Here is a 143662-nt window from a genome sequence, read left to right as displayed (position 1 = left end):
ACATCCAAAGGCTTTGGCATAGTCAATAAAGCAGAAGTAGATGTTTTTCTGGAACTCTCTTGTTTTTTCGATGATCCAACGGATGTTGGCAATTTGATCCCTGGTTCCTCTGCCTTTTCAAATCCAGCTTGAACATCTGGAATTTCATGGGTCGTGTAATGTTGAAGCCTGGCTTGGAGAATTTTGAGCATTACTTTGCAAACGTGTGAGACGAGTGCAATTGTGTGGTAGTTTGAGCATTCTTTAGCATTGCCTTTCTTTGGGATTGGAATGAAAACTGACCTTTTCCAGTCCTGTGGCCACTGCTGAGTTTTCCAAATTTGCTGACATATTGAGTACAGCACTTTAATAGCATCATCTTTTAGGATTTGAAATAGCTCAACTGGAATTCCATCACCTCCACTAGCTTTGTTCGTAGTGATGCTTTCTAAGGCCCACTTGACTTCACATTCCAGGACGTCTGGCTCTAGGTGAGTAATCATACCATCATGATTATCTGGGTTGTGAAGTTTTTTGTACAGTTCTTCTGTGTATTCTTCCCACCTCTTCTTAATATCTTCTGCTTCTGTTAGGTCCATACCATTTCTGTCCTTTATTGTGCCCATCTTTGCATGAAATGTTCCCTTGGTATCTCTAATTTTCTTGAAGAGATCTCTAGTCTTTCCTGTTCTATTGTTTTCCTCTATTTCTTTGCATTGATCACTGAGGAAGGCTTTCTTATCTCTCCTTGCTATTCTTTGGAACTCTGCATTCAGATGGACATATCTTTCCTTTTCTCCTTTGCCTTTCACTTCTCTTCTATTCACAGCTATTTTTAAGGTCTTCTCAGACAACCATTTTGCCTTTTTGCATTTCTTTTTCTTGGGGATGGTCTTGATCCCTGCCTCCTGTATAATGTCATGAACCTCCGTCCATAGTTCTTCAGGCACTCTATCAGATCTAATCCCTTGAATCTATTTCTCACTTCCACAGTATAATCATAAGGGATTTGATTCCCACCCATCAACAGAAAATTGGATTAAAGATTTACTGAGCATGGCCCCGCCCATCAAAGCAAGACCCAATTTTCCCCTCAGTCAGTCTCTCCCATCAGGATTATGGGTATTTCTTCTTTAAATATATATCATCATATACATATGTATTTTTTCAGATCTCACAGTGGGCTTGAGTGACATGTATAATCAGAAAGCTGTATTAAGAAAATAGACTAGAAGGAGGCTAGGGGGGTTTGGCTGGCAAACAACTGATGTGTACCGGGCCTCGTGCGTGGTGTTGATTCTGAAATAAAGCAAGCACGGCCTGCCCTTCTAGAAGCTCACAGACCACCGCAGGAAACAGCTTTGGGGAGACAAATGTTTTTTGGAGAAATGTGTTGTACTAAAGGTAAGTTCGAGGTACAAAGAGTGATTAGCTCTGGTTAGAAACCCAGGAAATCCCTTCCAGAATAGTAGACATTTCAGCCAGACCACCTTGAGGAGGAGGGGAGGAAGAAACGGCATTGCAGACTCAGGGCGGGAACAGCTCGTGTAAAGGCGCACAGGCAGGAGCGCCCTGGCATGTTAGAGGAAACTCGAGCGTTGAGGAGTGGCTGGAGCAAAAGGCTGACACAAGGCATAAGAGGAGGTGAAACTGGAGAGGCAGCCGAGCCCAGCCCCAGGGCTTGTGGGGCCTGAGCTGGAAGGCAGGTGGTTCCCAGACTGTGTGCCGAGGAACACCAGTCCTCGTGCAGGCTCTGATGGATGCTCAGCGCAAAGGGGTTCCATGGCAAAATCACTTTGGAAAACTCTAGGTTAAAGTGTTTTGTTTTTTTTTTCCCCTTTTTTAAAAAATTGTAGGACACTCAAAAGCCTTTAATATATGCCAGGGATTCTCTGAGACTGGGCAGCCTAGGGAGCGTGCCCCAAGTTTATTTAAGGCAGACTGGTCACTTCTCCCCTCCACGTACATTTTACTGGTGGTGTTGTTTTAAAGAAAATTTATTCTGTCTTATACAGTGATGTCCCCAGGGCATGGTTTGGGAAACTTGGCTGCGGTCAGTAGGAAGCCCAGGAGAGAAAGCAGAGACATGGGAAGAGCTCAGACTCAGGAGTCACCAGACCTGGGCTCAAGTCCCAGCTTCACTGTTTCCCAGGTCAGTGATCGCGGGCAAGTTACAGAAGCAAACTGCTTCATTAGTGAAGTAGGACTAATAATGTGGCTCCCCTCATAGCTCAGTCGGTAAAGAATCTGCCTGCAGTGCAGGAGACCCGGGTTCGATCCCTGGGTCGGGAAGATGCACTGGAGAAGGAAATGGCAACCCACTCCCGTGTGCTTGCCTGGAGAATCCCACAGACAGAGGAGCCTGGCAGGCTACAGTCCATGAGGCTGAAAGAGTCGGACACGACTTAGCGACTAAAGAGAGAGAGAGGCTTTGGGAGGTTAGTGAAAGAATACCAGCTATGTGGTAGATGCCCCACATGTTCTCAGTAATTGACAGTCATCCTGATAATCTTCTCATCTGTGTTTCGGGAAGATCCCTTGGCGGCTGGCTTGGAGGGTTGCCAGCCAAGTTCAAGCCTGAAGGCAGGGGACTAATGAAAATGCCCTGTGGCTGCAAGAGGCAGAAAATCAAGGGACTGGATGGCTAGATAGAGTTAAAAGGGGAATATTGACAGCATCCTGGGGTTTGCGAACAGTGGGTCTGAGGATTCGTGGGGCTTTGAGTGGGGATGGAAAGTCCAGGGGGAGCAGCATTTTGGAGAGGAAAATAATGATTTTTTTTTTCTAACTCTGACTCTTCTGCATGATTTAAAACTGGCTCTAAAAGCTACTCCTTGATTTATTTATTTTTTTAGAATTGTAGACACAATGATTACTCCCGGTTTCAAATTGCATTTCACCGTTGTTTTTCTTTGCCAGACTCAGAGGGTTTTTATTATGTCTTTTCCCCAGCCTGTAATAACAAAAGAAGAAAGAATAAATTTTAGGTGGGAAAATTAGTTGCTCAGCTCTGGCCTGAAAATTACCACGTATGAGTGTGTCTAGGTGCTGTCATGGAAGAAAGATTCTGTGGTTCCACAGGCGTGGAACGGGAGTGGAAATGCTGCCTTTTGAATGGACGCCCGTGGCACATAGATGTTTCCACACCGGGAGACAGCAGTGTACCCCCTTATGAGCCTGTGTGTTCACCACGGAGCCGCCACTGTGGTAACAAGAGGACCGTGCCAGATATTTTGCTTAGGGTAGATCCGAGCCTTGTGCCCTCCCAGGAAGACAGGTCAAAACAGCCCATTTTGAGAATTTCCCTGGTGGTCCAGTGGTTAAGATGCTGTGCCTCCCATGGAGGGGGCATGGGTTCAATCCCTGGTCAGGGAACTAAGAACCCACATGCCATGCGGCATGGTCAAATGATTTAAAAAAAAAAAAAAGAAAGCATTATTTGTCTCTGAGGATACTGAGGCCTAGGAGGTGAAGTTGCCTGCCTGAGGTCACATAACTAAATAGGACACAGCTGAGATTCCAGTTTAGATCTTTCTGCTTCCAAAGTGCAAAAACCAAAGAAAAAAACACAAAAACAAAACAAAATATTTAAAAAAACACACAAAAAACAAAACAACAACAAAAAAACAAAGCGCAAAAACAATAATAATAAAAACACCAAAGTGCAAACTCCACTAAGCCATTTCTACGTGTCTCTGGAGGAGGCAAATAAGATGCTTGGGACAGCACCTGGCACATAGTAGGCATACAGTCAAGATGCTCCTGTTATAATTGTTATTCCTAAGATTCAAAGCAGGGTGGCTACTGGTGGCAGAATCTGAGGGCTACCATGAGGCCACCCCACCCCCAGTCTCAGAGGTAACAGTAGCATATGTTTGTACTCGGTGTTCTCCCCAGCATTTCCCTTAAGCCTAATAGCACTTGCAGCAGGAGGGAACCTTTCTCTTCTGTGTCACTGTGGGAGTTTTACAGGCAAAGGAACGAGAGATTCAGCCTTGCCTCGAATCCCCGTAAGGAGAGTGAGACTCGAACTCGGATCTCCTGACTCCCAAGTCCTCGGTCACTTGTAGAGCATTCACTCCAGGGATGGTGTCTTCAAGTCTCTCTCTCTTCTGTCTTCCTGACACCTTCTTCTTTGCAGGTCAAATCTCCCTCTGCTTCTATCGTATAAAGACATTTCTGACGCATTGAGAGTCCACTCAGGTAAATGAAGATAGCCTCTCCATCTCAAGAACCTTAACTTCTTCACATCTGCAAGGATATTTTTTTGCATAGAAGGAGCAGCCACAGGTCCAGGGATTCAAATGTATATGTATTCTGGGGCATCGTTTCTGAGCATACCCCGATGGCTGAATAAATTCATGTATCTGCTACCTATCCTCCAAGGATCTGGGGATTGAGAGTTGGGAGGGGAGTGTCCTGGCAGAGAAAGGAAAGGGTGAAGAAAGAGGAGGATGGGGTTGAGGTCTTGAGTAGGCTCAGGCAGCCCCTCTGAGTTTTAGGGGTGATGAATGAGCAGTCAGGACACTCACCGGATGCTCTTGGGGAGAGGTCAGCAAAACATTGAGCACCCATGTCAGCTGACCCATCATGGATAGAGTCAAAATAATGGTGTGGTCCATGGATCTTAATGACCAGTTTAGGTCCCTGGACCACTGGAAACTTCTTGAGTGTCTGCAGAGGTGCCCACTTCGGAAACCCTCTTCTGTATCATCACACACTGGCCACAAGTCTTTAAGACATGACCCCTGTCACCACAGTTGGCCTGGCCTCTTCCTAAAACCCCTCAATGCCCTCTGTACATCCTTCCCAGGGAGCATCACTTTTGTAGATGGTGCAGCTTATCTTTGTCCTGGGTGTTCACCTGGATTCACTCTGGGAGGGGATAGAGGACTGGTTTGAACCCAGAGTTTTAACTACACCTCACAGGTTCTTTTTCACGGTTTAAGGGTTGTATCTTTCATATTTTAAATTAATTTTTATTGGAGAAGAGCTGCTTCAAAAGAGTGAACCAGCTATACATATACATATATCTGAAGAAGGGCATGGCAACCCGCTCCAGTATTCTTGCCTGGAGAGTTCCATGTACAGAGGAGCCTGGCAGCCACTGTCCATGGGGTCGCAAAGAGTCGGACACGACTGCCTAACACACACGCACATACATATGCTAGGTATATGTATGTGTATGTACTACCTATATGTACTCTGTGCGACCCCATAGACGGCAGCCCACCAGGCTCCCCCGTCCCTAGGATTCTCCAGGCAAGAACACTGGAGTGGGTTGCCATTGCCTTCTCCAATGCATGAAAGTGAAAAGTGAAAGTGAAGTCACTCAGTCGTGTCCGACTTTTATCGACCCCATGGACTGCAGCCCTCCAGGCTCCTCCGTCCATGGGATTTTCCGGGCAGGAGTACTGGAGTGGGGTGCCATTGCCTTCTCCGGCACATACATATGTCCCCTCTTTTTGGATTTCCTTCCCGTTTAGGTCACCACAGAGCACTGAGTAGAGATCCCTGAGTATACGGTAGGTTCTCATTAGTTATCTATTTTCTACATAGTCTCAATAGTGTATATACGTCAATCCCAATCTCCCAATTCATCCCATACTCCGCCAGGGGTTGTACCTTTTAAAAAGTATTATTATTTAAAGATACCCATCTGTAACAACCACAAAAAAGAAACAGGCTCACAGACACAGAAGGAAGTAGTGGTTATCAGTGGGGGGAAGAAGCAGGGCAAGATAGGACAGGGGACTAAGAAACACTAACTAGCAGGTATAAAATAAACTACTAAAGATATATTGTCCAACACAGGGAATATAGCCAATATTTTACAATAACTATTAAAGTAAAGTGAAGTCGCTTAGTCATGTCCGACTCTTTGCGACCCCATGGACTGTAGCCTACCAGGCTCTGAGGAGCCTCTCAGTCCATGGAATTTTCCAGGCAAGAGTACTGGAGTGGGTTGCCATTTCCTTCTCCAAAATATTTCTTTGAGCCCCTTTTTTGGGTGGGGAGGGGGAGGCAAGAATACTGGAGTGGGTTGCCATTCCCTTCTCCAGGAGATCTTCCTGACCCAGGGATAGAACCCGGGTCTCCCACATTGTAGGCAGACGCTTTACCGTCTGAACCACCAGGGAAGTCTGGAGTATAAACTTCAAAAATTCTAAAGAAAAGGTACTCATCTGTATGGAACAGTAACAATAATAATAGTTAAAATAATCACTGCTAATAATAGCCTTTGTGTGTTACACACTGTTTTAAGAGCTTTAGGCTTTGCATATATAAAATAATTATGTGTGTGTGTGTACTAGTTACTCAGTCATGTCCGACTCTTTGTGACCCCACAGACTGTAGGCCGCCAGTCTCCTCTGTCCATGGGATTCTCCAGGCAAGAATACTGGAATGTGTAGCCATTCCCTTCTCCAGTGGATCTTCCTAACCCAGGAAACGAACCCAGGTCTCCCACACTGTGGGCAGATTCTTAACCATCTGAGCTACTTGCTGCTGCCGCTGCTAAGTCATTTCAGTCGTGTCCGACTCTGTGCAACCCCATGGACTGCAGCTTACCAGGCTCCTCCATCCATGGGATATTCCAGGCAAGAGTACTGGAGTGGGGTGCCATTGCCTTCTCCCTGAGCCACTTACTGGTAGCTAAAATAATTATAATTAAATGGAAATATAAGTATAATTAAATCATTATCATAAATAATTTAATCTTCCCTGTACAACAACCCTGTAAAGTAGATACTAACATTATCTTCTTCATCTCACAGGGGAAGAAACGGAAGCTTAGCAAGGTGAAGGGGCAGATGCGGGAGGAAATCCCCCTCCGGAGTCCTGCTCTTATCCATGAGGACATATGTGTCCCTTCTGGATGTTCTTGAAGCAATGCCACAGTCAGGAGGAAGTTTTCCAGACTCCGCAGGAAGAAGACAGAGACCGGCAATTCCGAAAGGAAGAGCATCTGAAGAGTCCCAGGTCCCCACACCTGCTGAGCTTTCGTCAGTTACAAATTCCCAGCCCTTCATCCCCCACAGACTGCCTGCATCAGAATTTCTGGGTAGAAGCATCAAAATTCATTATGTCAACACCTCCCCCCGCCCCAAGTGGTTCTGATGCTGTTGATTCAGGTGCCAGCAATCCAGAACCTCGGGTCTGCTCCTCCCAGTTTACAGGAAGGGAAACGGGTTTGGTGGAGCTGAATGACTTTAATGAGGCCCTGCAGCTGGTTTCGCCGCTTACAAAACAGGGTTGACCCAGAGAGGATCTCAAGTGGGTGGAGCTATGACAAACTCAGGTGTGGCTCTTGGGTTCTCTCTCTCTGCTGATCTTCTGGTGGGCAGATGCTGGCTAGGTTTCTTCTGCACAGGCAGGAAACCCTAGGGCAGGCAGTCTCTTCTCTGAAGGTTGGACACAGTGGAGATAAGTTTTCAGAATGGTTCATACAATAGTTCTGAGATGGGTGAGCTAGATTCGTGGGGCAAGTATAATGGGTTCGTGAGTCACATGAAATCCTTGAGCCGTGTTTCTCACCTGAGGACAATCACATGATGTCCCCAAGCTACCCCTGGCCCCATGATTCAGATACAGCTTGGGTTGGAAGTTCCATGGCACAAGACCCAGCATGACATTTCCACTCCCTGTGGGGCGATACAATCATCCGTTTAATTTCTTCATTGGAATTTTGTCTAAGAGTAGTTGCTTTATTTGACCACAAGGGGGTGCTAACAGACTTGGTGGCCACTGTTTGGGGCGTGGAAAACATTGAGGGCTTTAAAAAAAGGAAATCTCAAGATTGCTCCCTCCTTAATCCATCAAAACTTAACGTTTTTTTCTATTCTGCACTTAACAATTTTTATGCAATGAACTTAGATTGCCTCTACAAAATAAGAATGATGGGAGATGAGAATCACCACTCTGATAAACTTGTTATTTTGGTATACTACCTTTTTTTAAAATTTAAATTTATTTATTTTAATTGGAGGCTACAATTAAATATTACAATATTTACAATATTGTATTGGTTTTGCCATACATCAACATGAATCCACCACGGGTATACACGTGCTCCCCATCCTGAACCCCCCTCCCACCTCCCTCCCAGTACCATCCCTCTAGGTCATCCCAGTGCACCAGCCCCAAACATCCTGTAGCCTGCATCGAATCTGGACTGGTGATTCGTTTCTTATATGATATTATACATGTTTCAATGCTATTCTCCCAAATCATCCCACCCTCTCCCTCTCCCACAGAGTCCAAAAGACTGTTCTATACATCTGTGTCTCTTTTGCTGTCTCGCATACGGGGTTATCGTTACCATCTTTCTAAATTCCATATATATGCATTAGTATACTGTATTGGTGTTTTTATTTCTGGCTTACTTCACTACCTTTGTATACTTTCTTGACATGGTTGTGGTTATATGGTGGTAAAATAGCTTACTGGCTTTTAAATTTGATACTGTAATAATTTTCTATGTTACTACAAGTTCTTCAAAAACACATTTATTGCTGCATATTATACAGTGATCATATAATGAGGGCTCACTTGGTACCAGGAAAACACTTTACTGAGTGTTTTATGTGTATTTTTACTTAGTCCTCATTCCATGAGGTAGATACTGTTATTACTCATATTTTATCTTTGAGTAAAGAGGATGCTTCAAGAAAACTTGATAATAAATGGTGGTGTGAAATGTATTATGTCTAACATCACTGTCTTTCTCTAATCACAATGCTTGTTCATTGGGTATTACCCAAACTCACTTAATCATTCACCTAGGGTGTCCATTTCACTTATTCCAGCTTTCATAAATAAAGCTGCAGAAAACATCTTTTATGTATAAAGGTTTTCTGGATTCAGGAAATTTTCTAGAAGTGAACTTACCAAGTCTAAACATTTTAAGGCTCTTGATAAATACACAGTACCAAATCTGTGTGTGTTTGTTTTTATATTTATTTCTTTCTTTTTGGCTGTGCTGGGTCTTTGTTGCGCACACGGGTTTTCTCCAGCTGTGGCGAGAAGGGGCTGCTCTCCAGCTGTGGTGTGAGGGCTTCTCATCACAGTGGCCTCTGGCTGCAGAGCATGGGTTCTCGAGCACTCGGGCTTCAGTACTTGTGGTGCGTGGGCTCAGTCGTTGCGGTCTGTGGGCTCCTGAGCCCTGGCTTCGGTACTTGTGGTGCACGGGCTCAGTTGCCCCAAGGCTTGTGGGATACTCCCAGATTAGGGGTCAAACCCATGTCCCCTGCATTACAAGGCAGATCCTTAACCACTGGACCATGAGGAAGGCCCCAAATATAAATTTTTTAATTTCAGGAAAACTTGAACTCTGACCAGATATTTTATTTTTTTAACTTTTAATTTTATATTGGCATGTAGCCAGTTAACAATGTGATAGTTTCAGGTGGCCAGCAAAGGGGCTTAGCTGTATATATGCATGTATTCATTCTCTCCCCAAACTCCCCTCCCGAATAGGCTGCTAGCTGGATATTTTATGACACTAAGGAACTGTTGCTGCTATTTCTAGATGTGCTAATGGTACTGTGGTTACCTACTTTTAAAGAGCCCTTCCTGGTGATACATAGTAAAGCACTTACAAATGAAATAATATTGTATAGAATGTAGTTTAAAGTAAGGGAGCAGTGGGGATTGATTAAAAAAAAAGACTAGGTGTGTGTCAATGGTTGATAAAGCTGGGTTATGAGTACACAGGTGTCAATGATGCTATTCTCTCTACTTTGTATATGTTTGAAAATCCCTGTGACAAAGAGTTTAAAATATAGCAATAAAAATATCTTGGAATCTACAAGAGAAGACAGCCTTTTATCTCCTGTTGTACCCAGTTAGTGAGAAAGGCAGAAAAAAAGAAAAAAGGTGGCTTTCTACCAACAGAATAATTTTGCTCATATCCCTCTCTCCATCAAACAGAAGTTAAGTTCTCCCCAAAACCAAAACATATCAACTGATTTTGTTTTGCTAAGATTTTATTTTTAACAGGATTATAGAGCTGGAAAGAGTCTTAGAGATCTGGTCTTCATTTTTTTTTTAAACTTCTGAGAATCATCTTCTGAATTATAATCAATCCTCTTATGACAATTTCACGCACACACTTCCTAGCCATCATTTGGTGCAGCCTTTGTTAAGTTTCTGGAATTGGCCAGCATTCCCTTTCACGGGGGGAGTTTCACTCATTATTTTATTTTATTATTTTTGGCCACACTGTGTGGCATGACAGATCTCAGTTCCCCAACCAGGGGTAGAACCCATGCCCCCCTGCAGTGGAAGTACAGAGTCTTAACCAGTGGACCACCAGGGAAGTCCCTCATCCATCATTTTAAGTCTAAAAAGCCATATGTTTTGTTTTATGGACACAGGTGTTTTTGGAGACTGTCTCCTGGGAAAGGCCATGGCATCAAAAGGAAATAGTTATACTACTTGGCACTTGGCACTCACACTGCACTGTGGTTTTATCCAAATCCCCTCCACCCTCCCACCCTCCCTGCTCTTCCTCCTGTGGGTTGGCACCTTCTATCCACCCTCCTGTGTTCTTTCTGCAAGACACACAGGCCTCACCCAGACAATTCTGCCAGCAGTCAGGTCTGGGCTTGTCAACACAGCACTTACTCTGGGCAGCTGGTTCCCAGGGAGGTAAACTCGGAAGAGGATGTCGATGAAAGCCTAGGAACAGCATGGTGTCAAGACCGGACATCTTGGTTTTTCAGTCTTCAAGAGTCCTTAATACATGGAATCAAAACAAACAAACAACAAACTCAAGAGAATACAGAGTTACTGGGGACTTCTCTGGTGGTCTAGTGGTTAAGAATCCACCAATGCTGGGACATGGGTTCAATCCCTGGTTGGAGAACTAAGATCCCACATGCAGAGAGGCAACTAAGCCCATGTGTCTCAGTGAAGACTCAGCACAGGCAAAATAAATAAAAGAGATAGAGAACACACTTGTTGTTGGTAAGTCATCTCCGACTCTTTGTGACCCCAAGAACTGTAGCACACCGGGCTCCTCTGTTTTCCATTATCTCCCTGAGTTTGCTCAAATTCATGTCCCTTGTGTTGGTGATGCTATCTAACCGTCTCATCCCCTGCCGCCCTCTTCTCCTCCTGCCTTCAATCTTTCCCAGCATCAGGGTCTTTTCCAATGAATTAGCTCTTTGCATCAGGTGGCCAAAGGATTCAGCTTCAGCATCTGTCCTTCCAGTGAATATTCAGGGTTGATTTCCTTTAGGATTGACTGGTTTGAGCTCCTTGCAGTCCAAGGGACTCTCAAGAGACTTCTCCAGCACCACAGTTTGAACAGACTGGTGGTTGCCAAAGGCAAAGTTGAGGGTGGGTGAAAGGGGTCAAAGGTACAAACATTCAATTATAAAATACATTAGTCCTTAGGATATAATATACAGCATTATAGTACTATACTGGGCTGGAGTTTATAATCCTGTAACATACATTTGAAAGTTACTAAGAGAATAGATCTTAAAAGTTCTCATCACAAGAAGAAAAAATTTTGTAATGATGTGTGGTGATGGATGTTAACTAGACTTGTGGGACTGTTTTTCAATATGCAAAAGAGAAATATAGAATATAGAATCATTATGTTGTATACCTAAAACTAATATCATGCTATATGTCAATTATATCTCAACTTTAGAATTAGGCAAGAAAGAATGAAATAGGTGCTTAGTAAATTTCAGGTGTCTTCACCTTTTACTATATGAGTAATTAGAAATGTAAATTTTATTATAAACCCTGGATATTCTTTAAGTCTTTAAGAAAAAGCAACTTAGCAAAATTTAGCATGCTCTCTCCTGCTCTGTCCCTCCAACTTAGCCATAGAAATGGGAATTTCTAGCTATTCTTATATATTGCATGTGATTTAGGAAATAAAGTATTTTAAGGCAGAGAGAGTCCACTCCCTCAAATACCACAACTGCAGAGTTTTATTAAGTTCAGTGGATGTTAGATGTAGTCATTGGAGCCACCAACCTGCCCCACCATGTATAGGAAGGATTTTTGTACTTTCCCCCAGGCTTCTGAAAACCCTCCAGACTAGAGGGTTTCTAACTCTCTTTTTTCCTGGTGCTGTGCTATTTCTTCTTCTTCTCTTTCTCTCTCTCTTTTTTTCCCACTACTGGCAAGGGGATCTTAGTTCCCCAACCAGGGATTGAACCTGCACTCCCTGCAGTGGAAGCACAGAGTCTTAACCACTGGACCACGAGGGAAGTCCCTGCTCTCTCCCCACCCCCTTTTTAAAACTTATTTGGTTGCGCCAGGTATAGCTGTGGCATGAAGGCTCTTAATTACGACATTCAGGGTTGCGTTCCCAGACCGGGGATTGAACTTGTGTGCCACAACTGAGACCCAGCACAGTCAAATAAACAAAATATTAAAAAAAAAAAAAAATATCCCAACTCAGCAGGCAGGAACTTGCTTTCTTCTTTCCTTCTGGCAGACCAGGCTGGAGGCAGTCGGGACCTGTCCAAACTCTAGCTGGAAGCACTTGTCTGTAAGAGCCAAGTGGAGAGGAGAGCTGAGAGGTGCTTCCCCGGCGCAGGGAGGGCCCTTCACTGGCTCTTACTGGACATCACTCCTTCAGCAACGAGTGTTACTGAGGGCCTGTGATGGGCCTGGTCTTGCAGAAGGAGGGAGAGACAGATCTCATCCCAGCCCTCCTGGAACTCACCATCCAGGGGCAGAGATGCTAATAATTCTTGAATCACTCTTTGGATAAGTGTCACAAAGGAAACAGGACCAGAAAGATCTAGGCCACGCTGATTTACAACCCAGGGCGAAAGGAGATGGGTTGCCAGGGTGACGGGGCTCAATTTAATCTTTAGAGAAGGAAGAGTCTGAGGAATTCCCTGGCAGTCCAGTGGTTAGGTTTCCACGCTTTCACTGTCAAGGACACTGGTTAATCCCTGGTCAGGGAACTAAGATCCTGCAAGCTGGGCAGTGTGGCCAAAAAAAAAAAAAAAAGAAAGAAAAGCGAGAGTATGATTGAAGAGGTTTGAAAAGAAGGTAGTAATGTTGATGGAAAAAGTTGCCATTTGATATGGATTAATCTCCAGAAAGGGAAAAAAAAGCAAGGAATTTTCCAAGTTGTTCCCTGGCTGCTCTGTCAGCATAAGCATGAACTAGAATTACAGCAGACATATGAAGGCTACAGCCAAGCTCTTGAAAGGTCACTGAGATACCATCACAGCTGCAAGGGAGGTTTGAGCAATGCCAGCCAGACCCCCAGCTGTCACTACATGGATTGCTGCCCACCGTTGGCACCTCCCCCCAGAACTCCATCCATGTATGAGAGCCAAATCTTCTTATCAGGCATTTTATTTTTGGGCACCCAACTTTCCTCTATTGCGCAAACACCATTGTAACAGCAGTAATGGAAAATGAGATAGGGGGAAAAAAAAACACACTTTCCTCTGCCAACATGTTAAGTTTTCCATTTCCAGCTCTGTGTAAGAGACAAAGAGAACAGGCTCGTGGGGATGTTGTTTGAGGACATCCCAGGGCCTGCCCTGACCAGCCTGGCCCCCAAGGACAGTTTGAGGTCCTGAAGTCTGATCTGTTGGACAAGCAACAGACCACTGGAAATGGCATGGAGGGAGTATGAGAGATGGACTGGGGGAAGGAGGACTGGATGCATAGGGAGGTGGCCAGTAGATGTTGTGAAAGGATTAAGTAAGGGTCAGGTAGGTCAGAGGAGTGACTCCTGGCTTGGCAGAGTGGAGGTCATCAATGAGTGACAAGAACAGTTTCTGGGGAGCAGCGGAGGTGGAAGCTGCTGGAAGAGCAGCTTAAGCAGGATGATGGGAGACGAAGAGGGGAACTCTTGAGAAGTTGTGCTGTAAAGGGCAGCAGGAGGGAGTCATGGACAAAAGGGAGGAGATTTTTCAGAAAAGAGATGCTAGAGCAAGTTTGTATATTGATGGATTGGATGTGAGCAGAAAAGAATGGAGTCTCAGATAACTCATTGTTCTTTTTTTTTTTTTTCAAAGTAGGCTTCCCTGGTGGCTTGGTGGTAAAGAATCTGACTGCCAATGCAGGAGACTTGGGTTTGATCCCTGAGTTGGGAAGATCCCCTGGAGAAGAAAATGGCAACCCACTCCAGTATTCTGGCCTGGGAAATCCCATGGACAGAGGAGACTAGCAGGCTATACAGTCCATGGGGTCGCAAGAGTCTGGCATGACTAAGCAAACCACATAGCTGATTAACTGTGTTGTGTTAGCATCTGCCGTGCAGCAAAGTGAATCAGTTATATACATCCACTATTTTTTAGATTCTTTTCCCCTCTAGGTCATGACAGAGTATTGAGTAGAGTTCCCTGAACCATAAACAGAACTATCATATATAGTACTGTGTATATGTCAATCCCAATCTCCCAGTTTATCCCCCCTCTGCCAACTCACTGTTCTTGATGTTCTTGACTCCAGCAAGTTAGTGGGTGGGGGTTGGCGCTATTGACTAAGATGGGAGTGGGCAGGGACCAAGGATTCCTTTTGAGGACTTTTAACATGAGATGATTATCAGACATCCAGGAGAGACCTAGCAGGCAGTCAGGTAAGGCTGGAGCATAGACAGTGTTTTCTCCTCTGCTCTGAAAAGCATGAAAACTATAGCATGAGCTGGGCCTGGAATGAATGAATAGCATCATGGTTTCTCCCAGCCTCTGGAAACTGGGTGACCTTCTAAGGCTTGGGACAGATGCCTTCACAACTTAATGAGAGAAGTCTTACTAATTATAACAATGATGATGATGACTAGGGGATGACTTATAGCCAGGAAAGACCAATTGCTCTTCTGAATAATCATTTAAGTGGGTCACACCGTGATTGCTCAGAGGGCCACGAGAGACCAAGGTAGGTAGGTGTAGGCGGGTAGGAAGGGTGATTAGCAAATGCATGCATGTGTGCTCAGTTGCTCGGTTGTGTCTAACTCTTTGTGACCCTTCGGACTGAAGCCTGCCAGGCTCATTTGTCCATGGAATTTTCCAGGCAGGAGTACTGGGGTGGGTTGCCATTTCCTCCTCCAGAGGATCTTCCTGAGCCAGGATTCGAACCTGCATTTCCTGGGTCTCTTGCATTGGCAGGCAGGTTCTTTACCACTGCGCCACCCGGGAAGCCTGATGGGAAAATGGCAGGGAGGCCGTTCTGATTCCACCAGTAAGCGGGGTTTGCTTTGGGCCTCAGGCTAACTACTTGATTTTTCCTTCCTTTTAATTTGTCTTTGTGTTTTTTATAGCTGTGATAGAGATCTATCACCCCAAATGGTTGTAGGCACCACTAATAAAATTATGGAGCCTCTACGGCTATCAAAGGTACCTAGTAAACCAGAAGCTGAGCACTAGTTCTCAGAAGCAGAGACTTGGTGTCCTCTCCAGGAGACTTAGTGGGGCCCTGGATACTGTGAAAGAGGTCAATCATTTTCTAGCCCAAAGATAACAATAGGACTTAGCTCTGAGGATGAGTGGGTAGACAGTTCTGTCTGCATTTGCTCCATTCTTTGAGGATGAGTGGGTAGACAATTCTGTCTGCATTTGCTCCGTTCTTTGCCCATGCGCCTGATGAGAGTGTTTCCAGTTTCCTCTGGCTGAACTGAGCAGGCGCTATCTGTAAGGGTGAAGGGCCTTTGCTAATCTCTTCTTGGCAGCTTACACATCCTCATGACTGAGATCACCAGGAGAGCATCCTAAGGGCCTGGGGTGTGTGTGTGCACCACAGTCGGAAAGAAGAAGGAGCTGGTGTGATGAGAGAAAGAGAGGCCGAGGACACTGGAGTCCTCCTAAAGAGTAAAGGGAGGGCTTCCAGGTGGCTCTGTGCTGTGCTTAGTCATTCAGTCAGGTCCAGGTGTTTGCGACCCCATGGACTGTAGCCCTCCAGGCTCCTCTGTCCATGGGGATTCTCCAGGCAAGAATACTGGAGTGGGTTGCCATGTCCTCCTCCAGGGGATCTTCCCAATCTAGGGATCGAACCCAGGGAAACCCAGGTGGCTCAGTGGTAAAGAATTCACCTGCCAATGCAAGAGACACGGGTTCAATCCCTGATATGAGCAGATCCCCCAAAGAAATAGATAATAAACATTTTAAAAAAGAAAAAGAAGAGCTGTGTTTCCCACACTCCAGGGATTGGTAGAGCAAAAGAAACTGGAGGACTGATGATCCCCTTCCTAGTGGGATGTACTGAGCCAAGGAAAAGGTGACCGCCCCTCAAACGGGCGTTTTTGTACTGGAGCAACAGAGGAGAATGATTGATGCTTTCAAACTGTGATGTTGGAGAAGACTTGAGAATCCCTTGGACTGCAAGGAGATCAAACCAGTCAATCCTAAAGGAAATCAACCCTGAATATTCACTGGAAGGACTGATGCTGAAGCTCCAATACTTTGGCTATCTGATGTGAAGAGCTGACTTATTGGAAAAGACCCTGATGCTGGGAAAGATTGAGGGCAGGAGGAGAGATGGTTGGATAGCATCACCAACTCAACAGACGCGAGTTTGCACAAACTCTGGGAGATGGTGAAGGACAGGGAAACCTGGCGTGCTGCAGTCCACGGGGTCGCACAGAGTTGGATACAACTGAACAGCAACACAAGAGAACGTTTGAAATTGAGCTTTCTTGGAAACTCCAAGGTATTCAGCCACTGTAGATAAAAGCTGTTTGGTTGTTTCACAGTATTAGACATTTTTTGTTGCCTGCAACCATGTGATATCTTCTTTCACTTCTATTTTTGAGGCTTAGGCATATCACCCCATTGTCTTCCTGTACATAATAAATTCCATGGCTGGGAATTTGCCCTAGAGTAAACAGCAACAGCTTCCATTAATTGGGCACTTATGAAAAGATGCTACACTAAGGATTTATGCATACTCTTTATAACAACATATGGTATGGATATCTCCAACTTATATATGAGGAAACAATTCAAGGAAGTTCAAGTAAGTTCAATATCTTTTCCAAAGTCACATGGCTCAGGAATGACAGATGCAAAATCTGAAACCAGTCCAAATGACCCCAAAGCCACCAGCCTAATGGTGCTTCCTTAAAGAGAACATTAGAATGACATTAAAAGACATTTGAAATCTTGTGTCCCTCCAGCCTAACTTCAGTTGACAAGTTTTTTGGGACAGTGGGATGTTCTTCTCTTTAAAAAAAAAGTTAGTTTTGGCTGTGCTGGGTCTTCACGGCTAGTTTTTCTCTAGTTTCGGCGATCAGGGGTCACTCTCCAGTTGCAGTATGCAGGCTTCTCACCGAGCCAGCTTCTCTTGTTGCGGAGCACAGTCTCTAGATCACTCAGGTGCAACAGTTGCCCCATGGCATCTGGGATCTTCCTGGACCAGGAATGGAACCTGCGTCTCCTCCACCGGAAGGTGGATTCTTTATCACTGAGCCACAAGGGAAACCCTGTTTAAAAAATGGGCTTTGGATTGGAAACCTCTTATGTACCACTGGAGATCTTCAGCCACCACTCTAGTGGCTGTGTCTTCTTCTACCAGATTCCAGCAGGTACAGACTGACAGTGTTTTGTCTCTGGATCACACCCAGGGCATCTCTGTTGATGCCCACTCGATGCCAGGCCAGCACTCCCTAGAAGCAGGGCTCAGACCCCTGTGCATAGGTCTTTGCCAATGGGGACAGAAACCATTGGATAAATGCCTCCCCCCATCTCCCATATCCTAGAAGGTGGGTCCTAACATGTTTTTCTCAGGGCTCCTTAGTATCTCCTAATCAAGCAGCCCGGACAGTGGCCACCCTAGTAATGAATGATCAAATGCCTCTGCCCCCATCCTTGCTTGGGTTCCTGAGCCCTGGGTATGTTCCCTGGGTTCGTGCTCCTGAGCAATGTACTCACATGTGAGCTTTGTCTCAAGTTCTGCTTTTGGGGGAACCTTGGCCCAAACAGATTGAAACACTTTCTTTGCCTAAGCTGTTACCCAAATATAGACCATCTTTGTCTTCTGAATCACACAGATGCTGAGTAGAGCAGCCACACGGACACGGCAGAGGCTAGCAGTTCTACCACTTCTCATTTTGTTTAACCTGATTGGGAGTGGATATTTCTGACTGACTTCTAGCTACTCTATATCAGGGTACGTAAATCACGTTTTCAAAATGAAAACAACCTTCCCCTATGTGTAGGTGGATGTGTATGTCATTAAGGCCTTCCCAGGTGGCGCTAGTCTAAGAACCCACCTTCAATGCAGGAGACATTGGAGACACCAGTTCGATACCTGCATCAGGAAAATCCCCTGGAGGAGGGCATGGCAACCCACTCCAGTATTCTTGCCTGGAGAATCTGGATAGAGGAGCCTGGCGGGCTACAATCCATAGGGTTGCAAAGAGCTGGACACAACGGAAATGACTTAGCACAGATGCACATTGTTATTAAAAGGCCAGCTGGGGAAGTTCACTGGGGGTCTAGTGGTTGGATTCTGGGCTTTCACTGACATGGCCTGGGTCAGGGAACTGATATCCCACATACTACAAGCTGAGCATCCCCCACCCCCAAAAAGCCAGCTGAGTCCTCCCACTTCCCCTACTTAAGGGGAAAAGAGATACAGAAGTGGGGGCCAGCACCTGTTGGCTGCAGGGCTGACCATTCTGGGAGTTAAAATTGTGCGCCAGGGTGCTTCTGTACAAGCTAGAGACTGAATTTCCCGTGCTGGAGTGGAGTAGAAGACCCAGTCGTTGGAAGGCTTCGAGGATGGCGGGTTAGAGGGAAAGGGAGGGAGTATATGCTGTGTGATGGATTTGCTCTCTGCGTGGAGCAGAGGGTGGGCAGAGAGTCAGCAGGGAAATGGAGGGAGGGGTCAGGATTTCTCCCTAGAAGCCCACTCTAGCTCTGTTCCACATCAATTAGAAGCCACCATTCCCCTACTGGTCCTCCCTTAGAATGACAGAGCTTTGAGACATTTATATTTAATAACCTCAGGTCTCATATGCTAATTAGCAAATATATAATCGACATCAGCTGGCTGTTTGCCACTCCCTGATGACTGGGAATTATTCACAAGTACATCAACCCACCAGGTGAGGTACCTCTAAAACCCCGGAAGACTTCCCATCAGCATCCCTTCCTGCAAATGCTCCTGTCTCCATGACGATGGTGGGAGTCCTTCTGTTCATTAACAGGTTTTAATTTTAGAAGGAAAACCAGACGAGAGGGAAGGATGCTCTCCCACCTCCATCATCTCAGAGAGTGGTGCAGAGTGAACAGAAAGCACTGGAGGCCACACAGCCACAGATCATTCTCTAAAAGGAACCAGGGACAATCCAGGAGTTGAGTGTATTTAGAAACTCCAACTCAATGGCCGGACCTGACCTTGTCATCACTCAGAATTGCTCTTCTCTGAACATCTCACCTAATCCATCCCACTCCAAACTGACATCATGTCTGTTTCTTCCCATCTCTCCTGTCCCACATGTTTCTTCCAGTCCAGCGGCAGCCCCCCTACCTCCACCGCCGCAGATTTCCTTCTACCTCCATCCAACTTAGAACCCACGATCCATCACTTTGACCCATCTGTTGTCTATACCTTGCACTGTTTTGGGTTTCTCCTGCTCCTGACCCTGTAAATTCTTCACTCTGTATTCTCCACATGGGACCCAGCTGCTGAGCCCCACATAACCATCCATCTAACTCCTGTCATGGTGAAAGTCACTCCCTCGTGTCTGACTCTTTGTGACCCCATGGACTCTACAGTCCATGGAATTCTCCAGGCCAGAACACTGGAGTGGGTAGCCTTTCCCTTCTCCAGGGGATCTTCCCAACCCAGGGATCAAACCCAGGTCTCCCGCATTGCAGGCAGATTCTTTACCAGCTGAGCCACAAGGGGAATGCCTCAAATGGAAGGGCCCTGGGCTGCCAGGAATTTTCCCTCTCAATCTGGCAGCTACCTCTTTCAATCCTCTCGGTGGCTTTTCTAGTTCTTCACTGTTTTCCTCAAGGCCCGGTTACCACCTCCCACCCACTCTCAACAGAAGACTTCGTTTCTCACTTTAGAACGAAAATAATAGAAACCAGCAGGCAGGAATTTCCTCAACTTCCTGCCCTCCGTCTATGAATGAATCTGCACCCACACCCATTCTTATCTACATCCAGCTTAAGTGGAAGAACAGACCCTCTTCCTCCCCAAGGGCTTCTTCCCTGTCCCCGTGGGCTTCCTGGGACCCCGTCCCATCGGTCCTGTCCTGCCTGGCCTCTTCATTCTCTCTTCTTAGCTTTTCTCAGTCTAGCTCTAGGAGGGGTCTGCATCTCTAGCCCCACCCACACGGCTTTTGTCAGTGGCCTCAGTAACCTTCTGAAGCAGTAGTTCCTGGGCTTGGGATGGTGGCACTTGTGGTAAAGAACCCACCTGCCAATGCAGGAGAAGCAGTTTCGATCCCTGGGTTGGGAAGATCCCCTAGAGGAGGAAATGGGAACCCACTCCAGTATTCTTGCCTGGAGAATCCCCAGAGGAGCCCGGAGGGCTACAGTCCATGGGGGTCACAAACAGACATGACTGAGCATCTGAGCACAGTCAGTAACCTTCTAATTTCCAAATCCCAAGGTATACGTTCAGATCCTCCCCACTTGACCCCTGCAGACAACACTCTTCCTTAGGTTTTTTATTACCTTTCTGGTTTCTCAATAGCCTTCATCTGGTCACCCTTAAAACATTATCAAGGACTTCCCTGGTGGTCCACTGGTTAAGACTCTGCACTCTGAATGCAGGGGATGCCGGTTCAATATCTGGTTGGGAAACAGATTCCAGGTGTCCTGCAGCATGGCCACAAAAATCAATATATAAGCTAGCAACAATAAAAGATTTTTTTAGAAAAATGAAACATCATTGGGGTGCCCCAGGGGTTATAAATGTCTATTCTACCTCCCATGGCTCTTGGGCTTAACTCTGTGGAGGCCAGTAATGGTCTATCAATATATCAGTATTTCTCTGCTAGATCCAGTGCTAAAAGTCTACCATTTTTGCACTTAAAAAATACTGTCTTCATCCCCAATGCTGAGCACACCAGTTGGTACTTACGGAGCTCTCAGTAATTGCTCATTAATGGTGCAGCTTGTGGCAAAATGGGTCCCTAACCATTTTTTCAATGTATAAGTGGATCAACTTTTTTGTTTTTGTGTACTTCATAACCGTTTCTCCTGCCAAGACAGAAGTGCAGTGTCAAAAAGTTGCAGTAAAAACCTTAGAGCATTTTTTTTAAGTTTCATGAGAAAATAAGGATTGTCTTGAAATGTCACAATTGGGAACAATTCAAGTATACTGGAATCTGCAGGCTTAAACTGAAGCCTGGGTTGTAAGAGAGACTTGGATGATGGTTGAGGGGCAGGGGTGAAGGGAGGCAGATGCCAGAGGGATAACTTAGATTTGAATTTCTGTGACTTCTATCTCTTCTGTAGGTAGAAAAAATTTAGTTCACTTTGTACTAAACTCTTCCTATAGATACTTGGGGGACAAAGTAAGGAATCTTGTTTGATATTTGAATTTAGCATCAAAATCCCTGGGCTTTGTCATTGGTCACTTTACTGAGTCACAGATACCAAGGTCTAACACTCACTCTTTTCATTTGTAAGTTCAAAGTACATGTACCTTCATATATATTCTTTACTGATTTGGTTTTCTTGCCAGTCCAAGGAGGCAGAATTTGTTATCATCATCTCCTTTTATAGATGAGCAGTCAGAGGCTCACAGGGATTTAATGATATGTCTTGTTCAAGGTCAAACAGATGGTACGTTAGCGCAATGGAACTTAAACACCAAGGCAGTGCTGCTATATTCGTTATACTGTCTTTCATGGCAGTGCTGCTATATTCATTATACTGTCTTTTGGAGAAGTGCAGTGATGTTTGCTTCTTTTGCCCTTTGAAGTTAGCTGTCCTGTTTCTGGCAAGAAGGAAGGGCACTTTGGCAGGCACTGGAGCAGGCAGTTAGGAGGTCGTGAAGGCTGGCTCTTTCTTAAGCTAGTCTTGTGACCTTGGACACATTACCAGTCTTCTGTGAGCTTCTGTTTCTGCATCTGTAAAATGGAGAAAATAACAACCACACCTACCACACAGGTTTCAAATGAATTAATGCGTACAAAGATCTTGATGTAGTGTTGGCCCAGAGTAATCTTTTAAAGGTAGGAGGAAGTGTTAATATTATTACATTATTATACATGTGTTTATTTTTCAAAGTATCCAAATTCCTCACTTTTCAAAAGGAAGGGCTCCCTCTTAGTGTTCATGCTGGATCTTACAGGCCTCCAGCTTGAGGTCAGGTTGACACTATATTAATTAACCTAATATTTATGTAGGGTTTTGCCTGGGCAAGGAAGGTGGAGGCGGGCACTCTGAGATACACAATGCCAGCTTCCCCAGGACCCTTGCAGTGGTACAGCTCCAGGCCCCCCCACCTTCATTGCCCACTCCACCCCCACCAAATGGTGGAGGTTTTAAGGTGTGGCCAAGATAAACTTTGGGCTGTTTCTCTAGTGCTAACTGCCTTTGTTGCACATTTCCAGATACCCAAGGCTGGAACCCTCTGTATTTAAAACAAGAATTCCTTTTCCTTTGGGAGGGCCAAGGGAAGCAAATAGTGTTCCCAGGCAGTGATGTCTGCAACCCAGAGACTTAATCTTGATGAGGCTGATGAATGTGTGTGTCAAGCTGTTCCTGGCAAACACAACACCCACAGAAATCACAGCAAAAAACAAAACAAGCAAACAACCAGCCAAAACGCCATGACCACCACCACCACCAACAGCTATATGGTTGTTTTTTGGAGGCAGTTTGCTTCTCTTAGGAGGGGTCTAGGCAGAAGAGGCTCACTTTCAGGCAGGGGCTTCTGGGTCAGATGGATGTCCAGGACACGGGGAGGAGGAGAGGCATGTGTTTGGGAGAATGGGCAGGGCTGGATGGCGTTGGAATCCAGGCACCTTCCTGGGGTTATGACTGGGCCTGGTGATGGCAACAAGGAAGGGTGTGTTTTGCCATTTAAGTATTTAAGCATTGTCTAGAGAGTTAGAGAACAAGACTGCCTTGTTGCTTCAGCCCAGCCCGGTGCCCTTCAGACTCAGTTCTTGGCATGACCCACTCAGGGAACTGTCCTGAGTTTCTCAGTAGGCGACCTCCAGCCAAACTAGCAAATCTCCCAACCATATTTCTGTTTTTGAGGATAAAGAACAGCTTATCTTTATTTATGGCAGTTGCACTTGAACTTCATTGCCACGAGGAGTCGACTTGAAATAATACGTGACTGCCTGTATGTGGCTCCTGTACCAACACTACCTACATCAGAATCACCTCGGGGGACGGGAGCTGAAAAATACATATTTTCCCCAGTCGCATTCCAGACACACGGAATATGTGTTAAATGTTTTACAAAATTCTCCAAGGTGAAGCTGGATAATTTTTACGCCAATTTCTGGGACTGGACGGGAACACGTGTCGGACGGCCCTATGAAACTCAAATTCCAGTCATTGTGCCAAGCGAGGAGACCCTCGGGACCTCAGTTTCTCTTTCTGACAGAGGCAGGTTCTGTCCCCCACTTGTTGCTAGACTTCAGGAAGCGGAAATTAATAAATGCAAAGTGTTGGGAAGAGCGAAGCTGCCGGACTACGGAGAGAAGAGAAGGTCTCATCCCTTCCAACCCAAGCTCTCCCAGGTAACCCGGCCGCCGCCCGTCTCCCCAGCCCCGTGGGCGGCGGCCTCTTTAACAGACCCGACCAATCGCACACCCATTTCCGCGGCCGCTCCCGGCGCGCTGGTAGGGGCTGGATTGGCCGGGCCTGGCGCGAGGCCGGCTCCGCCCCCGCCGCCCTCTGGTTGGCGGCGGCGGCCGCGGGCGCGGGGCGGGTCCGCCGGCTGGGCGGGGTGGCCGGTGCCCCGGGGGCGGGCTGGCGGCAGGACGGCGGCCCGAGCCCGAAACGGAGCGGGGTCTGCGGCGGCCGTGAAGCACGGGCGCCGGCGCAGTACAATGAGGCAGCCAGTGGATCCGGGGTGAGCGCTCCCGGGGCCGGGCGGAGCGGTGGAGGGAGCGCCCACCAAGAAGGCCGGGGCTGGGGGCGGCTCCGGCTCCTCAGGGTCCGGGGGCCGGCGGCCGTTGGCGCGGCTGGGCGCGGGGGTCCGGTCCCCCAGGGCCCCGCCCCGCTGTCACGGTCCGGGTTAAGTTGACATGGACGCCTACCCGCGAGGCCCCCGGGCGCACCCTTCTTTCCTCTGGGGGCGGTGTGGGGCGGTCTGGGCTTGACCCCGCCAGAGGTGCCCGCCGGCCAGCCCACCAGCCTGCTGTCCACGGGCTCCGGGCTCGGCCCCAGCCGGGGAGGACCGTCCACACTCAAACAGGGAAAACAGCTTGTGATTTTATGAATGGGGCCCCGGGTTCTGGTCTTCCCCGGCGCTCACGTCGCGAAACGCCTGGAAGTCGAGAACCGCAGTTACTTTTAAGCGGATCTTTCAGAGGCTCTCAGCTCCTCGGGTGGTTTTTCGCCAGCTCTTGGAAATCGCGGGTGGCAGTGGGTGGTTCGCGTGCCTTAGACTTGAGACGACGGCGTTCCGAACGCCGGGGGTTTTGGAAGGTTAACAAGTGACATTGGGCTGAGGCCTAACGCCAGGTGCCCTGCCCGGAGCGCGGGGTGTGACGGCGGAGGCTGTGCTGCTGCTGGTGAGCGCAGGAACGAATCGGTGGGATCAGAGATGGGCTGAACCGCTCCCCAGAACGCTTGGCTGACGCGGGAGTCGGTGCAGGGGAGTTTTCCCCTCTTGAAAATGCCTTTTGGAAAACTTAGCCCCTCGGTGGGTTGATGGTTACTGAAACCATCGGTTGTTATGGTTACAGGGCATCTAATGTAAGGGCAAAGCCTGTCTCCACCCTCGCTCTTCCTCCAAAGCCGTGAAGTACTTTGTCACTACCGTCTTTAAGAGACGCTGCCCATGGAGGGCATACTTTTTTATTTGGAGGAAAAGCGTGGGCTCCATGAAGGCAGGAGTGCTGCCATATTCGTGTTTGAAGTTCTAGGTTGTGACACCGCGGCTGCTCTGCGCAGACGTTGAAAAGAACCAGCCTTTCGCATGTTTTGATGGTTTTCATCAAAGGCTTTAAAGGAGTCCTTTCAGGAGCCTGATGTAAGCTGGAAGGAAAACAATGAGTAACTTTTATATGGAAGCCAATAAGGAAAAACGGAGGCGCAAATGGTCCTTGAACTCTGGAATGGGGAGTGTTTGCAGAGTTTAGATGTTTGTTTGTTTGTTTTTTTGACCACCCAGCTAAGGAGATCTTAGTTCTGGGACCAGGGATCAAACCAGGGCCCTAGGCAGTGAGCGCACAAAGTGCTTACCACTGGACTGACAGGGAATTCCTGAAAGTCTGGGTTTGTGGATTTAGAGCTGGGTGACACCGTGCAGCTTATCTCCAGGGAGGTATTGAAAGAGCAAAAGTGCCATTTTTGTCAGCTCTGGTTGCTGTTTAGTCGCTGAGTCGGGTTCTACTCTTTGGGGCCCCATGGACTGTAGCCTGCCAGGCTTCTCTGTCCACGGGGCTTCCCAGGCAAGAATACTGGAGAGGGTTGCTATTTCCTTCTCCAGGTGATCTTCCTGACTCAGGGATCAAACTGCCTGAGTCTCCTGAATTGGCAGGCAGATGCTTTACCATTGAGTGCTCTTACCCAACCCTTAAATCATTACGGCATTCTTTCAGATTCCTCTAAAAGTTGGTGATTGAGCTAAACTTTATGTAAAACAAACAGCCTCCTGAGATGATGAGGGTAGAGTGGGATTTTTGCCATATAGTTTCTTTTTTTCACATGGGCCTCAGGGTTGGGGGTGGTGGAGAGCTGTGGGTGAACTGGACTTGCCTGCATTTATCTTCAGGAAAGGTGCTATGCCTGAGAGGAAGGAGATTAAGAAACAGATTCAGATAATGGTGGTAATTGAGGCAACTGCCGAGTAGCCCAAGGGCTGGACAGAGGAAGGGGAAGAGAGAGTGCATGGGTTTTGGTGGGACTAAGGGGACCGGGCCTTGTTGGAGGTTTGAAGAGCAAGTAGAAAGTCATCATGTGAGAGGATTGGAGAAACAGCATTGCCGAGTGTATCGTTTGCATATTAGATATTATGGTTTTGGAATGCGTCTGGAAAAGAAGCAGGAAAGACTGTTGTTAGTCTTTTAGGTAGGATAAATGTATAGGATGTTTGGGAGTTCTGGTCCCAGTGAAATGGCATGTAGTCAAAAAATATTCACTCAACTAATTTTTGTTGAGAGTTGGCCATGTGCCAGAAACTTTGAGGCATTCTGGGTACGATGGAGAAAAAAGGCAGGTCAGGAGTTTGTTTCTACATCCATATGGCTCACCTTCCCTCCCAAAGCTCATAACTTATGAGGATTTTCTGAAGCTCTTGAAGAAAGAAAGAGGTGAAATGCACAGAATATTACTTATCATAAGAATGAAACAGGACAGTGGGGAAATCCCCTGTAGGTCATTTTTGGTATCAAACTGGATCTTCCAAGACTGCTTTCTGTGTCAGATGTGGTATCTCTTCATCCTCATATCTGTTGACCAGTGTTTTTTGATGGTGTTGCTGCTGCTGCTGCTAAGTTGCTTCAGTTGTGTCCCACTCTGTGCGACCCCATAGACGGCAGCCCACCAGGCTCCCCCGTCCCTGGGATTCCTTCTCCAGTGCATGAAAGTGAAGTTGCTCAGTCGTGTCTGACCCTTAGTGACCCCATGGACTGCAGCCTACCAGGCTCCTCCGTCCATGGGATTTTCCAGGCAAGAGTACTGGAGTGGGGTGCCATTGCCTTCTCCGTTTGATGGTGTTAAGTTCTTTTTAACCTTTCCCTCTGTCAGTGAGTTTACTCAGAAGTTTGGAAGTCAGGCAGCTGTCCCTGCCCTCCAGGTGCTTCTAGTTCATTTTCTTTGCCTGAGTGGCCCTCAGGGTCAGCTTTCTTCTGTCTGATCCTTATTCTCACCAGAGTGTCCCCCTGGGGAATTGCTGAGGTCACAGGGAATTGTTTGTTCTTTAATTCTGTCCCAGAGCAAAAGGTGGTCATTATAGAAAGAGCATTCGCTGAATTCCAGCTCTGCCATTGCTGCTTTCTCTGTGTATATTGGGCTGGTCATAAAGTTCATTCAGGTTTTCCCATAACATCTTATGGAGAAACTTGAACGCACGTTTTGGCCAACCCAATATATCCTCTTTTGTCCTGGAGCAGCCCTCTAAGGGAGACTGGTGCTGGAAGCCTCAACGTTGGACTTCCCAGGTGGTGCCGTGATAAGGAATCCACCTGCCGATGCCAGAGACATGAGCGATGCAGGTTCGACCCCTGGGTTGGGAAGATCCCCTGGCATAGAACATGGTAACACGCTCTAGTATTGCCTAGAAAATTCCATGGACAGAGGAGCGTGGCAGGACAGTACCTGGGGTCGCAAAGAGATACGACTGAGTGACTGAGCGGGCAGGCTCGCGCAGGCACACACACACAGTCTCAATTTACAGGAGAGGAAACTGAGAGCAGTTCAGTAGCTTGCCCAGGGCATAAGCTGGTTAGTTGGTGGAACAAGATCTTAGTTCTCTGACCAAGGATTGAACCTAGGCCCTCAGCAGTGAAAGCAGAGTCCTAACCACTGGACCACCAGGGAATTCCCTGGAACGAGAACTTCAGTGTAGGACTTTCTGATTCCAGATGTACGTTTTCCGTGGCATACCACGCTGCTTTCGCAGAAGAAAGGCAGGTTATCCTAGTCTCGCACAGTGCCTGCTTGGGCATGTGAAGGGCCAGGTTCAGGGGTGTTCAGAGAATTGCCGTAGTTGATGTGCTGGTGGCCGGGCGGGTGTTAGCCCCCTGTGTCCTGCCTCTTTGTCAGGTGTGTTTCTGGGTAATTCACATGACGTGGGAAATCTGAGTTTATTGCCATGAAAAGGTGACCAGTCTTACCAGGTCTGTATCCCAGACCTGTATTCTATTTACTAGCTCTGTGACCTTGGGCAAACTGTTTTCTCTGTGTACCTCAGTTTCTTTATCTGTAAAATGGGACAGTGTTCACATTTCCACAAATGTAAGACAATACACTTTGTCTCAGCTTAACATGTCTGAAAAGAGAAGAAAGTGAAAGTGAAGTTGCTCAGTTGTGTCTGACTTTTTGTGACCCCATGGGCTGTAGCCTACCAGGCTCCTCCGTCCATGGGATTTTCCAGGCAAGAGTACTGGAGTGGGTTGCCATTTCTTTCTCCAGGGGATCTTCCCGACCCAGGGATCGAACCCGGGTCTCCCGCATTGTAGGCAGATGCTGTCACGGTCTGAGCCACCAGGGAAGCCAAAGTATCTTTTAAATCTATGAGGTCTGACATTTGTAGTTGGCTGGACTTCCTTTTTTCGAACATAAAATAATGGTGTCCTAGTGGGGTCTGAGGTCAGATGAACCATGCTAGTACATTCTCTGTCAGTAGTTGTGAGGATTACACGAAGTCATTTGTGTGCCTGGCACAGCGTGAGCCAGGAACACGTGATGCTGTCGAATGACAGAACGTAAGGTTAACTGGTAGGTGGCTCTAGAGGGAAGCTAGGGAGCGTCTTGTAAGATTTGCCACTCAGAGCCCAGGCAGTAATCCACGATCTGTGGGCTGCAGGAACATTTTCCAGTTTGTGTGGAGCTCTGTCCTTTGGCTGACTCTTGTCCCCGTGAGAAGCATTAACTTCAGGAGCTAACCAGCCATGGACAGACAGCTCCCTGCCTATTCATTAAGTTCTTTGTCAACTTCAAATCCCAAGTTAAAAATAACTATCTTTATGAGAACTTTGGAAACCTGGGCTGATGTGAATACTATGTGTGAATTTTAAAGCATCTCAGGGTTTTGTGCAAGATTCCATGTTGCCTCTGGCCAAGCTCCTTGTGATGCTTAATTGCATCGTGTGAAGTGTCTATGCAGCCCCATTCATCAGAAGGGTGCTCAGAGGCAGGTACAGAAACCCTGAGTTTCTGAGTGAGGTGCAGAGAGTACTGCAGTTGGTGTTAAGAGACCCGTTGGCCATTCTGGGGGGTTCTCCAGTTATTATGTGTGTCTTGGGCACTTCATTTCCCCACTCTGGACCTTGAAGTTCTCTTCAAAGTGCAGACTTGATTTCTTAGTCTCCTCCTCCCGCTCCCTCCAGTACAGTGTCGTTGATTATGTGAGTTTATGAATTTAAGGATCTGAGAAGTTAAATGTTTGAAAGGAAAGGACTCCTGAAGTCTCAGGTGCGTGTTTGTGCTAGTGCTTTTGTAATGAGAAAACATGGGCAGGTGAGAACAATAAGAGCACTGTCATTTATGGAGAACTGCTGTGTGCCAGGCACTGCCCCACTTTTCAACCTCACATCATCCTGTGAATGCTTGTGCTCGATCGTGTCTGACTCTTTGTGACCCTATGGACCACCCCCCCCCCCACCCCAGGCTTCTCTGTCCATGGAATTGTCCAGGCAAGAATACTGGAATGAGTTGCCATTTCCTACTGCAGGGGGTCTTCCTGACCCAGGGATCAAACCCCAGTCTCATTCATCTCCATCGGCAGGCGAATTCTTTACCCCTGCGCCATCTGGGAAGCCCTTATGAATAGTAGACCCTAGTATCAATCTTATTCTAAGATGAGAAAGCCGAAGTTCAGAGTTAAGTAACGTGTTCAAGATCATGCAGCGAGGACAAGGGCTTATGGCTGGGACTAGAACTCGGGCTTATGTTGCTCCCCAGTGTGAGTTCTGTGGTTGTATCAGGTGGACCCTGCCTCATTTTGAAATCTTCTAAGCCATGTTCCCTGGAAGTTTTCTCAGTTCAAAAAGTGAGATTTCCCTTTGCTTTGGGGTCATACATTCCCAGCCTCTTACTGTGTACTGACCCCAGTTTAAATTCTGAGTTCTCCTTGAGAACATCTGCTGTGTGTTGGGAGAACTTTGTTAAATTTAAGGACGACCCCTATAGGAGTTGCAGAAGACTCAAGTCCTCTTTGGTTTTTCTTTGGTGAGCAAAAGCCACAGGCCAGGCCACTGTGAGCATAGATAGGACTGTTGAGAGAAGAATCTGGCCTTTCTGCGAAGAAGCTGCTGGAGTGGCTGATGGGTGGGCTTTGAAACAACCTAGTGACCTTTGTTGGGTTTGCCCAGAAGATCGGTTCTAAGGGCTTCCCCCCAAAGAGATGATTGGACACACTGAGCCCCTCCCGGGCTTATTCTAACATTTGAGACCAGGACAGGGCAAGAGGAGCCCTCTTCAGCTTGTTTAGGTTTTGAGATTTAAAACCACCCCACCCCCATCCTTGCAGGATTATTCCTGCAGATAACCTTTGAGAATCTGAGTATGCATTTCGTAAGTTTCATTTCACGTTTGTTACTTAAAGCTGACATAAGCTGGCCTGTTCTCTCTCTCAATTTTAAGTCCTTTCTTACACTTAATGTTGTCTTTTAAGCAGTGTTCCTCAAGATGGTTCTATGTATCATTTGGGGCTGGAAATACAAAATTAAAAAATCTTACCACTGAAAGGACTGACTGAACAGCGATCATCACTCATTAAACAAGTGTCTCTCGGAGTGTCTGGAGCCAAGCATTGTGCTTAGCATTGGAAAGAAATCCAACGGGGAGCGAAACAGATGTGTTTCCTGCTGGCACACAGCACATTATGTAGTCTAGACAGTAAACAAGTCAACTGACGTGTGTGTTGTATACATTAAATGGTGAGAAGTTGGAAATCTCCTTCCTCTGAGGGAGGAGAAAAACAGGCCCTGAGAAAGAATAAAGGGAGGGAGCCAGTGTTGGGAAGGCGCCTCAAGGGAGGGAGTGGCTTGTGGCCGGTGTGGCTGTGGTGAGGAGGGGCCAGAGGAGGATGAAGGGAGGAGAGGCAGGTGCATCACAGAGCGGAGGGGAAGGGCTGGGACTCCCAGCCTGTCAGTGCTTGAGGCACCATGGGAATGTCTTACAGGGGTTTGCTGACTTACTTGGCCTGGAAGGAGATGAGCTTGTGTTTTTGGGTCCACATTTCCATCATCCTGGGTGTAAAGTAGCCAGAGGGCGGCAGGTGGGACCGAGATGGCCCCTGCACATGTCCACTGGAGGCGTCCCTGTGTGGCGTGGTGTGGGGCGGCCACATGCTAGCCACAGCCCGGCTGCTGGGCAGCGCTTGCCGTGGGGCCTCTGCAGCGCGGGCAGGGCTCACCTGAAAGCTGGGGTGGACTGGAAGCATTGTTCCTCAGTCTGCGGGCATCTGCGTTAGCGTTGGGATGGGGAGGGAAGTCGATTATCAGCCTTTTCTTCCGATAAGATGAGGCAGACAGTGGCCTTATTGTCAGGTGGTAAGCATGCCAGCTCCGAGCAGCTGAGAACAGAACCCACCTGAACCCGGCCTCTGAAGACGCTCAGTGCAGTGCTTCCTGATGCCCACCACAGCCTGGGATCACACAGGAGGAGAACTTCATAAAACAGGTCGCTGGCTAGGTTGGTTCTTGGCCTGACTTGAGAGGTTTGGTAAAATGCTATGCACCCAGCCCTATCAAAGTTTATAATTACCCTCCATAGTATGTGTTAGAACAGATTGAATTTGTGTATAAGTGCATTAGTTCCTTGAGAAAAAAAAAAAAGTCCATTATTCTGGAGAGAAATTTTACATACACAAAAGTAAAGAAGAAAAAATGAGCCTCCTGTATCTGTCACCCAGTTTGAGTAATTATCAACATTTTCCAATCTTGTTCCCATGTTGTTTCACATTTGAAGCATTGTTGCTGGGTTTTCTGTCACAGTATAAATGTGTCTTTGGGATATAAAATCACATGGTAGATGTGGTGCTAGAGAAATTCCTGCATGCTGCATCATTACAGGACATAATTACAGGACTGGTGTTAGTGGTTGCCATTCTAAATCTGAAACGAACATTTCTTGCAAGCCCCTTATAGACTTGCCTATGAAAAGTAGGCACAAAATTAGATGGCCAAATAATCTGTGTATTTACTAAAAATATCACCTGCATTGGGCAATATATAAGATATATATGAAAGAAGCTTCCCAGGTGGTGCAGTGGTAAAGAACCTGCCTGCCAGTGCAGGAGACACAAGAGACGCGGGTTCAGTCCCCGGGTCAGGAAGATCCCCTGAAGGAGGAACTGGCAACCCATTCCAGTATTCTTGTCTGGAAAATTCCATGGACAAAGGAGCCTGGGCAGGTTACAGCCCATGGGGGTAACAAAGAGTCAGACACAACTGAGCGTGCACGCACACGTGCGCGCGCACACACACACACGCATACATGGAAAGAATAAGACAGTCTTCACAGTGGCTTGTGAAATACTGGTCCCTTTCTTCCTCACAAGGAATCACATGGTTATTTTCAACATTCCTGGCAAATAAAATATACACAAACCCCAAACTATGAGACTGACTAAAAGCACTATTTTTTGGTGTATATTAAGTTCAGATTATAGCTTCTGCTAAGGCTTCCCTGGTGGCTTAGACGGTAAAGCGTCTGACTGCGATGCAGGAGACCTGGGTTCGATCCCTGGGTTGGGAAGATCCCCTGGAGAAAGAAATGGCAACCCACTCCAGTACTCTTGCCTGGAAAATCCCATGAACGAAGGAGCCTCGTAGGCTAGAGTCCATGGGGTCGCAAAGAGTCAGACATGACCGAGCGACTTCACTTCACTTCATAGCTGCTGCTGCTGCTGTTGTGTCCGACTCTGTGTGACCCCATAGACAGCAGCCCACCAGGCTCCCCTGTCCCTGGGATTCTCCAGGCAAGAACACTGGAGTGGGTTGCCATTTCCTTCTCCAATGCATGAAAGTGAAAAGTGAAAGTGAAGTCGCTCAGTCTCGTCTGACTCTTAGCAACCCCATGGACTGCAGCCTACCAGGCTCCTCCCCGTCCATGGGATTTTCCGGGCAAGAGTACTGGAGTGGGTTGCCATTGCCTTCTCCAGATTATAGCATTCACTTACAAAATCAAGGAGGACACAGCTATGTATTGAAAGTCTCTATCTGTTAAACTTTTGTGTGTGTGTTAAGGAGAACTCAAACCTGCAGAGAACTCTTTCCGACAGACCTTCTGTAGCGTTGAGAATGTGCTCCATCTGTGCTGTCAATATGGTGGCCTCTGGCTGCCTTGACTATCAAACCTTGCAAGGTGGCTAGTGCAACTGAGAAACTGATGTTTTATCTTAATTTTCAGTTAAAGAGCTCCATGTGGCCACACTGATGGTGTCGTAAACCCTGGAGCTACACTGTTCAATCTCTGTGATAGGAAAAATCCTGCAGAAACTAATTTGGACAACAAATGAGAGAGCACAATTCTTGTGTAGGTCCCGAACTCGGTATATTTTAGAGAAAAGGAGTTTGATTCTGTAGAAGGAAGAATTGCCTCTTGGGGTTCATGGTGTTCCTCTGAGAGCACGGTTTTGGCAGCTCAGTAACCTGAGAGGTTAGATTTGGTGCGGGATGTCTTCCAGGGCTCAGATCTTATGAAAGAAGGAGTGACTCTCTCCAATGCAAAGCGCTTGTGCTACTCTTGCATCACAGAAGGTTTCTAAGAGGTAGACGGGAATCTGTTGAGTGGCTCATATGAAGGTTTCAGGTGGTCGGGTGACCTTACCCTTGGTAGCTGCATTCACTGCCAGGGGGGTTTAGAGGTTCAGAGGAGACATGCAAGGGCCTGGGCTGTCGTAGTCACCTTTTCCTCCCCAGCACATAGTACATGCTAAATAAATATGTTTCAAAAACGGATGACAGTTTTTAAGAATGGATTTAAGAGCAAGTAAGGAGAAGAGCTTTAAATTTGTCTAGAAATTCTGAAAAATAGGTGCCAAAGGGAGTAAGTGTAATACCAGTGAGCTGCGGAGTGTATACAGCCAATATTTGCTGCCGGAGGTAATTGACATTTCTCTTCACTGCAAATGCAAGCTGGCTCTTATCTCGTCCGTTACCAGGTGCTGTTATTTTCATCTCTTAAACATCTCTTGAACGGTTCTCTTTCTCTTCAGCTTCACTGCCACCACTCTAGTCCAAACAACTCTCTTGGTTTTGAAGGTGGCAGCAGCCTTCCCCCCGTTCTTCTCACAGCCGCTTTCCTCTGCTCTAATCTCTTCACCCCTCAGCAGTCGGAGTGGTCTCTTTCTCTTAACAATTCCTAATATGATCACACCACATCCTTGTTCCCAATCCTAGGAAGGCTTCTTGTTGCTCCCAGGATAAGAGCCACATTCTGAACCTCGTCTGCAAAGTCCTGTGTGATTCAGCGCCCCCCGCCTGCCTCTGCTGTGGCCTGGCCCCAGGACTCTCCCCTCTCAGTTAATTACAGTCCATGACCCTTCTGTTCCCAGCTGGAAGAGAGCTCAGCCTTTCAGGAACTGAACCACCGTGCATCTCCCTCTTCGGGAAGCAGCTCCACCTCCTCACCTCGCTCCCTTTTTCTCTCTTGTTCTTTACACCACTTCTCGCTGTTGTGGTGACGTATTCTTTAGGAGACATCTGCTTTCCCACTTCTTCTGGGAGGGCAGGGACCTCATCCATTGTGCTCACGATTATATACCAGTGCCTCGCTCAGCATCTGACCCGCTGCACGAGCTTCTTAAATGTTTGCTGGGTGAGTGAATGAATGAGTGTAAGCATATTAGGAACATGGGTGACCTTGAATAATGCTCTCTAACACTTGGATTTATTGGAAGGATTGCATAGTTTTTAGAGCAGGATAACCTGAGAAGGGAAATGGCCAGGCTGGGGACTGAGGGTGGAGGGATAGTCCATGGGAATCTGTGGTTGGAGCTGTCTGGTGGGTTTAGCACTGTCTCACAGGAGAAACATGTCTTGACCCACACTTGAAAAGCATTTGCCTGCTGAGTTAAGGGTGGTCCCCTGTCTAACTTCCTATCCCTGCCCTCAGGAGGCATCACTCTCACTGAGTATATGCTTAGTTGCACTGGGCCCCGATTTAAGAACTCACCGTTGGAGTCTTCCGTATACAACCCACAGACAGAGATGTAGTAGTCTTCCTGTCTTTCTAGAGTCGGGATTCTGCCCTGTTCATGTTTGTCTCTCTTTCCTCGCTTTCCTCCATGGCTCTTATTCCCATTGGCACCCCTGGGCTGTGTCCCACAGGTGGTGGCGCTACTCCAAAATCATGCCAGGTGGGTCCTAAAAAGAGTTCTTGGCAGTGTTGTCCTCAGTCACCTCTGACTCTGCAACCCCATGGACTGTATGTAGCCCGCCAGGCTCCTCTGTGAGATTTCCCAGGCAAGGATACTGGAGTGGGTTGGATGGGTTGCCCTTTCCTCTTGCAGGGGGTCTTCCCGACTTGGGGATTGAACCCTCGTCTCCTGCATTGGCAGGAAGATTCTTTGTCGCTGAGCCACCTGGGAAGCACTCTTGGCAGCAGTGGGAGGGGATTCTAGTTTTGCCTTGTCCGGGAAGAGACTTCCAGCCACTGGGAAGAACAGAGGCAGGTCCTGACCCTGCCGGTGAGGAGACGCCCTCTTCCTGGGCCACTTCTAGCTGAGGGGAGGAGCCTGCGGGTGCTCCTCAGATCCTCTTGTCATGTGGGAGAGACTCAGGGGAAACCTGGATCTTCACCAGAAACCATGAATTTCTAGCTAGGAAATGGAAGGCCTTGGCAGAGATGGTGGTTACATTTCTTCTATAACTTTTGTGATTCTGAAAGAGAAACTGGGATGTTTTCTCAGTTTGATGGGATGTCACTAGCTGGTTTCCTAGGAAATGTGTTTTTTTGTTTTTATTTTTGGAAGGAAGGGACTGGTTCCCTGAACCAGAGCCTCCAATAACCAGAGAGGAGGTATTTCATGAAGACCAGAGTGATATGTCTTCTGGGAGTCTTGCAAGTCTGGTTAAGAAGGCTTTAAGCTGCAGTCCATGGGGTCGCAAAGAGTCAGACACGACTGAGCGACTTCACTTTCACTTTTCCCTTTCATGCATTGGAGAAGGAAATGGCAACCCACTCCAGTGTTCTTGCCTAGAGAATCCCAGGGACCGGGGAGCCTGGTGGGCTGCTGTCTATGGGGTCGCACAGAGTCGGACACGACTGAAGTGACTTAGCAGCAGCAGCAGTAGCAGCAGCAAGCTGAATATTAAGGGGACAGAAAAGTGTCCAGGAAAATGGCAGAACCAGAGACTATAGAGACCTGTGTGACTTAGCAGCAGTGTGGGTACTGAAGTGGTGCCCAGGAACTCCCAAGTGGGAACTGGCATCAGCTGGTTGAGAACGCCACTGGTGGAGGGTGAGCAGGTGATACCTCCATGCCCTGGAAGCCTGAACAGCTCAGCCGGGTAACTATGATCTGGTGGGGAGGGAGGATTAGAATAGAGCCAGGTAGTGTGGGTACACCTGGCTCTAAAAGAAAACCCTCTGCGAGATTCACTGTGTGCCCTGATCGTGGAAGGCTGGCGGGGAACGTTTCAATGATGATAGAGTAGAGGCCAGGTTATGTCACTGTAGGACTCTGCCTGCCAGACTGAGGAGGCAATGATTTTTTTTTTTTTTCATAGACAGATTTTAAAACACGCCTCCTGGCAGGTGTAGTGGACCAAGCAGATGTTTGTATAAGGTGAATTCCATTCAGAGTGGACCATGTGGTAGATTCTAACCCTACCTTGCTGATCATTTTACCTCTGAGAGCAGGTAAAGGGAAGTGTGTGTATGTGTGTGTGTGTGCGGTCCTGCTGGGACCTAACAGTGACAAATGAGGAAAAGGCGGTTGACAGCGAGGACAGGGGGAAGCCATGCAGACAGCAAGGGGACCTGTGGCTGCGGCCAGCAATAGGCAGAGAGCTCAGGGTAGGGAGGCCGGCTCCACGGTGCCTGCTCTCCACCCTGCAGTCACTGGGCTGAGCATCTCCTACCTCATTTTGTTGCTTCCTTTGATCAAATTGAGGGACCTGCTCCTCATCTGAGCTGGAAGGGAGGCCGTCCGTATCCTCGTGTCCAGATGTCTGTTAGTGACCTCGGGAACATTAGCCCAGGGCAGTGACTAGTCTGTGTGGCCCCTGATCGGTTTCCCATTCCCCCACCCAGGTTCAGGATAGAAATAGTGGGGTCTCCTAGTACCTGTGCTAGGAAGTCTGAAGGGAGCCGTCCTCAGGGAAGGTGGAGCTGCGGGCTTTGGCTAAGTTCACAGGCAAGATCGAAATGGAAAATAAGTCAAGAGTGGTGGAAAGCCCAGGGGAAAGGAGTTGCTTTCGTTTTAATTTCCCAGGGTAGGCTAATGTCTGTGGGGAGGTGATGAGTGGTGCTCGATTCTGAAGGGTAGGTTATAGTAAAGCAGGAACATTAATCTTTTTTTTAAGGCTAAAACTCCCAACAGAAATGACTATTGATCATGCTCTGAGCCTGAAATCAAACTCATTTGGTCATTTGAGCTTTTGTCTTCAGGCTTGACTGTGATCGAGAGGGGTGTTGGCAGAGGCTTAATAGCCTGCAGTGAAATTTTATTTCATGAGGTCTGATTTGTGGTACGAAAATCTCATAGAAGGAAAAAAGCACAATTTGAGTTTCTGGATTAGGTGGTAAGAGTCATTTTTGGCAGCACAGGGAACAAGTCCAGGGCCCAGGGTTTTCTGGGGCAGATGGTCAAGAGGTTCTTCCAACTATGTAAATTTATAATGCCAGAGTGTTAATCTCACAAATTAAAATGTAAGACATGTTTAAAGTATATACATTTTGACCCACAGCTAAGAAGAAATCTTCCAGAAATTGCCGACTTAACTGTTTTCTAAAACTTCCCGCTACTGGGGCTTGATGAGAATTTTAATCTTTCTATGTTATCTGTCAGAGTTGTTGGCCTGTTAACTTCAATTTCCCTTCCCAGAAATGCTGTCCTGCCTCCCCTGGGCTCCTCCCAAGTGCAGCAGCAGAGTCTCCTGGCCTCTCACCCACCTCTGCGCTGAGTGAGCACAGAGCAGGTGGGCTCCGGTAATTGGTTAGTGTTGAGTGAGAGGGGTGCTCAAGCTCAGGAAGAAAGGAGTATTTTTTTTGGCCACATTTTTCTGTTTTAGGAGTTCTTTTCTACAGGTGAGCAAATTGGTACTTGAAGCATGAATGAGAGGTTTTTGGTTTCTTGTTTTGGCAACAGTGAGACAGGGGCAGGTATGTGGTTCAGCCCTGTCGGCCCCTTTTCCTGCCTGTGGTTGTGGGGGTCACATCAGTATCTCTCAGTGGTGTGATGCTGTTGCTAAGGGACTGAGTGGTCCGGCCAGACAAATGGGAAGCCTGGAAACTGTGATGATTTCAGGCCAGATTCTTTGAGGCTTGAGAAAGGGCTTATCAAATAGGTTATCCCTATATTGAGTTAGTGTGGGCTGATCCTCCAAGGATCCCTTGAGCATTCAGCAGATGACACTGCTCAGAAGACAGTGGCTGTGCTTGGGGACTGCCACTGGGCAGGCCTGGACTCTCCGTGAGTGCCAGTCTTCTGTGAATCTCCTAAAGGAAGTCCCTACCCACTTTGCCATTCTTTTTTTAAAGATGGCATTTCAAAAATCTTAAAAGCTGGTATTTGAATAGCAGTTAAACCTGATAAATTCTTAATTATAAAATGGTTGAAAGTCGCTCAGTCCTGCTTGACTCTTTGTGATCCCATGGACTATACAGTCCATGGAATTCTCCAGGCCAGAATACTGGAGTGGATAGCCTTTCCCTTCTCCAGGGGATCTTCCCAACCCAGGGATTGAACCCACGTCTCCCGTATTGCAGGTGGATTCTTTACCGGCTGAGCCACAAGGGAAGCCCTAAAAAGTGGTTAGTTAGATTCTCTTTTCCCAGGGTAATAGTTTGTAAGCCAGCGTGCCAGTTTTTCTTTTTTTTCTTTTTTAACTAAAGTATGTTTTGGAATTTTCATTTGTTTTTCCATTTTGGGGCTATTTGTGGAGTGTCTAGAAAGTAACCAGCTGTTTTCCCAGTAAGGTTTTGGTTCCAGGAGCACAAAGTCCTGGTGGCGCTTTGGGAGGTGCTAGACCAGTGTCGTCTTGCTAGAGCAGAACCTCAGCCTTCTCAGATGGCCTACAGAGCTTGCACCCACCAACCAGAGGGGTGTGGATCAAGACACTACCACCCTCCTTACTAGGAACAGTGCACTGAGTTCTTTCAGCCAGGGTTTTTAACTTTGGGCTGGGGAAGGGAGAAGTCTCTGTCTTCTCACGAGTTGAATGTGAAATCCTGTGGGGGTATTTGCGCATGTGCGTTGGCTGCAGTGACAGTGATGGTGGTGGCGGGCCGGGGTGTTGATTTTATCAGGTTAAGGAAGAGCTCCAGCTCTAAAGTTGCTTTATGTTTCGTCTAAAAAGCTCTGAAGCCAGGTTTTTAGAAAGGAGGGACCAATTCAGAGTAGAGGGAGAACCTGGAACAAAGGCTCCAGGGTCCCAGCGGGTGGGAGTCTGTGTGTGCAAGCCTGGCTTCTCCTCACCAGTCATGCCAGGCTAGCCTGGACCCCTGAGATTCTCTTTCCTCACTACTGGCCTCTTTGCCCTCCTCAGATCCTTAAGATGTCCTTTGTGGAGAGCACTGATAAAGTTGTCCTCTGAACCAGGTGTCTTATACCAAGACATCTTCTCCTTGGTTTCCTTAGTCAATTTCTTTTAATCAGTGCCCCAGTCTCCCCCCTCAACCCCCTAAATTCTCACAGGGCTTCTCTTTTCTTGGGTTTATCTCTTTTATACCACCTTTTCTTCCTTCTGTTTTTATCCTAATGCCTTCTAAGTTAATCTTTTCCCTCTCGTGGGCTTTTCTGTTGGGTCTGGTGATTCTTGGTCTGCAGCCAGAAAGGGGGCCCTGAAGTAGAAAGAGAACTGGGAGTCTGAGCCTTGCAGCCTTGTTTGACTCTGCCCCTTGGGTCTCAGCTTACCATTGCTAGCCTGAAGTCCAGCAATCTCCTCTTGCAGCCTCCAACTGGTCAGGAACCCACACCTGCCCTCACTGTCACTGGCTCCCTTCTTTCCTTGTGGATCTCATGTGTGTCCTAGGATATGAGCTCTGCTTATGAAAGTATGATTCTGTTTTATATTCCTTATTCTAGTTTTGCTAGAGGCAGAAAAGACAGAAGAAATTGCTTTCAGAAGGACCGTTCTTGGGACTTCCTTGGTGGTCTAGCAGTTGAGACTCTGTGCTTCCACTACCAGGGGCTTGGCTTGTGTTCGACCCCTGGTTGGGGAACTAAGATTCCCCCATGCCATGCGGTGCAGCCAAAAAGTTTAAAAAAAAAAAAAAGACCGTTCTTCCAGGGGCGGACCAATATATGACAGCACTGGTGACGTGCATTATTATAGCAGAACCCTGTTACCTTTACAGTCAAAGGTGATCATCATCTACCTTTGGTAGTTTGAGTTTCTTCCCCTCTCTGAATTTCTCCCCCAGCATTCTAGGGGGTCAGGGATCTGGCCCTGAAAGGGGTCTTGGAGGAAGGTCTTCTTCTCTTGCTACTTCTGAGGATTCGGTAGCTCCCCGGCAGCACACACCTTCATGTGAAGGTGGGCATGTAATCCGGGAGGCTCTGCTTAGGAAACTGGATCTCTTAATTGATAGAGCCGGCTCCTGTGCTAGTAATGCAAGCTGTTGGTAATTACAAAAAACCTACCGTGAAACTCATCTAAAATTAATGAAGAGTCAGCACCGTGGATTGTAAATACAGAGGAAGTTATGGCCCTGGCTCTGTTTCCCGAAGGTGAATTATTTCTCGCCAGCCCCTATGTTTTCCTTCTCCCCATTGTACCTGGGACCCCGATCAGTTTACCTCCCTCCTCCTCTGTCCCATTTTAATGGAAAGCTATCCAAAAAATGCAGTGCATTCCCAAGTCAACTGTTTGGGATTCTCCATTCCACTTTTCTATGAATGCAGAGAAGTGAAAGGTCTGTTTACTGTTTAAAGAAAACAGTAAAACATGTGGGAAACAAAAACTCGGGAGTGAAAACCAGCCTGATGAACAGAACATGTCTGCTCTTCCTGACTTCGATTTTTTAAAAAGGAGGGCTGTTCAATACTTCATTTTGCATGTATGTCGGCCTGTGAAGCTCTCTAGACCACCGCTTACATATGCCATGATAGATGGCTGAGGTATTTGAGGTTAAAATCCTACTCCTTTGGCAACATGTACTTTACAGGCATACCATCCCCCCCTTGATTTAATAGGCAGGATCTTTGGTCTGTGTGTGCTTTTATGTGACTTGAAAAGAAACTGACTAGTCCATTTAAATAGATTTCAATTAGGATAATGGCTTTGAGACATCTCACAATGGTACATTTTCTAGACTATTTAAGATGGAATTGTCAAATTATAGCAAACAGAATTAGAAATTATTTTACAATTTTCTCAGCAGATGGTAATTTCCCCTTTGGTGTTATCTAAGTCATTCTGGAAATAATAGCGTAAAGGTACCTTTTTCTAAAAACTTGATTATTTTCCAAATACAATGGTACCTTTTGGTTTAGAAGAAATGCTAGAGGGAGATGGTAGTCCAGGAGAACAAGCAGAAAATAGTAATTTTCAGCCTTTCATTGTACCTTTGGTCACATTTTTGGAAGAAAGACCAAAAATTGCCATTTGTGTGAAAGAACATTGGTAACTGGGTACACGTGAAATGACAATGAGATTTTAGAGTAACAAAGTCACTTTCTTCCATGGCTTGTAGAAGCAAACGGTGTGTGATCAGCAGGTCCAGCATCTGGGACTGACGGAAGTGGAGAGTTTATGTAATCTGTAGTATATTTAAATTTCCATGTTAGAAAAACCTCACAGAGAACAAGTTTATTAAAACAAAAATAAAAAAAATAATTTTTAAATGGGAGGGCAAATGTACAAGTATTAATTCTTACAGAATATTGAAAATTCTTTAATCTAGGACACAGTGTGTTGAGAGGGTCAGAGACCAGTGGAAACAATGACTTTAGGGTTACATTTTGATGTAGAAATGCTCAGTCGAAGATAAAACTTGCCTGGGAGGAAAGTTTCTATGGAGATGTGTCCTGTATCTTGAGTGATGTACTGAAGCATTGAAGACTCAACATTAATTTTGATCTTGCTTAGAAAGCTGGATAAAATAATGTGTTTCTGAATTAAAAAAAAAAAAAGAAACAAAAACCCAGTAAATTATTATGACGTGTTACCGGCTTGCAGTGGAAAATGTCAACATCCAGGAGTCCAAAGCAAACTCAGGAATCAGCATCCTCAGTGCAGACCTCGCTGACTCACCATCTTGATTTCAGGGGCTGTCATAGCTGTGAGGTCCGGCGGCCTGTCCTCAGGCATCCCCAGGAATGTGGGCGATCTGCACCACAAAAGGAGCATGGTAGCTATTACTGCCGATTCCTAGTATACTTCCTGGGAAAAAGTATTTGACTCCAGGCAGGTCCTAACTTGTTAGAAACCGGCAGTGGCTCTGAGAAGCTTTGCATGCTTAATTGTGTCTGACTCCTTGCAACCTCATGGACTGTAACCCGCCAGGCTTCTCTGTCCATGGGATTTCCCAGGCCAGAATACTGGAGTGGGTTGCCATTTCCTTCTCTTGGGGATCTTCCCAACCCAGGGATTGAACCTGCATCTCTTGAGTCTCCTGGACTGCAGGTGGATTCTTTACTGCTGAGCCATCAGGGAAACTCGTTTCCTAAAATAACCCAAAGGAAAAAGTTCTGCTGCCCTTTAAGTGGTACTTTAACTGCTTTTAGGCCATGCACTTTTGAGTCTCTGAACCCTATGAGATCTCTCTAGAAAACCACACATGTACACACAGATCAATTTTGCATGTAGACGTAAAAACCCTTGATTTACAGTAAGAGGCAAGTTTTTGGAGAGAATTTTAGAAGGGAGTTTGCTGCTGTTACACCATTTTTCATTGGAGGGTTCAGGCTATGGCTTGAAAATGTACCTTGTGGGTTGTTGGACAGTAAGTTTGAACAGGGCTGAAAGCTGCGGCCAGGCCTCATTCTGAGAAAGTCGTGTGACCTGAGAGTAGTGCTTCTGGAAGGTGTAGCTCCCTTCCCCTGCAGAGCTAGGCCCAGTACTTCCCATTAGGGACTTTGGGGAGAAGGTTCTTTTTGTCTAAGGGCAAATTATGTAGAAAAGCAGTACCAACTCTGCATTTATTTCCCTAGTTATCTATGTGTGTTTTCCCTTAGAGTGGAAAGACAGATACAGCCTTTGACCCAGTGGGTTTTTAATTTGCTAGGTAAATCGCTTGTTACATTAGTTTTAAAGGAGGCATTGCCTGCTTTATTATGGCATAACATGACTTCAGAGTTCTCCCATTTGAGAATATATGTGTTTAAGAAAGTACCTTGAGAAAACTGCATTTGTTGGATTTGTGTCCTGGCTTCAGATGTGCATTCCAACAGCCTTCCTGTATGAGGCAAGCTGGGAGCCTGACACAAGGGCAGGCCCGGAGCCGCAGGTCTGGAGTCCTGTTGTTAGCAGCACTTCTTTCATTTCCACTTCTGACCCCTTCCCGCCACCTCAGTGGATGGTGACTTGCAGAGGAGCCTTTATTTATGCCATTGAGGTCTAAGAACTCAGCACCACTCAATATTTCCCCTTGTCCTGAAGGATCCTTATCTTTGACACAGCATCCAGGTCTGTATAGTCAACAGTATGGTTTTTCCAGTAGTTATGTACAGATGTGAGAGTTGGATCACAAAGAAGGCTGAGTGCCAAAGAATTGATGCTTTCAAACTGTGGTGCTGGAGAAGACTCTTGAGAGTCCCTTGGATGGCAAGGAGATCAAACCAGTCAATCCCAAAGAAAATCAGCCTTGAATATACATTGGAAGGACTGATGCTAAAGCTCCAATACTTTGGCTACCTGATGCGAAGAGCTGAGTCATTGGAAAAGACCCTGATGCTGGGAAAGATTGAGGGCAGGAGGAGAAGAGGGCGGCAGAGGATGAGGTGGTTAGATAGTATCATCGACTCAGTGGACATGAATTTGAGCAAACTCCAGGAGGTAGTGAGGGACAGGGGAGCTTGGCTGCTGCAGTTCCTGGCGTCGTAAACAGTTGGATCCAACTTAGTGACTGAACAACAACCAGGTTTCCTAAAAGAAATGCATTTTCTGAGCGGAAACAAGGTACAGAGTGGTCCTGTGAGAGGAGAGGGACCATGCCCACAGTCCTTAGGAAGGCTTATGTTCCTGGGAAGGGTATTACTGAGTAAAGAAGATCTGGGTTTTAAATTAGATCTCACTTGTTCATAACAACAGTTATAATATGTTACATTCAGGAGCTAAAACCTGATGCCCAGTTTCTAAAAATATACTCAACTGTAAATGACAGGTTTAATCTTCTCTACTGTATGAAATTTTCTGAAAAGGACATAAACAAGTTACTTAGGTATTATATATAGTGTTCATTCATTCATTCAACCAGTAAATATTTTAAGTGTCTGCTCTGTACAAAACTGGGGTCACAGCAGCAAATAAACTATGTTTCTGCCTACATAGAGATGTATTCTGTGAGGGGAAGAAGTAAGTAGCCATATAACATAGTATTCTGAAAAATAAAGAGAATAAAGGGATGGGCAGACGTTCTTGGAGAAGGTAGTCAAGAAGGTCTTTCTGAGGAGGAAGCATTTGAGATGAGTCCTGCCATTATTTTTACTGCCACGAATTTGGGGGAGTAACAGTTGTCTTTGAGGCCGTGGAATTCAGTGAGGCTTCTCTGCAGAGACTGTGATGATTTTGAAGGACCTTTTGAAGAGTCAGGACTTTGGTGTCAGTGGCCTTTTGAGGAGGTGATCTGGCCTTATTTGGTTTGGTGCCCTCTTTTCCTTACTGTCAGTTTTCTTGTGGCAAGAACAGGAGGAGAGATGAAGTTGCTGCTGACTTCTTGGCCGAGGTTCAAAGCAGACTGAGCATCTCCCTGCTTGCTGTCCAGTTGGCTTTGAGCTCTGCCACTGTACCTGGCTTTCTGATGTTATCTGTGCCCAGCAGTCTTTAAAATGTGTGAACCTGTTTGTTAATTTTTGCTCTTTTTGCCTTTGCCTAAGGAGACGAATCTAAAAGAATAATATCAAAGAGTGTGTTGCCTGTGTATTCTTCTAGAAGTTTTATGATTTCAGGTCTTACATTAAAGTCTTTAATCCATTTGAAGCTTATTTTTATATTTGGTATAAGAAAATGGTCCAGTTTCATTCTTCTGCATGTAGCTGGCCAGATTTCCTAACATCATTTGTTGAAGAGGCTGTCTTTTTCCCCATTGTATATTCTTGCGTCCTTTGTTGTTCATTAATTAACCATATAAGTGTTAGTTTATTTCTGAGCTCTTTGTTCAGTTCCATTGATTTGTATGTCTGTTTTTGTGTTGGTACCATACCATTTTGATGATTACAGTTTTGTAGTACAGTTTGAAATCAGGGGATGTGACACATCCAGCTTAGTTCTGCTTTCTCAAGATTGCTTTGGGTGTTTGGGATCTTTTGTGTTTCCATGTGAATTTTAGGATTTTTTGTCCTAGTTCTGTGAAAAAATGCCATTGGTATTTTGATAGGGATTGCATGAAATCTATAGATTTTGAACAGTAAAGGAAACCATCAACAAAATGAAAAGGCAGCCTGCTGAATGGGAGGAGATATTTGTAATTGATACACACACACACACAGGAATATTACTCAACCATAAAAAAGAGTGAAATCTTGACATTTGCAACAACATAAATGGATCTAGAGTGTTTTAAGCTAAGTGAAATGAGTCAGAGAAAGACAAATACCATATGATCTCACTTTTAGGTGGAATCTAACAAATCAAACAAACAAAACAGAAATAGATACAGAGAATAAACTAACTGGTGGTTGCCAGAGGGGAAAGGAGTATGTGATGGGCAAAATGGGAGAAGAGGATTAAGCGGTATAAACTTTCAGTTATAAATTAAGTCATGGGGATGTAATATACAACATAAGGAATATAGTCAATAATATCGTAATTATTTTTTATGGTGATAAAAGGTTACTAGACTTATCATGGCTGTCATCTCATAATGTGTTTAAATGTCTAATCATTGCTATACACCTGAAACTAACATAGTATTGTATGTCAACTATACTAAAAAAAAGAAAAATTAGGACATTTTAAAAATAAATAAAAAGTAAAAATAAAATGTATGAACCGACTTCTTCACCTGTCACTTCAGGAGGACTAACCACCTGCTTGCTTTCCTTGGGATGTTCGCCACACCACATGACCTGAGCTGGCCCTTAGTCCCAGACACAGGGGGCCTGGTTATAGGGTGAAATATGGCAGCTGGTGGCCTAAGGCTGTTTTTTCATGACATCACTTTTAAGCATTGAATCACAAAGTTATGAAACAATTTTTTAGGGAGCAGTGAACTATGGACAGAGGTTCATGACATTGTACAGGAGACAGGGATCAAGACCATCCCCATGGAAGAGAAATACAAAAAAGCAAAATGGCTGTCTGGGGAGGCCTTACAAATAGCTGTGAAAAGAAGAGAAGTGAAAAGCAAAGGAGAAAGGAAAGATATAAGCATCTGACTGCAGAGATCCAAAGAATAGCAAGGAGAGATAAGAAAGCCTTCCTCAGCGATCAATGCAAAGAAATAGAGGAAAACAACAGAATGGAAAAGACTAGAGATCTCTTCAAGAAAATTAGAGCTACCAAGGGAACATTTCATGCAAAGATGGGCACAATAAAGGACAGAAGTGGTAGGGACCTAACGGAAGCAGAAGATATTAAGAAGAGGTGGCAAGAATACACAGAAGAACTGTACAAAAAAGATCTTCACGACCCTGATAATCACGATGGTGTGATCACTCACCTAGAGCCAGGTATGCTGGGATGTGAAGTCAAGTGGGCCTTAGAAAGCATCACAAAGCTAGTGGAGGTGATGGAATTTCAGTTGAGCTATTTCAAGTCCTGAAAGATGATGCTGTGAAAGTGCTGCACTCAATATGTCAGCAAATCTGGAAAACTCAGCAGTGGCCACAGTACTGGAAAAGGTCAGTTTTCATTCCAACCCCAAAGAAAGGCAATGCCAAAGAATGCTCAAACTACCGCACAATTGCACTCATCTCACACACTAGTAAAGTAATACTCAAAATTCTCCAAGCCAGGCTTCAGCAATACGTGAACCATGAACTTCCAGATGTTCAAGCTGCTTTTAGAAAAGGCAGAGGAACCAAAGATCAAATTGCCAACATCTGCTGGATCATGGAAAAAGCAAGAGAGTTCCAGAAAAACATCTATTTCTGCTTTATTGACTATGCCAAAGCCTTTGACTGTGTGGATCACAATAAACTGTGGAAAATTCTTCAACAGATGGGAATACCAGACCACCTGACTGGCCTCTTGAGAAACCTATATGCAGGTCAGGAAGCAACAGTTAGAACTGGACATGGAACAACAGACTGGTTCCAAATAGGAAAAGGAGTACGTCAAGGCTGTATATTGTCACCCTGCTTATTTAACTTCTACGCAGAGTACATCATGAGAAACGCTGGGCTGGAAGAAGCATAAGCTGGAATCAAGATTGCCGGGAGAAATATCAATAACCTCAGATATGCAGATGACACCACCCTTATGGCAGAAAGTGAAGAGGAACTAAAAAGCCTCTTGATGAAAGTGAAAGTGGAGAGTGAAAAAGTTGGCTTAAAGCTCAGCATTCAGAAAACGAAGATCATGGCATCCGGTCCCATCACTTACGGGAAATAGATGGGGAAACAGTGGAAACAGTGTCAGACTTTATTTTTGGGGGCTCCAAACTCACTGCAGATGGTGACTGTAGCCATGAAATTCAAAGACGCTTACTCCTTGGAAGGAAAGTTATGACCAACCTAGACAGCATATTCAAAAGCAGAGACATTACTTTGCCAACAAAGGTTCATCTAGTCAAGGCTATGGTTTTTCCAGTGGTCACGTGTGGATGTGAGAGTTGGACAGTGAAGAAAGCTGAGCGCCAAAGAATTGATGCTTTTGAACTGTGATGTTGGAGAAGACTCTTGAGAGTCCCTTGGACTGCAAGGAGATCCAACCAGTCCATCCTGAAGGAGATCGGTCCTGGGTGTTCATTGGAAGGACTGATGTTGAAGCTGAAACTCCAGTACTTTGGCCACCTCATGCGAAGAGTTGACTCATTAGAAAAGACTGATGCTGGGAGGGATTGGGGGCAGGAGGAGAAGGTGATGACAGAGGATGAGATGGCTGGATGGCATCACCAACTCGATGGACGTGAGTTTGAGTGAACTCTGGGAGTTGGTGATGGACAGGGAGGCCTGGCGTGCTGTGATTCATGGGGTCACAAAGAGTCAGACACGACTGAACTGAACTGAACTGATAATTCCACCAGGGCTTCCCGGGTGACTCAGTGGTAAAAGAATCTGCCTGCCAATGCAGGAGACATGGGTTCAATCCCTGGGTCGGGTGGATCACCTAGAGAAGGGCATGGCAACCCCTTCCAGTATGCTTGCCTGGAAAATCCCATGGACAGAGGAGCCTGGCAGGCTACAGTCCATGGGATCGAGAAAGAGTCGAACATGACTTAGCAGGTAAACAGCAACGACGCTTCTGCCAGTGATGCTGTGCTAAGATGCTTCGGTTGTGTCTGACTCTTTGTAACTGCATGGACTGTAGCCTGCCAGGATCCTCTGTCTGCGAGGTTTTCCAGGGAAGAATAGTGGAGAGGGTTGCCATTTCCTACTCCAGGGGATCTTCCCGACCCAGAGATCGAACCTGTGTCTCTCTCTCTTTTTTTTAAATTTAATTTAATTTTATTTATTTTTTAAATTTTACTTTATTTTTAAACTTTACAAATTGTGTTAGTTTTGCCAAATATCAAAATGAATCCACCACAGGTATACGTGTGTTCCCTATCCTGAACCCTCCTCCCTCCTCCCTCCCCATACCATCCCTCTGGGTCGTCCCAGTGCACTAGCCCCAAGCATCCAGTATCGTGCATCGAACCTGGACTGGCAACTCGTTTCATACATGATATTATACATGTTTCAATGCCATTCTCCCAAATCTTCCCACCCTCTCCCTCTGCAACAGAGTCCATAAGACTGTTCTATACATCAGTGTCTCTTTTGCTGTCTCATACACACGGTTATTGTTAGCATCTTTCTAAATTCCATATACATGTGTTAGTATACTGCATTGGTGTTTTTCTTTCTGGCTTACTTCACTCTGTATAATAGGCTCCAGTTTCATCTACCTCATTAGAACTGATTCAAATGTATTCTTTTTAATGGCTGAGTAATACTCCATTGTGTATATGTACCACAGCTTTCTTATCCATTCATCTGCTGATGGACATCTAGGTTGCTTCCATGTCCTGGCTATTATAAACAGTGCTGCGATGAACATTGGGGTACATGTGTCTCTTTCCCTTCTGGTTTCCTCAGTGTGTATGCCCAGCAGTGGGATTGCTTTTATTTTATTTTTAAACTTTACAATATTGTATTGGTTTTGCCAAATATCGAAATGAATCCGCCACAGGTATACATGTGTTCCCCATCCTGAACCCTCCTCCCTCCTCCCTCCCCATACCATCCCTCTGGGTCGTCCCAGTGCACCAGCCCCAAGCATCCAGTATCGTGCATCGAACCTGGACTGGCGACTCGTTTCATACATGATAGTATACATGTTTCAATGCCATTCTCCCAAATCTTCCCACCCTCTCCCTCTCCCACGCACATATGGACACCTTATCTTTGACAAAGGAGGCAAGAATATACAATAGATTAAAGACAATCTCTTTAACAAGTGGTGCTGGGAAAACTGGTCAACCACTTGTAAAAGAATGAAACTAGAACACTTTCTAACACCATACACAAAAATAAACTCAAAATGGATTAAAGATCTCAACGTAAGACCAGAAACTATAAAACTCCTAGAGGAGAACATAGGCAAAACACTCTCCGACATACATCACAGCAGGATCCTCTATGACCCACCTCCCAGAATATTGGAAATAAAAGCAAAAATAAACAAATGGGACCTAATTAAACTTAAAAGCTTCTGCACAACAAAGGAAACTATTAGCAAGGTGAAAAGGCAGCCTTCAGAATGGGAGAAAATAATCGCAAAGGAAGCAACTGACAACTAATCTCAAAAATATACAAGCAACTCCTACAGCTCAATTCCAGAAAAATAAATGACCCAATCAAAAAATGAGCCAAAGAACTAAATAGACATTTCTCCAAAGAAGACATACAGATGGCTAACAAACACATGAAAAGATGCTCAACATCACTCATTATCAGAGAAATGCAAATCAAAACCACTATGAGGTACCATTTCACGCCAGTCAGAATGGCTGCGATCCAAAAGTCTACAAGCAATAAATGCTGGAGAGGGTGTGGAGAAAAGGGAACCCTCTTACACTGTTGGTGGGAATGCAAACTAGTACAGCCACTATGGAGAACAGTGTGGAGATTCCTTAAAAAACTGGAAATAGAACTGCCTTATGATCCAGCAATCCCACTGCTGGGCATACACACTGAGGAAACCAGAAGGGAAAGAGACATGGGTACCCCAATGTTCATTGCAGAACCTGTGTCTCTTATGTCTCCGATATTGACAGGTGGGTTCTTTACCACTAGCAGCATCTGGGAAGGCCCCCCCCAGTGATGCTGCCACCATATGATACATTTTTTCTTATGTGCCATGTTAATGAAGCCCACAGTTGTTCCCGTTACCCCACATACCCAGGGTACATTGACAACCAGTGTTTGTTTAGGGCCACCATGGACAGATCCATTGCCAAAAGCTTTCCACTCGTCCTCAGACATCCTGTTGTTACCGTCACCCCTTGGCAGACAAGGAAACTGACTTTGGTCAGGGAAGGAAGGGGTCTGGCCATGTGAAGAGAAGCCTGTACAGGAGCTAGTGTAGAACTCTCTCCTTCCCCACACAGATGCTCTGAGGTTGACTTTATTTTTCCCATTTCATAGATGAAAAACTGAAGCTCAGAACGATCGTGTAACCTGGCTGAGGTCATGTAGCTGGTGAGGGGCCGAGCTAGGGTTTGCACACAGTCTGAATTGGAAACTCAGGTTCTTCCCACCCTACCCGGGGCCTGCCTCCCCTGCCAGAGGCCACCTGCCCCTTGCTCCCTTCTTCCCTTTGTGACTCTGCCACCACCTTCCTCTTCTTCAGTATCGCCTCCGTCACTTTGCCTAGCATCTGAGCCAGTGGCCTAGCTGAGTCTATGCTGGGCTGGGTGTTGTGAGCTGGGCCGGGAGTGCCGCATTGAGACGAGCTGCTGTTTCAGGTACCTGGAGGGTTAATAGACTTTAAAATATTTGTGAAAAACTTTAAACACACAGTTACACACCCACATCTTTGTATATATAATGTGTATGTATATATGTGTGTGTGTATCTGTATTTATCTCCATAGAAGAGAATTAAACTCTATATCACTCTAGCATTTCAAACATACATTTTTTAAGCATTGTGTTTTCAGTGTGAGGCTTCCCTGGTGGCTCAGGCAGTAAAGAATCTGCCTACAATGCAGGAGATCTGAGTTTGATCCCTGGGTAGGGACGATCCCTTGGAGAAGGGAATGGCAACCCACTCCAGTATTATTGCTTGAGAAACCCCATGGACAGAGGAAGCTGGCAGGCTACAGTCCATGGGGTCACAAAGAGTCGGACACGACTGAGGTGACTAACACACACACAGTGTGGTTACTAGTTTGCATTGTCCCCTTCATTTATCAGGATTCTATTTGCATATCGCCCCATTTCTCTGTAGTCCTTACCTGCTTGCCATTTGTAAGGACTGTGTTCCTGTTAGCATGCATAGAAGCCGTGGTTGACCATGTGCGTTAAGCTCTTGTGGCCTGCTTGGTTGTTTTCTGCTGAAAGAGGTTTGTTATACTACATGAAAGTCCCTCCACCCTGGAGCATATGTCCTTAATGAGTTAATTGTTATCCCAGACAGGCTTTGAGGAACCTGGAACAGTAGAATATTTTACAGCCCATTCTGTGCATTATTGCAGTGTTTTGTTTTTAAGCACTTTTCAGCGCTTTCCTGAGTTGTCTTTAGACACAGCCTGGGGTGGATACTCCCTGGACAGATAGGGTGACGCTCTTGAGCTTGGTCTAGAGCCAGCGCTCAGTGAACACGGACTGGATGGAACTCTTTTTTGAAGCTCGGAGCACCTGTGGAAAGCTGCTGTTGACCCGGGGTCAATTGGTCTCTGCAAAAAGCTGAGCGAGGCAGTATGGTACAGTGGTGAAGAACATGGCCTTGGAGTCCTAGCTCTGCTAATAAGTAGCTTTGTTATCTTGGAAACCACTTCTGGTCTTTTCCTTCACCTGTAAATCATGGAAATAGTATTAGTACCTACCTCAGTGGGTTGTCAGACGTAAATGAGGTATTGTTGGTACGGTATTTAGAGCCATGTAAAAGTGAACTGTTGTTATTGACTCAGGTCTGTATCTCTTGGATCTCTGGCTCATGGCCCTCCTTTCCTCCCAGAAATAACTCTCCTGCTTTTTAGTTGCCTGGGGCAAATACTGTTCTATACATAAATGATACTCTTTATTATGGAAATGTAAATGACTGTCACAAAGTTTTTGGAGGGGAAAAAACCCTGAATTTTCTTGAGAGAAGAATAACCATGATACATCTTTAAATAGAATATCAGCCAAACAGGTTATTTTAAGAACAAGGGGTGATATTACCTTGGTATACTTTACTCCATTATATCCAGGGGGAGAGTGCAGTGTGGTTAATTAATTAATGTGCCCAAAGTTTCCAGTTTATGAAGGGCTAGCCTATTTATTCTTTCTCCCAACAATCTGAGGGGGAGGGTTTCTCCATCATGACCCTCATTTAATGAATCAGAAAACCCCGACCCAGCGAGGCTTCTCCTGAGTGGAGGTTCTTTCCTGGGAGCCTCAGCTGGCCCAGGCAGTGTATTTTTAGGTGTTGAGTTATCTGAGTGGGGTTTGATGGGATCCTGATTGCTCGAGGATGGCCAGAAAGTTCTGCTTCTGTTTTGGCATTTCGCTTTGGCCGAGAGGACTATCTGAGGACCACATAAGCTAGAAGAAAAAACCCAACAACAAACTCAGCACTCATCATCTGGGAAAGGGCTGGACACTGCTGTTAGGCAATTATTGGACCTGTGAAGAGGAAAATATCAAGATCACAACTTTACAGCATTCAATTCTTTGAAACGTCAATTGGAGCCCCAGTACGGCCGTCAGGTTTAAAGTGCTCCAGGATTAGATTGGACAGCGTGATTCCATGCTGTGTACTCATGTTTCTGGTTAGGAAATGCTTCTTGCGCTTATTTTCCTTGATTGGCTGAGAAACAGCCTTGTTTCTCCTGTTACTTGGTGCATCCAAGTTTCTTTTTCATTCTCCTTGTCTTTTGTCTTCTGTCCTGTTTCAGGCCTTTAGACAGCAGTGAAACAGATATTCAGGAATGCGCAGCTCTGGAGGCCCCGACTGTGGGGTCTGGGGTAGGGGTGGGAATGGGTGTTGGGGAGGGTGGCACCGGCCCCAGGAGATGTGGCCACAACTCACGGGGCAAGCAGTGAAGGCAGATGAGCTAAAGATCAGGAGCAGAACTCGGTCTGATCGTGTCCCGTGCCTGCGGAAGCAGTGGGCCCACCTGTGAGTCCTCATTGAAAATATCTGAAGTAATCTTGGTGGAGCTTGGCCTTTTTTTTCTTTCATGTTGATACACAGCATTAATCTCTTACAAAGCAACCTGCCCCTAGGGTGACGCATTCTGTGTAGACTGGGTTAACAAGTTCCTGGTGCCCAGGAATAGCTGATACTGTGTCTCTCTCCAACTTAGTTTCTGGTGAATCCATCACCTTTTTCTGTGCATGTGTATGTACGTGTGTGTGTATTTAAGTATATGTAATGCGTTCCTGATATTCTGAGTTGATTTAGACCAGTAAGTCTCAATTTCATGGTAGATACTGGGGTTGGGGCGGGGGCGCATGCATATTTAGGGGAATTTTTTCAAATTAAATCTCTTCCATTCCCTCCTCCATTGTGCTAAACCCCAAGATGGGGAGGAATGGCTGAGTCATCTGCGTGCTCATGTTTCCTAGGATTCTCTGGCACAGCTCCCCTCCGCCCCATCCCAAGGTGCGTCTGCCCTTTGAGAGCTGGGATTAAGAAGGTGCTCAGGGCTGGCTGGTCAGTTGTCCCACCACAGGCTGCTGCTTGGAGCTGGACTGACTGAGGCTGATGGTTCCAACCTGGATCGGCAACGGAACCCACGGGAGCCAGGGCACCATGTTTAGCATTTCGAAAGGCTTCACAGAAACTACACCTTTACCCAGGAAAAGGACACACAAACTACCCAAGACATCAGTTGCCTTGCTTTTGTTGGCATTGCAAGTCTGTATGGGTTCATGCCAATGCCACGTTCTGATTGGCTGTGAATGACATAATAGGAATTTCTGAGACAGGATTGGTCTGACTCTAGACATTGTTACTAGAGCTGGCATCAGGCATCATTTCCCAAACTGAACATGCTCAATACCTTTAGAATGAGATTGACCTTGAATACGAGTGCCCTTACTATCCAAATTAAGCAACGGATTGTTTCTTCTTCACTTAGCTGTGCTTATCATTATCTCACCTGCAGCAATGATTTGATTTCATAATATTATTATGAACTCTTTGTAAATGTGGATTGTTGGGTAAAATTTGGATCCGTATTGAAATGGAACAATAGTATATGGAATCAAACAATTACTGTTAAACATCATCTGTTAGAATCTTGTGGCCAGCCTGCGGAAGAGACATAAAAAAAGGTTAGTAAAACAGCAGGTCTCATTTAGTGCCCTCATTTTAAAAATGATCTTTTTAACCAGCTTTGCACTAAAAGCTAAGATAATTTACAGTGAAGCACTGACTATTAATACTTAGTCTCCATAGCCTCCTGGGATCCTGTTGGTTGTATGTACTTTTTGCGTAGGTATGTTTGATGTATACACATCATACCAAATTCTGCTTTTTCATTTTGTATTATGATGCATAGACCTTGCCAGTTTTCTGCTTTGCTCCTGTGTTTGTCATTCTTAATGGTCACAGCTGCCTGAAATAAACCTGAGGTCAGACCAGACAGTCTAGCTCAAGTGATTGAGAAGTCTGTCTGTTTGATCTTTGGTACCATGGCTGGTGGGGTCAACTCCGGCCAAGTCTGTGTGGGTGAAAAAGATGTGCTCATGCTTGCTGGCGGAGAAGGCAATGGCACCCCACTCCAGTACTCTTGCCTGGAAAATCACATGGACAAAGGAGCCTGGTAGGCTGCAGTCCATGGGGTCGCTAAGAGTCGGACACGACTGAGCGACTTCACTTTCACTTTTCACTTTCATGCATTGAAGAAGGAAATGGCAACCCACTCCAGTGTTCTTGCCTGGAGAATCCCAGGGATGGAGGAGCCTGGTGGGCTGCCATTGTCTACGGGGTCGCACAGAGTCGGACACGACTGAAGCGACTTAGCAGCAGCAGCAGTAGCATGCTTGTTGGGATGCTGAGAATAATAATTTACATATGCTGAATGTTCTTTTCTTTTTTTTTTGTTTTTTTGTTTGTCTTTTAAATTTTTTAGTGGCACCTCATGTGGGATCTTAGTTCCCTGACCTGAGATCAAATCTACTCTGTGCATTGGAAGCACAGAGTCTTAACCACTGAATCACCAGGGAAGTCCCTTGAATGTTATTTCTTAATTTTCCCAGCAGCTCCTCTGAGGTAGGCACTATTATCACCATTTTATTTACATATGAGAAAAAAGAGGCTTTTTGCAGTGACTTGTCCACAGTCACATGCCAGTAAGAAGCAGTGGGCCAGAGATCCGAAGCTGGGTCTTTTCAATGCCAGAGTTCTCAACCAGATTTTTCCGTGCTCCATGGGGCTCATCCATTTCTCAGCTCACTTCAGAAAACTAACCACCTTCCACCTTAATCCTCACAACAAATACTTCTGTTAATGTGTACTCAAGTCACAGAGGCTTAATAGTAAACGAATATGAAGTAAACACTGCAGGCAAGCAGGAGCCCTGGAGATGCTCCCATCCATGTTGGGCATTTGCTTTCAGGGTGATTTTGGCTATAAATAGCTTTTTTTTCCCCCCTGACCTTAAAACCTAGTCCCCCTGAGAGTGGCCACCAGATTCCTACACATGCTAAAATTAGACATTATCTGTGTGCCCTGCTCCATTCTCCAGACACAATAACAAGTTTCCCACGTTCTCCCCGCTGCCATTTCCTGTGGCAATGCTTGGAAGTCTTTGCAGCAATCTCTCCTGCCTGCAGTGGTCCTGGGAGGAGGCGTTCCTCTGTCACCTGGACTCCTGTGTGTCTGGGGCCCGGAGACCCAGTTCCTCTGTAGGTTTCCAGGGGCTTGCTTCTGTTGAATGAAAAAATTTCACACATGAATTAAAGCACTCATGTCCTTGGGCGGGATTGGAAACTGGAGTTCAGACTCTAGAAGACTTCTTGGGGCAGAGGGGTGAAAAGTGTCTGGATTTACCCCCTGAGCCTTTGGCTTCCTGGTCTCTAAAATTGCCCTTTTCTGGAGTGTGGCCCTCATTCTAGGGTCCTGACATTATCTGAGCTCAGAATGTGTTTTTCTTTTGTTCAGTTGCTAAAGTCATATCTGACTCTTTGTGACCTCGTGAACTGCAGCACGCCAGGTTCCTCTGTCCTCCACTATCTCCCAGAGTTTGCTCAAACTCATGTCCATTGAGTTGGTGATGCTATCTAACCATCTCATTCTCTGCCACTCCCCTTCTCCTTTTGCCTTCAGTCTTTTGAGTGAATTATAGTGGTTCTATACCGTTTGGAAAACTTGTACCATAGAAGTTATATTGTGGACTGCATAAGTTTTGTGGGCCTATGAACCTATTTCCCATTTTTTTTTTTTCCTTCAGGATAAATGGATCTGGAATTTTAGACATTTGATTTACTGATGAATTTTGGAACTCAGTCTCCTTTTGGTTGAGGATTTGTTTTCTTTGGTTATTTGGGTGGTGTAAATGTTGTAGGAGGTCACCTGAGGGACTAGAGCTGTCCAGAAGGAAGTAGGGCTTCAGTTCAGGCGTCACTGCCTTCATGAAGTATGCTAGGATTTGACAAGTCAGAGGAGAGAGGGGAAGGCGTGTCCAGAATGGGGTGCTTCAGAAATGGAGGTGGAAGGAGGATGGTTTGCACGTGAGCCAGTGCCTCCTACAACCAACCAGAGTATTGGGAACACTTTACAGTAACTGGAAATAAGGTTGAGTAGACAGGGGGGCTGGGGCATATTAGGTCCTGAAGGCCCAGGAGATTAGAGACACAGAAACATGATAGGATTTTGTGCAAAATGGTGACATGATGAGAGTAGTATTTTAAAGAAGACTAGTCTGGTAGCTGAATGCCATGTAGGCTGGAGGCTGAGGCAAGGGGTGAAGTCAGAAAGAAATGCTGAGGTGTGAGGTGGGAGTCTACAGGACTTGGAAAACTGAAGATAAGAGGTTTGGAGGGTAAAGAAGAGAAGACTCGCTTGACTGGGGCCTCGGTTGGAAGAGCAGTGGTTCCTTGATGGGTGGGAGGGACTTAGTGGGCCAGGGTAGGGTGGGCAGGAATGAGGTGGGTCCCTTGGGTTTAGAATTAGACTTCTTTGGTCCCAGATAGAGTCTGTGTGTGGGTGGAGAAGAGAGAAGAATGGGTAAAAGAATCTCTCTCCAGGAAATGGGAATAGTGATTGGTGTGGATAGATGGATATGGGAGACAAGATAGCAACTCATACTGCCTTCCTGGTGAGTTGGGGGCAAGGCCAGGTGCTCAGACAGAGAAAGGAGGGAGACAAAATTGGAGGCCTGGATGGGAGACAAGGCCTGGAACCACACCAGTGGGGGATCTGACTAGGAAATCAGTGCGCTCATTCAGGAATTTCCTGGAAACAGCAAGGACACAGGCCAGGTCTGCATGCCACAGCTGCCTCCTGGCTGGGGTCTGCAGCAACCGTGGCTGCGCTGCCCCAACCCTCCCAGCTCCATACCCTCCCTGGCTGGGGTCGAGATCCCTGGCAGCAGGAGTGCCTCGGGCCCTGGTGTGGACGTCTCACAGGCAGTAGAGAGCAGTGCTGATGACTTAAGGAGGGTGGTGCAGATGGTGGTTTGGTCTTGAAAACAAGGCCAGCCCTTCTCTTATTTTGGTCTCCTCTCCATTAAAAAAAAAAAAGCCAGGCAGACTAGAAGGCGGACGGTGTTTTGTGAGAGAGGCAGGGAGTTGTGTCCCCAGGGGCCTCTGCAGGGCACTGTAGAAGTGAGGGCAGGGGGAACGTGGAGCTGGTGTGGGATGAATCCACAGGAGGGAGGAGCCGAGAGGGTGTGCCAGAAGGGCCGTCTGTGCAAAGTAAGAACAGAGGAAGCGGTGGGGTAGAGAGCCTGATGGGAGTTCTGTCCTTAGCACAGCTGGCGCAGAGGCAGCCCTTTTGTGCCGTGTGGCATTAGGGATGTGGGGGTGGAGGCGGGCACGGATAAGGGATGCCTGAGGAAGCCAGACTGACACATGTCCTCTGTTGCCACAGCGCACCCAGGTGCTGCTAATCTGCATCATAATCTTAGCAGACTCAGCCCCCTCTGCACCTGTAACCAGAGATAAGGGGTGTTTCTACAGCTGGGCTAAGCAAGACAAGTCCGGAAGGTCTAGAAGTGTTTGTTAATGTGAGATGAACTGTTGCAATATTATTAGAAAAGTATTTGGACTTAATTGCCTTAGGCACATTAGTCCAAGTGTACTTAGCTTGAGCACTGGCCAAGAATTTCTCTGGTGCAAAATGAAAAAGTAGGGCTCTACGGAGGTTCTTTTCCATGGAAATTGAATTATAGACTCACAGACTGGTAAAATCTAGAGCTTTCTGGAAAATTCCTTAAACACAATGGAGGACCCTCTCTCCCCTCACCCTGGTTCACAGCGAAGGAACCCAAAGTCCCAGGAGGTGAAGGGCACGAGCCCCGTCACTGTCACTTGAGGGTCTTGGTCCTCCTCAGGGCTCCTAGCCTTGCTGCCTCATGGCTTCCCTTGGTCTGCATTTTCAGTGACAGATTCCTCTACCAACTGCTGAGTTGGGGGAAAAGCTCACACTAGGGGGTGGACTTCAGGGCTGGCTCGTATCTCAGGGCTGCTCTCAGTTAAAGTCCTTCCGGTCACAGCCCTCAGTGGTGGTGGAGTGAGATGGGGGAAATCTCGGGGGGGCCTGTGGGCAAGTGCTTCTCTTCAGAGGGAACCACAGTGTGGACAGATGGCCGTCCAGGACTTCTGCCAGGAACCTGGTACCTCCAGGCCTTCTTGCAGGTGTTGAATGTGGCCTTGGGTATCTTGCCTCCTTTGCTTTACCCTCACTCCATCCTTCACTTGGAGCGTACTCTCCACCTGGGTCTCCGCAGTCAGCTTGTCCAGTCTCCCAGGGCTAGCGCACACCCCATTTCTGGGAAGCCCTCCTTCCTGCCGCCTTCTCTTATCTGCTCCCCTCCACTTTCTTTCACTCCCACTGCTCTCCCCTACACACTCACACAGACTTCTTAAACCTGATTTTTAAAACATTGTCTTCTTCAGGCCTCGGATTCTTTACCTGTAAATAAAATTCTGACCTAAGTATACACTTAAGCAGGTTTTACTGCCCTGTATCAAGATAAGTCTATTGATGCATGTATGAAAAGTATTTTTTCTCACTGAAAAAGGCTAATTTCTTTAAGTTCTCAGAGACTTTTTTTCAACTTATGAAAAATTAATCAAAAATACTTTTTGCATGTGAAACTAAACAGTTGATAGATGTGAGTGGATTCAGATATGTAAACTAGGTTTTCTGGTTGGCTAGTATGATTTGGGGAGGAAAAATTCAACTCTCCATATGGGTCACTTTTTCCAAAGTCAAAATTTAATTGTATAGGGAACAGAGAATGTTATATGTGTTATATATGTTACTGTAAATGTTTTCTAAAATGATTTCAGAGAGTAATACTTTTATGCTGATAGAATGAGGAAGGCTTCTTCAGGAAGTAAAAACTAAGAAACTATAAAGAAAAAGATTGAGTGGTTCAGCACTAAAAATATAAAACTTTGTATGTTTTTTAAAAAGAACCATAATGGTTAAAAGTCAGAGATGGGGAAAAATATTTCCCGCACATACAGTAGACAAAGTGTTAATTATCTATGAGACATAAAGTGATTAAGAAAAAATCCTTGGGCAAGAAACATGAATGGCCAGTTAAGAGAAGAGAAATAGCTCGGACGAAACATGAACTGATTCTCAAAGCATTGAGGTGCCCTTTCCCCATCCATCAGATGGGTAATAATTAAAAATAATGTTCAATCATGACAAGGGGTTCAAGGTAGAAACTTTATGATAGACTTGCTCTGTGCATAAGATTTATATAGGAAGCTTTTCAAAGCAGTATTGTTTTTAGTGTAAAAACTGGAAAAAACTTTAATTTCTATCAATAGAGGAATGATTAAATGAATGATGGTATATCCATACCATGTAGCAAAAGTGTGTGTGCCTGTAGATTTGTATGTATTGGCATTCGAAAGGGGTCCAGGAAATATGTGAAAAACAAAGCGCGAAACAATATGTGTGGTATGACTTAAGACCGAAAACAAAAATAGCTTTGTGTGGTTGTGTGTATTTATAAATACATATAGAAGGACAGAGGGTGCATGGGTGATTTTGGGGGCGAGCAGGAGAAATTTTCACTTTTCCTCTCCATACATCTGTTTTTTGAAAAATTTTTTATGATGAACTTGAAATTGTGTGGTTTTTTTAAGTTGCAGTGAAAATTCATATATGCTATTTGGCCCTGTAATTCCACATCTAAAAATATTTACTAAGCGGATAATTGGGCTTCCCAGGTGATACAGTGGTAAAGAACCCACCTGCCAACGCAGGAGATGCAGGTTTGATCCCTGGGTAAGGAAGATCCCCTGGAGAAGGAAATGGAAACCCGCTCCAGTATTTTTGCCTGGAAAATTCCATGAGCAGAGGAGCCTGGCAGGCTACAGTCCATAGTGTAACAAAGAGTTGGGCATTTCTGAGCAAACACACACACAAACAAGGAAATAATTGGAGAAGCTGTCAAAGGTATGTATGGCATCATAATGTATTACAGCATTGTGTGTAATAGCAAAAAAAAAATGTAGCCCATGTTGAAATGGTTCCATTATATTCATTTCATACAGCTAAAGTCCTGTGTGAAAGAATCTATTGCTTTGAGGAAATACTTACATACAAACAGTTAACGTTTTAGAAATGCTTGCTCTGTACCAGGGACCATGTTCAGTACTTTATATAACTTGTTCTATTTAATCTTCTGAATTGTCTTTTGTCATTCCCATTTTGCAAATGGAGAAATGGAGGCTTGGTTAGAGTAAATAAATTTGCTTGAGGGTCAGATTCCTACCAAGTTAGTAGAACTGAACACAAAGGTCTTGTTGATTCCCAGATTCTAGATTACTTTCCAGATGCTAGATTACTTCTTGAGTATAAAAACAGATTACATACATACATATGATGTGACTCATTTTATAAAAATGAATCTTTCTATGTCTTAGTTTTCTCATGGGTAAGGTGTGGGGGATGAGTGGCTAGTATTAATACAACTAGATATTCTGAAATTAATGTTTTATTTTAAAGATTTACATACACTTATTACATGTAATTCCCTCCCCCCCACCGAGATTATGAAAGTATTTGGGATTACCTAACTAATAAGATTTGGAAATACCTAAAAAGTAGAAAATAAAAATTACTGATAAGCCTGTTACATGGAGAAAACTAGCATTAATGCCCCTCCAGTCCTTTTTTTGCCTGGTGTGTGTAGGTGTGAACATTACTGAGGTACTTAATAGTTACTGCAGAATTGGTTTCAGAGAAGTTTTTGCTGATTATGTGCCGATATAATAGAGGGTTTGTCTCAACATGCCCTTGACATCATCCCATGTTATATTTTAATGTTGAAGTTTGGTGACCAAAATTGTTTCATTGATTTGTTTCTTGATTCTTTGTTGTATGTAGTCAGTTGAGCTTTTTTGCTGTTGGCCTTTTGAACTTTCGGGTGAATTGGCTGTTCCTGTGCTTGGGAAGTATCTGCTGATGATGTCTTCCTAAAGTTGACCGTTGAAGACCTTAAGCAAGACTATTAGAAAGTCCTTGTAAGCAGAAGTTTCCCTCTGCCCGTTGGAATACGTTTTTCTTACAGGGATGAATTCGTGGTCTGTGGTTAAAACTTGACTTCCTAACCATTTGGAATTTGCCTTTAAGGTTTGACCTGGTGGTCCAATGGTTAAGACTCTGTGCTTCCACTGAAGGGGGTGCAGGTTCGGTCCCTGGTGAGGAACCCAAGATCCTGCATGCCTCACGGCATGATCAAAAAATCACTTTAAAAAAAAGTTTGATTTTAAAATATAAGGACTGATTGGTGAAATGTATACAACTTCTTATGCAACTTCCTGAGAGTCTATAATTATTGCAAAATAAAGTTCTAAAAATTCAAAGAGTATTAAAACTTGGGCTCCCTTCTGTAACTGAGCTTGATAACTCTGACAGGAAGGGCCCATGGCAGAGGGAAGGAGCAATATATGACAACAGACCCAAAGCCAAACAGTAGTTGGGAAACTGCTTTTGTTGTTTTTGTTTTTCATTTGGAAATAATCTGACTTTAAATGTTTGTGAGAGTTTCCTGGCAGTCCAGTGGTTAGAACTCTTTGAGCTTTCACTGCCAAGGGCCTGAGTTCAATCCCTGGTTAGGGAACTAAGATCCCACAAGCCACATAGTATGGCCATAAATAAATCAATTCAGTTCAGTTCAATTCAGTTGCTCAGTCGAGTCTGACTCTTTGCAACCCCATGAACTGCAGCACGCCAGGCCTCCCTGTCCATCACCAACTCCCGGAGTCCACCCAAACCCATGTCCATTGAGTCAGTGATGCCATCGAACCATCTCATCCTGTCGTCCCCTTCTTCTCCTGCCCTCAGTCTTTCCCAGCATCAGGGTCTTTTCAGATGAGTCAGCTCTTTGCATCAGGTGGCCAAAGTATTGGAGTTTCAGCTTCAACATCAGTCCTTCCAGTGAACACCCAGCACTGATCTCCTTTAGGATGGACTGGTTGGATCTCCTGGTTGCAAAGATGAAAACTGAATAAGGAACTCCATTTACTCTTTGTCAGATTCACCCCCTTAATAACCTTTGACCCGATGAGCTCTTGAAAAATGTGCTCTTTTGTGACCACAGTCACTACCCTCTGCTCATCCTCCTGGATTTTCAGCACCACAGTCTCCCAGGTTCCAGGCACTCACCTGAAGAAAACTATTTACATCCAGGTTGCAGACTTCCTAAGAACCTACAGTGGTTTTGTTTTCTAAGATTTAAGTATAAATCCAAGCACTTAGGCTTCAGAGGCATTGAGCAATTGATTCCCTGCCTCTGAAATCAAATATTAATCTTCCTGCCATGCCTCCAGTACAGCCCTTCAGCTGTAGCTGACCCAGTCGTTTAGCAACTGTCTTGTTCTATCTTGATTGACTTGTTTTCATCTCAGTGCCTTTCCATATGCTGCTGTTTCACATCCGGCAGATTATTTTGTTCACATCTCTTCCTCCTAAGTCACATAACATGGTTTTTCTGCTGAAAAAAAAATTCCTTCTTTATTCTATTAGCGCCATCTGATTTGGGCATCTCTATCCTGAGTTTTCATTACTTCAGGGTTGTTTTGAACTTTCATATAGATGTCATCATATGACATCTGTTGTCTCCTTGAGATCTCCCCACCCCCGCCCCCCATGGATGGCATCAGGATTATCTTTTATAAACCTCCGTAGGCCTCATGTAGTTGTGCCAAAGGTGTGACCTGGTTTTGAAAGAGTTACTGCATTTGGATTTCATTACCAGAACCATCCAGCAGTCTATAAAGCAAAATTCTCATCACATGGATGCTTCTGAACCCCTTTTTTCTTCAGGGATGTGGCCCTCTTCCCAGGTGGGCCTTCCTCATAGTAGGTGTAAACGTCTGTGCAGTGGCTGCAGAGGGTGAAGCTGTTGTGTGTTAATCGTATCAACCTTGTGTTGTGTTGTTCTACTAGGTTGGAAGAGACTCTGAGTCAGTCTGGGAACCTAATAACTGATGGCATAGGAGTTCCAGGTTTCTCACCGTCAAGGTCTAAGTGCCTTGTGAGGATGCCTGTGCTGGTAGTAGAGTACCATCTTCTCTCTTTCTTCTCTCTTTTTAAATGAAGCTAAGGCTAGCACTAGTTCATTATCTACAATGTCAATATTGATTTTTGTTTGTAAGGTGGAGTATTAACAGATTAGAATCTGTTGGCTGCTGGCAGTTCTCAGCTGCTTCATTGAATTTAAATGAATCAAGGGATGGCTATTAAGATGTACTTGAGATTTTTAGGCTAAATCAGACCTGCCTATACTAGTTGTTCTTGACCAGATCCACCACTTCCTCTGCAGCATCAAGGTGGAAAAAAATGAGTCCTGAGGCCCTTCTCTACTTTTCATAAAACCACATCCTATTAAAAGCTTGCACAGATAAGAGATGTTAGGACATCCTCTGCAATACAATGCAGCTTGACTCTTCCTCTGCCAAGAGATGCTTTGGAATTAAGACTATTGACTGACACAACCCATGCTAGCAGATGGTGCCCATACATCATATGTCCAAGTGCAAGCTTGTCCAGAGACAACACGTATCTTAACGGGCCAGATTTTACAAAGACGAAGAATTTTCACAATGATCTTGAAGGATTAGGGATGCTCCTGAGAAATGGGGCATGTTCCAAACCAGGCTTGCCTCTTCAGATGCTGTGTTACTGTGCTCTCTGCATCTGGAGACAAGTTTAATTTCCAGTCACAATTGCTCATTTCCCTCCACTTTTTCCCTCCTCTAGCACTTCCTCTAACCTAGTATATGACTGAGAAATTAATAATAATAATGTTGATGTTGATAATAATAATGGCTACATTACTGTTTGGCTGTTATAATGTGAGAGGACCGAGGAGATGAGTTGCTGATGAGTGGGTGGCCTGGAAGGAACTCTTCTCTTTTCATGGCTCTGTAAGATCTTGAGATTGAATTGTTTCAAATACAGCTAGAGGCAGGAAGGGCAGTTAGCAAACTAGTCCAGAAAACTCACAGAAAACAAACCTGTCAGATTCAGAGAGGTTGTTATATCCAAGTTAATAAATGCCAACAGTGAGTCTTGAAAGAGTTCTTCACTTTTCATTGTACAATCTGATTTATTGTTGATTGGCTTTTCGTGGACTAATTAATGATGATAAACTTTTTGAGTGACTAGAAATAAAATCAATTTCATGGATGTTTGCTATCCTAACTGACTTCACTGAGGTTGATATCATGGAGTTCGTGATATCCATGGGAGGGCATGTTTGTAGGGCAGTTGGCTACCAGCTTCTTGTTGAGGCCTTTGTATTTTCTGAATTCAGGTTAGATGGGAGCCATTGATATTGATTTGTTCCTTATTTTTAGACTGAATAGACTATGATCCTGCATCAGTGCTGGGGTGAGAAACCCTTATTAGAGGCTTTCTCAGTCTTAGAGCTATGAACATCTTTACAAGGCATAATAACTTTACTGGAAACATACAGTGAAGACTCTAATCAAGACCCATCCCCAGAATGGTTCAAGATACTCTGCTTCCTTGAAACAGACCTGACTAAGGTTCAGAGAGCATTTGGCTCTAAATAACTTCCCCACCCGCTAAAAGTATGAGAGCATAAATGAATGCATCTGCATTTATTATCTTAGAAGATAATCACATGGTGGTATAAACACTAAAGAACAATGTGAGCTTTTTGAATTTTTTTAGTCAGCATAGGTGGTTCAGAGTATTATATTATTTCACTCTAAAGTTGCAACTGGTGAAATTAAAGTTATTTTTAAATTATTGTTGTTCAGTTGCTCAGTCGAGTCTGACTCTTTGTGACCCCATAGGCTGCAGCATGCCAGGCTTCCCTGTTCTTCACCATCTCTTGGAGTTTGCTCAAACTCTTGTCTATTGAGTCAGTGATGCCATCCAACCATCTCATCCTCTGTCATCCCTTCTCTTCCTGCCTTCAACCTTTCCCAGCATCAGGGTCTTTTCTAATTAGTCAGCTCTTTGCATTAGGTGGCCAAAATATTGGAGCTTCAACTTGAGCGTCAGTCCTTCCAATGAATATTCAGGGTTGATTTCCTTTAGGATTGACTGGTTTGATCTCCTTGTAGTCTGAGGAACTCAAGAGTCTTATGGTAAAATATAAATAACTTAAAATTTACCTGTTTTTAAGCGTACAACTCAGTAGCGAAAGTATATTCACATTGTTATGCAACCGATCTATGGACTTCTTTCATCATGCAAAGCTCTATATCCATTACAAAACAACTCCCTGCTTCCCACTCCCCAGCCCGGGTGATTGCCATCCGACTTTCTGTTTATTTGAATTTGAGTACTTTAGATAGCTCACGAGATGGAATCACTCAATATTCGTCTTTCTGTGATTGGCTTCCCTAGCTTAATGGCCTCGAAGCTCTCAGATCTAAGTGAGGGCCATTTGCCTCTGGTTCTCCTACTCCCAGGTAGATGTAGCCCTTTGACGTCCCAGCTCATTGGGGAACACTCTCCAGTTAGGGCTCCACCTCAGCCAGCCCTGAACTACGATTTCTGCTCAGAAGATCAATAAAATGAAGGTGCCAATTTGGCAGAATCATCCAGTGGTTTGAGGGCAAGAGCAGCTTCTGTAGGGCTCATCTCTCTGAGGTTCTTTATTCCTTCTGGCCTTGTGATTCTTTACTCAGTTGTTGAAGCTTCAGTGCTTTTCAGTTTTTAAAAAAAAAATTGATTTCATTGTTAGTTGTTTTCAGCAGAATGGTGGACCTGAAAAATAGAACCTGTTTTCCCAGACATCAGACCTCTGGCTTCTGGTGTTTATTAACATCACCTAGCTCTTGGACACCCATCCATTCTGGGGCTGGATGGGGTTCATATTTGGCATACTTTGCTCATGACCAAATCAGCCTTTTGTTTAAACATACCTCTGGCAAGAAATCATCCTAATTGACAGTGGAAGCTTTAGGCCCTCCCCTCACAAGACTCAAAATCAGTGTTAAAACCCAAGGTCTTGTGCTGGTGGCTTGGAAAAGGAGACCTGGTGAGAGAGAAATGACCTTTATTGACATTTCAGTTCCTGAGTGCTTGAGAAAAGGTTGTCCTCGTTTATTTGAGTCCAGTTATAATTGAGTTGAGATAGTAGAGGGCAGGAGGCTACTTTTTTATGATGCTAGATTATCAGATGGATAACTAATTCTTATTTCCCGATCCTGCTGGTCACATGCTAGCTGTTGAGAACCACGCTCTTAGCTCTCTCCATGCCGGTGCATGGAGGGCCAAACCAAGGCCAGGACAAGCAGGAATAACAAGCATGCATGACACGCTTGAGGAGGCAGATCGCTGTGGTGGCGAATCAGGACATGAGTATCAAAAGCCCATGTCTGACCGGCTCCCCATCCCTTCCTCATTCAGTGCTGTGTCCTTGGCACAGTCAGGTGCTTTTTCCCTTGACCTTGGCTGTAGGAAGGTCAGTTTTACTGGCCCCAGCCGCCCGCCCATGAAGGATGGAGAAGGGGGGCTTGGAGGACTCCCTAGGAGGAAGACGGAGCAGCCACGTGGTGATCAGTTTTGTCTAGAACCCAATCCATGGACTCTGGTTCCAGGACATAGAGTTATCCAGCAGTTTGGGTCCTTGAAGCAATCTTTGTTTATCTGACCTAGCCCCCTCATTTGCAGATGAGCAAAAAGGCTATAAGATTTTCTTATTTTTAAAAAGTTATAGTGCTGCTTTAGCCTCATGTGGCTTGTTTTAGTAAAACCTAATTTGGGAGAGTTTATTCCAAACCTCTGAAGCCACTGCTTGAGCCCTACAGAAAGACGTTAGCAGTGGTGAGCCACACCAGCACCTAACTCTTCAGGAGGCCCAGCTCAGGCCCAGTTGGCTGACACAGGCCACTCAAGATGACTGTTCTCTTGCTCTCTGTACATCCCCTGCTCTACCAGTGCCTGCTTCACCTACACCTACTCACAGGACTGACCCACCTGCATATTTGCCCCAGGCCCCAGCTAGAGACTGTTCTTACCAAAAGGGGCGGTAAGGGGCATGCCCCGATGCTAGTTTCCCTGGTTACCAATGAGCAAACCTGATGTCAATTCCCCCTATAACTAGCAATCTCCCTTTCCCTTTGGCAGCAAAGACTGCTGCCATGTCTTGCTCACCACCCATTGCACATGGTGGATATCGCTCCAGAACCTTGCTTCAGACATGTAAACTCCCCCATCCAATAAACCATTGATGTCTCCCTCACTGAGTCTGGGCTGTTTCTTCTTTGGTCTTGAAGCTGGGCGAGTACAGCATTGTAGGCCTGCAGGGTGCAGCGCAACAAGATCTGAAGACAGTCTAGTCAGAGATCAGTTGCTGTTACTGCTACTGCTAAGTCACTTCAGTCGTGTCCGACTCTGTGCGATCACATAGACGGCAGCCCACCAGGCTCCCCCGTCCCTGGGAAAGTCAGGAGGCCCGACTATGTGTTGGTGGGTTGGGCAGATGGGCCCCTAATGGCCCTGTCTGGTTGCTGAGACCACAGGCTTCTGGAAGCACTATTGTTGACCCTTCTGGACGGGGCCTGACTTTGCCTGCAGATTCCCAAACCATCCCGCCTCAACTCCAGAAGAGCCTCTCCACTCTTGCTTTCCGGATGACTCGCTTCCCTGTTCAGCCCTGGTCGTGCTCTCTGGATTTGCACCTGTGCCCACTGTCACTTCCACCACCAGCCTTAGAGTAGCAGAGCCTTTCAGACCATCCTTTATGTTATTAAAGCAATTGAAATAGCTTAGCTTTCAGCCTACTGAGAATTACCAAAAACCAAACTTTCTTTTTAAATTACCTCTATAATTTTATTTTAAAATTACCCTTGTAAAAGTGAAAGTGGCTCAGTCGTGTCTTTGCCACCCCATGTACTGCAAGTCCATGGAATTCTCCAGGCCAGAATACTGGAGTGGGTAGCCTTTCCCTTCTCCAGGGGATCTTCCCAACCCAGGGATCAAAGCCAGGTCTCCCGCATTGCAGGCGGATTCTTTACCAGCTGAGCCACAAAGGAAGCCCAAGGATACTGGAGTGGGTAGCCTATCCCTCCTCCAGCGGATCTTCCCAACCCAGGAATCAGACTGGGGTCTCCTGCATTGCAGGCGGATTCTTTACCAACTGAGCTATCAGGGAAGCCCCTATAAAAGTCGGTGACCATTAAAATGAAAAATGTGTTTTGTACTTGGCATTTTTCTTCTTCCTAAGCCAATAAACATGTTGGCTTTGAGATAACAGGGAAGGATTGTCCTGGACCAGCAGCTGTGTCTTTCCAGCTTACTGCCAGCTCCTGGATTTGAATGTTTTGTCTGATCAATAGAAATTCTTTTTTCTTGGCTCCAATGGAGACGGGAGAGCCTGAGGATCATGAAGGAGCTTGGACAAAACTCTATTGAAAAGTTTTTATGAAAGTAATTTCTCAATCAGTAGTTTGAGATGTGTCTTTCTTGTGACTGGGCTCTTGAACTGTAGTTCTTGTCATCACTGGATTATTGCCTGTTTCTGGGAAATAGTTTTTCCTGCCCTTCCTCTCCTCCCCACCCTGATTTTTCTCCCCCATCACCTACAAACAAACACAGGTTTACTTTTTCTTTTGTTTTGGTAGTCTTAGTTACTAGAATTTTGAACCTGAATGTTTGGTAGAAGACTTAAATATAGGAGTTCTTCAAAGTAAAGGAGCAGGCAGCACAATGTTGACTCTATGGCAGATTACCAGGGTAAGTATCAGATTGGGTTCTGTACTCTCACCTGTAAACATAAACATAAGAGTTTGAGATTTGGACAGTCTCAAAGTCATTGGTCCCTCGTTTGACAGATGAAGATTCCGAGACCCAGAGAGGTCTTGGCTTGTTCAAGGTCCCACTAAGTCAGCTGGAGAAGGATCAAGTGTCAGAAGCCTTGTTTCCTGGCCCCGAGGCTGCCCTTTCCTCTCTTCCATGATGCCTCACTCATGCCGGCCCTCGCCCCCAACACCCACCCTCCGTCCTGGACATGGAGAATAGACCCGTGTGGCAGGACACACCATGCCCATGCTCGTCTTCATGCCTTCATCCATTCTTTCTAATCAGGCCTGTCCTGCCAGCCTGCCGTCAGTTTAAAGGAGAAGGCGGGTGTCCTGCCTCCCGCGCTGCTCTCACCCTCCTCAGAAGGCCTGCGGGTCACTCCTCAAGTGCATTTTAGCTACTCTGACAGTCGTGCTTTCCAGATGGTGGTGTTCATTTCCTTCTGGTAGGACCTGTCATGATGCCTGGTTTCCTATAAATGGGCCCTAAGTGAATGGGGAGTGGGGGACGGTGTCATGCACTGGGTGTCACAGGTAGGCTTGGCTTCTTTTGCTTTGCTGCTCAGCTTTTCGGGTGTCTCTTGTCTCCACAGCGACTAAGCAACGTCGCCTCCGTGTCTCTCACCCCAGCTCTTAGCAGAGTTCTCAGTTGGTGGTAGGTTTCAGCACTGAGACTTCATTTTCCTGCCCTTGGATTCAGCTGAAAATACAACTTTGCTTTATCTTGAAGTCTTAGAAATGGCCATGTCTTCATGGCTGCCTAAATACTCTGGCCTCAGGGTACCTACCATTTGGGAAATAAGCCAGCCGGTCACAGCAATTAGTTTGCAGATGTCCCTTGCCACCCTTGGTTACTCTGCTACTTATTTGCAGTGTCAGGCTATATGAACATTGGTGGGAGACCCAAGCCAAATAATTGTTAGGATTGCTGTGAGAATTGCAGTGAAAGCCATAACCCTCCAGGATTCACTTTTTATAGCCAGAAAGCCACTGGTGAAATTTTTGTTCCGAGATCCTCAAAATCGCCAGGATGCTGCATTTTATCCTGTGGGAGTTCTGAACTAATGCTGGTAACAGCTGTCGTGCAGGTCTTTCGAGCCTTGCAGTATAGAATTACTGATAGAAATGGGCCAGTTAACAGGGAGGAAACAACCACTTAGATGTTGTGAAGGAAGACAGGTTGTATGGCATTTATAACACGGGTGGGTAGTTTGCTCATAAAAGAGAATGCCTCGCTGGAATTTATCTGATGAAAATTAAACCACTAAACCTGCTTAAGTGAGAAAGGGTGGCCATCTGCCAGGTAAAAGTATTATCACCATTTAGAAGTGAGCTTTAGCCGCACTCTGGTCCACACAGGACAGTGTCACCCGTGGAGAAACCACTTTCTGACTTTTGGTTTTTCTCCCTGTTTTCACAGAGCCTGAGCCCTTGTGAAGCCGGCGATGACAAGTCTGAATGGTCGCCATGCCGAGAAAACCCTTGACATGCCAAAACCATCAGCCCCCAGAGTGCACGTGCAGAGGTCCGTGTCCCGAGACACTATTGCCATCCACTTCTCGGTGTCCGGGGAGGAGGAGGAGGAAGAGGAGGAGGAGTTCCGGGAGCTCCTGGAGGAGGGGCTGGACGACCAGACCGTTGTAACGGGGCTCGAAGCCAAGGAGGACCTCTACCTTGAACCCGGGGGTGGCCATGACCCCGCTGGCCCCGGCGCCCAGCTCATCCTGGCGGATGGCCTGTCCGTGTCCCCCGCCGTGGTGCCCGTCTCCGAGAACACCGTAAAGCTGCTGGAGCCCCCTGCTCCGGCCGCACAAGTATTCGGTACAGTGCCACTGGCTCTGTCCCCGGGGTCGTCCTCGTCGGGGCCCATAGCTAGCTCTCCCAGCGTGTCCTCCCTGTCCGAGCAGAAAACCAGTTCTTCCTCCCCGCTGTCCTCGCCTTCCCGGTCGCCCATCCTCTCATCCAGCGCCTCGTCCTCCACGCTTTCCAGCGCCAAACCCTTCCTGAGCCTTGTGAAGTCCCTGTCGACCGAGGTGGAGCCAAAAGAATCCCCCCACCCGCCCCGGCACAGGCACTTGATGAAGACGTTAGTCAAGTCTCTGTCCACCGACACCTCCCGGCAGGAGTCCGACGCCGTGTCCTACAGGCCCCCGGACTCCAAGCTGAATTTACACCTGTTCAAGCAGTTCACGCAGCCGCGGAACACAGGTGGGGATTCCAAAACTGCACCCTCTTCCCCTCTGACGTCGCCTTCCGACACGCGCTCCTTTTTTAAAGTGCCCGAAATGGAGGCCAAGATCGAAGACACTAAGCGACGCCTCTCGGAAGTCATCTATGACCCTTTTCAGCTTTTCAGTAAGATTATAGGGGAAGAAAGTGGCAGCCACAGGCCCAAAGCCTTATCTTCAAGTGCTTCCGAGCTCTCCAATCTGTCCAGCCTGAACGGTCACTTGGAAAGCAATAACAACTACAGCATCAAGGAGGAGGAGTGTGACTCCGAGGGGGAGGGCATGGGGAGTGACCCCGGCGTCCCCAGGAGCGACCAGCCACAGTCCTCCGAGGAGCCCGCGAGAGAGGCGGAACCGAGGAGCTCCCAGGGGAGCGGGCTGAAGGAGGGAGGCCCGAAGACCAGCTCCCTGGTTCTTGAGAAATGCTCTTTGTCTGCCTTAGCGAGCAAAGAAGACGAAGAGTTTTGCGAACTGTACACCGAGGACTTTGACCTGGAACCGGAGGGGGAGAGTAAAGCTGAGAAACTCCCAGAAGGCCCTCTCAAGCCAGAGGGGCTAGCGGACGATGGCCCAGCTCTGGACAGTGACCACGAGGTGGACTCGGCCGCGCAGCAGCTGGAATTACCCGTCAAGACGCTGGGCTGCTTTGTCCTGTGCGTCTATGCGTACCTCATCCTCCCCCTCCCGCATTACGTGAGCGGACTCTTTCTGGGCGTTGGCCTTGGATTCATGACTGCAGTCTGCCTGATTTGGTTTTTTACACCACCAAGTGCTCATAAACATCACAGATTACATAAACATCTACAACACTGGAACCCAAGATCTCTGGATATCAAAGAACCTGAGATCCTGAAGGTAAGCCTCTCTGCAGCTGCTGGCTGGCATCCAGCCTCATTGTAGATCTGACTGTATCCTTTTAGTTCACTGTCTCCACAAGTGTTTGCTCAAGCAGTGTTTCTAAGACTTTGGGATCTCCAGGCACCCAAGACTTGTTTGGTAAACCTCATTCTAGCTCCTGTTTTGCCAGTTCACCAGGTAGCTTCACAAGGATCTCCATAGCTCTGGAGCATTTCCATTCGTTTCCATTCCGATCTCTCTCTGAATTTGCCAGGCATTGGCTGCCTATTGAGGATTCATGGTAGCTGAGTCTGTTACGGTTAAATATTCTTGAGGGTAGTGCTTCCCTGGTGGTCCAGTGGTTAAGACTCTATGCTCCCAATGCAGGGTGCTTGGGTTCGATTCCTGGTTGGGGAATTACATCTTGTATATTACAGTGAAGACTTGGCACAGCCAGATAAATAAATAAATAAATAAAATTTTTTTTGAGACCCTGGAGCAGGGTTAAAGACTCCTGGAATACAAGAGAAGGGAAGGAGGAAGAGAAGACGGATTTTAATGTCAGGGTTGGGCTGTTACACGCTGCTGTGTGCACAGTGGGGCTTGGGCTTGAGAAGGAGGCATTACCTTTCTGTGCCTGTCAGATTTTAGGGTTTGGACCTCCCGAGGAGTGCCTGAGGCAATTCATTGGAAAGAAAATATTAGAGCTTCCATTTGTATTTATTTCCACGTATTTTAAAAGTTTCTGGTGCTTCTATATGTTTCATAATATACACAATTGAAAGCATAACTGTAGCTTATATAGGTCATAAGTTAAGCACATATACTTTTTTTTTATATATGTATTTTTAAATTTTAGTAAAATACTCCTAACAAAATCTACCATCTTAACCATTTTTAAGTGTACAGGTCAGCAGTATTATGTTTAATATTCAGTCACATTGTTGTACAACCATCATCACCATGCACCTCCATATCCTTTTCACCTTTTAAAACGGAAACTCTAAACCCATTAAACAATAACCTCCTATTTTCCTGGCTATTGCCTAGCTCCTGGTAACCACCATTCTACTTCCTTGTTTTTTTTTTTTTTAATACTCTAAATATGTCATATTAGTGGAATTACACAGTATTTGTCTTTTTGTCACTGGCTTGTTTCACTTAGAATAATGTCCACAAGGTTCTTCCCTGTTGAAGCATATTGCAAAATTTTATTCTTTTTTAAGGTTGCTATTGTATGTATATGCTAACTACATTTTGCTTATTTCTTCATCTGTTGATGGACACTTGGGTTGTTTCTATGTTTTTGCTCTTGTGAGCAATGCTGCTATGAATGTGGTTGTACAAAGAGATGTTTGAGACCCTACTTTCAAGTCCTTGGTTTGTGTACCCAAAAGTGAAATTGCTGGATCGTATGGTAATTCTAGTTTTAATCTTTTGAGGAACTGCCATACTATTTTCTACAGTGGCTGTACCATTTTACATTCTCACCAGTAGTGCACAAGGGTTCCAGTTTCTCCACATCCTTGCTGACACTTGTTATTTTCTGATTTTTTGATAATTCAAAGCTTGTTTGGTTTCTCTGTTAACAGGTTTTTCCTCCTCTCTGTTTAAATGAGTGCTCCAAAAAAGGGCACCATGATCTCTATTTACTGCAAAACAAAAACCCCACAAAACAAGGGGAAGAACTCTGAGTGCAAAATACTGTTTGTTCTGCTTTATTTTTTAATTTAATAACCTTTTCCCCTTATTTAAAAAAATGCACGATCAATGTTTAAAGAAACACAGAAAACTCTAAGGAAAAAATTATTCTTTATCACAGTAGTAGGAGGGAATTATAGTTAATACAATATATAATATATACATATACATATTTGGTGTATATCCTTGTTTTTTCCTACATTTCTACAAATATGAGTACATCTATCACACATGAACTCTTTTTGTTTTGGTTCAATGGGATCATATACAGACATCTCAGATATATTATGGGTTGAGTTCTAGACTACCACAATAAAACAAAATACTGCATTAAAGGAGTCAGACAAATTTTCAGTTTCCCAGTGCATGTAAAAGTTCCGTTTACACTATACTGTCGTCTGTAAAGTGTGCAATAGCATTCTGCCTAAAAAAACAATGTATGCACGTTAATTTAAAAATACTTCAGGAGACTTCCCTGGTGGCCCAGTGGCAGACTCCCACGTTCCCAGTGCAGGAGGCCCGGGTTTGATCCCTGCTCAGGGAACTAGATCCTTCATGCCGTAGCTAAGAGTTGGCACAACAACAAAAAAGATATATGGTGCCGGAACTAAAGATCCCCCGTGGTGCCATGAAGATTGAAGATCCCATGTGACTAAGACCCTGTGCAGCCGAATAAATAAAAATACTTCATTGCTCCCCAACTTTGTAAATCTACTGTACTTCCATAAAATATATATTTTTAAAAAAGTTATTACTGAAAAAATGTCAGCCATCAGCTGACAGTGCAGGGCTGCCACAAACCATCAATCTGTAAACACACAACGTCCGTGAAGCTCAGTAAAGCAAAGCGCAGTAAGATGAGGTATGCCTGCGTTCTGCACTTCAACCTTTTTCCCCCCTTTCACATGGCAATAGGTTAAGAGAGTGTTTCTTTTTTAAGAGAAGCTGGTGCTCAGTCTTGAGGCTGTGACACACTTAAGTGTAGCATTCATGTAAGAAGTGGAGCAAAAGTGATCATTATGCATGGTTGCTAAGCTTTTTCAATAAGGGTGGTGCCGCGTCTACCTGAATTACATGCCCTGTAAGTAAGTTAGTGCTAACTTTAGCAAAGAAAAATGCTGCTTACACTGCTTCCAGTGCCTAATGACTGACTGCAGTATTCCGTTTAAACTGATTTGAGCTCTTAATTGTCTTGGGAAGATTTTAATTTTAATCCGTCGATCTTTAGTGCTGAGACTACAATTTACTAAGTTTTCTACTAATTAGTCAAGAATTTACTAACTACACAGAAGATGCCAAAGTTATGGCACAGTGTGGTTGCTTTGATCTGATAATGAAACAGTAAAGGCAGCACTACGAAGCTGAGCACCGACAGGGGCCTGGCTGAATGCTGGGTATAGTATCTCATTTAATCCTCACCACCGCCCTCTCCAGTTAGGTAACGTGCTCATGAGGATGTGGACGCACGGAGAGGGTAAGTTACTCGTCCAAAGTCACCCAGGGGAGCCAGGCAGGACTGAATTTTTGTTTTCAAGGAAGGTGTTTTACCCTTGGTCCCTGCGATAAACATATTTGGATTTTCCTTGCAGAGAACAAATACTTCAGTGCTGTCATGGACTGACACCTGTAATTTAAGAAAATTGTACGTTGTAGCCTGAGGTCTTTTGTTTGGTGCACAGGGCTGTTTTTAGACACCTGGCTAAATACATTCTCTATTTTAAAAGGGGCCACTACCAAGAATTGGAAGGCTAGGATGTGTGTTGCAAGTTGAAGATTTCAAATGCAACTGTGCTTTGGGCTTGATTAGTTTTACTGAGTAGGAAATTACACTCTGGGGGAGCATTTTAAAAAGATGACGCTTTAGGGACATCCCTGGTGGTCCAGTGGTTAAGAATCCACCTTGCAAAGCAGAGGACAAGGGTTCAATCCCTGGTCTGAGAACTAAGGTCCCACCTGCCAAGGAGGAACTAAACCCGCTTGCCACAGTGAAAGATCCCGCACGAGGGGATGTCCTGTGTGTCACAGCTAAGACCTGACGCAGCCAAATCGAAAAAAAAAAGACACTTTAAAACATTTAGCAGTGTTGACATTAAATTTAGGACACAATCTTGTGATAAGAAAAGGATAGTATAATGGAGCCTAACTTTGAGCATCTGTCTTCTGTTCCATTTTCTCATTGGACATTGTGCTTTCTGTATGAGGTAGGATAACATTTGCTGTAACAAATTAGAAGTCTGTTCCTTGCCTTCTTAACAGTCCAGTATAGGTGTTCCTGGCGGTAGGTGGATGGGGGCCCATGTTGGTTAGGAGCCCAAGTTCCTTCCATCCTGTGGCTCAGCAAACTTCTTAAAGAGCTAGGTAGTAGATATTTACCCCAACCCCAGGTGGCACAGTGGTTAAAAATCCACCTGCCAATCAAGTAGATAGATGTAAAAGATGCGGGTTCGATCCCTAGGTCGGGAAGATCCCCTGGAGGAGGAAATGGTAACCCACTCCAGTATTCTTGCCTGGAAAATCCCATTGACAGAGGAGCCTGGGAGGCTGCAGTCCATGGGGTTGCAAAGAGTTGGACATGCCTGAGTGCACACATACACAGAGTAAATATGTTAGACTTACGGCTCTGTTTCTGTTGCAATCCACTTAGCTCCTCGTTGTAGCAGAAAAGGAGCTGTAGGCCATATGTGAATGAATGAGTGTGGCTTTGTTCCAGTAAAACTTCATAGAAACAGGCCTTGGGCCCAGGTTGCTGACCCCTGCCCTAAGTTATTAGAGTTCCTTGCATCCAGCTGGCAGAAGGGGAAAGAGAAAGCAAAGAGAAGGTGTACCTCCTTAAATTCCTGGACCCAGAAGTGACACACATCACTTCCATTCATGTTCCACTGGGGTGAGCTAGTCCCACAGGCCCTCTACAACGCTAGAGGCCCTGGGAAATCTAGGACTCGGTGGGGCAGCTTCTTCTCTGCAGTGGCTCTACACTATGGAAAGGGTGAAAGTGTTAGTCGTTGAGTCATGTCCAGCTCATTGTGACCCTGTGGACTATATGGACTGTAGCCCACCAGGCTTCTCTGTTCATGGAATTCTCCAGGCAAGAATACTGGAGTTGGTTGCCATTTCTTTCTTCAGGGGATCTTCTCAATCCAGGAATGGAACCTGGGTCTCTTGTAGTGCAGATTCTTTACATTCTGAGCCACCAGGGAAGCCCCTTCCCACTATGGAAAGAGATGCCTACATTTTGAAGGCACGGCTAGCCTTCTCTACCTCACTTTCACAGAACTTATCAGAGCTAGAGTTGCTGTTTACTGTTTGTCTTTCCCAGGACACCATAAGCTTCATGAACGCACAGGCCATGGCCATCTTGTTCATCACTGTGTCCTTAGCCCCTGACATGTACTAGGCACGTGTTAAGTGATGGATGGATGGATAGATGGATGAGTGAATGAGGTTTTAATCTGAAAATGTGGGCAGTAAGTTAATATTGACCCTGTCATCTCCCTAAGAAGTCACTTTTTAAAAAAAATCCCTGACACTTGCATTTTTGGGGAAAAACGTTTAGTCAAGCTTTGAGGGGGCTGATTCATGTTGATATATGGCAGAAAGCAGCACCATATTGTAAAGCAATTATCCTCCAGTTAAAAATAAAAAGATTTGAGGGACTTACCTGATGGTCCAGTGGCTAAGACTCCATGCTCCCAGTGCAGGGGACCCAGGTTCGATCCCTGGTCAGGGAGCTAGATCCTACATTCCCACATGTGGCAACTAAGACCCAGCACAGCCAAATAAATTTTTTTAAAGAGATTTGATAAGAGTGATCTTTCAAGAAGATAAAAAATAATTACAATTAAAAGTACAGCTTACGGAGAGTTTTTTCTTTTTCCACAGCAGTGGAAAGGCCAGGATGGTCCATCTTTGACAGGGTTTGAAACTTGATGTTTGCTGCTTAGAAATCGCCTGGCAGCAAGTCTGCTTTCCTCTTACCAGTGCTCATACAGTGAGTGCAAAGGGAGTAAGGAATGAGGAATGCATGCCAAGTAGAGCGTTGGAGAGATGGGGATGGTGGCGTGTTTGCAATTTCCATTCCGCCTCCAGATTTATGGCTTTTAAAGTGGTGCAGAAGACGGGCCTTGGTTTCTTTATAAAGCAGTTCTGTGAACCTGTTTCTAGTGGGAGTTGAAAGAGTCACTTTTTGAAAAATGGCTTGATTTAGGGGATTCATCAGTGGGTTTATTTCCTGTGCATCTGATGCTATTTAGTTTTTATAAAGGACATAATGCAATTCTTGAGGGCAGGTAGGGAATATTTTTTAAGCATTCGGTAAGACAGGAGACTATAAAGCGTCATTCTGTGGTAGAATGTGCTAGTACAGAGGCCCAGCCCCTTGATCTGCAGACTGCCTGCCCTTCATCTGGAAGCTCCCAAATATGTCAGGCAGGAAGCTTGGTGCTCCGGACTGTTTTAGGAGCCAGTGTGGTTTGAAACCTCTGAACCATAGAAGTTCTCATCGATGGGCCTGGGAAGTCCTTGCAGCCTGGACTGAGAGCCTGGTTCCTTTATTGGTGTCATAAACAATTCAAGGAACAGTGCAGTTTTTCTTTGATGTGCCTTCACATGACAAGGAAAAGGAGAATAAAAGTAAAGCTTTCCTGTACTTATCCAGGTGGTTTTATTATTCCAGCCACACTGCAGGCATTTGTATTTAAAAATGACACTGCAGCAGTGATGAGTGTGTGGGATGGTGAGCCAAAAAGACTACTTTGCAACCAAGCTGTAGCTGTTCTCAGAGACCGTTGTGGGGTTAGACCTCATGATACTCTGCCACCACCCACCCCAAGCCCCGCCAGTCAGCAGCTTTGCTATTTGGAACAGGAGCAGTGGCGAAAGAGCTGTCACCACGTACACAGGATAATTCTCAGAACCTTCTCCAAGGCCTGCTGGTTCTTAATGATGGGAATTCATAGCTGATACGAAGCAGAAAGTAGGAGGAGAAAGTTGCTACCTGCATTCCTAATAAAGTGACACGTGGGGGACTTCCCTGTTGGTCCAATGGCTAGGAGTCCACGCTCCCAATGCAGGGGGCTTGGGTTCAATTCCTGGCCAGGTAACTAGGTCCCACATACTGCAACTAAGAGTTCACACGCTGCAGCTAAAAGATCTTGCATGCCGCAGCTGAAGATGCCACCTGCAGCCAAGACCCGGCACAGCCACGTAAAACAAAGTGACGTGTGAACACTTGGAAGCCAGGGGAAGACCCAGTGTTAGGAGAAGCTAATGGGACTTAGAAGCATGGAGGTCTGGGTAAATTAGCTCCAGGTGGGGCCTTGTGCATGCCACTGAGTCCAAGGGCATCATTGTGGGCGACACCTCTAGGCAGTAACCTTCCAGTTTTACTTTGTGTGACTAGCTAGATACCTGAACTAGGGGCCCTGGGAAAGAACAAGAGAATGAGGCATCTCATATTCACACTTGGGATGTTTGCCTAGCTGAGTGTTCTTAAGCACGTTGGATACTCTTTCTTCTCCAAGATTGTACTTGTCTCATGACCAGAAGTGTAGAGTCAGACTCCATAGCCTCAGGTTCCCCGTCTGCATACTCTACCAACTGTGGATCAAAACTACCTGGATACAATTCCAGAAAGTTTCAAAAAGCAAAGCTTGAATTTGCTGCATGTGGGCAACCCACATGCCAGCAACTATTTACATTGTATTTCCAACTATTGACATAGCGTTAACACTGTTTTAGGTAAGATGATCCAGTGGCTAAGACTCCATGCTGCCAAGGCAGGGGGCCTGGGTTTGATCCCTGATTAGGGATCTAAATCCCACATACTGCAACTAAAAAAAGAAAATCCTGCATGCCGCAACTAAGACCCAGCTCAGCCAAATTAATTGATTAAGTTTTTAAAAAGTTTATGAGGAGGATGTGCATAGGTTACATGCAAATACCACACTATTTATATAAGGGGACTTGAGTATCTATGGATTTCATTGTCTGCGGGGGTCTTAGAACCCTTGGATGCTTAGTCACGATTATATTCGGTGACATTCTTGCACACAGAGTTTCCACATGTCCATAATGAGATGCTTCCTAAAGATTTTGAAAGGCTCTGTGTTTATATCTGAGTGTATGACTCATGTAATTGTAAATTATGTTCATGAGCAAAGCCTTTACCTCAGACTTATAAACCACCTGCAGAACCCAGCAGTAGGGTGTTGGTTTCCATAGTGATGACCTGTTTTAGAAAGATATGGCCTATAGGTTGACTAATACTACATTTACACCGTTGCCAAACTCACACATGAATTTTGGAGAACCTTTTCTCCTTGGGTCATGTCACATTTATGTATTGTCACATTTAGATATTTAATAAGAGGTACGTTGTTGTTCAGTCGCTAAGTTGTGTCTGGCTCTTTGCAACCCTATGGACTGCAGCACACCAGGCATCTCTCTCTGTCTCCCAGAGTCTGCTCAAACGCATTTCGGTTGAGTCAGTGATGCCATCCAACCATCTCATCCTCTGTTGCCCCCTTCTCCTTTTGCCTTCAATCTTTCCCAGCATCGGGGTCTTTTCCAATGAGTTGGCTCTTCTCATCAGGTGGCCAAGGTATTGGAGCTTCAGCTTCAACATCAGTCCTTCCAATGAATATTTAGCATTGATTTCCTTTAGGATTGACTGGTTTGATCTCCTTGCAGTCTTCTCCAACACCACAGTTCAAAAGCATCAATTCTAATAAGAGGGATAGGTTTTTATAATTGCGTTCCCTAAATACAGGCTGTGATTTTGACATATAAAAGAATACTTTTGTAGGGAGAACATTATCAATTTTGAGAAGAAATTCTAACTTGTAACTTTAATCTCAATTTCATGCAATTCTTTCTTTTAAGAAATTAGAGTGAGCAAACCTTACGGCAAAAACAGCTTCATTACATTCAGCCAAAAGAGACTTGTTGCATACAGCCAGAAAAGGTTGCTCTTGGTTGGTCTCTTAGAATTCTCAGTACAATGAGTACAGGAAATTAAAAAAAAAAAAAATTTTTTTTTTCCACATTGTACCTAACTGAAAATACCCTGCCCCTGAAATATGTCACTTAAATTTTCTGTCTGGCTTTTATAATCACAGCTATTTCCCAGTGCCCTTGTTGCTAGGAGAGTGTGTCAGGTGAGGTGTCTCAGTGCAGACTGTCTCACTTACCCCATGTTTTGAGTTGGCTGGAGAAGCAGCTGTGTGGAAAATGCCTCTTGATTGCGTAGGAACAGTGGCAAGGATGTCAGGCTACCCTGGAATGATTTTTTTTTCATCTTAATGTTTTATTGTAGGAAATTTCAAGTATACTCAAAAGTAGAGAGAAAAGTATAATGGATCCCCCTGAATCCAACACTCAGCTTCAATAATTATCAACATTCTGCCAGTTTTCCTTTTCACCTGTGAACTTATGGCATGGCTAACCCATAATTCTGGTCCACCTACATGTAACTACAGCTTGTAGCATTACTTCCTTGGGAAAATGCATCCTGAATTCCTGCTCGGTACTGGAGGACCATCCTTTGTGGTTTTGTTCCAGGTGTCATCTAGGAAGGAGGAGAGAGGCGTGGGCATTATGAGTCTGAGGTTTCTCAAATCACGTTTTTTGTTTTTTTTTTTTAGAAGAGTAAGACATTAACCGTGAAAAAATGTCAATGCTAGATACTTTTTCACATCCAAATTTTATGTGTCATGTAAAGGAAGATACAAAACCCATCGAAGATTGTTCTTACTGTACAATAATTAGCCTTTAAGAACTAGCTTTTCGCCATTCCCCCAAAGACAAGAGATTATAGGCAAGATAGCCCCCGAGTATGAGCATGCTGGCTTCTTGGTGCCCCAGCGGCTCTTGTGAACTCTGTTTCATTCTGTCTCTCCATTCAGTAGTCTCCAAAATAGGTTGCTGAAGACACAATCCAAGAAGAAAATATTGCAGTTTCTATTTGCATATGTATTTTTATTCTTTATCTGTAAGAAAGTAAATAAGCTTTGCTTATATTTAACGTGCTACTGCTGCTAAGTTACTTCAGTTGTGTCCGACTCTGTGCGACCCCATAGGCGGCAGCCCACCAGGCTCCCCTTTCCCTGGGACTCTCCAGGCAAGAACACTAGAGTGGGTTGCCATTTCCTTCTCCAATGCATGGAAGTGAAAAGTGAAAGTGAAGTCGCTCAGTCGTGTCCGACTCTTAGCAACCCCACGGACTGCAGCCCACCAGGCTCCTCCATCCATGGGATTTTCCAGGCAAGAGTACTGGAGTGGGGTGCCATTCCCTTCTCCAGGGAAGGTGCTAGAAGGGTGATAAAAAGCTTGATTTCATCTCTGTGAGAACTGGAGTCTGGAGATATTATCAACAGAGAAGAGGACAAGACATAGAAACGACCAGTGCCAGCACCTTCTCTCACAGTCCCTTCCCAGGCAAGCCTCAAGAACAGACAGAAGTAGATAGGGTGTTCCTCACCCAAAAACGTTCCTTTCCTAAGTTACTGAGGGTGAATCGCTTCCCTCAACCTGGGCTTCTCTTGTTCCACCTGAAAATTCAGAAATCTAGAGCCTGCCCATTTGTTGACCTTTGGTCAGTATCCTTGGAAATTATCAAGAAGACTGTTTGAAATATGGATTTACATCCATTAACAGTGAGCCTCACCCTATAAAGTATATATATTGAGCCTTGATGTGTCAGCTGAAGATAGTAAAAAGCTGTTAGAAAGTAATAACTAAGTTAGTGAAAAGGCTAATTATTAAATATTTCATTTTTTGCTCTTTATTACTGTTTTTAATTTTTATAAAAGCTGTATTTTATAAACGCTGTATTAGAACATGTATGTATTGATAGTTTACAAGTAAATGTATATATTGTGAGTATTCTCAAAAAAATTTAACTGATAGGATGTGTGAGCTAAAGCTGATTTACTAATTTATTTGCTTGCTAATCTGTTTTATAATTTCAACACTTGTTAATATGATTTAATGTTTACTGTGTATTGACATAAATCAGACCTTGATTATTTCATTGGTTCATCTGATATTCAGTGTTATTTTTCTAATGTACATGATTGTTATTTCCTACCTGAATCACTGTCTGCCAATGCAGATACCTGATTTTGCAAGCTGCCCCAAAAGACAGGAAAAACTAGGATGACAGCCATTCTCCCAGGCTGAGACTGTGGCTTTAACCCTGACTCCAGTGCGTCTGGTGATACTCCCGTGAAGGTGACCTTGAAGCCAGCAGTCAGAGGATGTGGATAGTATTGATGCTGGTGCTTTCGTCCCTTAATGGACTTTTAATTTTTTTTAAGATAGTGTCTTGAAGCAGCATTTATTTTGAATGTTTTTTGGCTTGAGCCTGTCATTCATAGTGTGAGTTCTGTGTCCGTAGTAGGTCTATGTGTCTTTCGTGGGTAAAATCAGATTAGCATCTAAAGTTTAGCAGACTGTTCCTGCCATATTCTCTAAGTCCATGATCTGTGATATTATGTTTTAACTGATGACTCTGGTTCTAAACCATTAATACATCAAAAAGGGTTGGAGCCTGGCAAAGTGAAAACCCTGCTTATGTTTTAGTCTGGGGGACAAAAGAAAAATAACCACATTTTTGTGTGCTTCGGAGATGATTTCAGAGGCAGGGACCTCTGGTCCTGGCTCTGTTCTTATGTTTAGGGTTTGCTCCTTCTCTGAAAGACCAGATGAAGGAATGATGCAGGGGCAGGCAGCCTTGTGGCCAGCACAGCTGTGTGACAGCGGGATGTTGGCCCAGGCACTTCACACACTGAAGACAGAAATCCCCATTGCTTCTTCAGGCCAAAGGGCTGTCGAGTTTCTCTGGTCAGCTCAACGTCAAGCTGACGAAGAGAGCACTGGCCTTGACCTCCTGATCGGCACTGTAACTGAAAGTGAGCACAGTAGTAGTTCTTCCAGAGTTTATTATTTTGCAAAAGGTTAATTGTAGCTTTTAATCTTCTCAAGTATTAAATGAACCCCTTTATAGATTGTGGTTTGTACTTTCAGCCACTCACGGCTTCTAAATGCAGCAGAGAATTGAAGAGAAACCCCTGACCTTTTACAGCTGGGATCACAGGACCAGACTGTGGGCCACACAGCTGCAGACCGGCTGACTGTAGTCATTGTCCCCCTCAGCGGCCGGCCCTGTGTCTCCATGCTGACAGTTCCAGCGTCAGAAAGAAATAAGGCTTGTCTAAGACTCTCTAGTGTGGGTTGGGAGTGTCTCTGAGTTCTTTGCATGCATGCATGCTAAGTCGCTTCAGTCATGTCCGACTCTGTGTGACCCCACAGACAGCAGCCCACCAGGCTCCGCTGTCCACAGGATTCTCTAGGCAAGAACACTGGAGTGGGTTGCCATTTCCTTCTCCAGTGAGAAGTTCTTTAGTTGAGCTGTTGAAATGGAATGAGTTAGTAACTGTATCTGTTTCCCTTTATTCCCACCCCTGTGTCCCATAACAAAACAAAGTTGGAGAAAAATCTTACTTGGTAAGCAATTCAGGGTTCAGAACTTTAGAACAGCTGAGTAGCAGACAGTTGGTCACTATATGGGGAACAAGATGAAGGCCCTGGAACTGCTGTGCTGCTCACAAGATTGGATTTTTGGCAGCTTTGGTCTGGAAATTCTATGTATAGCTTCATCCAGGGAGTAGGTCAGGCCCCAGGAAAAAGTTAGCTGATTGCTGGTATCAGAAGGCAGTCACGGGACTTCTGGTGGTGCAGTGGTTAAGACTCCATACTTCCATTACAGGGGGGTGCAGGTTCGATCCCTGGTTGGGGAACTAAGATCCCACATGCCACATGGTGAGGCCAAAAAAATTAAAATTAAAAAAAGAAAAAAATCTTGTATTTTGGGACTTCTCTGATGGTCCAGTGGTTAAGACTCTGAGCTTCCACTATAAGGGGGTGTAGGTTTAATCCCTGGTCAGGTAACTAAGATCCTACATGCCACTCGATGCAGCCACACACACAAAAGAAGCAGTCAGAGTTTGTCCTGGGTAATTGCTCTCTGCATGGGCAGCCTGGATTCAAGTTAGTAGGAGTGCATTCAGGGGCAAAACAGGGAGCTTGGAGAGCGGTAGTGCCTGGCCACCTGTTGACCTGAGCCTCCCAATGGCCAGTCTGCATCCTGGGTGCCTGACAATGTGGATCAAGCAGCAGCTCTTGTGATTCTCTCAGGGTTTCCTATCAAAGCTTGTGATGTTCCAGAGAGCCCTCCATGGGAGTGGGGACATCTAGGCTCCAGTCACAACACTGCTTTCTCTGAAAAGTATTAGAAAGTGTTAGTTGCTCAGTCGTGTCCGACTCTTTGCAACCCCATGGACTGTAGCCCTCCAGGCTCCTCTGTCCATGGAATTCTCCACACAAGAGTACTGGAGTGGGTTGTCATTCCCTTCTCCAAGGGATCTTCCCAACCCAGGGATCAAACCCAGGTCTTCTGTGGTGCAGGCAGAATCTTTACCATAAGAGCCACCAGGGAAGTGGCTAATTCAGTTTCCAGGCTGGAAAGCATTAACAGTGTTCACTCTTTGGTATCTTTCTGAGTTGCTTCTTCTCTTATTCTGTGCTCTTTGATGCAATTATGGTTTGATTCTCCTCTTTGGGAACAGTGACCAAGTCTTCTACTTCAAAGTAAACCCTGCAGCCCCTGCGCTTAGTAGGATCTCAGCTCATTCCTTTGCTTCTCTCCACCTGAGCAGCCACAACTGTGCCTACAGGCTGTGATGGGCACACCAACCTGTCCTGCTTACTTGTGCTTTACAGATTTTATTCAGTACTCATAGCCACCCTCTGAATTAGGCTGCATTTATGTAGTCAGTCAACAAACGTTTGTTAACAACTGTGGTTGTCTTGTGGCATCTTCAGTTAAGTAAACCAGGCAGTTAGTGAATGAAGGATAAAGGTAACAAAGAACAGGGTTTAGGAAATCCAGGAAGCTCCCTGGGAAATGTGATATCTTTTCCGTGACCCAGGGGTTGGGCAGATGTTAGCCCGGCTGAAGGTGGTATTGTGCCATGGAGATGGGGTAGGAGCCCAGACCTCAAAGGCAGACAGACTTGGTTTAAGTCCCAGATCTGCGGCTCCACAGACCACTTTAAAAAAAAACAACAAAAAACCCCACTGTCTAAGCAAATCACTTAACCTGCCTCACCACTTTCCTTACCTACAAATTCTGAGGGAATTGGCAGAAGGAGATAATTCATGGGAAGGCCAGGATCATAATGTGAACTGAAATGCAAGCTTTTATAACGAATACTAATATTAGCCTTTTAAACATCACATGCATATGATCTGTTCCTTTTCTACATGCAGACTGAACGTCAGTAAAGTACTGTTGGGACTTGGCTGGTGATCCATTGGCTCAGACTCCAAGCTCCTAATGCAGGGGGCCTGAGTTCAATTCCTGGTCGGAGAACTAGATCCCACATACCCAACTCTAGATTTCCAATGCCACAACTATGACCTGGCACAGCTAAATAAATAAATATTTTAAAAATATATATTTTTAAAAAAAATTAAGTACTGTTAGTGTGGAGAAAGTCATTCTGGCATGAGCCTAGTGGGAGGTGGGGACAAGGGAGGCATGAAGCTGGGGAGACATGCCAGACCCTTTTATAGGTGAGAAGCCGAGGGTCTGAGGTTAAGTGTCCTCCAGCCAGGCAGTCAGTGGTCGAGCCAGGATCAGAACCTAACTGTGTCACGCTCTTAGTGGTTCTGCTGATGGAGTGAGTTGCTTTCCATGCCTGTGTTTGGACCAGCAGCTTTCATGTCATCAAGTAAAATCAAGGACCCAGACTCACTGAAGCTAACAAACGATTGTTGCAGCAGACAAGCAGTTCAAATCCTGATTTGTGGGTTGTATTTATTCGGTTTTGGCAGCTGTGGACCTTAACCTCCGATATATTTTTAATACAAAGAAGAGAATGGGTAGTGCCAGAAGGAGGAAATATGAAGATAAAAGAGGAGGAGAAACCACAGATGCCTTTGTACTTGGAGCACAGCCTCGGGTGATTGTGAAAGGATGGGGGTTGGGAGAAGGAGGGTCAAGCCCGCCCCAGTCCTAACTGGAAGGGGAATTGGCAGCCCCTCCGCTTTGGGTAAGCGTCTCCTGGACTCTCTCCATGGGCCTCCGCCTGCATCTCCCTGCCATCCCTTCTAGTGGGGCGGGCAGGGTCCTGTGGTTTTGGGGACTTGAAACTGCCCCACATTCCTCAGAATCAGCCTGTTCCAGTGTTCCTGCAGCTTGGCGGGTGGCGGAGGGTGGTCTGTCCCTGTCAGAGCCATCAGCAAAGGACAGCCACGTCTCCCCTCAGAGCTGTGGCCACATGGGCGGACACAGGCAGTGGCCCAGGGGAACTCTGTAGAGGGCTCAAGTGGTGGCTCAAGCGGCTGCATCTCGAGCCTGGCTTTGTGGCTAAAACCAGTCCCTGAAGCACCTGGAAACAAACGGTTGTTCTCGTTAACCAAATATAAGAACTCGGCAAGGAACAAAAACTGAGCAGCTGTTTGTTAGGGTAGTGCAGAGTGATGGTTCTTCGCCTGAGCAAGCCTATGAGCATGCCTATGTCTTGTCTTTTCTACTAAAAATCAAAGGAATAAGCTAAAAATGTTGTGTAAGTTTGTTCACAAGTTGAGTATCTTTTAATGCGCTTATAGAACTTCATGAGCTTTTAAACAGTTTTAGCCTGTTAGCTAGATTACTTTTGTTCTTATTCCTGAGCTTTAAGTATTTGATGTTAGCTTTTTAAAGGGGTTTTGAGTTTCTAAAATAGCATGGTTCATCTGGAGATGACTTAGAGTATCTTCTCATTTAATAATAACACACAGCATAAACCTGCATGGATGGAAGTATCTGTAAGAGGAGGGTTTTGACCATTCTGGTTGAGCCCAGCACCTAGGTTTAAAAAGCTGGAACGCCAGAATTGGGCCTGGCTGTCTAATAGAGTGGCCCCCAGCCATGTGTGGCCACTGACACTGAACTGTAGCTCTTCTGAACCGAGATGTTCTCGAAGTGTAAAACACACACTGGATTTTGAAGACTTAGTACAAAACAAAGACTGTTTAGTACCGTGTTTACTACAGAGTTCTGTTAGTACAAACAAAAGCCTTTTTTAATAATTTTTAATATTTATTACATGTTGGAATGATCATTTGGGGGCTTCCATGATGATCCAGTGGCTAAGACTCCACACTCCCAATGCCAGGAGCCCCAGTTCGATCCCTGGTTAGGGATTTCACATGATGCAAGGAAGATACCATGTGATGAAACTGAGACCAAATAAATAAATATTTTAAAAAGAAATGATAATTGGTTATGTTAGGTTAATAAAATACATTGTTAAAATTAATTTCCCCTGCTTTTTTCTCTTTGGTATGTCTACTAGCCACTTTAAAATTACATGTTTCCATTGCTAAGAGTCGGACACGACTGAGCGACTTCACTTTCACTTTTCATTTTCTTGCATTGGAGAGGGAAGTGGCAACCCACTCCAGTGTTCTTGCCTGGAGAATCCCAGGGACGGTGGAGCCTAGGGGGCTGCCGTCTATGGGGTCACACAGAGTCGGACACGACTGAAGTGACTTAGCATAGCATAGCATAGCATGATGCACATTTATGGCTCATGTTGTATTTCCATTAGATAGTGCTTCCCTGGATAATTCCACATTTTCTGACTTAGGAAAGAAGAAATGAAAGCAATTGGAGAGAAAGTGAACGTCGCTCAGTTGTGTCCAACCCTTTGCAACACCATGGAATTCTCTAGGCCAGAATACTGGAGTGGGTAGCCTTTATCTTCTCCAGGGGATCTTCCCAACCCAGCGATCGAACCCAGGTCTCCCGCATTGCAGGTAGATTCTTTACCAGCTGAGCCACCGGGGAAGCCCAATTGGAGAGAAACAATCAAATCTTTTATTCTTAAATTTCTCTCACTCATAAATAACCTGTCTAGTCTTAGGAGTTTCAAAAAGGGAAAATTCTTTACACTCTTTCTCAGAGACTGTCCTATATTTGAGATAACTTCACAATATAATGCTTGTCTTTTTTCCTTTCATACTTTTGGTCTGGTAACTGGATGGTAACTATAAGGCTGGGAATTTTATTAAAAATTTCAGAACCATGTTCATGCTGTTGGCTTTTTTATATGTCTAGTATAATCTTACATGACTGGAAACTAATAAAAAGCCTTTTATATGGCCATGTGTGTGTTAGTCACTCAGTTGTGTCTGAGTCTCTGTGACCCTGTGGACTCCTCTGTCCATAGGATTCTCAAGGCAAGAATACTGGAGTGGATTGCCATTTCCTTCTCTGTTCATATGGAGATATTATTGCAAAAATGTTTGTCATATCAAATTATGATGATCAGGGACTTCCCTGCAGTCCAGTGGTTAAGACTCGCCTTCCAGTGCAGGGGGGGTGCGGGTTTGATCCCTGGTCCGGGAGCTTAGATTCCTCATGCCTCATGGCCAAAAAAAACAAAACTTAAAACAGAAGCAATATTGTAATGAATTCAGTACTTAAGAAAAAGCAATCCCAGGTGGGGACCACGTGCCCAAATGGCTCCTAAATGACACCGATAGCAAGTTGCCATTTCAGTTTCATAGTCCTTCCTTGACCATTAGACCTTCTTCAGCACCAGTCCATCCTTCCCTCCTTCCATGGATTCTTCTTGGTTTTAGTAACATTGCAAATAAACATAACCTGGTCTTGAGCATGGCTCTGAAGCAGCCCAGAAAAATCAGATCTGCTTCAACTTTTCTATTAATCTAGTTGCCTTTAGGAATTTAAGTGTAGTAAACCTGTTATATGTAAGAAAGTATTTTCTACAACCAAATTGGATAAAAAAGAAAACTATGGGTCATATGTTAGGATATCTTTAGTGAAGAAGGTTTGTGTTTAAAAAGACAAATAAATACATTTATAGAAAACTCTGCCCAACAATAGCAAAAAGCATATTTTTTATAGTGTCCATGAACCAGTCCCCAGATAGAAAATATTCTGGGCCATAAAACAAACGTTAACAAGCTTAAAAGAACTGAAATTACACAAAGCACATTCTCTGATTCTAATGGAAATAAACTAGAAATCAATAACAGAAAAATATCTGAGGAATTCCCAGATATTTGGAAATTAACAACACACTTGTGATTAGCTATGGGTCCAAAGATAGTCACAAGGGAAAGTAGAAAATATTTTTAACTGAATGAAATTGAAAATATAGCAAATCGAGAATTAGAGCTGACAGTGCTTAGAGAGAAGTTAATAGTATTAAATGATTATATTAGAAAGGAAGAAATATTATCTGTATCAGGACGGAAAGAGAGAGCATCACTTCAGGCTCTATAGTAATTAAAAGAATAACAGAGAAATACTACAAACAACATTATGCCCAGAAGCTGGATAACTTAATGAAATAGACAGATTTCCTTATAAAGTATCAAAGCTCACTCAAGAAGAAATAGATAACCTGCATAGTCCAACAGTAACTAAAGAAATTGAATTCATATTTAAAACCTTTCTATAAAGAAAACTTAAGACCTACATGGCTTCCATAGCAAATTTACCAAACCTTTAAGGAAGAAATGTTATTTCTATACAAACTCTTCCAGAAAATAGAAGGAACACTTCTCAACTCATTTTATGAGGCTGCTGCTGCTAAGTCGCTTCAGTTGTGTCCGACTCTGTGTGACCCCATAGACAGCAGCCCACCAGGCTCCCCCGTCCCTGGGATTCCCCAGGCAAGAACACTGGAGTGGGTTGCCATTTCCTTCTCCAGTGCATGAAAGTGAAAAGTGAAAGCGAAGTCGCTCAGTCGTGTCCGACTCCTAGCGACCCCATGGACTAGATAATACCAAAAGATACTGCAAAAAAAAAAAAAAAGAAAAACCTTCCCTCATGCACTGGGACAAATGAACAAAGCACCAGCAAACTGAATTCAACAATGTATAAATAGCGTAATAGTTGTGTTGTGCGGGTAAACTGGCTCCCCAGCTGGTGGGGGAAGCCCTCTGTATGGATTTCCATGGTGTAAATCTCCCACCATAACCAATTGGCAAGTTACCAACATAAGGTCCCTGAACGTGGAGTTGGACAAAGATGTGTGGAATCAGCTCTCGTGAGCTGGTATAATCCAACTTCAGCACATCATGATCCATACATAATTTTCCCAAGAATGCAAGCTGTTCAACATTCAAAAATCAGTGAATGGACTGAAGAAAAAGACAAACTGTGAACCAAAAGTTGCATTTAGTTCTGTCCTAAGCAAAATAAGCCCACCCAAGCTGATGCTCTGACCGTCCACTGCACTTCAGACCTTCCAGTGCTGCTGTTTCGCCTGCCCCCTTTTTTTGCATCATTGCTTTGATCATTGCCCTTTCTTTTCAAACACCTAGATTACACCCTCTTCCCATGGCCACTGCTTGCTCATCCAACATTTTTTAGATAGATGCAATGACTCTTTGGGAGGATGGAGAAATATTTCTAGCTCATTCGAAAGATCTGAAGTATATAAATCTATATAATTGGCTCTTAAATTTCATACACACACACCCAATGACAAAGAAGTGTATTTGTCTGTTTTTATTTCCAATCACGTGCTCAGGATACTCTTTGTGAGGACTTTTTTTAATGGTTACTCTAGTGGGATCGTGGAATGGTGAAATGAGGACCGATTCCTCTCTACTGTTTTGGGAGTACCTTTGGGTCAAGAATCTTGTTCTTTTAAAAATCTGTGTATCAACTCTTGACACAGTGCTTGGCATGTAGATTCAGTGAATGTTTTGATGAATGGATGAAAGAATAAAACAGAATTTTGAGAATCCCTCACTTGCCAAGGATCTCAATTCAAGATTTTAGTGTGAGACTCAAATACTCACCATGGTAATGGCTATTCCTTGAATGGCAACCCCAGCTCCAGTGTAGTGATCTTCAGCATTTTTCTGCTTATTTCAAAGACATTTATGAAATGAGGAGAGTGGGAACATAGTAATTAAAATTCCCTAAAGGACTTCATTTAAAGAGATCTGGGGCACCCATATCATCTGAAAAAGTACTGTGGGGCTGGCAGTGTTAAATGATGAATACTGACTACAGCTAAAACCAGCTTTAGACAATTTTATAATGGTGTAATGGTGTTGTGTATTGCCTGTACAGTTCAATATGTTTGCTCTTGGGACTTCTTTGGTCGTCCAGTGGTTAAGAATCTGCCTTCCATTGCAGGGGATGTGGGTTTGATCCCTGGTCAGGGAACTAAGATCCCACATGCCCCGAGACAGCTAAACCCTTGCACTGTTGACTACTGAGCCCTTACTCTAGAGCCCATGCTGCGCAACACAAGAAGCCCAAGCACCGCAGTGAAGACCCAGCACAGCCCCTACACACACACACACACACACACACACACACACACACACACACACACACGTGTATATATATGTTTGCTCTTTGTATTCATATGTGGATTTTTAAACATACTAATGGGTAGGGGGAATCTGGAACACAACTTCAAAAGTTACTATATATCTTTGAATTTTGGTGTATTGTTGATCATATCTGATTTATTTAATGCCTCTTTCTTTTTTTGAAATAGCATATGTATAAGTGCAATTTATTTATTTATTTTTATATTTTATTTATTTATTTTTGGTTGCACTGTGTCTCCGTTGCTGCATGCAGGCTTTCTTTAACTGTGGCGAGTAGGGGCTTCTCTTGTTGCGGAGCACAGGCTCTAGAGTGAGAGCTTCAGTTGTGGTGGTGCATGGGCTTAGTTCTGCTAGGCATGTGGAATCTTCCCAGACCAGGAATCGAACCTGCATCCCCTACATTGGCAGGCGGATTCTTATCCACTGCGCCACCAGGAAAGTTCTATTTAATACCTAACTCTTGATCATCTGCTTTACTATGTGATTTCACTGAGATACAATTGGAGAATGGTGCTGTAACATGAGTTAATATCGTCTGTGAAATCTCAAAGATTGTTTTCAGGCGGGCTGAGAAATGGATGTGTCGGGTTAATTAAGAAGAACAGATTGTGTGGGATCACTCGTCCCCAGAGGAGGTCAGGGCGAGAGACTTACATTTACATCAAAACAACATTTAAGTTTCCTGATTTGCTTATCAGCTTCAAAAAAAGCCTTTAATTATTTAAGAAAATGGACATTATCTTTTCCAGCCTGAATCCAGGTTTTTAGTTATCAGAAACATATCAGAATACTCCTCAGCACTGATTATCCTTCAAGCTAAGCAGCTTGTCTCAACAGTCTCTTGTTAAATAAGTTAGTACTTCCATCATTGTCAAGTTTGGCTTCGGTGTCCTGAATACCGAAGTGGCCATCGTTTTCATACTGAGTCAGATGTCTGTTTATTCTCATTTTATTAATGGAAAATTTTCTCCATCAGGGATGGATGAATGAGATTTACAACTATGATCCAGAAACTTACCATGCGACTTTGACACATTCAGTCTTTGTTCGACTTGAGGGTGGGACCTTGAGACTTTCAAAGCCCAATAAAAATATATCCAGAAGGGCAAGCTACAATGAAACAAAACCAGAGGTCACCTACATCAGCCAGAAAATCTACGACCTCTTGGACAGCAAGGTGAGCCTGTCTAATTTTGGAAGCTTAGGTGAATGAAAAGCATTTGGAATCTTGGATGCTTTACTGTATGTTTTTCCCTTAAAAAGGTTGTGTGTGTTTTTAAAGTATTAGTCTAACTTAGAGCAGTACCTGTCAGACGTTAATGTGCGTATGAATTACCCGAGTGTCTTTTAAATTGCAGAATCTGATTCAGCAATTATGAGGGGGCCCTGAGAGTCTGCGTTTTTGTGACTCCCAGGTCATATCTATGCTGCTAATCCACCGACCACACTTTGAGAAGCAAGGCATCATACACCCTTCTGACTTTGAGAGTTAATTTTTTTGGTCAAACAAAAAGTCACACGTTACAGTGCTGGCTAATAGACTAATGGAGGCCCTATAAATTGGAAATTATGGATATATATGCAAAATAACCACATTTTGTTAAAAGTATGACATACTTCTGTTCTTGAGAAATGTAAATTATTTGTTATTCCAAAAAGCTGTAGGTTTTCTGTTCTTCTTAAAACTCTCATGCATGATCTTTGAGTTTCCCAAAAATTGCAGAAGTTTTTAAAAGTTTTTTTTTTTTTTTTTAATAAATTCATTCTTGAGGTTGATTAACTGGAGCTTCCTGTCAAGATCTAGTTTGATAAATTCTTTTTCCCCTCCTCAGCTTAAGTTTGGCCTAGGGTCATTAAATTCAGTTCATGCTACTGCTACTGCTAAGTCACTTCAGTCGTGTCCGACTCTGTGCGACCCCGTAGATGGCAGCCCACCAGGCTCCCCCGTCCCTGGGGTTCTCCAGGCAAGAACACTGGAGTGGGTTGCCATTTCCTTCTCCAATGCATGAAAGTGAAAAGTGAAAGTGAAGTTGCTCAGTCATGTCCGACTCTTCTCGACCCCATGGACTGCAGTCTACTAGGCTCCTCTGTCCATGGGATTTTCCAGGCAAGAGTACTGGAGTGGGGTGCCATTGCCTTCTCCAATGCATGAAAGTGAAAAGTGAAAGTGAAGTCGCTCAGTCGTATCCGACTCTTAGCGACCCCATGGACTGCAGCCTACCAGGCTCCTCCGTCCATGGGATTTTCCAAGCAAGAGTACTGGAGTGGGGTGCCATTGCCTTCTCCGAATTCAGTTCATATCCAGACTTAATTGATGATAATCCTCTAAATGGTTATTGTGCTACTGTTACCTGGAAATCATAGATATTTGTAACTGGCAGAAGTTCTTGAGCATCTCCTTCCTGGACTTATTTTGAAGAAAACGTCATTTCTATAAATTTTAGTTTCAAAGGTTCACATGCCACAACTAAAGATCCCATGTGCTGTAACTAAGACCTGGCAGTCAAATAACTGATAAATAAATATTCTAAAAAATTACAGTTTCTCTAGTCGTGTTATGGACAGATGGTAACTCTTCTACGTTCATCATTGTAGTCAAAAGTGACGCTGACGTCTGCGCCTGTGCTCTCCACGGTAGTAGTGCTCATCATAGCCAGTTCTTAATTTAGCATGTAAATCATTTCCCTTTCTCCGTAGGTTTATCTGGTGCCTAAAAGTCTGGCTCGAAAAAGAATCTGGAATAAAAAGTACCCCATTTGTATTGAGCTTGGTCAACAAGATGACTTTATGTCTAAGGCCCAGACCGACAAAGAAACTTGTGAAGAGAAGCCACCAGCTGAGCGGGAGCTGGGAGGCGAGGACCCTAAGAAGCCACCCCACCCTCAGGAGGGAACTCGATCTGGCCATCGAGATCAGATACTCTATCTCTTTGGGAGAACTGGCCGAGAAAAAGAGGAGTGGTTTAGGAGATTTATTCTGGCATCTAAGCCGAAGTCAGAAACCAAGAAGCCATCTGGTGTCTCTGGAAGTAAAGCAGGTAATGACATGTATGCTAAGTGCTTATGTATTTTTAAAGGGCCTGTGAGCAGATTGAGAGAGCCCCAGGTAGGAAGGAAGCCCACCCTGAACTGATGACTGTCTGCCACCGAAGGTGTGTTCAGGGGTCATTTGCCTTCTAGGCTGCTCACTGCAGTACACTGAACCGAATCATTTAACCATCGATGGAAACATTTATAGTTTGTTTTTTTTTTTTGTCTTTGCTGGTTCCTTAAGGAGTATATTTATTTTTACATATTGAGGTTCCTCCAAGAGAAGCAGCAGCAGGAGAACCCTAGTTATAATAAGAAGGCTGGTGAAAAGGCAGCTCATGCTCTCAAGCTCCCGGCCTTCAGCATAGCCTCCATGCCCAAGACCACCATCCAAGTGCCAGAATCCTTGGGCTCCTGACTCGCTGCATTTGCCTCAATCACCAGGCCCCTGTGCTCATTTCCTGTCCCTCTGTCCCATGTACTTTGCTTGGAACATCACTGACTCTCTCACTGTCCTCCAGACAGTGCCTGGAGGACACTGGCTTTGCTTTCTGCACCATCTTTGCTTTTTGCCTATGCAGTTCCCTCTACCTGGCATGCTCTTCCCCACCTGGGCCGGGAAGATTGCCCACTATTTCTTCAAGGGGCAGTCCAGAGGTCACTGCCTGTGGAGGTCAGTGCTGGGGGAAGCGCCTCTCAGCTCTCTCGGGCAGAGGCACTCTCCCTATGCTTCCCAGTTGTGCTTCAGTTACAGTGCTTATTACAGAAAACTGTGCCCTTGCCTGAGTTCAAGGGCAGTTATTGTGTATGTCTTGATCTTTTTCTTAATGTGGAGTTGGCCCAGAGAAAGTGCTTGATTAAAAAAATGTGTTGAATGAATGAATGAATGAAAGATGGTGTATTTGTCCATCCACAGGCTTATGGCAGTTCCAATTAGCTTTCTGCCCCCTTTCCATGTGCCCCTGGGAGGTATGTCAGTCCTTCATTTGACCCTAAGAGGTTACCAGGAAGAAAGAAAGGTACCTACTAGATATTTATCATGGCTCCCATTACTCTGAATCATCTCGAAGAAAAATAAAAACTCTTCTAAAAAAATAATCTATCATTACAATGGAAGGTGTCTTTCAGGGTGAGAAATAGTCTTATATTTTTTAAACAGTGATTGATAGCATTTTAGCCGCTTTTCAGCTGAACCCAGTGGAGTACGCTTTGTGTTCCGTTTCCCTTGCTGTTACGCTCTTCCTCTGTGTTAACAGCCATCTCTTCTTTGCCTCAGGGGTTTTGCCCTCGCACAGCAGACACAGCAGCCCCTCGGGGCACCTGACCCACAGCCGCAGCAGCAGCAAAGGCAGCGTGGACGAGCTCGTGGCCCAGCCGAAGCAGAAGGAGCTAGTGGGTGGCGTGCGGCAAAAGATGCTTCTGGACTACAGCGTGTACATGGCCAGGTGTGTCCCCCAGGAAAACCGGAGCCCCCAGAGGAGCCCTGTGCAGAGCGCGGAGAGCAGCCCCACCGCAGGGAAAAAGGTAAAGCTGGCTGCCCTGGCCTGGCTGTTCTACGTGTAAACTCAGGTCTTCGTACTTTAGCCCTTTGAGCACCTCTTCTGTACCAGGCCCTGTTCCAGGCACTGGGGACACAGTGATGAACCAGACAGATGAGGGCCATGCTCTTAGGGAACTTGAACTCTAGTCTGGGAGACAGCAACAAACATCGGGTGCCGATAAGGATTACAATAAAGCCAAACAAGGGAGAATGGGAAGTAGCTAGAATGGCTACTTTAGATTGATGATCACAATGCTCTCAAGAGGAGGGCCCCTTTGAGGATGCGACACTTGGGCAGAGCCTTGGCCAGAGTGAGGAAGCGAGCCCTGTGATCTGTGTGGGGGCAGCGTTGCAGGTGTGGGAACCAGAAGGTTCAGAGGCCCCAAAGCAGGGATGTGGCTGCAATGTTCAGGGAACCGCCGTGAGGTTGGCGTGGGTGACAGTGAGCGAGGGACAAGGCAGGGCCTCCTCAGGTCAGCTCCTCATCAGTCAGATCATGGGAGGCCCTGGGAGGGTTTTGAGCTGGGCATAATGTTGATCTGATTTGAGTTTGAAAAAGATATGTGACTCTCATGGGGAAGGGGCAGAGGAGGAAGAGGGTGGATGGAAGGTGATGGTGGCAGCCGAGAGTGGGGCTGAGATTGAGGGGTCACAGCAGGGGTGAGACACAGCTGCCTTTGGGAGACTTTTGGAGGGAGCTGGCTAGGTTTGCGGGTGAATTCCATGCAGGATGGAGAGAACCAGAGCAGTCAGAGGTTACCCCTAGCGTTTGATCTGAGCAGCTGATCAATAGGAAAATTAACAAAACCATTAGCAACAGAGGTTTAATTCTTCAATAACCATTGTATTCTCAACTTCTCAGACTCCTCAGCTGTGTCCAGGGCTTTTGAAGGTTTACCATCAGCATTATTTGCACAGTATTAGTATAACAAGCTGGACATTGACTCGAGAGCATTTGTGATTAATATAAGCTGCCATCTGCCAAATTCTGCTAGATCCTTTAATAGAATTACTCTGATCCCTTGAACAGTCTTGCAAACCAGCTAGTACTCTCCATTTTGTAGGTGGAGAGACCCAACCTCACAGAAGTTAAGTAGGTTAATTTCACAGTTACTAAGTGATGGAGCACTCAAAACCTGATCTGAGATTCCGAGGCCCTTTGGCTGCCAGGACTGCCATCTTGGTGGGTCCTCTCAGACTGTGCTCGACCAGGTTCTGAGGCACAGCCTCCACCTGTGGAGCAGGACGAAGCCATGTTCAGCTGCTAAAGTGTTTGACCTCTGATCAGATGACTGTGTTTCTGTTAACCGGAAGCATCTGGGCCTTCCTCTTTGTGCCCTCAGCCTTTATTTCTTCTGTTGACCCTCTTCACTGTGGAAGAGACCCCAGAACCTTCCCCCAGCCTACTCTGTCAGGGCCAAAAAAGACCATATACCTTTGCTGGCCTCTGACCCACTGCCTGCACCTCTGACTTAATTTACCAGCTAGAGTGGGAAGTAGGCTTCCTGCTAAGCTAGGGTGGGATCATATATAACTGTTCTAGAAACGTCCTGTTTACCACTGACTCCCACTGCCCCACCCCGGTTCCCTTTCTCCCTGGGCAGTCAGCTGTCTTGACCCTCATCAGACTCAGGAGGATCAGGAGGAGAACTGTGTGATGTAAGAAAATGATCTACTAGGTAAATGCTTGCTTTTTAAAAAAGAGTTCTGTAATTTAACAGAGTTTTAGAGCATCGTTTCCTCAGTGTGTGTCCACATGTGCTCGTCTCGTGTCATCTCTGGCTTTTGTGGGAGGCCCTGCTGGCACAGCCCGCCCCCGGCCTAGTGCGGCTGTCGCTAACCTTTCTTCCAGGCACTTTAGCGCTACCCCTTTAGGCACCAGGATCTTTTTTCATCTTCTGCGCCTGATAAAAATCTCTAAAAACCACATGGCACTTCCTGGCCCCCTTAGGCAGAGCAGGCAGGGATGATTTCATCTTGCCTTGCTGATTTAAAGACTCAGTACAACACATGGAAATCCAGGCCTGTGGTCTGGCGAGGCCACCGAGTTCAGGCCTTTCACCCCGTCTGAGCCATCCCAGACCACAGGCTCTGCAGCGTTTTCTGTCAGTTGTCCGTTGGCTGGTGTTGACGTGTGTCCTTCTAATTGTCCTTCCCTGAGTGCTTATCCTCGTCTGCCACCCTTCCCCTTAATTTACTAATTCTAATCTGCCCGAGCTAGGAAACCACAGAGAACCAGAACTGTGTGAACAGAGAGAGCTGTCTTTGGAAGAGGGGCTTTTGAAGAAAGTGCAGGAGCATTGGTGCTGGGCTTCCACCTCTACTTGGCCGGCCTGAAGCACATGTGGCTACGTCCTGGCTCTCGGGTGGTCTGAGAGTAGAGATGGTTGTGAATAAGGTATAGGTGTGTGTGTTAGTTATCTATTGCCGTGTAACAAACAGCCCCAAATGGGGGAGCTTAAAACAATAGCAATGATTTATTTTGCTCACAAATTTATAATTTCACCAGGCCTAGCAGTAAAGCTTGCTTTCTGCTCCACGTAGTGTCAGGTGGGGAGGCTGGACCTGCGGCTGGAGGACCTGCTTCCAAGATGGCGCCCACACAGCTTGCGTGTGGATGCTGGGTGGTGGCTGGGAGTTCAGGCTGAGGGCCTTGGTTCTTCTCCTTGTGGCCTGGGCTTCCTTCATTGTGATGGCTGGGTTCTAAGCACAAGTGTCCCTAGAGAAAAAGACAGGTGGACACTGTACTGCCTGTTATGACAGTAAAAGTATGACTAATCTCGGAAGTAAAGTAATGTCACCTCCTTCCTGTGCTATTAGTCAAAGTAGTCAAAGAGCCCAGAGGGGCATCGATTCTACCTTTTGCTGAGGGAGCAGCAAATTCTTAGGAGAGCATTGCACCATTTTGGGGACATAAGATCTGCTACAGTATTTATTCCTGTACTCCTTTTGTTACTTTTCAGGCTTTTCTGTTCAGTGGAGATAGTTCTTTATTAGTTTTATTTCTCTTTAATTTTGCCATTTGAGCAAATCAGGACCTTCCCCCAACCCCATCTTTGATTTTCCTTTCTGTTCTTTGCCTGTGAAGTGTTAACATGGTTCCCAAAACCAAAGCTGTACAAAGCCATACTCAGAAAAGTGCCATCTCCCCCACCCTATTCATGCATGCCATCCTCCCCACCCCCACCCTCACCCCAATAGTGAACCAGTCTCCTTAGTCTCTGGCTCATCCTCTCTGGATTCATTTCCCCTCCTTTCTTACACAGAGGGTATCCACACTAAGGATACTCTTGCGCATGCTTTTCTCACTTACCAGTACACTCTGGAAATCACTCCACATCAGTTCTTAGGTATCTTCCCTTCCTCTTGTTTTTTTCTTAAAACAGCCATGAAGACTGACTTCATTGTGTTAATGTTCTGTAGTATATTGAGTCTCTTATAGGCTTATCGATGGTTTATAATATTTTGCAGTTACAAACAACACTGCAGTGAACAACTTTGTGGCTGTGTATTTTTGTCTTATTGGGGATATAGCTTCACGGGGAGATCTTAGCAGAATGTCAAAATGGAAACTCACATGTAGTTTTGTTACATATTGCCAAATTCCCCTCCATAAGGGTTGCACCAGTGTTCATTCCCCCTGGTCACAAGAATGCCTGTTTCCTCACAGTTTGATCAAGGGTGGACCTTTCGGATGTGGTCGTTTGTGCACATCCTTCCTGCCCGAGATGGCCAGGGTATTTCTTTGGTTCATGTTGCCTCTGCTGTCACGAGTCCAGGAAGGATTGAAGGGCCTCAGAGACTCAAGGGGACCTTGGACATCTCTTCAGGTTACACTGTCACTTTGTCAGTGTGGGCCACCACCCCCACGCTTACCCCAGGTCACATGTCCTTCCCCTTCTGTTCAGGGAGCTTGGGACACAGCTCCAACCTTTGCCCCGCCCCTTCCTCTGACAGGCCGTGTTCAAAGCTTTCCTCACCTGGAGGAGTCCAGGTCTAACGGCAGTGTCCACACACTTGGCCTCCTTTCTCACATGTTGCCCAGGGCTGAGCTGGGTCAGGAGGTGAGTGAGGCTGCAGGTGCTCAGGAGCCAAACCCATATTAACAACACCCAGTGATAATTAGTAAATATAGGCTGCTGCTGCTGCTGCTGCTAAGTCGCTGCCGCCATGTCCGACTCTGTGCGACCCCATAGACAGCAGCCCACCAGGCTCCCCCTAGACTTGGATTAAACAGTACTAAGCACTTTTGTTCGTTATTCTCACTCAATAATTAAAAGCAAGTTTGGGGGTTTCTGAAGGCACTTTGGAGCTCAAAACTTGAATTACAAAATACCACTGTTTTTGGAGGAAGGGCCTGATTCTCCAGATGGTTAGCAGTTAGCTGTCAGTCGCTGAGCCCTCACTTGCCCTCGTGATTCTGTGTTATCTCGTGAGCACAGGCTGTACCAGCCTCTGAAGTCTCCAAAGCCCTGTGATCTTGGCGCCATTTTCTCTCTTCTCAGGCAACTTACCCTCTAGAACAGTGAGACCACGAGGCTGGCTGAGGAGACCCAGAGCTTGACCATCTTGTTGAGGTGGTCGCCTTGGTTTGAGAAGATCTAAATTAAGAAAATGAGGAAGCTCTTAAGAAATGTCTAAAGGTGGGATAGTATTACCTGGAGTGGGCACCTCAGGAAGGGAGACCCCACTGGCAGCCTGTGGATTTGCTGAGGGGTGCGAGGCCAGGGATGCCGCTGGCTCTGTGGGCCCCAGAGCGGCCTGCCTGGGGAGGGGACGTCGGTGAGGCCGTGCTCTGGGAGTCCTCTAAGCGGGAGGCTCTGGTGTTCAGATCTCATCACACGCTGCCACGCTGCTTTTCTCTGGAAGGTGTTGTAGTCTGCCCCAGGACTGGAGAGTCCTGTCTTCATTATTATTAGTTCCACTATCTTGTTACCTAGAAACTGGATCATAAGGGACTACCTCCTGTTTGGTGTTATCAGGAGATAACTCTACAAAGCAAATAGGAATCAAACAGAAACCAGGAAATCTTAACAGGCAGAGTGGCTTCCCAAGGCTTCCTCTTTCCCTCCTCAGAATCTGCTTTTTAAACTTTTAAAAGTGGAATTGCAAAGTGCTTATCATACAATAAGTAAAAAATATAAAGCCATATATGCAATTTAAAAATAAACTTTAGAAAGCCTCCAGATAAGAGTGTCATGAAAATCCAGTGGGGGAAAGTGTAGTCTTTTCAGCAAATAGTGCTAAAGCAACTGGACATCCACATGCCAAAGAATGAGATCAGGCTCCTCCCTCACACTGTATACAAAGGTTAACTCAAAATGGATCCTAGAAGAACAGAAACTGTGAAACTCTTAAAAGAAAACATAGGAGTAAATCTCTGATTTGGAGGTAGATAAAAACTTCTTAGATAAGATACCAAAAGTATGCACAACCAGAGGGAAAAAAAGATAAATTGGACTTCATCAAAATTAAAACATTTATGCTGCAAACATACCATCAAGAAAGGGAAAAAACAACCCAGAGTTCGCAAATCATATGTCTAAGAGCCTTGTACCTAGACTATATAACGCAGGGGTCCGAAGCCTCCAGGATCTAATGCCTGATGATCTGAGGCTGAGTTGATGTAGTGATAATAGAAACAAAGTGCGAAGTAAATGTAATGCATTTGAACCATTCTGAAACCATCCCCCCCACCAGCCTGGTCTGTGGAAGAATGGTCTTCTATGAAACCAGTCCCTGGTGCCAAAAAGATTGGGGATCACTGATATAAAGGACTCTTACAACTCAATTACAAAAACCTAATTAAGAAATAGACAGAGGGTCTGGACAGATATTTCTCCAAAGAAGATATACAAATGACCAATAAGCATACAAAAGATATTCAGTCATTAGTCATCAGAGAAATGCAAATCAAAACCATAATGCAATGCTACTTCTAAACCACTAGGATGGCTAGAATGAAAAAGATAGTAGCAGTTAGTGAGAATGTGGAGAAACTGGATCCCTCGTACAGTGGGATTGTAAAATGACACAGCTGCTGCAGAAAGCAGTTTAATGGTTCTTCAGAATGTCTTCTATAGAGAATACATCATGTGAAATGCCGGGCTGGATGAAGCACAAGCTGGAATCAAGATTGCCGGCGGAAATATCAATAACCTCAGATATGTAGATGACACCACCCTTATGGCAGAAAGTGAAGAGGAGCTTAAAGAGCCTCTTGATGAAGGTGAAAGAGGAGAGTGAAAAGTTGGCTTAAAATTCAACATTCAAAAAACTAAGATCATGGCATATGGTCCCATCATTTCATGGCAAATAGATGGAGAAACAATGGAAACAGTGACAGACGTTATTTTCTTGGGCTCCAAAATCACTGCAGATGGTGACTGCAGCCACAAAATTAAAAGACACTTGCTCCTTGGAAGAAAAGCGATGACAAACCTAAACAGAATTTTTAAAAACAGAGACATTACATTGCTGACATTATGTAAAGGTCCGTATAGTCAAAGCTATGATTTTTCCAGTAGTCATGTATGTATGTGAGAGTTTTACCATAACAAAGGCTGAGTGGCAGAGAATTGATGCTTTTGAACTATGGTGTTGGAGAAGACTCTTGAGAGTCCCTTGGACTGCAAGGAGATCAAACCAGTCAATCCTAAAGGAAATCAGTCTTGACTGTTCATTGGAAGGACTGATGCTGAAGCTGAAGCTCCAACACTTCAGCCACCTGATGCGAAGAGCTGACTCATTCGAAGGGACCCTGATACTGGGCAAGACTGAAGGCAGGAGAAGGGACAAGAGAGGAGGAGATGGTTGAAGGACAGGGAAGTCTGACATGCCACAGTCCCTGGGGTTGCAAAGACTGAGTGACTGAACAACAACAGGATGTTAAATAAACTTAAAAGTTAGTGGGGTCCAGCGGTTCCACTCCTATGTATATATCTAAGAGAAATGAAACTGTGTCCACACAAAAACTTGTGAACAACTATTCATAGCAGTGTTATTCACAGTAGCAAGAAGTGGAAAACCACTGAAGTATCCATCAATTGAAGAATGAATAAGTGTGATGTATGCACACAATAGAATATTATTCCACAATATGAAGAGATGATGGATGTACTGATACGTGCTACATCATGGGTGATCTTGAAAACATTATGCTTAGTCCAAGAAGTAGTCACAAAAGAACACATGTTGTATGATTCCATTTTTATGAAATGTCCAGAATAGGCACATTCCCTGCCATGGATTAGTGGTTGGTTGCCCCAGGCTGGTGGGGATGGAGTTGGGAGGAATGGGGAGTGACTGCTCGTGGATACAGGGTTTCTTTGGGGGTAATGAAGATATCCTAAAATTGACTGTGCTCATGGCTTCACCACTCTGACTATATCAAATACCACTGATTATGTTCTTTAAATGGGTGAACTGTATGGTATGTGGATTGTGCTGTGTCCGAAGTCAATTCAGTCATGTCTGACTCTTTGCAACCCCATGGACTATAGCCCGCCAGGCTCCTCTGTCCATAGGATTCTCCAGGCAAAAATACTGGAAGGGGTTGTCATACCCTTCTCCAGGGGATCTTCCCAACCCAGGGATTGAACCTGAGTCTCTTGAGTCTCCTGCATTGGCAGGTGAGTTCTTTACCAGTAGTGCCTCCTGGATTATATCTCCATACATCTGTTTTTATAAAAGGATACAAAACCATGTTAGTTATATCTGTTTTTTTTAAGCAACGTATTCTTAAAAGTATATATACATTGAATACAGAACGAAAGAAGATACAGTTAAAATGTTTTAAATAATTAAATCTGGATAGTGGGATTATGGGTGTTTTCTATGGTACTTATGCTTGGTTTTGTAACTGGGGAAACAGCCCCCGTGGGAGGGTCTCCACTGTGCCTTCTCCTGGACCATGCAGCCCTTCGTGAAACCCTCATGACGCCAGATTGTGTGCGACCAAACCTTAGCAGCAAAGCCACTGAGCTCTTTTTGTCCCTAAAAAGCTAGGTTCATCTGGCTATTTATAATAGGAGACAAGTAAACCACACAAAGTAAATCTGTACTATTTTCTTTCTAAGGGTTAGTTTTTAATAAAATACCTCCCGAGAGCTAATCAGACAGTTCTAATGGCCTTGCTTCAGCTCCCGGCCATTGAGCTCTTCAAACTTTATTTTGGGAGCCATTTTTAGAAACATACCCTTTCTAAATATACGTCTTTAGTTGAAATAGTGACATGAATATGCTTCTCACATTCCTCCCTGCAGCCAAATAGCAGCCTGAGGAAATATATGCACATTTATTGGTTAAGGTCTTACATGTTGATGACTTTCATTGAAAATGCATTCTTTCTAGCAGCCTGTTGAACCCAGATTTTGTTCATAAAGCTGCTCTGATGCATTGTCAGTATTCTGCTGCTCCTGGATTTTTCTTTGTTCCCCTCAAGTCTGTGGAGAGACCCTGAGTTAGAAAAAGGAACAGTTGAAAAGAAAAAACACAACCTGCTTGTCAGTAATTTCGGAAATTTGTTTCCACATCATATGCCTTTGGCTTGGACAAAAGTTGTGAAATAGGCTTTGTTTCTTGCTATTTTTGTTAAACCCCGTTTCCTGTGAATAACTCGGGTGTAAGAGGTTAGTAAAGGGCCAGCCCTCCCACAGGAGAAGGGAAAGAGTGCCCTCTTCTCTGTACAGCCTACAGATCTGAGCGTGACATGCGCTGTCCTGCGTGGGCAGTGTCTTGGCTCTTCCTGGCTCCCTGGGGGAGGAGGGCATTGTCTTTGGGTGAGTGCTCACTCAGAAGTCTGCTTGGATAATCTGATGTGACTCAGAGACAGTGAGTAACCTCGGAAAAGCTAGACTGGATCCCCCTCGGGTGGGGCGCAGATGTTCAGGCAGAGAAAAAAAGCGATTCCAAAGCTACGTACAACTTGAGACATGACAGTGCTTGCTGGGCACAGACTCCCACTCTTCCATCCAGGACCTGGTGGCCGAGGTGCCCTGGTTGCTCTCGGAAGCCTGTACAGCGTGGGAAGGGCACAGCTGCTCACACGAGGCGGCTGGAGCTGTGTCTTCTGAAATGCAGGGACCCACATGTATTTATTTTTTAAACCAGAGTTTAATTTTTTTTTTTTAACGGAACTCACCAACATTCATAAGGGAGAACTTTGAAAATGTCCCAATTTGAAGGACTCCTTGAACATAGAATATCCCTGCTTATATGCAGTAACGTTACATTGAGAAATGCAAGTGAACACCAGGTCCCCAAAGCGAGAGACGGCACACGCTCTGATAGGAATAGAGGACAGGTGGGCGCTGGGTGGTCTGCCAGGCTCCACACACACTCAGTGACCGGTTCAACTGGGTCAGACCCTAAGGGCTCTGGACTTCAGAAGAGTCACACGTAGACACCTGCCAGAGACCTTTAGAACACTCGCACGCCACCAGATCTCTTAAGTGTCAAATCCATGAACCCCAGGCCACGCACGCGTGTACTCTGCCACCAGCCTAGGACACAGCTGTGTGGGGCTGCCCAGGACAGACGTGACTGGCGGGAGCCTGCATGCGTGGAGCACAGAGGCGTCTCTGTGTAGTGGCTGCAGGCAGCCGTGAGGACAGTCCAAATGCATTTGTATCAGTCGTAGAGGGAAGAGGAGGGTGACAGCCCGCAGAGCCTGCATTTCTAGTCCTTTTGGCCTTTGCTTTCCAAGGCTAATTGATTCTGTGCAGCTGTCATCTCATTAGAGCCCTCGGCACAGGACATGGCTGTCACACGAGGGGCCAGTCACTCCCTCTTCCTCCCACAGGACAGAGCACTGGAGGACAGGGCGGGGGGGTGGGGGGCGGTGGGGCTGTGAGTCAGGCTGCGCTGATGAATTAGGGGCCTCAGGCAGGGCACTGATCGGTGCTGAGTCTGTTCTCCCTAGAATAGAAGTAAAAGTTCTGCCTTTCTGGGGTATTGTGAGATGCCAGTGAGGGAGCCTGAGGAGTCTTACCCTAGGGCCGGGTGTAGGGTCAGTGGATGCCACCAAGCATCACTTGCACTGTGACAGGGGCCGTGAGTGTCGTGGCCACTTCTCCCTCTGCTTGTCCCCACCCTGGCCCTCTCCCACCAAGAGTCCAGAGCTCAATACTCAGCCTTGGAAATCAGAGGCTAACAGGGTTTGCTCTTTCCCCACCTCCCATGTTGGGCTTCCCTGGTGGTTCAATCAGTAAAGAATCCACCTGCAATGCAGGAGACCTGGGTTCAGTCCCTCGGTCAGGAAGATCCCCTGGAGAAGGGAATAGCAACACACTCCAGTTATTCTTACCTGAAAAATTCCATGGACAGAGGAACCTGGAGGGTTACAGACTATGGGGCCGCAAGAGTCGGACACAACTTAGTGACTAAACCACCACCACCACCTCGCACGTTGGCCATGACAGGCGTTTCAGATGGATTGTATCCAGTAGAGGGTAGACCTGGGCTGAGATGGATGAGGACAGCTGTAGAAGTTTCGTAGAATTCCTCTCTCTAATCCAGGGCTGTGGGTCTCAACCTCACCTGCTCATTGCATCCATGAGAGAGCTTCTAAAAAATCCTCTTAGCCACTTATATTAGCATCTCCGGATATAGGACCCAGACACCAGTATTTCTAAGCAACCCATGCCCTTCGCCCAAGAGAATTGTGACCTCATAGGAGTCAGGCTAAATGTGAGAGTCCTGGGGCTGCCTGGGGAGACCAGCTTGACAATTAGACGTCCTGGGAATCTTAACTGGAAGAAAGATAGGCAAGCATTTGATCAGATGTGTAACTGAGTCAGAATGTTGGTACCAAGCTGATTTGGGGGCAGGGGAGGGGGGTGCAGTAGGGTGATATGGCTGAGATAATTGTATGAATGTTAGCTGGTTCACAGGAAGGCTGGTAGCAAAAGAAAATAGACAAAGAGGAGTTTTCATCGGTGATGGTGGATTTTGTTTCTCTTTTTCTTGTTCACTGACATAATGTGGGACTTTTAATTTATAGGGAAGAAATACGACTCATGTGGTTCCCCCATCTCAAGAGGGAGGAACCTTCAGTGACTTTTTAAAAATAAGCACCTGTCTTGTTCTCCAGTTGCTTTCTAGCTAATTTTGGGCCCTTTCCTTTTGCCAGTTGCCAGAGGTGCCACCCTCCGAGGAGGAGGAACAGGAAGCCTGGGTGAATGCCTTGCTTGGAAGAATGTTTTGGGACTTCTTAGGAGAGAAGTACTGGTCTGATCTGGTGTCTAAGAAAATCCAAATGAAACTCAGCAAAATAAAGGTATGGTTTTCCACACAAGAGCCTTCCAATTCATCACATCTTAATTTCTGGAAATTTTATACATTATGTCCTAACTGAAAAATAATGGAGTCGAAAACATAGAACAAATGGAGAGTAGTGAGTTCTTAGCAAATAACACATCTGGGCTGTGACCTTGACCATCTGACTAACTGCATCTGGGGATTTAGTGACTGTTGCTGTTTACTTTTTTTCTTCCATGGCCCTCATTGTTATCCACGTTAGGATTATCACGTCCAGGATTCGATATGGGACCACGTGAGCTTTTGTAGCTGTTTCGCTGTGTAGACTTCTGTTATCTTTAAGTTAGTAATGAACTTGAGGTGTATGGCGGGAGAGCTCACCCAGTCATGCAGTCTTGGCCACACAGCGTGTTCTGTGAGGAAAATGCCAGACCATATAACGCCTCTTTCCTCTCAAAGCTGGGAAGGCCTCCGTTGCACTCTCAGTGTGTCTGCATTTGACCTTTACTTCTGGCCAGATGGTGTTTTTATTTTGGGCTCTCTGCTGAAGAAACAGTCCTGGTGCTGGTGTAGGCCCGCCTGGAACAGAGGCTAAACTTGCATAAGTGTTCCTCACGGTTGCCATGTAGTGACTCATTTAGTACCACCTTTGCCAACCAAGAGACCTGAGTTAGGTGACTTAGACTTAAGGTTTTGATCCAGTGAACACCCCGCCAAGGAAGAGTTGCTTTGGTCACCAGATCCTCACAGAGAGCTTGCTCAGTCAGGAGCTGAGGTCAGTGGATCTTTTGGGTCATAGCCACCTTGGAGAAGCAGAAACATATGGATCTTTTCCCTAGAAAAATGCACCATGACACAGAATCCTGCCCATGATCTCAGAGAGTTCAGGGACTCCATGTTAGGAGACAGTGAATGAAGGTAAAACGGCATTAGGGGAAACTGTGGACGTGGAGGAGCTTTGGTTTGGTTCCTTTAGATCATGAACAGCGCCCTTCCTGACCCAGGCAGGCTCTCCCTGCCACGCTGGTCACTGTCGTCCCTTCCCCAGGCCCTGAGGAGAAGGAAGAGGCACCACCTCAGTACAAGGAGCGGGTTTCAAGGCAGAGCTCAGGGCAGGGGTGTGGGAGGGCTCTGTGGACAAGGGTCAGCCTGTTTGTGTTCTCTGGGAGAGCTGAGGGTTGCCTGCTCTGCTGGCCAGGTCCCTGGGGAAGCAGTTTGGAGTAGACAGGCCAGCAGCCACCCTGGAGCTTACTCAGCCTCCTCTGCCTTCTGGGAAACCATGGAGGGCTTGAGTTCTGGGTGGAGGTGCAGGGCAGGGCTGGTACCGCTCTTCTCCCAGAGACTGTTGTGGGTGCTTCCCTGAGCAGGAGGGCCACAGGTCATGATGATGAGGGACACCGCTCTCGCCTTACAGACGTTCCAGAACAGACTGGCACAGGGCATCAGAGTGCTGTGTGCTGGGAGTCCACCCCAGGTGGAGAACCGTGGTGTCCCTTAAGCCAGAAGAGGTTGAGAAAAGTCTCTCATTTTCATCTTCTCCCTTTGCTGGCTGGCCATGTGGGCTATTTTGCAGGACATGAACTTAAACCTCCTCCTGTTTTCTGAGGTCAGAGTGCTGGGAGGTTAGGGAGGAAAAAGTGGCCCTGATCCAGCAGCACCAGCAGTTCAGAGGCAGGGGCTGTCCTCCCCGCACTGCCAGCCTCAGCACCTCCTACCCCCGCACCCCTACCTGAAGGCAGCAGGGTGTCACCCCACTTCTGAACCTGCCACCACCCCTGCCAAGAGAACTCCTACTGTCAGCAAATAGCCAAGTCTCCCTAGGCAGGGCCGTTCCGTAAACCCAGTGCTGAGTGTTAGTGAATGACCAGTCAGGAGCCAGAATGGCTGGAGGGTCCCCAGCTGCCCCCAGGACAGAGATCTCCCCATCTCCTGGTCTCCTCGAGGGCCTGGCACATGGACAGCTCTTGGCTGGCTGCAGTCTCAGGTTGTCACCTTCCCCCTCGATTATGACTCACGTCATGAAAGAGCAGCCCTGTGTGTGTAGCTGGTGCCCAGTGATGGGTTTAAAACAAGCTGAGTTTCTGTCCCGGCAGCAGGTACACCCTGGGCTTGGCTGGCTGCTCCGGCACCACCTTCGAGCCCTCGGTAATTATGGCCTCTGTGCCGAGGTCCGCAGATGCTGCTCAGGTATTGCAATGGTTTCCAACTCACCCCCCAGCAACCTGGAGAGCGCCCGGTCCCCAGCTGGGTTTATGCGAAGGGTAAAGAGCACACAGTGGGTTCCCTTGGGTGGGAAGAAGAGAGTCTCTGTTGGGGGAGTGACCTTTCCTTGCCCCCCTCCACCCCCTGCAGTGCAGGAAGGAAGCTGCTCTTGGGCCTGGTCCTGAGAGTTTGGATTCAGATCATAGGTCTGAGCAAGGCAGGGGTGGGGAGTTGGTTAGAAATGTTGTAGAATCTTGGAGTTGGGCACTCAGGTGAGTAGGTAGAGACGCCCGGCTGATCTCCATCCCCCTCCTGCTTACTGGTAATTGGCACCCACCACCACACCAAGCCTTTCTCAGTTTCCTTCAGTTCCCGCTTTCATTTCAGGCCCTTCCTCTGCCCTCTGGGGACTCCAGGGAACCAGGATGGAGGTGGATGGGAGTCTGGACGGGGCACAGGGAGGGACACTGTGTTCTCTGTCTGCAATTCACTCCCTGTCTCAGTGTCGACTCCTGTTCCCATAGAAACCTGACCTGCTCCAGAAACACTGGGTGTTAGGGTGACAATAATAGACACAAAGGACTGGGGCAGCGGTGCCAGATTTTGGCTACATTCTTGGCTAAGTAGCATTTCTGTAGGCTGATTGGGAGGCCAAGAACCATGTAACATTGATGCTTTGGAAAAACGGTTTTCCAAATAAAGCAACCACCAATTCAGAACACACATTTGAATACTGTCTCTAGTCACGTTTTGTCCATCTCAGACATCATAACACCTATTTAACCCCTCCATCCCCACAAAAAATCAGAGATGACATTCTGTGACTGGCGAATCCTGAAAACGTCTTGAGTTTCTCTGCAGAGAGACAGCTAAAGAGGTCCAGCCCAAATAGGCATGAAATTCATGCTTGGCTCAATGCTTCTCATTTTATGGGAAATGTTCAGCATATGTTCAATTTTTTTTTTAACTCTTAATTATATTCTAAATTTTACAAAATTATTCTAATGTTTAACTGGAGCAGTACTTATAAGACTAAGAACATTCTGGGGAAAAGAAAAGAGAGGGACTTGCCAAATTTAAATGTGTATTTTAAAGCTACAGTGATAAAAGCACTTTGATACTGGTAGGAAACAGTGCTCAATACAGACTCCAGTGAGGTGGGAATCTCACATTGAAAGGTGGCTTTGCAGGTCAGTAGGGAAAGGTTTAGAAACAGGTTAAGACGTCTGAGTAGTCATTGGGGACAAAATTAAGGTAGATTCCTAATTTGTGTCTTACACTAAAATTAGGAATGGACTGCCTAAACGGTATTGTTTAAAATATACATACACATGTATAAATCCAGGTGGAGGAAGCATAGAATCAATTTTTGTGCTCCTGAGGTGAAGTAGGAATTTCTAAGCATGATACCAGCACTCTTAATGTTGGTTCATGTAGAGCACATTCTTACTGACAGCTGTGTTCGTCAGGGTCCCAGTGGGAAACACATGACACATTCAGATGGAACAAGCCGCGGGGGAGAGTTTAATAAAGGGAGGATTTAGGAAGGTGTGGACTGATGCAGAGAAACCAAAAGTCCTGGTGCAGTACCCCAGGGCTGGCAGGGAGCGGTTACCCAAACTCAGGCAGGGTGGCTGTGCGAAGGTGCTGCCTGTCTGGCAGGAGCTGTGGCCTCGAGCAAAGGGAGGGGACAGTGCCGACAGTACTTCTCTCCCGGTGCCGCCGAGCCCCCTGCCCACTCTGTCCCACTGGCCAAGCTCAGCCAGAAGTCAGAGGGCAAGAGAGGTCACCTGTGTGGTTCCCACAGACCGGCCTCCCGGGCTGTAGAGAGGAACTCAAATCCATGGGGGCAAAGGGAAAAAGTCTAGCACAGGGGTCAAAGGACGTAATTTTTTTTTTTTTTTTGAAGAATTTTAATATATGTTGTGAGTTGGCCTACAGGAAATGTTCTAGTGACTTCCTGTCTTCCCCACTAGTCCTTTCAGAGGTCCATTTTCCCAGACTTGAGTCAACCCTGGGCATTAATAACCTGACCAGCATGACTGATTGCTTCTCCACAGTGTGGCCTCTGGCAACTCAGCACCCTCAGAGAAGTCTTCGCTGGTCTTATCTAAAACTCCCCAGCCTCCCTCCTCCCCATCACCCACCTTGCTTTCTCTGTAGCCCAATCAGTCTCTGAAGTTAGGCTGTCTACTTTTCTGTCTCTGCCCCTTCAACCTAAACCCCATAAGAGCAAGGGCCTTGCCTGACTCGTCCACGGCTCTGTCTGTAACAGGATGCCTCGTATGTGGTGTGTGCTTAATAAATTTTGGCTAAATAAATGTGTTCCCCCCACCCCATCGTTCCCTCTGAGAGACCATTGACTTCTAACGTTAACCAGGCTGCTGATGTGTCTCCTTCGTTTTCCCTTCTCTCCTCCAGCTCCCGTATTTCATGAATGAGCTAACTCTGACGGAACTTGACATGGGGGTAGCTGTGCCAAAAATCCTTCAGGCCTTCAAGCCTTACGTTGACCACCAAGGTAACTCTTAACTGGGTCTAGAGAGGAACTGAGCAATTATATGAATGTTAAAATGTCGCCAGCACTGCAGATTGAAAACCAAGGCTTTGTGTTTGGAGGCTTCCCTGGTGCAGAATCTGCCTGCAGTGGGTTTGATCTCTGGGTCAAGAGGATCCCCTGAAGAAGGAAATGGCAGCCAACTCCAGTATTCTTGCCTGGAGAGTTCCACGGACAGAGGAACCTGGCGGGTATAGTCCATGGGGTCTCAAAGAGTCAGACACAACTGAGCAACTTTCACTTTAGGGGAGGCGTTTTTAACCGTATTTCATGCTGTGTGTCTTCTGCTCTTAATGGTCACAACCTTAAAATGAGGGGGAGTATATCTGGACTTCCCCTCCTAGTCCTCCTTCTAGTCTTCTGGATCCTTAAAGATCCTCCTCCAGCCCAGAGATGCCCGCATGCCCGTGGCCGGGACCTGAGCTTTCGTGTGACCAGGCTCTGCACGGCCATTGCCCTTGCCAGGGTGAGAGGCGCTGGCTGTGCTTCGGGCCCGCTCACCTCCCACACTGCCGTGGCTTGTCTCACTGCGGAGCGCGGGCTCTAAGGCACGCAGGCTTCAGTGACTGCAGTGCGCGGGCTTGGCAGTTGTGGCGCACCAGCTGAGTTGCCCCGAGGCACGTGGGATCTTCCTGGACCAGGGACGGAACCTGTGTCCCCTGCATTGGCAGGTGGATCCTTAACCACTAGACCACCAGGGAAGCCCAGAGCCTCTTTCCACTTAAACTAGATTTACACTATTCCTCAAAAAGCTCAGGAACAAAGTAAAAGAGAAAATAATTACAACTTCTCAAGAGAGTGATGTTTGTTTTGAAGTAAATGTTTTGTAAAATTTATAAACTCTAGCATCTACTTTTATCTCTGTAAGGCTCCATCAGATGGCTCCTGAACATAGTGAAATCAAGTTCTGTGTTGTATACATTTGATGTAAATACAAAGAGGTTTTTTGTTTTTTTTTTTCCCAGCTCTACAGTTAGCAGCTCTAACAAGTATTTCATCTGACAGTGAAGCTCATATTTCCTAGTTCTTAGCATCTCATCGATTTCAGAGAAAGAGCAGAGAAATATTTGCAAATCCAGAGGTCCATCTAATAGCATGTTGAGATCACCTGTGACCATTTAATTGTGTCTACACTTTGATGAAACTGAGTGTTCCTAGGTTTCGTTAATTTCTGGTTCACCAAGAGTAAAGCTGGAAAGGATTGTTTCTTTACAAATGGCCTTACTAGAGTTCTGTCAACCGCAAGTGAAATTTTAAAAGCTGCATTATCTACATGTCAGGTGCGGAGCCCGGATCTCGGCCCCATTGGCATTCCAGGGCGGCCTGCCTTCCTCTGGCTCTAGCAGGCTCTGGGTTGCCCTTTGCCTCGTTAGGAATTGGCTGGTAACAAGCTGGTAAATGATCAGCTAACATAAACCTCCTGAGAGTTGGGCTTAAAGAAAGTAAATATAATAATACGTGTGCATGCTCTGTTTTCTAATGCATTTGCAGTCTCTTATCTCAGGACTGTCCTTTGTTGAATTAGTAGAAATTTCCAGAGAGGGGGGAAGGGCCAGAGCTAGGCTTTGAAGCATTTAAGAAGCGTCCTGGTGGCTGTGAACTCTGCAGCCTCTCAGGGCAGCTTTGTAAGGCTTTGAGTGAAATACACTAAATGCCTCAGTCTCAAGTCTCTTTCCTGTTCCTCTGGAGCCAGAGCTGCAGCCAGACATTTTATTATACAGATCAAAGCTTTGCCAGTTGTTAATCCATCTGAGGCTTACTTAACTCCTTTTGGGGCAAATTGTAGAGATCTGCCTGGTTATGTAACAAGGGAGGAAATGTTACTAAAGAAAGGAATGATAAAGACATAAAGCCTGTGGGTTTTAAAAGTTTGATCAAATTAGGTTTTTCCAATTATGCAAAGGATGCATGTGGTGGTAAAACAGAAATGACTGTGAAGGGACGGTGTGGCTTGGGTTCCATTGCTCAAAGAGAAATCTTTGCTTTGGGGGAAATTAAAATCAGGAGTGACTTGTTAAAACTGACTCTAGGGACTTCCCTAGGGTCATCTGCCACCACTGACCTATCCTGGCTCCAGGACACACAGCCAGGTTCTCGTACAGCAAATAAGGGAAAAGGACCCTTACTTCCTGGGGCACCTTCACTTCCCGCCAGGAGGTGGAGAAAGGCCGTCCCTTAGAAATTGGCTGTGCACCTCATTTCTCTGATCCCTGCCCGCCCCCCACACACCTTGCATGGGGCAGGGACTGGTCTCCTTCCTTCCCGCAGGCCACACAGCCTCCCCCTCCCACCCCTCGTCCCTACCGGCTGCTCTCCCCAGGGCCTGACCTTGGAGGGCCACCAGGCCAGGCTCTTTCTGGTTGTTTTATTAACTCTGTTAGGGTAATGTTTATACCTTCATTCATCCAACGAATACCCAAAGTGGGAAAAGCTAGAATATTTAGAAAAGGAAAAAGGAAAACATAACCCTTCATCCCACCACTCAGAGATAACTGGGTGACTGTTTCTGCTACATTTGGTACATTCTCGATCCATTCTCTCCTGAGCTTTTTTTTTTATGGATAAAAATTAATTTAAAATGATGGATAACCAACAAGGACCTACTGTATAGCACAGGGAACTCTGCTCGATGTTATGTGGCAGCCTGGTTGGGAGGGGTGTTTGGAGCAGAATGGATACCTGTTTATGTATGACTGGGTCCCTTCGCAGCTGTTCACCTGAAGCTATCACAGCATTGTTAATTGGCTGTACCCCAGAAGAAAGTAAAAAGTTTAAACTAAAAAAATTCATTGAAAATGTGTAGCTTCTTTTTCCAACCCTTAAAGAATTGGTTAGATCGACTGTTTAGACTTGAGAGGCAATTGGAGGTTCCCTAGCAGGACCCCGCACTGTTTAGATGCCAAAGCTCAGAGAAGGGGTGACGTGCAGAGGCCACTCAGCAGCCTCGCCTTCATCCTGCTCCACAGCTTCCAGGCCAGAGGTTCGCGTGCGCGCCGGCTCTGGGCCAGGCCACCTGCCTTCGGGCCCTGCTCCTTTGTGATCCCACAGCGAGGCCTCAGGAGGTTACTGAGCACCCAGCACCTCGGTTTCCTCACCCACAGAGTGCTGAGGGCAGGAGCGTCTCCTTTGTTGGTCATGGTGGGGATGAAACGCTTTGCATTACCCTCAGCACAGGTGACGCACAGGAAGCTGCTGGTGTTCGCTGCTGCAAAGCCTGATCAGTAAAATCTTCCCAAAGGGGTGCAGTGGGGACCCTCGGCTGTCGGCCAGGCTTTTATCTTCCACACCTGGAACCAGAGGTCTTAGAGCAGTGCCTGCGGGGGCATCAGCAGTGTCAGGATGAACCAGGGACATGGACTATGACCCCCTCAGGTTCAGATTAATTCATTTAGTCTTCAGGATGTTTGCGACGTGGAGTTAAGTCTGCAGATGGTCACTGAGTGGATGGAAAGAGTGCCATGTGATACTGGTTTTCCCTGTTTCAAGATACCCAACCAGCAACCCAGGTTTCCACTAAAGAGCTCGGATTCTCTGGAAAGATGACCGTGTCCCACAGGAATGGAGGCTGGTCTGTCTCCAAAAATGCCCATAGTCGTGACTGGCAGGTCCACCATCTACACTGTCTTCTGGACCTTGGTTTATGGTGCCTGGTGCCTTTATTAGTGCTGTGAGCTGAGTGCAACCAGAGTCAGTCTGTGAGCTTCCCGTTCCGTCGGCTACACCCTCATCAAGAGAGCAGCTGCCCAGGGCTAACCACAGTGACAAGGCCAGACTGTGGGCTCAGCACAAGAATGGCACGTACACTGTCTGGCCAGATGGTGTTGCAGAAAGAAAAAATATATTTTCTGCAGAAAGGAGAAAAATGTACCCATTTGCAGGTCTTGGGTGAGGTGGGGAGGAGAGACTCTGATTTGGGACTGTGTCGACATTGAAAGGCGGAGCCATTCCAAGAACAGTTACAGGTCAAAAGAACCAAAGATGACATCTGTCCTAAAGGACACACCCAAGTACGAGGAACAATACTAGTTTCCTGCGGTATCTGAGGGAGCAACATGGCACCGGTCTGTTTGCCAGGAACAGAACAGTCACCGATGTGCTTGTAAGAGCTGAATAACTCAAACATCCGTTCTTGATAACATGTGACTACATCTTCCATTCTGAGAGCTTTTGTTCTTTGGATGCCAGACGTTGGCTTTCAGAGAGCAAATCAGCCATGGTTACAGGTAGAGGGAAGTGGAGGAGCAGGTAACATGAGCTAGGCTCAGTGAGCAAGGCTTGCAGAGCGTCTTGCCTCCTGAGCTGCCCCTGCCCCTTAAACCTGCTCCAGTGAGACTGAGGCCCCTTGGTTATTTTAATAGTAAACACAGCAGTGAATTGCTGAGTGAAAGTACTGGATTTTTGCCAGCATGGTAAGACTGCTTCTTAGTCCTAATGCCTTTCTGCTCAGTCACCTTAGTGTGTCCGACTCTTTGCAACTCCATGGACTGTAGCCCGCCAGGTTCCTCTGTCCATGGGATTCTCCAGGCAAGAATATTGCAGTGGGTTGTCACGCGCTTCTCCAGGGGATCTTCCGACCCAGGGATTGAGCCCATCTCCTGCCTAACAGACAGATTCTTTACCACTGAGCCACCAGGGAAGCCCTAGTAGAATCTATTAAATGAACCACCAGGGAGAAGGCGGAAGAAGCTCTGTTCTGCTTGTCTCGGGTGACAGGCACCAGGGTACGTGTTCTACCTGTGGTGGCATCTCAGTCTGCTCTGCTCCCCACGGCCCAGGCTGTTGTTATTCTTCAGGCATCAACTTCCTGAGGATAGGGGTTTAGCTCAAAGTCTTGAGGTCTGATGGCTTGTGTCAAGAACTCAATAAACAGGACTTTCCTGGTGGTCCAGTGATTAAGAATCCACCTTGCAATGCAGGGGACGTGGGTTTGATCCCTGATTGGGGAACTAAGATCCTACATGCCGTGGAACAGCTAAGCCTGTGCCCTGCAACTACTGAGCAACAGTGTCACAACTAGAGAGCCCGTGAACTGCAACAAGAAAGATCCCGCATGACGTGGCAAAGATCCCAAGTGCCGCGCGCGGCTAAGACCCAATGCGGCCAGGAGGGAAAAAAAAGACAGCAGCTATGTTAAAAGAGAAAAAAAGAACTCAATAAACACTTTGGGGTGGAGTTACACTACTACTCACTTTTGCCGCATAAAAGTGAGTAGTGACTTTTGCTGCAGTCTCCCTCTGGATAACAGTGGTGGTGGAAGGTGATCCTTCCCTTACGCAGTTGAAGAGAAACAAAAAAGAGCCTTCTGCGCTCTTCAGGCCCTTGTGTGAAGCCCGACTGAAGTTTGTCACGTTCAGTGTCAGTTGTGCTTCCCCTGTCGCCAGTGAAAGGCGGACGGGGACTTGCTGGTAATCAGGTGCCACCCGTCACCACTGGACGGCCTCGCAACATGAAGACCCCTCATGTGGTAGAGACCTCATGGACTGAATGTTTGGGTCCCTCCCAGATCCATCTGTTGAGGCCCTACCTGCAATGAGATGGTAGAGACAGGGCCTTTGGGGTGATTGGGTTTAGATGACGTCACGATGGGATTAGTGCCCCCGGAGAAGAGACCAGAGAGCTAACTCGCTGTTGGCCGCAGGAGGACACAGGTGAAGGTGGCTGTCTGCAAACCAGGAAGAGAGCCCTCACGAGGACTGGATCGGCTGGCACCTTGATCTTGGGCTTCCAGCCTCCAAAGCCGTGCCAAATAAGTATCTGTTTTTTCAGCCACGCAGTTTGCGGTATTTTGTTCCACAGCCTGAGAGACTAAGACAAGACCCTTTGCGTTCACACCCTTTCCGGAGAGCCTTTCAGGATGACTGCCCTGTGCTGTGCTCAGTCGTGTCTGACCCTGTGCAACCTCACAGACTGTAGCCCGCCAGGCTCCTCTGACCATGGGATTCTCCAGGCAAAAATACTGGAGTGGGTTGCCATGCCCCTCCTCCAGGGGATCTTCCCCACCCAGGGATCGAACCCACTGCTCCTGTGTCTCCTGCACTGCAGCTGGATTCTTTACTACTGAGCCAAGGGGAAGCCCACCTTACTCCTGTTTAAAAGACTTAAAAAATTGTCCTGCTCCTTAACTTCTGGTTTTTGTCCTTGAGAGCTACCAAGACCAGGTGGTTATACTAAGCAGAATTTTTAAAATTATTTATTTATTGTTATTATTTACTTTTTTTGGCTGTGCTGGGTCTTCATTGCTGCAAATGGGTTTTCTCTCTAGTTGCGGCAAGCGGGGGCTACTCGAGTCTCGGTGCACAGGCTTCTCTTGTTGGGGGGCACAGGTTCTGGGGAGTGTGGGCTCAGTACTTGCGGTACCCCGGCTCTAAGGCACCGGCTGATTGCTCTGTGGCATATGGTACAGGGATCAAACCTGTGTCCCCTGCACTGGCAGGGGGATTCTTATCCACAGTACCACCAAGGGAGTCTGGAAGCCGCATTTTAAATGAAATGCCTCACAAGGAAGTCTTAATCTTTGTCAAGAGCCCAGAAGAAACTGTTCCTGCGCTCACCCAGGTGAGGAGTGTGCAGCCCGTTAGGGTCAGGGTGCCACTCAGGACACAGCGTGTGTCCCCACTTCAGTGTTGCTACATTTGTCCCTTTCTGGTAACTGTTGATTTCATCCTTCAGCTCTGCAAGGTGGGAACTCCTGACTCACTCTTTATGTAACCAGGTGCTCTTGGCTCCAGGTGTATGTGCTCCAAGCTTTTCAGGGCGATTTTTGCTGCTGAATCATTGTCACAAAAACATATTTTTTCTTTACATCTAATGTTCAGATAGTCATCTCATCCTCATCTGAATGCAAGCATGCCATATTAGGATAATTTGAGTGTTTGTACTTTATATCTGTATTTAAAGATTCTCAAACCATTCTTGACTCTGCATCTTCACTGAGAACGAGGACTAAGCAGGGCCCCATGGGTGGGTCTCACGGGACATACTTTGTTCAGTCGCTCAGTCGTGTCCAACTCTTTTGAGCCCCTGGACTACTGCACACCAGGCTTCCCTATCCCTCACTGTTTCCCGGAGTTTGCCCAAGTTCGTGTCCATTATTGAATTGGTGATGCCATCCAACCATCATGGGACATATATAGTGATACAAAAACAGGCTCCATCCCCTATGCAGAAGCTTGGTCAGATGTCCATGTACCACCCTCCACTTCCCAGCCAGACAGGGCTGTCTGGCTGCCTGGTGCAGCCTCTTCCCTCTGGCCCCTTGGCCTCCTCTGGTCTGGTTCCCAAGAGCCACAGCAACAATAGCAAGCTAGGCTGCAGCCCAGAGTCGTGGAAGGAAGTGGGCTGGCGATGGCACAGAAAGGGAAGAGCCCTGCCAGGATGCACCAGGCACTGGCTGTGTAAGCAGCGTCATCTCCCTGGTACAGAAGAGGAGGCTGGTGCCCAGAGGTCAAGAAATTTTCAGGGGAGCCCAAGCCCTGGTCCATGTGACTGGGCTCCACGTACTCTTCTCCCCTCTTTCCAGCCTCAGCTCAGAGGGGCCTGACCACAGTGACTGGGTGGAGTGTCCCGATGAGCAGGGTGTGCGCAGCTGTTTACCAAACCTTTATCCATATCCCCTTATTTAAAAAACAGGCGAACGCTTCCACTTTATAACAAGTAAATTCTGGTTCTTTTAATATGATAGCCTTAGCTGACTCATGTTGTTGTACAGCAGAAACTAACACACCATTGTTAAGCAATTGTATTCTAATTAAATAAATTAATTTTAAAAAATAAAGAGGGAAGCTAAGGATAAGTACAAATGGAAAGTTATATATGACTCTGGAATTTTAAAACTTGTTAGCACTAAAAAAAAGTGTGTGTGTGTATATATATGTATATAAATATGACCGCCTTCAAAAGGAATCCGAACTAGTAATATTTATTGGAAACCTACGAGTAGGGTTTTCAAAGGAAATGATCATGTATGAATACAGACAGCACACAGGTAGTTTGAGTCTATTGATTCTCAAGTTAAATAAAGCTGGAGATACACAAAAACAAATAACTTCTTTTTTTTTAAAGATAAATCTTCTTTATTGATGTTCTCTTTATATTGAGCTTAAAAATCTATTAATATCAAGCCTTTTACCCTAATCCCCTTTCTTTTGGAAGTGATGAATGACTAAATATCTTTATTAGAGCAGGTGTGCCCTTATTTTCAGTAACAGTGCCTTTGGAAAGCAAAGCTAATTAATGATTTTTAAGTGTTTAACATAAGCAAGAAATAGAGCAGTTTTGTGAGTTGCTGCAAAGACATTCACAGCTGATCTGCATATCAATTAGACCAGGTCATTCATGGAAAATAATTACCTTCAATTATAATAAAAAGGAGTTTGGTGAAAGCAAAATGGAAATTATTCTGCCTTTAGTGAGGAGTTGTACCGTTAATGCTTGGTGGCCAAACAGGGAATAGGTTATTTACTGTAATTACTTGAAAATGCGGCTGTGTGTGAACATGATTTTCAATTAATTTCCTGCTTCCTTTCAGATATTTATCTTATAAGTTTATTAACATCTAAACACCCACTTGAAGGACCACATTTTGACGGGAAGTCCATGAGGTGCTGTGGCGCTTGGAGTGTCAAAATCACAGTGTGGTCTGTCCTGCCTGCTGAATTCTAGGACCCTGGGTAGAAGGTCATGAGATGACCTCTGTTTGCATTTTAGACATCTGGTCAATGGCCACTTCTGATGGGCCTTCCCAGTGAAATTCCACAAAGCCAAAAGCCTCTAAGATATGTTGTCATCAACATGACCAGTTTTAAAGCAAAGGTGTACAAAGTGGTTACCCAGCTTTATCTGGTTAATCCTGGGGCTGGAACATAAATACTTTTGCTGCCATTACTACACAGTTTCCAGAAAGAAAAGGGTTGTAAAAGGTCTTGTCACCATCCTTATCATACCAAGCTAAACCTGAACCATTTTCTGTGCCCCTCCCCACCCCCACCCTAACAAGGGAGAATTTCAAGACAGACAGTGGTTCTCACTTGTGTCTTTAAAGAGCCCAACCTGCTGTGAAGTCTCTGCACCTCTCCTCTGCCTCTAACCCACTGAGAATCAGCAGACGTCGTCCCGCCTTTGTCCTGAGACAAGCCGTCTCCTCCTGGGGGTTGTGTTTCTTACTAAGTGTAAGAAGAACCCAGAGGGCCAGACTCTTCCATCTCTAACAACGGGTGCTGAGGTCACTCTGATCATTGTAATGGGTGTTGAAATGCTGGCAATTTTCCAGATGCTTGAACTATTTCTAGAAACTTCTTGTTTCACAGTCTCCTCTCACATGCCTTGGTAGTACAGGCAGTATATATAGACTTGCAATGTGATACCTACTTAGATACTTTAAAATATAACTTTTGATACTGTTATTCATAGTCATGTTTTTCTGGGGGAAAGAAACCTTTTTTTCTAACCCTTGTTCCAGGACTCTGGATCGATTTGGAAATGTCCTACAACGGGTCCTTTCTGATGACTCTCGAGACCAAAATGAATTTGACCAAACTAGGTAAAGAGCCTCTTGTTGAAGCCCTGAAGGTTGGAGAAATTGGCAAAGAAGGGTAAGGGGCTATATGAATTTACTAACCCAACCCCGGGGAACCTCCTTCTCCCTCCAGCCCTTGAGAAGCAGCTTTGTTGTGTAGTAGACCCAAGGTTGGAGAAGGCAATGGCCACCCACTCCAGTACTCTTGCCTGGAGAATCCCATGGACAGAGGAGCCTGGTGGGCTGAAGTCCATGGGGTCGCACAGAGTCGGACACGACTGAGCGACTTCACTTTCACGTTTCCCTTTCATGCATTGGAGAAGGAAATGGCAACCCACTCCAGTGTTCTTGCCTGGAGAATCCCAGGGACGGGGGAGCCTGGTGGGCTGCCGTCTATGGGGTCGCACAGAGTCGGACACGACTGAAGTGACTTAGCAGCAGACCCAAGGTTGAGTGAGCTTCCATGGAAGCATTTCCTGGCCACAGAGGATTTCAGGGAATGTTTCCTGGTTTCATCCCCTGCAGACAGACCATGAATCCCCACCTCTGCTCAGTGCTGTCGGCCACCAGCCTCGGGACTGCACAGTACTGATTACCCAGGAAGCATCCCTGATTCAGATCAGCAGGGCAGGCTGCACAGTAAAATGCTCTGTGAAAAGAATCACCATCCAGAAAGATCCTTCTCCAACTTACAGCCACAAATAGCAATATGTGGGTCAGGCTGAGGTCCTTCAGGGGTCTATCTGCTTTAATCACAGTGTCAGAATTATTTATAATTAGATGATTGACTTTGCAGCCAAGAGGGTGCTTCTAAAGTGTTTTGAAATGTATTTTCCCTAAATAATACACCATTGATTTTCTTAGTAAATGCCTTTCTTAGTAGAAGATACTGCATCTGCTGCGGAGTTGTCTGACTTTGTAAATATTCCCAATTTTTGAGCCGATTGATGAAGTTGATTTTTTTCCCCTTAGATGCCTAGACTGAATAAGCTGGGACCTTTTACATTCCCACACACCTTAAACATGACTGCTTCAGATGACAAATTTAAATTATATTATTGTTATCAGACTGAAAAATGCTGATTAGAGTCTGCATCTCACATCTTTAACCTGTTTGCATGGAATGAGTAGTAAAATGATGGAGCCATCCTCCCAGCATCTGAATACAGACATAAGACACAGGCTCTTCTTAGGTGTTTGCTTTGTTATGCTGCTGCCCTGATGCTTGTAATTCACACTTGTGGTAGACACACAATAGATGGGGGGAGTTGGGTCATACATTCCAGAACATTCTTCGACTGAGATGATCTGATGTGTCCAGGAGATTTAATGAAAATGTTTATATTTTAATTACTGGAGAATCTCACCTGCTGTATGCAATCTAACCTGTATCTGTGCTGTTTTCCTTTCACCTTTCTACTGTTTGTTAAAATGTGTTTGGATTCGGCAATCTGTGGATTGTGTTTTCCGGTGAGTGCTATTGATCGGCCCTCCGTGTAGCATTTCATCCCCCCATCAGTGCTGAGCCTCGTGTGGACCCATGTGACACCACAAGGAAGCTTGTCCTTTCATCACATCCCCTGACATAAAGGCCCCGTTTGTAGACCTGAGAGGATTGAGATCAGGAGCGCTTAAGAGGCTTTCCTTGATTGGGATCGCGGGGGTTCTGATCCAGGCCTCGAGTCAAACCCAGCTTCTGTCCCCAGCTACCCCTCCCCAGTGCCATGCCCCACTGAGCACCATCAGGCCAGCCCCAGGACAGCAGAACTGCAAAGACAGCTGCCAGTAAAACCAAGCACCACAGGCAGAAGCGGTCTTGAAAATGAGCTCTAACTAACCAGGAGCGAGACAGAGAAGACTTAAATCAGAAGCATTCGTGCAGGGAGCCCTTTCTGGAAGCAGCCCCGAGCTGCCCAAAGCTGCTGGGGCTCCACTAGAAAGAAGGGGGTCTTGTGGGCAGGTGGGGCCCCATCATGGCCGGGTCCCTGAGATCCTTGCCGCTGAGGCCTCCCACGTCCACTGTTGTTCATGCGGCTCTCCTGGAGCAATTTCAAGTTCATAAAACTCGGCTGATCAGAGGATGGACATGTTTCTGAGCAAGCAGTGCTTCTCTAGACTGCATGAAAAATATCCTCTGCTTTAAGAATATAATGTATTATATTTAATGTTTAATATATATCTAAAGTACCATTTTTTCCCAGTAGAGTCTGGTATGTTTTGCCTTCCTGTGAGGGTGTTAACTTTTATGTTGATGTGTAATTGGCTGTCATTTAATTTTAAAAGCAAAGACAAATATAATTCCAAAGCACTTGACCTTGGGAGAAAAAGGCCTGGAAAAATGAACCCTTAACCCCCTTTTTTTTTTTTTGCAAAAAGGACCCAGTTGGGAATCTGAGAGTTCTGGATCCTTGCCCCAGAAAGATGCCTACACACACACCACTTGGCTCACAATATCTGGGAGCTCTGAGAGCCTCTGGAAAGCTCATCCGTACCTAAGAGCCTAATCCCAGAAGTGATTCTCGCATCACTTCTCAGTCACGAGCTGAGCAGTCGCCCTAAGGCTGAGTACCAGAGGAGAGGTGGAGTCCCTGCACCTGTGGCTGGTACATGATCCTTGGTTTCCTTCAGGAAGCCCCTCCTAGAACCCCGAGTGTGAAGAGTGGGCCAGCAGCAGCCCTTTCCTCCCTTTATCTCGTGGCTGCCAGTCCAAGGCTCACTTCCGGCCGGGGGCTTGTCCCCTATCGTCCTGCTCTGGCAGGGCCTCTGCTTGGTCTCACTGCTTTTGTCTGACCCCCTTCAAGCATGCAAATGGCTGTGCCCTGGGAAGTCCCCGAGGAGATGCTGCTCAGCCCTCAGGAAGCCCTACTTGCCGTAGAAAGTCTGTTCCTGTTCTCACATCACCCCCAAGGCTGGTGGTGAGAAGTCTGTGTTTCTTCACTCTAGTGAAGGCCTGTCCCTTTGAAATGTGGGTTCACTTTGTACTTGCAGACATTTTTCCTTTAGTCTTTTCATTTCCCCAATAGTCTTCTGGTTGTGTACGGTAGTTATGGTAACCTTGGGCCCTAAGACGCTCAAAATGGAATTCAGGTGGTGACCTGGGCGTCGGAACTTTAGGAATTGCCTGAAGGGGACCTAAGTGAGTCAGGAAGGGGGAATGTTCTGCACGTTGGCTGCTCTTTAAATGAACGTTGGGGCCGGCGTTTGCTGTGAGGTACACGGCCTGTCTGTGCTCTACCACGGCAGCCTGGGCTGGTGTGCGAGTCCCGTAGCGGGGCTCCCCGACCTCCATATTAGGCTGCTCAGTGTACCCAAGTCCTCTACCCTGCCCCGAGGCCCTGATGTCCTGGGAACCCCGTCCTTGTCATCCACGCTGTGACTCAGTCTAACTGGGGGTGTACATGGACGTGTATCTGTAGCAGACGTATGGGCCTGATTTCTGTTAAAACGAACACTCTTAAGAGTGTGGTTCCCGCCAAGCAGTCGCCTCACTGGGCTGTTTAATTATGCACCCTTCACTTGAAGCATTCTTTGGAGCTCCTTTGTAGAACTGCCTCTAGTGTCTGTGACCTTCTTTTAGGTACTCTGAGTGACAGCAAATCATCCTACTTTTTCTAGATGAATCAGATATTTGAGTAATTGCCAGGCATCACTCAGAGGTGCCAGTGATTGTGAGGCTAAGAAATGTTTGGTTCAAGACAGAGTATCCGTGATAAAATAATTCACTTTCCCTACGTGTCCAACTCCAAGCACATTTCCAAAAAGATTTTTAGCAGGGGCAGCGAAACTGGAATCAGCCCTTTAAGGTGACTCTTAGAAGGGATATGACTCTCATCTGGAATCCCAAGGTGTGTTTTAAAAAATAGGCTTATCATGTACTAGCACACCTTATATATAAGAATGTGCAGGGTGTCTTTCTCTGAAATTCATCATAAGTCTGAGATCACAAAATGCATATTCAGTTATAAACTTGAATCAGCCAGACATTTAGCCCCACTTTTAATTATTGTTGGTGCTGCATAATATAGCTCCCCGGGCAGAAAGGAGAGGTACCATTTAGCCACAATCAGAATTTCATGTCATCTGATCTATTTTAACTGATAAGGCATTGTCTAAATTATTAACTTCAAGCCACAAAATTTGTCCTGTTCTCTGTCTTGCGGAGGGTTAATTCAGGAACCCGAGAGCTCACTGCAGTGCTCAGCCTTTGGCATCTTCTGCCTCAGGTCAGGAGGCTGCCAGATGACAAATACCAGTGGGGACAGGAGGGGCCAGTGGCTCTGCAGGTTTCACTGCGTTCCAAGATACCGAGGCAGCCTTTGGTGCTGTGTAGATTCCTTACCTGGCAGCATGCTGTCTGAACCAGAGGGCACCGTCATGTTCCTAAGAAGTAAGCTAGGTTTCTGAGAAAGGTCACATGATCTTTGGGGATTTACTTCCCTGACTTTCTTCATCCCAAGTCCCCGTGTAAGCTTTCTTAGGAATCCTGTTTTGCCTTTTATATAAAAGAAGAGCTCTGTGAGGGCCGCCCAACCCTTGAAAGGGCTGAGATGGTTTTGTGACCAGTGGGGACACTTGAGCATTTCCTGGACTGGCCAGGCCTCTGATGGAAGGAGGAAGAGTCAGGTGCTGTCCCCGAGGCCAGGGACAAGAGGCCTTTGTGTCTGCAGAGGGAGTTTCTTCTCAACACCACACTCAAGCCCGTTGGCTAGAGCGTGGGCTCTAATGTTTCAGAGCAGGGTTGAGGAGGATCCGGGTGTCCTGCCAGGTAGGTCCTCTTACAGCCGGGCTCCTGTTTCAGGGCGAAGATTTCAGAGCCCTCCTCCCCGTGCTGGGACCTCAGCTGGGCCTTCAAGGCCACACTGGCAGGTACCCTTGGGTGCCCTTGGCCCTTGCTGGCCGAAAGATGAGCACCCGTACAGGCTTCTGGTGGCCAAGGACAGCATCTGAGAAAACCCCAGAGGGTTTCGAATGCAGGAGACGGCACCTAAGCTGGGATGCCTTCCCCTGTCCTGGTGATTTTGTTCTTCTCAAAATCATAAGACCGACCCTCTGCTTAGTGACCGTTGATGGCGTAACAATGTTCAGAGATAGTTCTGTCCCTTGTTCATTTTGTCCCCATCAAGTCTCTGAGCCTGAGATGGGCCCTGCCTTCTGTCTCTCTGCCTCTCCGAAGTAAAGCCTCCCTTCAGGGAGGAAGCTGCCTTTTGTGGGGCCAGAGCTCAGCCGGGAGCCCTCCAGTGCCCTCAGTGGGGAGCCTTGATCACTCGCCACTGCTGGTGATACAGACCCTCCAGGCCTCTGGAAACTGAGAACCTACCCTGGAAAGATTCATGAGGAACATTGCTCTCTGATGAAGCTTTTTATTCATTTAAAAAGAAGTTTTAAACTAGTACTTCTCCTGAAAGGTTCCTGGCTTCCCATGTCAGTTGCCTCCTGGAATCCCTTGAGATTTGTACCCCTGGTTGCTGGCTTTTTCTGTGACCTTCAGGAGCTGGGGCGGGAGTGGGGGTATGTAATTTCACAAGGAAGAAGTCTGGAGCCAAAACTAACTTGGAGATGCCTAAGCCAGAAAGCACAATTTTTTTGAACTCAGCCAGTGTTAGAGGACTTACCTGAACAACCCCGTCATCCATTAGTTGGTCACGTCACTAACATGAGCTGTCCGTCACCCGTGCAATCTTCATTCTTTCCACTCACCTCCCATTGGCTGCTCTGCACTGTTGACGAGATCACTGCATTTTGTGTGGATGAGATCACTGCATTTTGTGTGGACCGCATCACACTCTGACCGCCTGTCTTTCTGACGCATGCGCAGAATCCAACCCTCCTGGCGCAAGTCCGCGGCCGTTCTGCCCGGGACTGGGCGCTGAAGGGTCTCCCGGGGGACCAGGCCCATCCGAGGATTCTGGGATTAGGCCTCTTCTGTCTGGGTGAGGGGGGGGCGGGGAGTGCTACCACCATAGCCATGGTGGCAGTGGAGCGCGTGCGCTTCCTAAGCAGAGCCTGCGCTGGGCGGGCAGCCTGGTGACTCTGCCCTGATCAGTTGCAGGCCCAGGGCCTTCTGTCTGGCCGACAGCGACGAGGAGTCCTCCAGTGCTGGCTCCTCCGACGAAGACGATGCACCAGAGCCCAGCGCCGGAGACAAACCGCTCCTCCCAGGAGCTGAGGGGTGAGTGGATCCAGCTTCTGGGGTCTCCCGGGGGGTCACGGCTGCAAGTTGGGCGTGAGTTTTGCATCGCCTTTTCCCTCTTTGATCTTCCTCCTTCACTTTGAGTGAATGGTTTTTGCATTAATAATTCAAAGCCAGTGGCTTAAAATTCCAGACCCCAAATCAAAAACACCCAAATAATTTCCCCTTATTAAGAGTCCAGACCAAAATGGTTTTCTCAGGCCATTGGAGTAAAGAATACGAGAATGGAAGGGATGTTTAACACGAGGACCATAAATTGCGCAACACCTCCCCCTAGTGTCGGTGGGGAGCATTACTTCCCTTCTTACGGGTCACGTGCCTCCAGTGATCTTCTGTTAATAGTTCCTACAAAGTTGAGACACTCTAATGATTTCTTTGGGAAATTTTGGAAACGTGGATCACTTAGATGGCCTTTTGGATCATGAACTTAATTTGGGGGGTTCCTTTTGCCTGTTACTTGGACTGTGGAATGATCCAAGTGCTTAGGTTGCCTCTCTGTAAGGATCTTTTAATTATTTACAGTGAGCAAAGAAACTGAAATGATAAAGAAACCAAGTGATTCAGAAGCATTTTTAAGAAAACATCAACCTGTTCTGTTTGAAATCCTACAGAAGATAAAAAGAATCTAGATGTTTGAGGAGTTGGCTGTAGAGTTTGTGTGCACTACTTAACTCGCCACCTGACCTTTAGAGTGATGGCTTTTTCCTACACACATACATATACTATTCCTGAACTCTAGATCTGCAGAGGATTTTAAGAAACAAATATTCTCTCTTCTTAGGGCAGTCATAGATGTGGCCTGATACAGAAGCTTACTTTCCTGGCCTGCTGGCACATCACCTTGATGTAGCTATTCTCTTTAGATGCTCCTAAAACTCTTTAACAAGTAATTGCTGCTCAAAGTTAGTGTGACACTATCTGAAAGGCAGATGTTTTACTGTCTTCTGTGGCCCTCTTAATGCAGCCTGATGTCATATTTGCTATATAGAGACAATGAGATTTTTTTCTAAGAGGGCACGAGATTTGTATTCAGTATTTAAAGGTTATTAAGGAGAGCAGGTGAGATGCATTCCCTGCATGCACTGTGGGAACTTGGCCTGACTCTCCATCATCAAAACTGGGCCCCATCTGAGGTCTACACCTCATCTGAACTAGTAGTTCTCACCTAGGGGTTATTTTGTTCCCCCTAGGGGACATTTATCAATGTCCAGAGACACTTTATTGTCTTAACTGCTGGGAGATGATGTGCTGTTGACATCAGGGCGGCCAAGGTCAAGGATGCCGCTAAACATTTCGTACGGAGGAGCGTCCACAGCAAAGAATTGCCCAGTCCACAGTGTCAGTGGTGCTGCTGTTGAGAAACTCTGGTCTAAAATCAGGTGAACAGAGAGCCAAGTTTCTGTTTATGAAGGAAGAAAGTCAACACTAACACTTGCCTGTCTCTCTCATTTAAAGGTATGTTGGAGGTCATCGAACAAGCAAGATCATGAGGTTTGTTGATAAAATTACCAAGTCAAAGTATTTCCAAAAAGCAACAGAGACAGAATTCATTAAAAAGAAGATTGAAGAAGTCTCCAATACACCCCTACTGCTAACTGTAGAAGTACAAGAATGTAGAGGAACCTTGGCAGTGAACATTCCACCTCCTGCGACTGATCGAATATGGTATGAATGTAGAAGGCCCCTCAGGGTCAGCCAGTGATTCCCTTTGAGCATGATCATAAAAGTCATAGTCTGCTGACCCTTGACATTACGGAAAGTACCTTCTTCCTGGGAAGAAGTACTTTCAAACGTTTTTCCTGGGACCTTAAAGTTAGTTGTAAATCTGATTTTACTTTTCTTCTGTGAGTGGTTAATTCCCATATAAAGATATACCTTCAGGACTTCCCAGGTGGTACAGTGTAAAGGATCTGCCTGCCACTGTAGGAGACAGGAGACCGGTGTTCGATCCCTGGGTTGGAAACATCCCCTGGAGGAGGAAATGGCAACCCACTCTAGTATTCTTGCCTGGAGAATTCCATGGACAGAGGAGCCTGGAGGGCTACATCCATGGGGTCACAGAGTTGGACACGACTGAGCAACTGAAGCACGCACATGTGTTATTATACCATGAAATAATAATTCAGATTTTTTTTAAATGGTGAGAAATACCCATCTTCAACATGTCCCTGGTGGTCCAGTAGTTAAGACTCTGGGCTTCCACTACAGGGGGCATGGATTCGATCCCTGGTTGGAGAACTGAGATCCCGTATGCTGCGCGGTGCAGTCAAAAATTAAACAAAAAAATACTCATCTTCACACTTAGGAAGAGTTAAGGTCAACCGGTGAAGTTTGTGGGATGAACTGTTTCTAGGTCTTCCTCCTCTCTCAAGTCAACCCTTTCCACCAGGAAGAAGAGCTGCGATTTGTAGAACGCTTATTCTCTGCCGGGCCAGTCTTCACAGCATCCTGTGGAGACAGGGCTACCATTATGCCCCACTTTACAGATGGGGATCACACATCCAGCAGAGTCCTGGGTGGCGAGGGAAGACTTGCCCAGGTCAGACCTGCACGTGGAGGAGGCAGGATGTGTGCTTGGTAACTCTGGTAGATTGTGAAAGTCCCTCAGTCGTGTCCGACTCTTTGCGACCCTGGAATTCTCCAGGCCAGAATAATGGAGTGGGTAGCCTTTCCTTTCTCCTGGGGATCTTCCCAACCCAGGGATCAAACCCAGGTTTCCTGCATTGCGGATGGATTCTTTACCAGCTGAGCCACCAGGGAAGTCCAAGAATACCAGAGTGGGTAGCCCGTCCCTTCTCTAGCAGATCTTCCTGACCCAGAAATCGAACCATGGTCTCCTGCATTATAGGTGGATTCTCTCCCAGCTGAGCTACTGAGAAGGGTGACCCAAAGAGTTGTCATTTGAATGAACCAGTGGGTTTTAACCCTACCTGCATGTTGCAGTCACCTGGGGACTTGTTAAAGCTGTGCCGAGCCCAGCCCCCATGATTCTGGGATTGGGAGACTAAGCCAGGACTGAGAATCACTGAAAAAAATTATTCATGATCCCAGCAAAAGGAAATCACTATTTCTAAATCTCAATCTTAAGTTGGCAAGTAAGACCTATAAATATGCATAAGGGTATATAGTGATTACATAAAAGACCTCATTGTACCAGAAGCTACACTCATATGAAAAAGATTGTTGTTGTTTACTCGTTAAGTCATGTCTGACTCTTTTGCAAGCCCATGGCCTGCAGCCCATCAGGCTTCTCTGTCCATGGGATTTCCCAGACAAAAATACTGGAGTGGATTGCCGTTTCCTTCTCCAGGGGTTCTTCCCAGCCCAGGGATTGAACCTGAGTCTCCTGCATTGGCAGGCAGATTATTTAACGCTGAGCCACCAGGGCTGCTGCTGTTGCTAAGTCACTTCAATTGTGTCCAACTCCTAGTGACCCCATGGACTGCAGCCTACCAGGCTCCTCCGTCCATGGGATTTTCCAGGCAGGAGTACTGGAGGGGGGGTGCCATTGCCTTCTCTGGAGCCACCAGGGCAGTCCTATGAAAAAGATACCTCTGTTCTCTCATCACATGAAACCAGCATGCTGTTGCACATCCTTGGTGTTCAGGAGGACTTGTAAAAATGATTACAAAAGGGTTGTTTAATTGGCTGATCATTTAATGATGATATTGGTGTTTTCCTAGTAAAAACTTTAAAATACTATTTAGGATTTTATTTTTAAAAAGTAATATTTTCACTGGAAGAACATGAAAACAACAACAAAAACTAAGAACCTATAACTTTAGCATCCAAAAATAACCAGATACTACCTTACTGTGCAGCTTAATAAAAAAAAAATTTTTTTTAATAGTAAGAGTTGATACATATCTTCTTTTTACTCCCAAGCTTTGACTTAGGAGTTACAAACACCACTGCTCAATGGTAATTAGAATTAGAGGCCTCTAGCCTAGTAGCTCCGGAGAAGCAATGGCACCCCACTCCAGTACTCTTGCCTGGAGAATCCCATGGACGGAGGAGCCTGGTGGGCTGCAGTCCATGGGGTTGCTGAGGGTCGGACACGACTGAGCGACTTCACTTTCACTTTTCACTTTCATGCATTGGAGAAGGAAATGGCAACCCACTCCAGTGTTCTTGCCTGGAGAATCCCAGGGACGGGGGAGCCTGGTGGGCTGCTGTCTATGGGGTCACGTAGAGTCAGACATGACTGGGGCGACTTAGCAGCAGCAGCAATGCAGGAGACGTAAAAGATGCCGGTTCAAGCCCTGGGTCATGAAGATTCCCTGGAAGGGAAATGGCAGCCCACTCCAGTGTTCTTGCCTGGACAATCCCATGGACACAGGAGCCTGGTGGGCGATAGTCATGGGGTCGCAAAGAACCAATTCTTCATGACTGAAGCGACTGCGCACGCACAGCCTAGTGCTACTCAGTGCATGCTTGAGTGCTGAACTATTTGTTATTAATCCACAAAGATAACTATACATATTCAGAGTGTTTAGAATATTTATAGCAACTTGCCATTTTTATCTTATGGGCAGACCTTGTCTGACTATGCTTTGCTTTCTTGTACTTGCCCATACTGCATTTTTTACAGATTGAAAGTTTGTGGCAACCCTGCATTGTCAGATGATAGTTATCTTTTTTTTTAAGCAATGAAGTATTTTTTGATTGAGGTATATACCTTGTTTTGCACACCTAGTAGACTACAACATAGTGTAAATATAATTTTTATATGCACTGGGAAACCAAAAATGCACGTAACTCTCTATTGCAATGTTAGCTTTGGTGCGGCAATTTGGAACTGAGCCCATATATCTCCAAGGTGTACCTGGATGTTTTAAAACATTGGTCCATGATGGATCAAAGTTTTTAGTTTGAGAGCACACAGTCTCTTGACTGGATACCTTACCAACAGTCCTGAGTGCCAGTCAGCTCCACTGAGAAGCCGTGATAATCACAGTGTGGAGTGTGGAGTGAAAAAGCAGGTTACAGAAGGCTCTCTGTTTATGTATGCATATTAGGGGTGTGGGGGAAATTGATCGTGTTTCTCTCAGTGGTCCCATCTTGGTTATAGATCCAGAGAGAGACAGTGTTATTTCCTGCTTTATATGCTTTTATATTTGGGGTTTTGTAACAGATGTATCGTACTCTCATAAAAATAGAAACAAAAAATATCTTTGCCATTTTAGGAAAAACAAAAACCAGAAACAATGCCCAGGTCATGGACTTTTCCAATGGTGTTTCCTGGCTGTCTTAGTTTGTCAGAACTGTTCCCCAGTCATCACAGCCCTGGGTCCAGGGAATTCACAATTCATACCTGCTGCAGTGAAGTATTTTTTTTTAGAAGGGATTTTCAGAAGAGGAAAACATTTTCAAGTACTGATAAAGCCTTGTGTAAATAAGGAATGTTTACTCTGGGTACCATCCACTTCTTTTCTTTGCTTCTAAATGTGGTTATTTGTCTTCTTTTAAAAGGTATGGATTCCGGAAGCCACCATATATTGAGCTGAAAGCTCGGCCAAAACTTGGAGAGAGAGAAGTGACTTTAGTTCATGTGACAGACTGGATAGAGAAGAAACTGGAACAAGAGTTTCAGGTACACCTGCTGGGTCATCTCATTTCATGCTGAGTCTAAAAGCTCTGGGCAGAACAGAGGTCCAGGATCCCCCTTGGAAAATCTGATGAAAGCTATGGACCCTCATCTGGGGAAAGTACACATGTGATCAGAGAGGCATAAAATTTCAGGTTTAGTGTTAGAAACCCTGAAACCCATCCACATCCTGTTACATAGTCTTCAGAGGAAACTCAAAACGTTGGGGTCAAAGAGCAAAATGACTGTCATGTCCCCGTAGGCCTGGTGAGGGTTACGTCGTCCATCTGCTGGGGCCATCTTGGGACTTTTCCCCTAGGTGGGGCCTGGAGTTGGCCCGTGAGTAGCGCCTGGGCCGTGGTCAGGGAAGCCGTTCCTGCCCTGGTGTGGTAGCCACCTTGCTCAGTTTGTGTGTTTCTACATTCTCCATGCAGCTACCACCTGCCTTGGGAGTTCAAAGATGGATCAGGCCTCTCCCTACCCTGTGAATCTTCGAGGGTAGTCCTGGAGTTGACTCAGCCAGAGCTCATTCTCCAAGTCTGTCTCTGCATTCTTCCACCACAGGAAAGAGCAGTGTGGCCAAGGCCTTGCAATGAGCTATTTCTATTAAATTTTTATCAGGTTTTTGAGGCATAGCTGACTTTTAAGGTTTTATGGATTAACAGACTATTTTATAATGAATTTCACTTTCTGAAGAAGACCCATATTATGTTTGCAGTAGTACCTTTTGAGTCATTGCCTTTAAAATTATACTTTTTATTATCTAAAAACTATATTATTTAAAAGCTGTAGCTGTAAATATAACAACCAATTTATGGAAAGCTTTATTTTATCTCCAAAAGAAAAAGCACTTTGAACCTAGTTAGGGGAAAAGCAACCTCATGCCTGTAGTTCTTTTTCTTTTTCCTACGTGAGGAATTTGGGTGGGTCATCTCTCTTAAAAGTATTGGGCTAGAATGGTCACGCCTTCTAGGGGGCAGACTTTGGTGCATGGTATTTTCGAGGCAAGTCGGGAAGTTGAAGGGTAGCTGTTTGCATTCTCCCAAGGCCACATGCTTTTATTTTTGCTTTTGGAAGCATTTCTGAAGTTGAATACATTGCCAGAATTCACTTACATAAAATTAGTTTATAAATAGGCAAAGCACCATTGCTGTCAATCACTGGTTATCCTTTGGGTGTTCATGATAGTAGGATTTCTTTTCTATGCAGCTTTAACTGGTTCTGGTTTGGGGGGAAAAAATAGCTTACTTTTTTGTTGCTAGGATTTTAAGTGCTAGGATAAAATTTACTTAGAACAAGTGTTCTGGATATAGTCATTTGGAATCCTGTGAGCAGCTTATGCCAATTCTCTTAATGTTATTTATCAACTCATGAGTAATTTTATTATATGTACGTGAACTCAAAGGCTGCTTCTGCCTCACAGGCTATTGGGTTCTCATGTTCATGCACTGGTGTTGATCCCTCCAGGCTTTCTGAATATTATAGAGGAATCAGTGTGGAATGTGTAAGAAAAGTTGTTTCATATGGATTTTAAAAACTTGTCTAAAGCCTAAAATTCTTATCAGAACACAATAGGGCAACTCCCAGAGAACAGAGCCTTGTTCCATGTCTGTTCCTTCTTTCTGCAGAAAGTTTTTGTCATGCCAAACATGGATGATGTTTATATCCCCATCATGCACTCGGCCATGGATCCTCGCTCCACGTCCAGCCTCCTGAAAGACCCACCTGTGGAGGCCGCTGATCAGCTGTGATGGGTGCAGTCCTGGTGTTCCCAGTAGTGGGAGATAAGCTCAGTGTGGGGTTCTCGGCTGCCATCTGGGCTGCAGCGCTGGCCTTTCCTTGTGCCACCGCTCTGCCCTCTGCCTGCCGGTGCCGGTCCCACCCTGAGGTGTCCCGAGACTGGGGTCCAGATTGCCTGCTGCAAAGCTTTGCCTCAGCAAAGGAAAACTGGAAGGATCATCCCGGTGGATCCAGAGGTTACTGGTGACTCCCACCCTGGCTTTTCTAAGCCTACCAGGTTTTGGTGTACCACAAGAGCACATTAAGAGCCAAGCTGCACAGCTGGAAGGCTTCCCTTTGCCTCCTCGATGCCTCCAGGGTCTTTGCTCAGCCAGCCAGCGCAGTGGAACGTTTTCTCGCTTCCCCAGTTCGTGTGTGGCAGCCCCAGAGGACATCAGTGTGGTTCCATGTGTGGAGGGTGGGGAGTGGGATTTTGTGAGCTGTCTTTGGTGATAAAAGAGGTGTGCATGGCAACTTATTGTGTTTTGGAAGCAAGTAGCCATAGAACATACAACTCTTAACACACTACCAGCTGGGGCGAGAATGGTGGGATTTATGTGTACATTAGGCAAAGCCATGAGATCAAACCATCCCATGCCTTCTACCAACAAGGTACAATCACCTGGTTTCTAACTGATCCCGTTTTCCTGAGACCTGAGCATATGTGAAAATGTCAAACACTGCGCAAGACTGGATTGGAGTGCGGCCAGGAAGCCAGAGCCACCGTCCATCCACCTGGCGCTTCCTCTGTGCTCTGGGAAGCTTTAAATAGGCATAAATGCCTTGTTAACCTAATTGGCTAGGGATGTTTTGTGGGCAGTTTCCTTTTCTGATGGCCAAAACAGGACTGCTCTCTTATCATCTTGAGTCAAGACCAAAAGTTCGCTCAACATCAAACACTACAGATCTCAAAATGAACATGACATTTAACATTGCCAACTTTATTTTGTGCACTTGTGTCAGAATGTTTAGTTTACAAGTTTCAGGGCTCTCTCAACTGTATAATTTGCTTTGAGAAGTACACTCAAAATACAAATTTTTAATTGTTTAAAGCTGCATTCAACATCAGACTTACCTTGGGTGACTTTTGACAACTACATCTGTGGACAAAGCTAATAGTGTGTTTTTTAAACAGCAGCAGCACCTTGCCTGAACATGACTTTAAAGAAATTAATATATTGAAAGAATATATTTGAACCCTTATTTGATTACTTTAATTGCACCATTAAAACATTTGACTTAAATTATTGGACCATTCCAGTTGGTGTGCTGTTCTCATCGTGTAGGCCGATTTGCCTGTCAGTCCGCATGTCTTCTTCACTGGTCTTATAATTTTTGTGCAATAATTTAAGGCAAAGGACTAGATGCACTATTGTGTAAAGAGATTACACGACTGTACCTTATTGCACTTAATCAAATAGTATGTGGGGGATTTACAATCGCTTGCATTGTTTCACAAATAAATATCTCATGTCAAATACTAGATAAGCATCCAAGTTATTTCTACTTAATCCTGTTCAGGTAACGAACAGAATAAACTATGGCACAGAATCTGAGCCGTCAGCTGCCAGTGGCAGCTTCAGTTTCTTGAGTGATCACTGGACTTGTTCTGTTGAGGATCCAACGGAGACCACACCTTGGTACGCGCTATGTCCTTTGGTCCTGTCCGACTCTGCAACCCTATGGAGTGCAGCCTGCCAGGCTCCTCTGTCCATGGAATTCTCCAGGGTGGAATACTGGAGTGGGTTGCCATGCCTTCTTCCTCCAGGGGATCTTGCTGATCCAGGGATCGAACCTGCATCTTAGATCTCCTTCACTGGCTGGTAGACTCTGCACTAGCACTACCTGCTAAGCCCTCGTAGGCTGAGTTCACAGCAACCGCCTAGTAACTTGGAGCCACCTCCATTATTAAGCAACAAAGCCGTTAAGACACGGCACTCGTGCATACTTGCCTTTCAACACCTGCCACCTTGTCCTCGGAACTGATGCACATTTCAGCTAAGCTTTGGAGCCCATTGTCATCTGTGTTTTAACTGCAAATTGGCACTTGCCATATACCTCTCCAAGGATTAAATCCTGTGTTGCTGCAGCTGGTGACCTTCAACACCCACCCCCAAAAGTGGAGAGCAGTAATAAAGCACTCTGTGCTCCAGGCAGGGACTGGGAGACAGGTCTTCAGATACATTTTCAGGAGCTGAGTTCAACTTTCTCCCTTCATATCCACAAAAACACTGAAAACCTCATGGTGACAACTGTCCCTGTGACTAGCAAAAGCTTTACGAGACTAACAAAACTAGAGAAATACGTGCTCAATTGCATGCATCCCCTCACCAAAATCTCTTTTGTACTGACTTGCTTCTTTGGAGCAGTTCTCAGAGCTGTTTCCTGGGCTGCAGCTCTTACTTTGCCCCAAATACTACTTCACTTCAGCCCCCCAGTCATCTCTTTGCCACCCGAGGACTGCAGCACGCCAGGCTTTCCTGTCCATCACCAACCCCGAGAGCTTGCTCAAACTCGTGTCCATCCAGTGGATGATAAAACTCAACTCTCCCTTTGTACACGTTTTTAAAACACCCAGAATGCGGATTACACCTGCAAGTAGGTGCCTATGTTGTGCCCTGCGGCAAAATACCTTGGTACTGTGAGCTGTTCACACTGTCTGGGGCATACTCTATAAGTCAAAGAAAGTGAAGTCGCTCAGACGGGTCCGACTCTTTGCACCCTCATGGACCGTAGCTACCAGGCTCCTTCCTCTATGGGGTTTTCCAGGCAAGAGTACTGGAGTAGGCTGCCATTTCCTTCTCCAGGGGAATCTTCCCAACCCAGAGATCAAACCTGTATTTCCTGTATTGCAGACAGACGCTTTACCGTCTGAGCCACCAGGGAAGCCTATTTTAAGGTAGTCCGCGAATACCCCTTATCAAAGTTAGTAAGCTCATGAAGCCCAAGACCGGGAGGCAATTCCAGTGGAGTACACCACGGCCCTTGAACCGTTCAAGGCCACAGCCTATTTCTCATCTCCTCTCCCTGCAGATGGCCATCCACACGGCGGTTAAATGAACCGGCGCGTCTCACAGGTCCCCATGAAAGTGACACTCGGACTCAGGGAAGTCACAAGAAATAAGCAGACTACAGGACCCCCGACGTCTTCCCCAGGCCTCTGTATACCCCGCCCCGGCAGCCCAGGGCGGCCGTGTCGCTCGCGGTTAAAAGGGCCGCCGCCGCGGGGGCAGACGACCCCAGTTATGCGCGAGCACGTGCTCTGGCGCTGCAGCCTGACCCCCGGCGCCACGCGCAGGCGCGGCGGGGGCTCAAAGGCAGCGCGTCGCGACAAACAACACAGAACACTAGCACTGGGATCAAACCATTTTATTGAGGGGCTTCGGGGGAAGATCGAAAAGCTGGGAGGACAATGACATCCGACGTCCTTCTCGAGCCATCTGCAAGAACAAGAGCTGTGGGTGAGGAGTGCGATGTGCCCGCAAGCCCGTCTATTCCCAGCCGCCGAGGCAGCCCGACTCAGACTCCAGTTCGCATCACCCGCGTCAGCAGTCTAACACGTGCTTTATTTGGGATGTCATCACCGCAGGCCGCCCTCCCTCCGCCCGACTCCCAGGCCCCCGACACAAAACAAACACCACCTCACCTACCCAGCTCTGATTCAGCAGCTGAAAGGAAGCGAAACTGGCCTGGTTTCTACTTAAAGTAGCAGACCGGATGTAGTTGGGCGGGCCTTACCGCTATTGACCAATTGCAAGTTAAAACTTCCTGCCACGTGACTGTAAAGTAACTCACTGATTGGCCTGGCTCGCTGAGTCCTCCAGAGTATAGAGTGGTTACATGCCAACCATAGAGATGGGTGTTAAGTAAAGGCTGTGTCCTAAATTTAGTGTCCTAATTCTTCTGATTTCTTTCATCACCTAGGTCACCGGCTTGTGAGTGGTGTATCTCTCTATAGTACACAAAACGGAACAGCACAGACAGTAGGGCGCAGGAAATGCTTAACCTGTTAGATAGTCTGTTTCACGAGCTAAGCTAGGAGCTGAGGTGACAATAGTCTTGCCCCTGAATTTAAAGTAACCTGTTCTGGCAGAAAAAGCTTGCATTTCAAAGCAGGTCGATGTGCAATCAAATCCTGACTTTGTGATGAATTCGCTTCTTGACCTTGATCACTTAGCCTTTCTGAGCCTCGATTTCTGAAAAACAGAGAAATCCAAAGTAACAGCGGTGTACAAGGATTACATTAATGTCAATCAACTGACACATTCTAAGTGGTAAACAAATACGTGTGTTTGAAGTAGTGGTGTGACGCGGAAAGCTTATGTGATTATATTACTTTAATAAATGCTAAAATAGAAGTAGCTTACTTCAGAGGCCGAAGGGAGAGAAGGTCTAACTTTGGGAAAGCCGAAAGTACTTCTAAGTACTGAGATCAAACTGTGAGGCAGACACATTATTCACAAGTGGACAATAAGAATATGTCCTTGCTATCTGGGTTTGATTTCGGCTTCCAAAGTAACTCACCAGGTAAAGAATCGGAATGCTGGTTAGATCCCTGGATGGGGAAGATGCCCTGGAGGAGGAAATAGCAACCCACTCCAGTATTCCTGCCTGGAGAATTCAATGGACAGGAGCCTGGCAGGCTACAGTCCATGGGGTTACAAAGAGTTGGACACAACAGAGCACTCACACACTCTGGGTTTGATATACTGGGAGAGGGAACAGAAAACACACAGGCGCAATAATCTGGTTATCATTACTTCCTTTATATGTTTTACTTGGGAATTAATTTTCTTTTTTCTCCCAACTTAATAAGGAAAATTTATTGTTTTCTGTAATAATGAAAGTATTTCAGCCTGTGTTTGTATAGTTGAATAGGACTCTTACTTTCCTTATTTTCTACATAGTCTTTAGTTATATTTCTAAATTCTTCTTTGGTCCAAAACAATCATTATTTTGGCAAGTGTATTGTAACCTGTATATGATGTGGACTTTAAGAAAAACCCACAGTGTAAGATGAGTGCGCTGAGTTTATTCAGTGTCTTACTGGGGATTTTAGGCCAGGAGACAGAGAGCTATGAGAAACTGTTCCCAAGAAGCAAGGGAGGAGCCAAGAAATACATGAATTTTTTGCTAAAAACAAAACAAATATAGTTGAACATCAAAGATTACTGCCATTCACAAAAAACAGCCATCTCAATGATTTTAGTGCTTTTCTATATATGGGAAAAGGCAAGAATGTGGGGGTTGTAGACATTTTTCCTTAGATGTGTATCTTAAGTATCTAGGGGCCAGTATCCAAAGCAAAGAATGCTTCCTGTTTTTCTCGCTCCTGATTCCCCTCAGGTCCCCTGTCAGTGGTGGCCAACTGGAGCAGCTAATGGCGTGATCCTTGTAGAACTGGAATGGCAGGCAACATTTTTTTTTCTTGTCAATGATTATTTTCATTGCCGTTTAATAAACCTTTGTTTTTAATTTCAACATTTATTACTCTGTAGTACAGTTTCTACATTGGGAAATTAATTAGTTTTCTTTGTGACCTAAAACGATCTATTTTTATAAATATTCCACAGATTCTTGAAATGGAGATCTTTTCACTATCATGTACAGATACTGACATGCAGCCTGCCAGGCTCCTCTGACCATGGGATTTCCCAGGCAAGAATACTGGAGTGGATTGCCATTTTCTCTTCTCCAGGGAATCTTCCTGACCTAGGGATGGAACCCGGGTCTCCTGCATTACAGGCAAATTCTTTACCGTTTGAGTCACCAGGGAAGCTCTAATATGTTTTCCAACATGGTGAGTGTAAAAATGATATCTTTGATGCCAGTCATGGGCCAGATAAAGGCCCATGAAGATGAATGGTTCTATGAAGACCTATAAGACCTTCTAGAATTAACACCCAAAAAAGAGGTCCTTTTCATTATAGGAGACTGGAATGCAAAAGTAGGAAGTCAAGAAATACCTGGAGTAACAGGCAAATTTGGCCTTGGAGTACAGGGCAAAGGCTAACAGAGTTTTGCCAAGAGAACACACTGGTCATAGCAAACACCCTCTTCCAACAACACAAGAGAAGACTCTACACATGGACATCACCAGATGGTCAATACTGAAATCAGATTGATTATATTCTTAGCAGCAAAAGATGGAGTAGCTCTATAGAGTCAGAGAAAACAAGACTGGGAGCTGACTATGGCTCAGATCATGAACTCCTTACTGCCAAATTCAGACTTAAGTTGAAGAAAGTAGTGAAAATCACTAGACCAGGCAGTTCAGTTCAGTTCAGTCACTCAGTCATCTCCAACTCTTTGCGACCCTATGGACTATAGCATGCTAGGCCTCCCTGTCCATCACCAACTCTCGGAGTTTACTCAAACTCATGTCCATTGAGTCGGTGATGCCATCCAACCATCTCATCCTCTGTCATCCCCTTCTCTTCAGGCCTTCAATCTTTCACAGCATCAGAGTCTTTTCAAATCAGTCAGTTCTTCGCATCAGGTGGCCAAAGTATTGGAGTTTCAGCTTCAACATCAGTCCTTCCAATGAATATTCAGGACTGATTTCCTTTAGGATGGACTGGTTGGATCTCCTTGCAGTCCAAGGGACTCTCAAGAGTCTTCTCCAACACCACAGTTCAAAAGCATCAATTCTTCTGCGCTCAGCTTTCTTTATAGTCCAACTCTTCATCCATACATGACTACTGGAAAAACCTAGCCTTAACTAGATAGACTTGTTGGCAAAGCAATATCTCTGTTTTTTAATATGCTGTCTATATTGGTCATAACTTTTCTTCCAAGGAGTAAGCGTCTTTTAATTTCATGGCTGCAGTCACTATGTGCAGTGATTTTGGAGCCCAAAAATATAAACCCTGCCACTGTTTCTACTGCTTCTCCATCTATTTGCCATGAAGTGATGGGACCGGATGCCATGATCTTCGTTTTCTGAATGTTGGGCTTTAAGCCAATTT

General features: G+C 45.8%; 1 protein-coding gene, 1 long non-coding RNA gene and 2 other non-coding genes across 5 annotated transcripts; 1 reads left to right on the top strand and 3 right to left on the bottom strand.

The window, feature by feature from the left end:
- Positions 1-23825: 23825 nt before the first annotated feature.
- Positions 23826-138177, top strand: TEX2 (testis expressed 2). Of its 2 annotated transcripts, none has more exons than XM_027517676.1 (12): positions 23826-23970; positions 71260-72922; positions 94014-94214; positions 95735-96074; positions 97343-97590; positions 108738-108884; positions 113489-113588; positions 123082-123214; positions 129188-129307; positions 130784-130993; positions 134801-134921; positions 136544-138177. In XM_027517676.1, exons 2-12 carry the CDS (start codon positions 71285-71287, stop codon positions 136664-136666), a joined length of 3381 nt encoding a protein of 1126 aa, XP_027373477.1. In that variant the 5' UTR covers positions 23826-23970; positions 71260-71284; the 3' UTR covers positions 136667-138177. The 2 variants fall into 2 exon arrangements, with proteins under 2 accessions (XP_027373477.1, XP_027373476.1); XM_027517675.1 differs by having other exon boundaries at positions 23837-23970; positions 129182-129307.
- A 1708-nt stretch (positions 138178-139885) lies between these two features.
- LOC113878681 lies at positions 139886-140018 on the bottom strand. The gene has a single exon (XR_003507100.1). It is a non-coding gene; the product is annotated as a small nucleolar RNA SNORA76 (small nucleolar RNA).
- Positions 140019-140048: 30 nt separating this feature from the next.
- LOC113877508 lies at positions 140049-140734 on the bottom strand. Its single transcript, XR_003506754.1, has 2 exons — positions 140345-140734; positions 140049-140134 (listed from the first exon to the last, which is right to left on the bottom strand). It is a non-coding gene; the product is annotated as an uncharacterized LOC113877508 (long non-coding RNA).
- On the bottom strand, positions 140212-140281 carry LOC113878652. The gene has a single exon (XR_003507075.1). It is a non-coding gene; the product is annotated as a small nucleolar RNA SNORD104 (small nucleolar RNA).
- Positions 140735-143662: the final 2928 nt, after the last annotated feature.

This window comes from Bos indicus x Bos taurus, chromosome 19 (genome assembly GCF_003369695.1).
Source record: "Bos indicus x Bos taurus breed Angus x Brahman F1 hybrid chromosome 19, Bos_hybrid_MaternalHap_v2.0, whole genome shotgun sequence".
NCBI lineage: Eukaryota > Metazoa > Chordata > Mammalia > Artiodactyla > Bovidae > Bos > Bos indicus x Bos taurus.
The sequence above is the reverse complement of the archived record's forward strand: the minus strand, read 5'-3'. Positions and strand labels throughout refer to the sequence as shown.

Coding starts and splice junctions, on each gene's coding strand:
- TEX2 (XM_027517675.1), top strand. CDS start 71,285: ATGACAAGTCTGAATGGTCGCCATGCCGAGAAAACCCTTGACATGCCA. Junction 94,215..95,734: donor ACGACCTCTTGGACAGCAAG/GTGAGCCTGTCT, acceptor CTTTCTCCGTAG/GTTTATCTGGTGCCTAAAAG. Junction 108,885..113,488: donor TGAAACTCAGCAAAATAAAG/GTATGGTTTTCC, acceptor TCTCTCCTCCAG/CTCCCGTATTTCATGAATGA.